The 144179-nt window shown below is 42.8% G+C and overlaps 1 protein-coding gene and 1 pseudogene across 1 annotated transcript; both read left to right on the forward strand.

The window, feature by feature from the left end:
* Positions 1-232: 232 nt before the first annotated feature.
* On the forward strand, positions 233-105028 carry PRDM6 (PR/SET domain 6). The gene is made up of 7 exons (XM_066618149.1): positions 233-794; positions 20637-20944; positions 71192-71319; positions 77983-78107; positions 83177-83519; positions 97942-98118; positions 104914-105028. Exons 1-7 carry the CDS (start codon positions 233-235, stop codon positions 105026-105028), a joined length of 1758 nt encoding a protein of 585 aa, XP_066474246.1.
* Positions 52358-52474, forward strand: LOC136642739 (5S ribosomal RNA; annotated as a pseudogene).
* Positions 105029-144179: the final 39151 nt, after the last annotated feature.

The following is a 144179-nucleotide window of genomic DNA, read 5'->3' on the forward strand; positions in this document are numbered from 1 at the left end:
TGGGGTTTGGGTCCGGCGCGCCTGGCGGCTGATTTCCTGCCTTCCTTCCCTCGGTTTCCTCTCCCCGGAAACTGGGGGCTGTGCGGCAGACCCGGTTCTTCCTCCTCCCCGCTCCCGCAGAGGGAGAGGGTCTCCGGCGGGGCGCTGCACAACTCCTGCCCGCCCAGGGGTCTTCAGCCTCCCGCGCCTCTCACCGCCCCCCCCTCTTGCTCTCCCCTGCAGGCTCGCAGAGATGCTGAAGCCAGGCGATCCCGGCGGATCTGCTTTCCTCAAGGTGGACCCGGCTTACCTCCAGCACTGGCAGCAGCTCTTCCCGCACAGCAGCCAGCTCAAGGGCGGCGCGGGGCTGCTGGGCCACCTCCAGGCGTCCGAAAGAGCCGTCGACCCCCCGGCTGACAGCCTCCGCCAACTCCCGGCCTCCCTCTCCGCGGCTCCTTCCTCCTCCTCCTCTTCTTCCTCTTCTTCCTCCTCCTCTTCTTCTTCCACCCCGTCGTCCGCCCCTTCTTCGTGCGCCGTCGCCTCCCTGGCCAGCCTGACTTCGCTGCCGGTGGCCCAGATGCCCGTCTTCGGACCCATCCAGAGCTCCGACTCCCCCGCCGCCTCCCTGCTGCAGACTAAGGACCTGGGCGGCGGAGGAAGCGCAGCCGGCGGCGGCGGGGTGGCCAAGTGCAGCGACAGGGTCGCGGCCGCAGCCAGGTTCCGTTGCACCGCGGAGGAGCTGGACTATTACCTTTACGGCCAGCAGCGCATGGAGATCATCCCGCTCAACCAGCACACCGGGGACCCCAACAACCGTATGTACCTCTTCCCCCATCCCATCCACACGCTCGCACAAGCTGTCCGAAGCGGGAGGGCGCCTTGGGCTTTAAGTTGGGGGGGGGGGAAGTTTACAAATTCTCTCTGAAGGTCTGGTGCGGATCTGAGACCTCACTGGCTATACTCTCTGTAGGATGAGTGAAGCTCACTAAAGGCAACAGGCTTTCATCATTTCTAAGTAGGGGCATTTCTTAGATCCTCCTCCTTGGAAACCATGCAAGATCAGGTATCTGGAGGAGTCTGAGGCCCAAATCCTAATCAACTTTCCAGCTCCGACATAGCCCTACCAGTGGGGCGTGTGTTGCATCCTGCAGTTGGGGGGCAGTCACAGAGGCCACCTCAAGGCAAGGCCATGATTGTTCCCTTACTTCCAAGCGACATTGTCCTTACCTTGGTACTGGAAAGTTGGTTAGGATTGCGCCCTGAAACTAGTAGATTTGACTCCTACAAGGCGAGGGGGGACACCTCAAGATGCTTCAGCTGCAATCCTGTCCACACTTACCTGGGAGTAAGCCCCATTGACTATAATGAGATTGGCTTCTATGTAGACATGCATAGGGTTGGGCTCTCAGGCTCCATCTATAAACACATTCACTCTTTGAAATACTTTCCTGATTGCAATGGTATTTATTTATAGTTAAAAGACGGAACTTATTTCTGATAAGTTTCCAAAGGCTAGAAATGAATCCACTTGGAATCACGGGATTTTGGGCCCTTACGCCTGTCAGTGCAATCCTATGCATGGCTACTGCTCAGAGGTGGGAGCCCTATTGAGTTTAATGGGACTTGCTCCCAGGTAAGTGTGTGTTAACTTGCAGCTTAGACCTGCTAAGATGATTTGCAGAAAAATCGACTCACCCTTGGGGGGGACGGGACTGAGGGGAGGGAGGTTCACACCAAAGCGTTACCACCAAGGAGAAACTTTACAGGAAAGAGTGTTTGAAAACAATCTCCCATTTTACAAAGCTGCTGTCTGGAAAAGTTTGAAGGTTTTTTAATTTTTTTCCTCCTTTCCTTCACTGAGGATACAGTTAGGTAGCAAACAAAAAGTGTCATGATTTCTAAGGCAACTATTTTCTGGGACTCTTTGAAGATCCCATTTACCTTTCCGTCCTTGTTAACATCAGTCACACCAGCGCGCCAGTGAGTTGGCCTTTCACGCGCAGGGGCCAGGCATGGAAGGAAGTTTGTTTTCAAAAGTATAAACGTCTGATGCCTAATTGGGTGTCAAAACCAATATGCTAGGGAGCAGATTTCAAACCTGGCGAAAAAAGAAAACCTAAAAAACCTCCACAATGATTGTTTAAAAGCGTTTTCTTAAGGTCCTCATTCGTGAGATGCACTTATTTCATTTTTTATTTCGAAATAGATTTGAATTTCAAAAGAGATTTCTATTCCAAAATCTATTTCAAAAGAGATGTGGACCAAATCTCCTTTTTTCTCTTGATCAGGATTTCCACTTCGTTTGAATGTATGGCTTGTAGCATTTGAAAGGTCTTTTCGGATATCCTAAACATGACAGCATTGGAAAAATGAGTATTACTGTTGTTATCATAGAATGTAAACATTATTAACAAGTTTCTCATTATTATTCTCAATTATCCTAAATTATTATTAATAATTCTCATTGTTAACGAGAACAACTTTTTCGATGCATTTCTGCTGTTGCTTCTTCATCTTCAGTTCAAATACATTTTGATATTTCTGACATTTTTAAGGGGGTCACAGGAATCCTTTGATTCAATCATATCTGTACTCAAATTAATGTGCAGCCTAGCCCCACTATAGTTTCTTGGAAACAATTTGATTAAAATCAGTGGGATTTGCTTAGATCATGTAAATATATTAGGGATCGAGCTGACAGTCGCATAGACATGTGGGATTGACAGAAGCTGGAATATATACATTCTGAGCCTTCCTTTTTTATTTTTCCCAAGTAAATGGGACGTGGCTACTCCGGCTTAAGTGTATAGCGGATCAGACAGAATTTTTTTTTTTTAAATTGCAAGTAGGTTTTTGTTTTGTTCCCAATTCCAAGGATATTCCGAAGAGTCGTTTAATTGAGGTGAAGTGGTCTGGAGTAGACTCACTTCGAAATAAGCTCCTCTGAATTTTATTCAATTGCCTTTAGAATAGGATGACGCAGCCCGAGCGTGTGTAGTGCGTTTACACGGAAGTAAGCCCCTGTGTGTTCAATGGCTCTTACTTCCGCTGTGCTCCGCGATCCTAAGCCCGTTTACTCAGGACGGCTGAGTTGCATGAGACTTAGAGCCCAGCCCTATGCATGTCTACTCAGAAGTGTCCCATTATAGTCAATGGGGCTCACTCCCAGGGAAGTGTGGATTGGATTGTAGCCTTAGGGCGCAATCCAATCCACCCTTTCCTGGGGGAGTAAACCCAATTGAACACCACGAGGCTTCCTTCTGAGTAGATATGCATGGGATTGTGCTGCTACTCTTATGAAAATAATGTGCATAGGATCGCAGGCTTTGCCGTTTTAATGTTCATCTTTCTTCAGCAAGTGTAGAGCAGGTTTGGGTTTGCCCGGCGTTTCCACATTGCATAGGTTTGTGTCTGGGATCCTGGTTTCCCTGGTATAACCTGACAGCGCACCTCTTTCCTCTAGGGGTTTCTCCAGTGCCTCGAATCTGATCTCATAGAAGTTACTGACTGAGAGCCCAATCCTATGCTTGTGTACTCAGAAGTAAGTCCCATTATAGTCCAGGGAGTTTACTCCCGTGTAAGTGTGGATAGGATTGCAGCCTCAGGATACAATCCTATCCACACTTTCCTGGGAATAAGCCCCAATGATTATAATGGGACTTACTTCTGAGTAGACATGGATAGGACTGGGCTCACAGGCTACAATCCTATCCACACTTTCCTGGGAGTAAGCCCCAATAAGTATAACGGGACCTACTTCTGAGTAGACATGCATAGGCTTAGGCTCTCAGACATGAACTCAGACATGAAACAGGCTTTTAATGACCAACGATGAGTGGCTGATGTGTGGGAGAGGATCTCTGTGTCATTCTCAGGATTTACAAAGCCCCCGCCTGAACAGTAAAGGAAGGAGTGACCTCAGGAAAAGCAGCGGTGTTCGGGATGGAAAGGGAATGGTTGAGCTGTTCAGATTGCCACGCATCTCATCCTGCAGCATTCAACACGGGGTAGCTCATCAACAAACGCACCTCATGGTCTACCCGGATCAAAAACCAGCGCCAAATATTCATCTCATTCATCTTTCTATGCTTATGTTTGGATGAAAAGCTCAGAGCACGGCTGATCCCAGTCTTGGGCTGCAGTCCTACCCACCCGGGCCGGCCCTGCCAGGACTCCGACTTTCATTGACTGGAAGGGAACCTTTCCTTGCTCCCCAGAAAGGCTGCCTTGCTCTGATGCAGCACGGCTCCTTTCTCCGCATGGGATCTAAGCCATAGGATGAAAGCGCGTCCAGAGAGGGCGACCGAAGCCCAGCCTCTTAGTTCTTCCCCGCATCCCTTCCACCGTTCCATTCCCCCAGAAGAATGAATGGCCGTTCCTTCCAGCCACCCAGCCTTAGGTAGCCCAACTCATCCTCGCACTTGTGCTGTGCTGGCGGGAGAATCCGGTCGACTGAGTGTTGTGTGTGTGTGTGTGTGTGGGGGGGTGATTTCTCCTCTCGTCCCCTCCCCATCAGAAAGGAAGTCCAAACTTCTCTCGTTGGGGTCTCCCCCCCCCCGCCCCATATCAGAAGCGGTGCGATCGCACCACAGACGCATCCTATAGGAAGAAGGGGCAGGCGAAAGATAAGAGACCGGCACAAGCTAGAGGAGATCGTGGGCCAGGGAGGGGAAAGAGCCACAAGTAGCTGTTCTGGCTTTGATCTGTAGCTCAGATTCCTCCTGACTGCCAGGCAGTTCAGGGCAGGAGATTAAAAGATGAATCTTGCACAGGTGGTGCTTAAAAAGCCATTGTTGCTGTGAGGTTGTAGGATGATGATGATGATGATGATTCCTCTCCAGTGTCTCTAGTTGGGATGTGCTTTTCGACCAGAATATGCATTCAATTTAGATTTACCTGCTTTATAAATCTAAAGATGCCTAAATCACTTCAGTCCTTCCCAATCCTGTGCATGTCTACTCAGAGGTAAGTTCCACTGAGTTCAGTGGGGCTTACTTCCAGGAACATGTGGATAGGATTGCAGCCTTATTTCTGTTTCAGACTGAAATGAACTTGTAGCGTGACCCGAGAATGCACCTTAACACCATTTCTGGAAGGCATTTCCAACATTCGAAACAGAAGCCAGCAAATATTCTGACCTTCTCTGTCAGCAAGATAGCAACTCTGGCTGTACAAAAGTACATCCTTCAGGAGATTTGGGAAAGCCCAAGGAGGAAATGAGGAGATTTGGGCACTAATTCTAGTTCAGTTTTCTCCCCTCCTCCCTCAGTCCCATCAGATTTTTTTTTTCTTCTAAAATGAAAACTGGACTGGAACCATCCCATTTGATTACAGAGTGGCTGGCAAAACTCACAGTTCAACCCTACAGTCTAGGACAGGCAAGTTATTGAATTTGTTCCCCAACAAATGCCAGAATGTTGTCCACTCACATCCAAAATGCATTTACTTGGAAATTTCAATGGGTCTTATTTCTCCCTGTTTGTGGGAAGGACCCCAAGTATATTGACCTGATTGAGATACTTTTTCGAATTCAGATGCTTTAGTTTTGTGGTGCATAAAAACATACAGCACCCTGTTCTCAACCCTAGATAAACAAATTCCATCACCCCATACAAACAATTTTGTGAAATAAATATTGACTTTGTCATATGTTCATATGACATAACCTAGTTTAATGGCATTGAGTATTGCACATTTAAGGCTATGAACATCCTGATGTAATCTGAATGATTAATTTACATCTTCTAACATTTTTAAAAGTACTACCTCATTATATGCTCTATTTGGTATTCTAAGATAATAGGTCTTCGTTTGCCACTCCCTAATCATTGCTATGGATTCTTTTGGAGATTAATATTCAATACAATAGTTACTTTCCGGGGGTCGATTTTCAAAGGGCGATTGAAAATGTTTTTGTTTTTAAATCTTCGAAGTGATTTATGCTATTGTTGAATAAGGAGACATTTCTTGCTAGGCAATCTCAGTAGCAGCCAAGCTAATTAGGATTGAAAGTCAAATAGGCTTTTTTTTCCTTAAAGAAATTGTACTTTTCCATTTGCAAAGGATTGATCCACATGTATAATTCTGATCTTAGGGTGCTTTCACACGTGAGACTTAAACTAGCGTGTAATGTAACATCTATTTTGACCAGAATGTCCATTCAAATTGGGGGGGGGGGATACTCCTGTCGCTTCTACCCTGCTATAACTGCATTCAGAAAGAAAACACACTTGGTTCAAGTAATTTTTAGGGCCAAATGTGTAATCATTCTTAAAATCTGCATAGAAGACACTGGAGGGTAACGCTGAAGACTAAAAGCTCCTGTTGAAAGTAAATCTGTGTTCCATTGAATTTGCCTGCCATGTTTTAGGCTCAAAATCACCAAACTCAGATTAGTTATTACTTAAAGCGCTTTACACAAGGTGGTAAGACGGTGAGGTTTACAACTCATAGCTAAAGGAGCAATTTTAATTCTTGTTGACGATTGTTATTTATAACCCAGGTTAATTAATCCAGATCAGAAGAGTGTGATCTTGAGTATGAGGTGTCAGTGTCCTTACAATTGCAGCTTGGACAGCTTTTTATGTTCTTGTCCAGTTTCTGATCTGCAGGGACAACAACACTTCCTCCCCATCCCCAGGAGACTTAAAATAAGGCATTTGTCTGTGTTATTGCCCCAAAGGGTCAGATTTCCTTTCTAAATCGTGTTAGAACTCGCATGGCCTGTACAGGGGAGCAGGTTGCACAGCCCATCCAATTCAATGGAATAGGCGAAGGTGCTGTGCCTGCAGCAACCTGCGCACATGTGGAAGTAACTTTTGCCTTTGCTTTTTAAATTTGTATTTCCCCAAATTGCTACTAACATCTGTGATTTAGCTATTTTCCATCATTAGTTTCCCCAGAAGCAGCAGCAACATCCTTAAAGAGAACAGCAGCTCGTGGCCCATATATTAGACTGAGGTTAGAAAAGGTGGTGACTGTTTATTTAAGGTGATAAAATGGTCCATCAGCAGTAATCTCCATCGATATGTGCCACAAGGAGATGAAGGATGAGGGGACAAGGCACAATTAATTGCCCTATAGTTTTGTAGGAGAGAGTGGAGGCAATGCGGCCCTCGCTTCGATCTCCTCTCCCAAAGCCCATTCATCATCTCCACATTGTATATGGGGCTCTCCCAGGGGCAGGGGGTGGCAAGGTTTATCTACACACAATATTCTCCTAACCTTCTGATACCTGACACCAAAATTTAATTCATTCATATACGCGATCGAAGAAGGCGGAAGAAAAAAGAAATCCACCCACACGCTCACACACACATACACTGCCAGCACATCACAGGCTTCTCGCCACACAAAGCGGAGACCCAGAGAGCAACTGAAAGCTGGAGCATCTTGTCTTGTTCCCCTTCACACGTACACAAAAGTCCAGAGAGAGAGAGAGAAGAAATGACTGCCTTTGTTTTGTAAAGAGCCTGGGTTGAAGCTCATGCAATGGTTGAATGTGATTATATGCATACTGGCAGAAGGGGTCAATGGAGTACCAAGCTGTGATGATTGACAAAAGAAAAGTCTCCCAGCTTGTGGCTTAGGCTGCAATCCTATCCACACTTTCTTGGGAGTAAGTCCCATGGAATACAGTAGACTTACATCTGAGTAGACATGCATAGGAGTGTGCCTTTAGTTTAAAACTAACCAATCTAAGTCTTAAATCTTGCTCAGATCCAGATACTCCAGTTTTATTGGTGTGTGTGTGGATCATGCTATCAGCTGCGTAGCCCCATCCTATGCATGCTTATTCAGGACTCCCACTTTTCAGTAGGCGCAGGGTGCAGACAGGGGCTCATAAAAGACCACCAAAGGTCCCATCCTGATTTCCTTGGTCCACTGCGTTTTGCACTCTCTAACCTTTCCCGTTAGATTTAGAAATCTTGTCAATTCACCATTAGATCTGTGCGCCTGCATGTGTGTTTCCTCCCCATCTGCCTGCTTACTTCTGCAGCCAACCATGCAGAGAGGTGACTGGGGGGCTCAGAGGTGAGGACAATTTCCATAGTCGATAGCAGATCTATGTACAGTGGCACATCTGTGCATCCCATTCACCTGCTGCCATGAGCTTTTGCAACCATAGCGCAAGCGCCACAACACAAGGAGGCACTGGAGCAGCCGAACCCCCCCCCCCCACTTCCAAAGGCCTCAAGTCAGCAAGAGCTTGGCTTGCTATATGTTTGGGCAGGAAGTAAGAGTGAACAGGGAAGAGCCAAAAGCAGTCAGGGGAATGCCAGTGGGGTCTGTTGGCTGGAAAGCCACTTTCTGAGCCTCCTTTGGCTCCGTAATGACAAAGCAGGCGCAGCATGGCAGGAGGTCACAGGCTGGTGCCCAGAGGCCTCCCATACAAAGAGATTCTTCTGTCCTTCCCAGGTGCCTCAGGGACCTCTGATCCATGTGCTGGCCTGAAGGCCTAATTTTTAAAAGAACAATAAGAAGCATCTTTCACCTGTTAGTTGTTAATAGTAGTATGATTTGTTTTGCTTTTTTTTTTTCAAAACACCCCAAATAGACAGGACAAAATAAGAGCAGATTGTAAGTAAGGAATATTTTACTTGTAATTTACTTGAGTTGTGTAATTATCAGTTATATAATTATAACTATAATTATTTTAATAATTATTTGAATAATTGTTATCAGTTTATAATTATTATAAATATTATTATAATCATTTTAATAATTATTATCAGTTATTCAGTTTATGCAAGCATTTAGATGCTACCCTGATCACATTCAAGGAGTCAGCGTGATTTAGAAATGGTGACAAAAAGTATTTGTCATATTTCAGTTTCTTATTTTTCCCATTAATAATAAATAAATAATGGACCCCCAAAATAGATAACACTAGAGCAGGGGTGTCCAATCTTTTTGGCACGTGGGTTGCATTGTGCATCTGACACAGGGCACAGTTCGAACCCCTTATGTAAGTGCTTTCCAGCACTGACATAAGGGCAGTGCAGCTCTGAGGTAAGGGAACAAACATTCCCTTACTTTGAGGAGGCCTCCGTGAGTGACACCCAACTGCAGGATGCAGCACACGTCCCATTGGCACCGCTATGCCAGTGCTGGAAAGCACTTACATAAGGGGTTAGGATTGTGCCCACAGTGTCGCACAGAAAATAAATTATAAATATATGGAGGGTGCATAGAGGACTGATGTGCTGAGAGTTTGATTGCATACAGTAAGTGGGTGGGGGTGGAAGGAGGAGGGGAGCAGAGGACAAAATTGATTTGCACAGGAAAAGGGGGGAATGGATCTTGAAAAAGAATCAAGCAACCAACGACGCAAATCAAACATTTTTTGTCTCAGTTTCTGCTCGGTTTTGAGTTTACTGAACATTATATTCCAGGTCTCTCAGCATCACTATATATCTCATTCAGTCAGTAGAGGTGTTGAATGTAATGGAATAATTTCTTTCCATTACATTGCATTACATTCGGCACCTGGAAGTGCATCATTCGAGTTATTTTTAGTCCTAGCTGGGAAGCCTTGGGGCAGGATAAAATCCTCTCAAGGGCTGGATTAGGCCCCTGGGCCAGGGTTTGGACAACCCTCCACTAGAGCGAGGGGCAAGGGAGGGAACACTTTTTACATGCTCAGAATACTTTATTGCCATTGACAAATTACAGAGAGAGAGAGAGAGAGAGAGAGAGAGAGAGAGAGAGAGAGAGAGATTCCCAAAGGTCCACTTCCATTTATGTTTAGTATGGGAGCACTAATGTGAAATACACCATTATAGATAGGAAGGAATTTTATATATATTTCTGGTGCTGCCGTTGAGCCAAAGAGCAATTTAAGGCAAGCACAAGGAATCCGTAGGTGCTATTTTTTAAAACCATTTTTGCTTCTTTGCTTCTTTAAAAAACACTTTTGCTTCTTCATAAGAACAGCCCCACTGGATCAGGCCATAGGCCCATCTAGTCCAGCTTCCTGTATCTCACAGCAGCCCCACCAAATGCCCCAGGGAGCACACCTGATAACAAGAGACCTGCATCCTGGTGCCCTCCCTTGCATCTGACATAGCCCATTTCTAAAATCAGGAGGTTGCACATACACATCATGGCTTGTAACCCGTAATGGATTCGCTGTACTTTGTACAGTGAACTGCATCCTATACAACAACCTTCTGCATCTATCTCAGTTTCAAAACTGCCTTGACAAAACGGAACAATAGACTGCTGTTTGATAACCAACATCCAAACCTTACTTGAGCGCATGGAATGAGCAGGACATTTCTTGGCCTTGATTTCCTGATCAGATGTTCAAAGAAACCAAGTTTACTTCTTTAGAAGCAAATTGCTTTCAGTTGGGTTTAAGTTTACGCTCTGTTCTACACGGAAATATATAATACATTGCTGGGCAAGAGCATATACATTTTAAAATCTAACACTTCTTTGCGTTCTCCACTTTACAATGTACCACATTAAGGTGCCCTGCGTGGATAAGTGGATGGAATTCAGAAGGCTCTTGATCTGGAATGTAGGGAATAACACCCCATTGATGAGTCGCCTATACCTAAAGTGCAGACAGGAGCTCTCCAAGACATTTATATAGTTGAGGCAGGCGCTCCTGGAATTTTCCAGGTTTTAGTTTTTGGTTGGATCAGCCCTGTTTAGATCCTTAGGTAGAGGGGTGGGAGGGTGGATTGGAAATGACTTTACAGGTTGATAAATTAGTATTTCTTTCTCCACTTGAAGAAAAAGTGTAGATAGACAGTGCTTCAAAAAATTATTAGGGGAAACCAAGAAATAAATGGGATCCAAGAGTCAAGAACAGAAAAATGTTTCTGGAGCTGTTGTCTTGGGTTTTGTGTTTCTGTGGACGTATTTGTGCAGGTGTACATGCAAATACGGATTCATACTTTTATAATTTAAAAATAGCTGAATATGAAAATGAAATCCTAAAATACGTAAGGGAAAGTAATGGAAAATGGCATGGATGTTTTCAAAGACATTCTTGATGACTGTTTCTCATTTCAGGAGTTCCCTTTGTTCAGAGGTCTGCTAAATATCTAACTTCGAATATTTCCTGGAAGTTGTGTAAAAGTTTTATTTAATGTAGGAATTTTAGTGTTCCGGGATGCTTGATATTATTTTGTTTATATCTTTTTATGCATTTTGGTTATATATGTTAATGCCTTTTTGCACAATTTAGCATTTTCTTAAAAATTAAAGCTGTTTGAAATTGTTGCTCTTTACCATCTTCTGCACATATCTATCTATCTATCTATCTATCTATCTATCTATCTATCTATCTATCTATCTATCTATCTATCTATATCCATCCTTGACTGTTGGGCAGGTATTTTTGCTAGTGGCCATGAAATGCCACCACAGTTTAGGCAACTAAGGGCCTATCCTATTCCAATTTTCTAGCACTGGTGCAGCCACAATGCAGCCCCATGGTAAGGGAACAAATGTTCTCATACTTTGAGAGCTCTGTGACTGCTACTCTACCACAAGATGCAGTGGATGCTCCATTGGCATAGCAGTACTGGCACTGGAAAATTGGATAGGATTGGGTCCTTATATGGGATGCAAGCTTCGATACCAAACTCTTTCAGATTTAGGGAGCGGAAGACACTTGACTCAGCAGCATTATAGAGATTTTTCTTAGATTTTTGTTGGTAGTTATGATGGTACATACTGTTGAAACTTGACTGGTAGCGTTATATTGCATTATTTTCCACCTCAGTATGGCATACATGGAATACATATTCTCCATCATTTAATTTATATAAAGAATATGCTTTCAATTCTTATATTGACAACATTAAGCTTTAATGAGGAGCTGACAATTATACTAGTAGATATAATATGTGACCCTCTATATACGCAGGCTTATAAACAGTTGTTGAGAAGGGACCTAATCCATCTTGAATTCTTTATTTGATGTTGAGTAATTTGAGTGATCCAAGGAATAAAAGCTTTCAAGATGCATGAATAGCATATATTTTGTAATGTACACATTTAAGCAATTTCCAGTGTGGCCTTGCTTTCCATTAGACCTTGCTTCCAGGTAAGCATGGACAAGATAGTAGCTTCGGTTCCTTGCACACTTTCTTGGAAGTCCTACTGGATTCTGTGGAATTTACTTCTAAGTAAACAAGTTTAGGTTTGCACTACATGTCAAGAAAAGCTGTTATTAACTGTTATCTCCACTGAGATAGCATAATGTTTACAGTAACCAGTTAATTAATTGATTAATTGGTAAAAACAAGACAGTTAATCGACTAAAAACCTCTAATTCATTGACAACCCTAATAAATTTGGGATTTTTATTTACATCTGATTCTTCCTATGACAATCACATAAGGAACCTTTGTTAACAATACCTTGAAGAAATGACAGATTTCCTTTTTTCCCTCTTCCCTGGTTGTTCCCTGGTTGATAGAGAAGTTAAGCAAGAAAAATGGAAAGTCTTTTAAAATGTTTTGGGATGCTTCTTTTTCTTCAGTTAGTTCAAAATCTAGAGCGTTTAGTCCAGTTCACACTGTTGAGGTTACTTGTGAATGAAGTACCCCTTACTTACAACTTTAGGCGTTAAAAGGTTTCTTTTTCTTTTTTTAAAAGTTGTACATTCATGATAGTCATAATGCCCCTTACAGTCTTATTATTTACATCAGAATCACTACAATCCTCTCATATGTTCCATAAAGAACTCCAAATACTGCACAAATACGGTTTTTTTCTTTTTTCTTTTCTTTCTTTTTTCGTGTAAACAGGAACCATCTCAATATTTTCTTTTATAAGTGATCAAGCAAATCATAGTAGTTTTCCCTTATTGAATTATTTATCACGAGTTTGGCCCCATGTGTTTATTTTTTCATTTAAATAGCATGAAGATTGAAACTATGGAATGTGGGGAGAGACCATGGCATGTGGAAAGTCTCCCTGCCATGGTACTGATCCAAATCAGCACCCCCTTCCCATGGTGATGTCTCTGGGAGGGAAGATCGCAATGGCACCAATCACTCTCTCTACTCTAAAATGCAATTTTCTCTTTTCTGTTGCCTTTGGGCACATATGCTTTCTCCCTTTTAAAAGAGAAAGGCACATTTTTACCATAGACAGATTATGCTTCATCTTGAAAGAGAATGTATTTTGTAATGTGTGCACAAGTATGTTTGTAAGCTCTGGTAAATGGATGAGGAAATGGATAGATACCATAGCTTTCTACCTGTGTATGTTTAGCCAAAAAGACTCGCTATGCTATTTACACCTACTATTTTCAGTCTGAAAAATAGACTGGAAAAAGCAAGGTATTCAGTCACTTACCACTAAGGTAACCAAAGTTATTTCAATGGAACACATTTTCACATCAAGTATTTTAGACTGGGATTTAAAATGCACTGTATTTTTCTTAAGTTTACTTTGTAGAAGTAAACTTGATTGCAACTGATGAATATTCCACTTGTTTATTCCATTTTTCCTCTCAATGAAGTGTCAAAAACCGATTACAATGTTTACACTTTCACCTGAGTGGTTAGTGTAACTCTAAGAGCTCAATCCTATTCCCCACCTGCCCAGATTGTGCAGCATTGCTGATGCAATGTGTGCTACGTGCTACAGGCTGGGGGAGACAACAACAACCAGACAGCCCAGCAGAGGTAAATGAAGAACTTTCTCACTTACCTCTAACTTGCCTTCTAATTTAGTGTAAGCCGTCTCCAGTGGGACTCCTCATACCTACGCCAGCAAAATGGTTGGTGTAAGTCCAAGGGAAGACTTGGGGGTAGTTCCGGGCTGGGAAGTGGGAGAGGATCTCAGTGTGCGCAGCTGCTGACAGTGTCCTGCATCTCCTGCCCTTGGCTGAGCTAGCTTCCTGCTCCATTCCTCTTCTGCCACTGACCTACCTGTTCTGGTGAAGGATGGAGATTCAGCAGCCTGCTGTTGCTTGCAAGTGGCCTCCTGGTGTTTGTGTATTGGTCCAGGACTTAACGTAAGGCATGGATAGGATTGGTTCGTAAATAAACAAAATAATAGAGTATTCACACTCAAATTCAATTTAAATTTAAAGTAAGATGATTGGCAATGCAATCCTATACATGCTTACTTGAGAGCAGATTCCATTGAACTCAATGGGGCTTTTTGCTGAGTGAACATGCACAGAACTGCCTTGTTACTCCCTCTAAACTTAATTCATTTATTTCAAGTTACAACTATTTATAATAATAATAATAATAATACAGGTATTTCTATACCGCCTTTCTTGGTCCTCAGATTTCTCCTTAGACTTTATTCAAGGCGGTTTACATAGGCAGGCAAATTTAAATCCCTGTAGGGATTTTTACAATTTGAAAGAAGGTTTCTATCTTTCAAGAAACCACAACATTCAGGTGTTTCTTTCTTGATCTGGTCGCACATTCTGGCCTCCATCCTCCCACGCTTTATTCTTACACCTGAACATTTAGTGTAAGTAGCTTCTGGCACCTCTTTGAGAGGAAAACTGGGGTGTACATTTTTGAAATGAAATAAGTAGAATTCAGTTATTTTAGTGGAATTTACTTGTATGAATTTAAATCTCAGTGTAGGCTAAAAAACTACTGTTTTCAGTGGTCTGTATATTCATATTGCTTATTATTTATAATGATATTGCATATCATTCTAAATACAGGGCAGAATAAGAATTACTACAAAACATGTATAGTTTTACAGCCTTGCTTCCAAATCAGGACAAGAGTGTATTCATATGAACTACTGAGACAATGTTAAGAAAACCTTTTGGAAGTAACATAATTCACCAAATTACAGAGTTATGACTTGATAAGTAATGCCTGAAGTTTAGACAGTGTTCAAAGTAAATTGCTAAAAACCTTTATGATAATTTAATGACTAGATATGCTTATAATACTGACTATAGCCTCATGCTTTCTGAATATATTGCCAGATATAAGTATAAACAAATGAGAAATGCATGAAAGAAGCTTGTTCTTGAGTTGGTCAAGCAGACTACTGTTTTTTTTTATTTGTGTGTTGGAAAAAAAGACATCAGTACAGTTTGCTAGTTGTTCAAGTGGAGTTATTCTTGGAGCTGAGAAATACTCATTGGCATGTACTCCACAATTCTTTTTTCCTTCTTCTTTCTAATTCATAATGTTGATCTGTATTTATTGAGAAGGGGAGAAGAAAAGAATTGTAAAAAGTGGTTTTAGCCCCAGCAGCTATCTCAGATGTTCATGTTTGTCAGATGTTCTAAAAGCTGTATGTGTGAGTGTGTTTCTGTGAGTGTGTAAAAGTGTACGATGTTGCACATCTAATGGCAGAGTGTAGAAGTTTGATCCTGAAGCAGCCTGGCTGGACTAAAAAAGATCCTTTGGCTTCATTTAATTGAAGCTGTTCAGTAGACATGGTGTCTCCAAGAGAGCCATTAATAATCAGGAAGCTGGGAGGAGGTTACACATCTAAAAGATTGTCAGCAGGGAACAAATTATTCCAGAATCAAGGGTCTGCTCTGAGAAGTAACTAAAATCTTGATCAGTCATTTCCTAAATCCTGAGGCTTTCCAACAAAGGTATTTTTAAAGTTTTATATGTTCGAATATTTTTACATCAGTTTTTAAAAGGAAAAGTTATATGAAACTTGAAGATTATTGCTACTGAAGTTATTTGCAACTTGGGGACTACAATTTTAGTCTTTCCCAGTCTGGTGTATAAGTAACAAAGGATTGGGACTTTTTATAGTTTGTTGAAGAAGATTAGCATAAATCAAATGTGAGTGCTAAGACATATGGAGATATTTTATTGTATTGTGCTAAAAGTTTCTTTTTTAAACACACCCCTCTCCCCATATATCCTACTTTCCTTTCCAGCCTTATATTAGTCCTGGAAGAAAAAAAGCAGCAAATGTTTTGTTCAGATATTTTCTTATCCAAAATGCCGTCTAGTTCTTGCCCAGGTTGCATTTTTCATACCTTTCCCTTTAATTATGCACAGTGCAGCCCATAAATCCATTTTTTATGCATAACTTGATCTTATTCAAAAGTAAACCTTACTTGATTTAAAAGGCAGGCAAATCCAGTCCTACGTAAATCCTCTCCACTGATGCAGCTACACCAAGGGAGTGTGAGCTGCATCTGCGGAGAGGACAGTTGGAGAGGTCTCCACAGGGCAAGTGAACTATTATTCACTTATCCCGAGAAAGGCTCCACTGCTGCCATGGGACTCCTCGGATCTATAACTGTTATTTCACAGGCATAAGTCTGAGGTGTGCAATGGTGGCAGAAAGGGAGAGGGAAGGGATTAGGATACAGGCGCACGTAAGTGTTGCCAGTCTCCTCCCCCATCTGTCTCCCTCCCTGCTCTCACACCACCTGGGAACTCCCCAGTCCACTCCCTCCCCACTTTGTTCTGCCTCTGCCACTGTCAGACTGACCTTTCCTGGTCTGGCGGCGGACCTCCTGCACTGCTGATAGTTGCTGCTGGTGCAAATGGCCATTGGCAGCATGCTGTACACACAGCTGGAGCCATTTTACAGTGTTGGAACTCTGTTCTACCATTGATAACCCCTTCCATGCTGGTCCAATCCAACAGTATTGGCCGTTAGTTGCATGTAAGTATACATATGACTGCAGCCTTGAATGGTATAGTCCTGCAGAAGAAAATGAAAATTACATAAAGGCCCCAGTCCTATTGCCTGCTACATTATAGCATGCATCCCCGCCAATGGGGGCTGCACTGCATGCTGTGGTGGTGGGGATGATCAGACAGCCTGCAAGAGGCAAGAGGTATTTTTCACTTACCTCCTGGTAGGCTGCCCAATCTCCTATGGGTCTCTGTGAACGTACGCAAGCCATTTGGTAGTGTAGTCTGAGAAAAGGGGGAGGTTAAAAAGAGGGCATAAGATCTGGCATGTGCAACTGCTGCTGGATCAACCTCCTACCCACTGATAGGCACCCACTGATAACCCCCACGGCAGCTTACTTGTACTGGAGCAGGCTCTGTGTGTTGTTGACATCCAATTTATGACAGAGGGACACTGTCCCTCTGTCATAAATCTGATGATAGGATTAGTAGCAAGTTGAGTTTAAGGATGCTGGTCAAATCATCGTTATTTAAGAATACTTATACAGCCTCAGCAGCTGCGGAGTTCCATTCCTGAACTCCGCAGATGCCAGAAACCATGGATAATTGAATCTGTGGGTCGGGTCTGGCATCCTCACCCAGGAGGTGCTCTGAGGCCCTGGGCCTCAGAAGGCTTCAAAAGCCCCCCAGAAGGCCTTAGACACACACTTCCAGATCTTGCAAACAATCAGAGGCCTTCTAAAGCTCAGAGAAGCTAGTAATTTTGCTAGCACAAGTCCAAGGAGTGAAAGGGGATGGGGCATTACCTCAGAATGCCAGATGCAAGGAACTGCACCAGGATGCAAGTCATTTGTTGCCTTGTGTGTTCCCTGAGGCATTTGACGGGCCACTGTGAGATACAGGAAGTTGGACTAGATCAGCCATTTTCAACCACTGTGTCGTGGCACATAGGTGTGCCGTGAGTGGTCCACAGCTGTACCGCAGGAATTTGGGGGAAGATCATTTATTAATAGGGCCAATGGGAGATGTGAGCCCCCACTGGCAGCATGGTGTGCCTTGTCAATTGTCAAAAACCTGGTGGTGTGTCTTGACCATTTTAGTGCCTTGGCAGTGTGCCATGAGAAGAAAAAGGTTGAAAATCACTGGACTAGATGGTCCTTTGACCTGATCCAGCAGGGTACTTCATAAGTTCTTAGGAAGCTGCTGCAGGGGTAAAATCCAGTGCTTACCATTGATGCCAGATCCACTCCATCCAGCAGCCTTCCTGCCCCGCCCTCCCTTTGCCCCTCCATTTGACCTCCCCTGTCATTTTGCCTTCCTCATTCAACGGCTTGCACATCAGCAGCACATGCAGGAAGGCTCTAACCTTCCTACCATTTCCCTGGTAGGTCAGTACTCAGCATACTGCCAGAAGGTGCGTTACAGCTGCTTTTCAGCAGCAACTGCCCATGGATCACATGTTCTGCTGACAGCTTCAGCCCATGCAGTTGGGACGACAATATTTGTGTCGAGTAGGAACACATCTGAAAACATCTTTGCACAGTAAACAACACTGAAGTGTTTCTAACACAGAAGGCAAGAAGGCTGTGTCAGTTGGGCTGGGATTTGAACCTGTGGTTCCAAGCTGCTTATGGATTCCAGATTTGTGGTTTAGACCACCAAATCCCCAACCAACTGATGAATATTTTTGTTTTATTTTTAGCAGCTGGATGTGAATGGTGCAAAATTATCAGGGCAAAGGAATGGCTGTGTAAATATGAAGAACAAGCCCTGCATTTTGAATAGAGTTATTTGAAACCTTTGTGTTATAATATGCATAGAGTGCCAGAGACTGTAATTAATTCAAACAGGCTTGTTTTTAGTTTACTTTCAAAATATATTTCCGGATATGAACTATTTTCTTGGAAGACTAGAATTTATAGCTAGTATTTGTATTACAGTGAGAAAGTAGGGGAGCCCTTAATAAAATCCACAATGAATAAATACCCTTGATTTTCCAAAATTTTAGTTATATTGTGGTCCCCTTCAACAGTCTTCTAAAAACAGTAGCTAAGGAGGCCAACACCAATTTAATGTGTCTAGGTCCTTTCTACTCCCTCTTGTAATTTGAACATAGCTGACAGCATGCAAATAAAGCGGAAACCATTAATATGAACGGGAGTGGAATAAAAACCACTAAAAGCCTGTATGCATACAAGAAAAATGCTAATAAAATCTTAGTACACTATAAAGAAATTAAACATTTGTTATAGTATGTGAATGATATTCTTTAGAGTAGCTGTTCCCAAATTGGTGGGTTGCGACCTATCAGGGGAACTGGAAATGGGCCATTCTCCCTGAAAAGTGACCCAGGAATGGGTGCCCCGAAGATGCTGCAGCGATTGTGGCACCATGGAGACCCAGGGACATTTTAACGTACCCAGAGGGCTTGTGAAGCTTCCATGAGGGTCCTGGGGACTCACAGCCCCCTCTGTGAGCCTCCACATGGCTGTCCTGAGCTCCGATTGCTGATCGGAACTCACTTCTAGTTTGCCTGATTGCAAAGCGGAAGTGAGCTCCAACCGGAGCTCAGGCAATCAAAGTTCAGGGCAGCCACACAGAGACTTGCAGAGGGGACTGCGAACCTCCAGGACCCTCCTGGAGGCTTCAGGAATCCCTCCAAATGTTGAAATGTCCCTGGGTCCCTGTGATACTGCAATCACTGTGACGCCGTCAGGGCCGTGCCCTCCACTCCCATTCCACCCACTCCCCCACTCCCCCATCCCCACTCCCATTCCCCCATTCCCCCGCTCCCCCACTCCCCACTCCCACCCCCACTCCCCCACCCCCATCCCCACTCCCACTCCCACTACTTATGAGGTTCCCAACTCCCTTGGAGGGGTTTGGGAACCTCTGCTTTAGAGTGTTCTGTTGAATGTACAGTTTAGATACTTATTTATCTATTAGCTATTCATGATACTGAGTTATCTTGTATTGCAGTAACTGAAATGATGGGGAAAATGTAATTTCAAGTATAGCTTGCCATTCATGTAGTTAGCATGTAGTATTTACTTACCTTCCTATTTTGCAGCACTGTGGTCCCCGATGGTCCTACTCAGGTCTGCACCAGTCCTTTTGCTTGCACACGTCTGAATGGTCCCAAAGGGCATGTCACGGCCAGAAAGGGAAGTGCTGCACCACCCAGTGCTTCACTTACCTGCTCTGGTGGCCGTAGGATGGGATGTGGTGCCTGTGGGATAGTGCATGCCTTCTCTCCAGTGCCGCTTACTTGTGTAGTATCAGAAAGCGTTTTATGGCACTTTTACGAGACCCAGTGCTGGTGCTGCCTGACGATAGGATTGGGCTCTTAAAGTGACCAAATTTGATTAGAAAATCCTTAAGGCACCCTAAAAACCATAGCTTAGCACATGTATGAGTGTTTTTGAATGTTCGTATAAACATTAGATTTTACTCTTATATTCAATTCTAATGTGATCCACTCATTAATCTCAAATTCATTTACTTGGAAATATGTTCCACTAGTGACATCACTAGGGTTTGCAATCACCTGGTATGGGAGGCCAGCACGTCACCCCTGTGATGGACCTCCTCCCACGCAATGGGCGGGGCAATGCTCTGGGCGGTGGGCGTAGTGATGTACCACCGCCCTGCCCCTGCTGGTTTTTTGGCTATAACATTTGATAGAGTAGAGCTATTTCAATACAGTTTGTTTCATTGCATTCTGCATGAAATTATGCATCAATTGATGTATGACTGTATTATTCAAAGATACCAAGGTTTTAAAAATTTGGCCAGTAGTGGTGTCACCCCCCCCCCGTGCACATCACCTGGTGTGGCCTGCACCCCCTAGCGATGCCACTGTGTCCTGCAAATCTGAGGGTGTCTTATGGCTTACTAAGCAGCGTTCTTGGGTTTGTAGCTTTGGTTGAGATAAGAGAAAATAACAGCTAGGAAGTATGTGTTTATGTTTAGATCCCAATATTTAAATTGATGGACGAGTTCATAGATTTCTAATTGTATATGTTATCTAATTATATATGTTTCTAACTGCGACTGGCTACTTCAATTTTTTTTTTCTTTTCGATCCAGGGTGTGACATGTGTGCAGATAACCGCAATGGAGAGTGCCCCATGCACGGCCCCTTGCATTCTTTGCGCCGTCTAGTGGGCACTAGCAGTTCCGCAGCAGCAGCACCTCCACCTGAGATTCCTGAGTGGCTCCGGGATCTGCCGCGGGAAGTATGCCTGTGCACAAGCACTGTGCCTGGTTTGGCCTATGGCATCTGTGCTGCCCAGAGGATTCAGCAGGGCACCTGGATCGGGCCGTTCCAGGGAGTTCTTCTTCTACCAGAAAAGGTGCAAATGGGAGCAACCAGGAACACCCAGCACCTCTGGGAAGTAAGTTCTGATAAAAGCATTCAAGTTTTGTTTCAAGTTTTGTTTTCACTTTCAAAGGTTCCCGTAATGGGTTTGATGTGTGTATGTATCAGGGATGGGGAAATCCAGCATGGTGCAACTGGAGTCAAGAGTCTCTGCCCTCTGTGGCTTGACTCGTAAATGATTCATAACAGGGGCACTTTCCAAGTTGCCCCTTCGCGACTCGATAGGACTTGAGTCGCCCCTCTCCCTTTAAAAAGCCTGTCGTGGATAAAAAACAGGGCTGCTGCCGGGTGCGTGTGTGCTTCGAAGTTTTCTTGAAACTCTTCCCTGCTGTCCCTGCCCATCTGTAAATGAGGTGGGAGGGGGTGGGATGAGCTGCAAGAGAGCAGGGACAGAAGTGGCAAGAGGGAGGAGGGTCACATGCAGCAGCTGTGAGGCTTACCTCACAATCCTTGGCATGATCCAATCCTTGGCAGTTTACAAAGTTCCACCACAGCCAGTCATTCAATGTGTGTTCCCCTTCGAAGTAACAATTGAGCCCATAGGAGCAACTACGTTGGAAAGCGTGATTGCTATGAACCACCTCCCCCTGCTTTTCCACCTCCTTTATCCCTCTCCTGCCAATCCTAAGGCAAGAACCCCCTTGGGCTCTTCCTCCTGCCCTCCCACCCTGCATTCAGTGATCATGGGTTCCTCCCCCCCCCCATCATGGGCAAAACAGCTCACTCCTGCGTCCCTCTTCCTGCTTAGATGCATTAACCCTTCCCTGTCTCATAGCTGAAACATCCCTGCTGCTCGTGCGGTCAGAATAATGCCACACGAGGTCTTTCACACTGCAAAAATTTAAGAAAGCACACCCAGACACGGGCAGACTTGAGTCAGCATACATGGGGATGAGTGCCGAGTCAGAGGGCCCCTGACTTGAATGTGTTTCAGAGTCTTCCATGTGCACGACTCACGAGTTACCGAAAAATGCGCATTTTCATGACTCGAGTCCAAGTCACTGACTTGAGTTCCCATCCCTGGTATGTATACTTGGAAAGTCACCCACTCTTTTGTCTGAGGATGTCATTCAACAGCAGGCAGATTATAACTTCTGCTAAATTTACAGTAAATAAAGCAGATTGTTACCAGTTCTTATAAATAGTGATAAAGGTGTGCAAAGATAATATGTGGGCACAGGCTGCAGTCATACAGAACTAGGAGTACTGTTGAAATCAATGAGACTACCAAACAGCATGCTTATAAACTGGGATGGAACCTTTCTCTACCTTAAAATGAAACATGGTTAGCTATTATTTTGTAGAGCTCTGGGCATTATTTCACTAGTGAGATGTGTTTAAAACCTCTTTATTAGTGGACTGTTTTTGAATAACCTTTCTCATATAATGCAGAGCATCTGCAGCTCATATAAACCAAATTAAAGTTTTTATTTTGAGCAATTTCTCTAGTAACGTAGTAGCTGCTAAATGGATTCTAAATCAATATTATTTGATGAAAAACTAGTCACTTTAGTTTAGAAGCTTATTTTGAGTTATTTGTGATTTACAATTTCACTTTACATCTTAACTTTCATGCAGTGCTATGATGATGCCCATATTATGTTTCTATTGCAGTAGAATGGAAAATTGTGTGCTCTTAGTTGAAAATGTTACTTTTTCTGAATGTTTATGATCTATACATAAGGGGCAAAGAATCAAAACTCTGGGGCAAAGAACCAAAACTTTATATATAGGCTAATGGGTTCTGAGCTGTCTGAGACAGATCAGGAGAGAGATCTTGGGGTGCTGGTGAACAGCTTGATGAAAGTATCAACCCAATATGCAGCGGCAGTGAAGAGGGCTAATTACATGCTTGGGATCATTAGGAAAGGCACTGAGAATAAGACAGCTAATATTGTAATGCCATTGTACAAATCTATGGTAAGCCCACATCTGGAGTATTGTGTCCAGTTCTGGTCACCGCATCTCAAAAAGGATATAGTGGAGATGGAAAAGGTGCAAAAGAGAGCAACCAAAATGATTACTGGGCTGGGGCACCTTCCCTATGAGGAAAGGCTACAGCGTTTGGGCCTCTTCAGTATAGAAAAGAGGTGCCTGAGCGGGGACATGATTGAGACATACGAAATCATGCAGGGGATGGACAGAGTGGATAGAGAGATGCTCTTCTCCCTCTCACATAACACCAGAACCAGGGGACATCCACCACAGTTGAGTATTGGGAGAGTTAGGACAGACAGAAGAAAATATTTGTTTACCCAGCAATTAGTAATTAGTAATGTGGAACTCCTTGCCACAGGATGTAGTGATGGCATCTTGCCTGGATGCCTTTAAGAGGGGATTGGACAAATTTCTGGAGGAAAAGTTCATTACAGGTTACAAGTCATAGTAGGTATGTGCAAGCTCTTGGTTTTAGAGGCAAGTTGCCTCTGATTGCCAGATGCAGGGGAGGACACTGGGACGCAGGTTGTGCCTATTGTCTTGTTTGCTCCCTGTGCTATGGCATATTGGTGAGCCATGAATGATCTGCAGGTGTGCCGTGGGAGTTTGGGGGGAGGGTCATTTATTTGTAAGGTCATTGGGCATTAGTAGGGCCTATCCCCCACCAGCATCATGATGTACCTTGACAATTTTAGTGCCTTGTCAATGTACTGTGAGATGAAAAAAGGCTGAAAATTGCTGATCTAAGGCTAGGCCAAACCCAAACTAAATCCAGGAAAAGTTTTTTTTTAACAACTGACAGCCCAATCCTATCCACACTTTCCTGGGAGTAAGCTCCATTCATACTGATGGGACTTACTTCTGAGTAGACATGCATAGGCTTGAGTTGTAAATGCCACCAAAAGCAAACAGGAATAGCAGATACCAACACCAATCAGGAGTCTCAGGTAAAGGTACTGGTACCATAACTTATCAGTGTCCACCAGGTGACACTAAGAATGCAGAAACCCATTTCGGGGGCACTCTCCATTATAGCCATCTGCACACATCACATCCTGTGGAGTAAAGAGAAACTTTTAAAAGCTGGCTTGTCAAAATTAGGCTGTCACCATCAGATCACAAGGCGGAAAAATTCACATTCAAGCAATTTCTGCCGATTCACTTTCCCTTTGCAATCCTCTTCGCCACACTCCCCTTAATTCTGGAGGGTTTCCTAACACTCAGGAGTGCCTTTATGTGATATTTGGGAGAGCAAGAGGCAGGAAAATCCCAGTGCATGAACAGAATTCTACTTAGAATGTTCTGGATTCAAGCCACTGAAATATTTAGGTTGCTGGGCAGGAACGTATATATTTACACAAATGATCAGCAGTGATTCTAAATAGATATGCATTTATTAATTTTGAATTATGCCCAGTCAATGAGTAAAGCCAGAATAGTTGTACAGGCAGTGGTTTGAGCCAAATTGCAGAGCTGGTTTCACTGATCACTCATAAGTAATGAGATTTCTGGTCTTGGCTATAGATTATCTATCTGTCTAATTTCCAATATATATTATGCAACATTCTCAAATCAAAGTGGAATCATTATATGGTGGTTTGCCATTTACAGAATCAACATAAAGAAAAAAAGTAAGTAGAATAATTCTGTCTCTCAGGATAGGACAAAAATTAAAATTTGGATACAAATCACCACCAGAACAATCAATTAAACATCAGAATGTATTATGCCAGTGCAAATATACACAGCAAAATAAACATTCTTTATGATCTGAGATCAATAATGTAGTACCATAAGGTAGTGTTCCTGTTCAATGGAATTATGGTGACATAGGGCCCAGTCCTATCCAACTTTTCCGCACAGATGCAGCTGCAATGCAACCCCGAGGACAGGGAATAAATGTACCCTTACCTTGAGGGAAGTCTCCATGATTGTCCCTTTACTGCAAGATGCAGTGTGTGCCCCCTTGGCATGGCAGCATTGGCGCTGGAAGGTTGGATAGGATTGTGCCTATAGTCAATTAATGTGGAGGATAACAGAAGAGAGGAGGACTTGGAAAGAAAGATGAGAAGTTCAGCGTTGGAGGTACTAACAGCCCTATCCTGAGTTGCCTGGGGCGCCCAGCCTTGATGGCTCCGAGAATGGCTGCCACTGGATCCTGCACGCCCCGGGCTACCGCGGGAGGTGCCTCAGGAGCAGGGGATTTTCATCCCCTTCTCCCTAGTAAGGTAAGCAGCTCCACAATGAAGCTACTCACTTTACTGCCGACCAATAGGTTGGCGGTAAAGGCCTTCGTGCAGGGTGCAGAGCCCTCCACGAGCGCCTTCGAAACCATGGAGCAGAGCTCCACGGACCCGCTTCCCCTGGCACGCCTCCCGCCCACCCTCCTCCCCGCGTCATGCCTCCTCCCTGTCCCTTCCCTGCCCCACTTACCATGCCACGGCTTGGCGGTCCATGAGACCGCTAAGCCGTGAAGGCTGCGTGCCTGCCTCACACTAGCCCAGCGCTAACCCAGCACCGGCTGGTGTTGGGCTAGCACGGGCGGGAGTCTGGCGGTGAGCACGGAGCCGCGGCACTGAGCCCAGGATTGGGCTCTAAGATGGCACTGTAATATCCAAGAGGAAATACTAGACTGGCTGCCAGGTGAAGATGTGAGAATGAATGGGGGGTGGGGGTGGGTGGAATTCAGATTAGAGAAGATGATCAGGTGCCATTAGCACAGAAATGGTACTCAAAGCAACTGATACATTTAGCTAGTAGTATTGTATATAGGTCATAGCAAGGGACCATGAATGAACCAAAAGAGAGGAAAAGAAAAAAAAAAGATAGCAGGAGGATGTAACACACTCCAGAAATTTGGAGACAGAAGGTAGAAAACTGTGATTAACCCTGCTCTCATCCACATTCACATGTACTTATCAGTACAGGTGTGTACGCTGTCTGCAGGTATGTACTCTGCTCTGCTCTGTGTAGACACAGAGTCTTGGGGTGGGTTTACCTGGCCCAGAATTTAACGACCCAATCCAACCTCAATCCCTGTGCAGCGATGAAGCAGGGCTGCCTTGGGCTATGTTGCATCCCCCACAGAATGAATGGTTGCTGGAGATGTCCCTGGGGTAAGACCCAGCAGCCACAATGAATCAGCTCTGGCCTGTGCCAGTGATATCACTAGCACAAGTCCATGTTGATCTGTGCACATGGTCAGGACCAGGAAGGGCCTTGGGATTCAGCGCACACCGGTGCCACCAATCCTGCCCCCTTCGTGGGTCAGATCTGCCCACCCTTCACCCACAAAACTTGAGTGTTCGAAGAGTTAGGACAGAGTTAGGACAGACCGAAGGAAATATTTCTTTACCCAGCGTGTAGTTAGTTTGTGGAACTCTTTGCCACAAGAGGTAGTTATGCATCTTGATTAGATGCCTTTAAGAGAGGATTGGACAAATTTCTGGAGGAGAAGTTCATTACGGGTTACAAGTCATAGTAGGTATATGCAAGCTCTTGGTTTTAGAGGCAAGCTGCCTCTGATTGCCAGATGCAGGGGAGGGCACCAGGACACAGGTTGTGCCTGTTGTCTTGTGTGCTCCCTGGGGCATTTGGTGGGCCACTGTGAGATACAGGAAGCTGGACTAGATGGGCCCTTGGCCTGATCCAGCGGGGCTCTTCTTATGTTCTTATCTTCTCCCACCTTCCCCCCACCCCGCTCTCAGGAATGTTGGCTAAGAATGTCAGCTGAGGACCCAATCCTGTCCAACTTTCCAGCACCGGTGCAACCACAATGCAGCCCCGAGATAAGAGAACAAATATTCCCATACCTTGAGGAGACCTCTGTGACTGCCTCCCCAACACAGGAAGCAATGCATACTGGCATAGTAGCAATGGAAAATTGGATAGAATTGGTCCCTAAGCTGCTAGTGACTGTATGTTTTTAAAGTGAGGGAACTGGCACCAGAACTGGATAGAGGCATTAAGGTCAACGGGCATTTGGAGGGACTGGAGGACACAGATGTGTGTTTAAATGCAGTAGGAAGATGCCAAAGAAGAGAGCCTGTGAGAGCATGAGCCTGTGAGAGCATGAGCCTATGAGAGCATGTGATGGAATTCAGGGATACCACTTGTTTTCCAGCATCCTCCAGAAAAAAAGAGTGAGAATAATGGTTTTCCAACACAAATTTGCTCAGAAAGAGTATCCAAGTTCCCAACCCAAATCCTGCTCTCATGCCCTGAACATTCTAATTCTTAACAGCCTCATAGTAGTTTCCAGTATGAGTCAAATAAATTGAAGGACTGTTGCAAAGACAATCAAACACCAGTCCAGATGTGGTGTACTTTGAGTTGCTTTGCTTTGGCAAACATCATTATTGCATTTGATGTACAGTTGGATACAGTGGACACATTTTTTTGGCATATTTGAGCAAGAGTTCCTGCCACACATTTAGTGTTTGCTTTGTACGTCATCCATACAGTTCAATGTACAGCAATTTGAAGTAAATTAAGCACCATTCCATTACATCATGACACTCTGACACCTATGGGTGTTCATTGGGAAATTATGCAGTTCTTTATCAATTTGCCAGGTAATTTTTTTATAGTCTGCATAAAAGATCATCTCTTTAGGGAGTAAAAATAAAAAATAAAAATGAATTCACTTTAGTTATGATTCTTTTAATTTTTCCTATGACCCTTTTCAGCCTGTACAGAACTAGGATGATATAATGGTTCTGTTATTGGACTTAGAGCTGGAAGATTCATGTTCAAATCTCCACTCAGCCACAGAGCATCCTGTACAACCTTGGGCTGTCCCTATCTCTTAGTCCAGGGGTCTCCAAACTTTTCAAGGACCACATCGCATATTTTACACATTTTTGCAGACCGAAAAAAATCAATTTTATAAATGGATATTGAAAGCTAAAGGAATGAATAAGTTTTATCTGGATCTTTTTTGCAATCAGTAAGATATGATTCAGAACAAAAGAGAAATGTGACAGTGGCACACGGCAAAGAAACAATGCCATGCTTAAACTGAGAAATATATAATGAGTAAAAATGTCAAACACTAGCAAAAAATATTAGCAATAAAAATATTTTAAGTTGCTGAAGGCCAGATGATACCTTGTGGAGGTTCAGATGTGGCTTGTGGGCCGTAGTTTGGAGACCCCGTCATAGCCTAATCTGTTTTACAGGCTTGTTTTGGGGACACAAGGCTGGAATGAACCATGTATACCATCCTAAGCTGCTTGGAAGGGCAGTATTGTTGTTGTTGACATCCTTCAGTCTCGGAAGACTATGGTATCGCGCTCTGAATGGTGGTTCTGGAACAGAGTGTCCTCTCCAGTGCGCAAAGCCTGGGTAAAGTAGATATGGAGGATAGACTGTTACCTATGCAGCAAATCCCCACTCTCCACGTCGCTGGAATGGTCCAATGGAAAGGCAGAGGCCAATACGGTTGGTTCCAGCAGCGTTGCAGGAGTTGCCAGAACGTGACTGTGTTCAGCCATGAACTGCCTCAGGGACTCCGGCTCCGGATTTTGCCTCGAGGTTGACTCCTGAAGCCTTTTCCATAACTGGATGTAGCCACAAGGCAGTGGAGGTTTGGGATCAGAGTTTTCCTTCTCTCAGATGAGCTGCCTTCCCAGGCTAACAAGTCCCATCTACCCTGGGCAGTATAAAAATGTGATAAATAAATAAAATATATACATTTGCTTATGGTTCATGAAAATACAATAAACTGATTTATTTAAACCAAAAATATGCCTGGGTTTATCGAGTAAATACAGTCCTTTCTAAAAAGCATTTATTCCATTGTAATTCAATTATATTTTTAGAGCTTCTTCATTTAGAACAGGGGAGGGCAAACTGCGGCCCCAGGGCTGGATCCAGCATCCACACAGATCTGTCTACCCAGTGGGCAGACCTTTTGGTTGGCCATAACCATGTCCCATTTGGAGGACAGGGATGCTCTGGGAGTTGCGTCTGCCTGGACGTCCTGTTGTGCAGCATTCTGGGATGCCAGACAGGCAACGCAACTGCCCAGAGCATCCCTGTCCTCCGAAAGGGAGGATATTGCATGCCAGCCACCCAGAATGCTTGGATGCGATCCAGATGGGGACTGCATTCCGGGCACTTGAAAGTTTGAGCGGCGCTGATTTAGAATGAATGAAAAAAGATGCTAATGTTTTTGCAAAGGACACAAAAAGTTTCTCAGAACTTGGGGCTTATCAATGAAGAGAGATAATATTCTCTTAATGTGTTTTCTAATAAAGAAGTGAAACCACATTGCTTCCAACATATATAAAAACATTGTCTCAGTTATTAATGTGTCTTTATCTCCAAGAGATAGATTCATCTATTTGCGTAAGGTTTCTCCTTTCTGCTTTACCTCAAATTGTAATAAGACTAGACTTATGGAATGCATAGAGGGTGCATTTAAAATTCTATTAGAATATAATACAGACATTTAAAAGGTATGCAAGTTCTCATTACTGAAGTTTTTCAGACTTTTAAGTTTTTAATCATAAAGGTCTAGGAAACTGTGAATGTTTATTACGTCCCTTCTTTCCTCTCTTTCTCTCCCCCCCCCCCCCCGTAGGGCAAAGACCCCATTAAAAACCCCAAATGTAAGTATTTTGGGCACAGATGAAACAGTTGGAGCAGTTCCACATAGTGATCTATGCAAGCAGTGAATCTTAATTTGATTGCATTGATGTTCACGTTAAACCTTTACACACTAAAAGTTAAAGATTAATCATTTTTTCTCCTTAAGCTTTTTGAGGGTGTAGAGTAGTGTGTAGTATTGCAACTTTAACATCAGACTGGCAAAAGTTGTTTGTTTTTTAAAGAAATGAAGGACACAATGCTAACCAGGTCTACTCAGAAGTAAGTCCTATTTTGTTCAATGGGACTTACTCTCAAGAAAGTGTGGTTAGGATTGCAGTTGAAGTTTTATTTAAGTGGAGGACAGCCCAATCCCAAACTTTATTTAAGTAAGTCCCATTAGAGTCAATGGGGTTTACTCCCAGGAAAGTGTGGATAGGATTGGGCTGTGAGTCTGCAATCCTGTGCACACTATGAATACAATAGACCTTACTTTTGAGTAGGCATGCATACGATTGTGCTGTGAATCGCAGGAACATAGCATTCTTAAAAACAGATTAAAATAAAGCAAAATTATTTATTGTTATTAGAATAAATAAAAGCTCTTTCACTCCAACCTGGTACATACTCATAGCCCAATCCTAAACTGTGTTGGAGTAGTGGGGCAGCATGGCTTCTGCTTTGGAACAGGCTGAATGAATGAATGAATAGAATCCTTTATTAGCATATAAGGAACAGGCTGGAAGTCTCTTTCGGTTAAGGGGATATTTTCTCCCTTACCCTGAGTAACATCCCAGCCTGCCCTATGGGGCTACATGAATATCCACTAACTATATAGCTGACAAGTCCAAGCAGCCTGGTGTAATGCTGTCTGGCCCAGGAAGGAGATGGTGGAAGAGGCGTTCGTCAACCCACCCCCTCCTGGGCCTGATACATCCCATTCCACTCTTCCCACCCCAAAATGCCCCCTCCCCACCACCTTTCTTTTGCCCCCTTTGCCGCTTGGTGCAAACCTTATTTTCCTGGTAGCTAGAGGCTGAATTCAGCATTGGAGGAGTGGTGCAAGTCTCCCCACCAGCCTGCCTACTCTCTGTGTGTTACAACATGCTTTAGGGCACATTTGCAACACCGTCTGCCAGTGCAGTGACCGCTGTGCTGGTGGATCTTTGAGTTAGGATTGGGCTTTTACTTGGATAGCCCAAAGACTTAATGGAAATTAAACATTTGGAAGGTTATTTTATTGCAAAACCTGTGCCCTGAACCTAAACTAGTTTTCATTAAGAATTGCTATTATTTAATAGGAAATTTATTTAAATAAGAAATTTGCCATTATTTAAGAGGAACTTATTTTCAAGGAAGTATGCTGCATAGCCCGATCCTAACTATATTTACTAAGAAGCTTTATTGAATTCAGGAGGATGTAAATTGATGCATTCAGGGAAAGTTAATTATGTTTGTATCAATTTCATTTATTGAATTCAATAGGACCAGTAACTTAAGTTTCACTGATAACAAAAGAACTTAAACACAACAAAGAGTGAAAACTGGCATCATTTAAGTATGGTGGAAGTGAATGTGTGTTAAACCAAACACAAATGTGTTTTCAGAACAGTAAATTTGTTTTCATCCCACTTCTACCACAATTCAAAGATTGCCTCTATTGCCAGTCTTACTTTCTTTGATGGGCCTACAGTGTGATTAGGACTTTATTCTTTACCTCATGCTCTTCACACAAATGTAGATATATGTTGTATCCCCAAAAAGTTAGTAATGGCTAAGCACCACTGAAATCAATGAGGCAAGTTAATTACGACTTATTTAAGTACTATTTATTTCAATTAAGCTTAGATACAACATGAATAGAAACACAAGAACTTGTCTTATTTATTATTTATTTGAAGGGAATCATTTTTATTTTGGTCTGATGAGGTTGTATGTATCAATGTAGGAATGAAATCAAGTGATCGTAATATGAACTGTATGGGTCAGGTGCCATAAAATAACTTTTAAATCTTAGTAAGCCTACGTATCTGACAGCCCAATCCTAATCAGCACTAGTTCAGCAGCCAACACTGTATCAAGTGCTGGCAAGCAGCAGGCTGGAGTTCTCCTTGAGGTAAGGGGGACAGTCATCTCCTTCCCTGGGGAAAACCCAGCAGTGGCAACAGGTCTACTTGGACCTGTGCCAATGATATCACTCCAAGTGGAGCCATTTCAGGAAGCTCAGGAAGGAGGATAGGAAACAGTGCCTGCCAAGGCTGCCATTTCACCCCCTCCTAGACCTGATCCACCCCCAACTCCACCCTCCCTGTGCACTTTCCTGCTGGAGCGTACCTGCCTGGGGATATAGCATCAGCGAAAGGTAAATCCTTCCTGCCAGCACTCCGAAACACTATGCCATCAATGAATGCTTTATTGTGTTTTTCCGACAACTGCACCAGCACTGTGAAGAATAAGGTTGCGCCTTGACTCCATTATCATTTCATAAAATTTGCATGACATTTTGAAACTTCTCATGTTTGAAGTTATGTTCCCCATACAAGTGTGTTATAGCAATGTGCAAATATGGGAACTATTTCTCTCAAAAACCAGGGGGAAGAGGAAAAAGAGAGACATTTGCCTTTTTTTTCCAATAAGGAGCAACATCCAGTTATAGTGACAGATATACCCCAAGCTGCATTTTAGCCTTGGTTTTTTGATTCAGGAAAGCACAAGGGGATAAAATTATGTGAAAGCTATAGCTATATTGAGGTGAAAATTATGTTTCTCAGCAATCCATCATCTAACGTTCTAGACTGCTTGTCATCTCTGCTTCAAATATGTCATGTTCATGAAATTCAAATAATTTTGCCCTGAAAATAAACCTTAGTAATGTTATCATTATAGCTTGCAACAGGGAAAATAAAAGAGCTATACTTGATGCCTAAATTGAAAAAAACAAACACTTATGCTATACTTCTTTTATTGCATACTTTAAAGAATTTCTGAGTATTTTGTAGCTTTCTGTAGACTGAAATTCATTCAATTAGAAACAGTTCAGGTCTGTGACTCACTTGTTGGAAATTAGGCTGAACATTGGAGGACAAATTTAGCATATTGTATGGTCTAAGCAACATTTCATTTTCTGCACCTTTTTAGGAAAAAATCTTGAAGATTATTTGTATAAAGCAGTCTTCCAACGATTCTGAATGCTTTTTTTTATTATACTAACTTGATATATTGTAATATTTAGTTCTTGCTTATCTGAAGCATTTAAGGCTGCGATCCTAACCACACTTTCCTGAGAGTAAGCCCCACTGAACAAAATAGGACTTACTTCTGAGTAGACCTGGTTAGGATTGTGCCCTAAACCAAATAACATGTTGAACATGTGCTTAAATTATAATTGTGAATTTTTAAAAACCAATTTCTTATTGCATGTAATCAGCAGCATGATTTGAAGCATGCCTTTACTGCGAAATAAGTTGCATTGTACTCTTGAGTTTTGCTTCCAGATGTACAGGATTGCCTTTAAATGAATTTGTACTGCAGTTCTGTAGCAGTTACTTGGAAGTCCTACTGTAAACAATAAATTTACTTCTGAAAAGAATGCTATAGTTATTCATGAATAGAATCATGGTGTTAATTATATGCAATATTTTTATGACTGATATCTAGAGACTGACTGTTCATTTGAGCCCCTTTTTTTTCCTTCTCAGTTGGAATGGATTATTTTGTCAGTGTTGATGTGGCTGCATTCATGTATGAGGCTCAGTCCATTGATCCATCTCTGAAAGGTCCTGTATGTCCTGTATGTATCCATACATAAGTATGGTTTAAATATAATTTGAAGACTCCAGTTCAGAAATGTGCATGCACAGTCCTGTATATTCATCTGTTGGTGCCGGATTCCCTAAAACATTTTGGTGCTATTATATGTGGTGCTAACATTCTGCAGTAATAATGTACAGTACTTAACCATCTGAAGTTATATCATTTGTTTTACTTACGTTTCACTTGCATTAAAATATATATGTGCTCTTTTAACAGTTTAAAATATGTAATAAAATATTGTACACTTCAGTTTTCATTCAAATGAATGGTGCTGTGATAATCCATCATAGGTAATCTTATGCATGATTACTCAGAAGTAAATTCCACTGTGCCCAGTGATGTTTACTTCCAGGTAAGTGTACAAAGGATTAAAGCTTTATGCATATTCAGTATACTGTTCAGGATTGGGCATCATAAGAATTACTCTCATAATAAAAGTAATCAACTCCTACATTTCAACCCCATTTTGGAACAAGCATTTTCTTCCTATATGGATACTGCAATTCTAATATCTGTTTGTGTGTACTAATGTATTTTTTATTCTGATCTAACACCCCCCCCCCGCAATGATTAAAAAAAACTTTTAAAATGTAAAGAATACTCTGCAACCCATGGGTCTTCTCATTATTCACTTGGCAGACCCACAAAAGAGTGGATCACATTAATCTATAATTCTTGAAACAATTTTGGTCTTTAAATCTAACAATGCTCATAAATGTGAGCCTTCAAACTGGAGAAAGCCTGGCTTCAAAGACTTAGAATTATTTTTCACACAGAATATTGCTTGGAATGGTTTCTATATTCTTTTGGTTCCAAGTGAAAGAATAAAGGCAACATTTTAAAGAAATGCATTCGTACTCAAAACAGTTGTTACAGTATACCTGATGCCAATATGGTTCTGATGACATACTGCACACTGTGCAAAAATGCCTTGTAAAAACCTGCCATGCTGGAAAGCGTTTTGTAGAATTGTCTTCCTCATTGTCCTTTTTTTACACAGTGAGATTTTGTAGCCTGCAGACATTTCTTGCATATAGAATTTAAATACACAGACGCTTGAATATCTACTTACCAAAAAAGCAACGAAATCTAGTTCAGCCTTTGCTCTGCTTTTAAACCATTGCCACCTTCCCCCCCAGATAAGTTACAGAATTCCATTATCCAAATTGTTACACATGTGTGACAGAGGTTGACCTTTAGTCATGTCAATCCTTTTTGTGTAGGCCTCAGGCTCCAGCTTAATAGCTCAAAGCCTGATTTACTCACTGTAATAAGGGCAGAAGGTCGAGCAATTGTCAGCCTGCTTGCTCATACCCTTCTCAGAGCCTGGTTGAAGGCTGTTAACACAAAGCTTTTCAAAGTGAATTTACAACCACCACCACTGACAGAGGCCAATCAGTACACCATAAATGTCAGGTTAGTGAGATTGAGCAGTAAGTAAAGTACTGACAGCCCACCATTGGCTGAAATCAATGGTTTAAGATTTAACCGAGAATAGCAATCTATGTATAACCACCTCTAAATATGTAGAGCAAATTCCACAGTGAAACATTCAGGCGTACATACCTGAAATGGAAAAAGGTGTCAGCTGTAGCTTAAGTTTGCGGGAATTCACTTATTTCAAGGAAAACTCTCTCATTTTGTGCTACAGCAGATTTGTTGAATATTCAATGTGTCTTCTAATTTCAAAATACTAGGGTTTGTAGAATAGATGCCATAGAGTAGCTTTAAAGGATCTCTTAGTTTTTGTATTTTGATTTGAAAATTGTACTTACTGCATAAAGCACTGAAATGTATATTTGTGTTGTTATGATAGCAACATTACTGGTTAGGTTAGTGATGGGAAAAACAGTTTGCACCTTCATTCCTTCTTGCCATGCTGGATAATATGTGGCTCAAAAAGGAAAACAGAGAAGATATTTGGAAAATCTTGCTTCAGTGGAGCTTAATAATTTTCATCTGTTAGTGATGCACTCAGACTCTTGATTCACTGATCTGGTCAAAGCGTCATTTGGAAGGAAAGTGTGAGTCTTCACTCATCCTTCTGTTCTGTAATGGAAGGCTAGCCTGGAAGTCACTAATGAGTGATTATGTTCTGAGGGTTTGAATATCCATGAGATGTAGTTACCTACAAGACTGAATGTTTTTATCATTTTGCGCAATGACAGCTTGGACAACAATTCATTTAGCTTTGAAGGCATCAGCATTAAAATGTAGGAATCCATTAAAATGCTGTATGCAAGGATTTATAAATTAGGCAATTTCCTTGATTATTGCAACCATTTACAAAATTGATTGTCCCAGTGTGGCATAGGCAGAATCCAAGAATGAATTGACAAGAGGCATGTACTTAAATTTCTATATTCATTGTTCACTAAAATAGGATGCCTCTCTACTGTAAGGCTTTTCTCCATCTCAAGGTCAATCATGCACTGAAATAAGTCTCTAATGTAAGAGATCACATATCTTTAAAGAAGACTCGTGTGCTATTTATAGACAGTCATGATAGCTAGAAAGCTTTTTTTTCTTTGCCTGTAATTTGTTTGCTGATGTTCCTAGACATTCATTAGTGTCTGCACTGCATATTCTCTTTGTGATCTGTTATTGAAAGGTAAATAATTTTTGTAAATTGCAGTAGTAAATATTTATTTGATTGAAGATATAAAAGTCAATAAAATGTTTTATTTGTTGCTTCTTAAAGTTCTAATTAACCAATAGATATACTGTATAGTAACTTGCTTTCAGTCAATTTTTTCCTAGAAGACAACATAAAAATGCTGTATCACCACGAATACACACTTAAATTAAGTTCCCTATTTCAGAATAAGTAAATTTTCTAAAATACATAGACTAAAACCACATTTTTTATATATATAAAAAAAATCAGAAGCATGAGTAGCATTTTCTGGACATTCTCAGTTTTAAAATAGAAGACATGAGGACAGATTTTTCTTGAAAAAGTATTATTTTCAAACAAGTTTGGTTGGCAGCAAATGAATATGAGTCAGGCTCTGTGTAGCTGGGGATCTTTATATGGACCAATTCTGCAGTTGTGAGTTAGGCAAAATTCTTGTACAGCCCACTCTTGTGAGATTTCTCTATTTCTATAATGGTTAGGGTTGGATTATGTATCCCCAATGCCAGAATAAAAATTACAGTCAGCTGTGTTGCATTTAGCAGCTCAGGGACCAATCTTACCTAGTTTTCCAGCTCTGATGCAGCCATATCAATAGAGTGTGCACTGCATCCTGTAGTGGTGGTGGGGAGTTATGGAGGCCTCCTTAAGATAAGGGAATGTTTGTTACCTCACCTTGGGTGTGCGTAGTGGTTGCATTGGCAGTGGAAAATTGGATAGGATTGGGCCCTCAGTCTGTTTAATAACCGGTGATAGTGTGGCATTTTAAGTTTGCAGGGTTACAATGTATAACCCCCTTGCTTTTATAACATTAGGATTTGTACAGCACTTATAAGGGAAAGACTGTGATTAAGGGCCTAATCCTAAACTTCCTCAGCGCCATGCAGAGCTCCAGCACTACTGCTGGGTGTCACCAGTGGCGTCACTAGGGGTGTGTGGGGTGCATGGGGTGCACTGGGTGATGCGCCGGGGGGGTGACGTGCCCTGGGGGGAGGACGCGCTAACTTTGTGGCTTTCAGAACTACCCTGTCATGCCACACACTGTTAGATGTGGAATGTCCAGTGGAACACAATGCAAAAAACAGAATTGAAATCGCTCATTTCCTTCAAAAGTCATCCTACCCAAGCTTTCCTGAGAGTAAGCCCCATTGACCACTATGGGACTTATTTCAGAGGAGACATGCATAGGAGTGGGCTCACAGGCTGCAATCCTACCCACACTTTCCTGAGAGTAAGCCCCATTGACCACTATGGGACTTACTTCAGAGTAGATTCATTTGGTGGAACAGGACTGGCTCCCCCTTATTTAATTATTTCTTTTATTTGAATTTAATTATTTATTTTAATTTGCTTGATGTCACTCCAGGCCATGACATCACTTCCAATGGGTCCTGGACAGATTGTCATTCTAAAAAGTGGGTCCTGGTGCTAAAAGTTTGAGAACTGCTGCAATAAGGTGTTAGTAAGGTGACACGGGGTGTGTGTGTGGGACTCTACAAGTTTTCAAAATCACTAAAATCAGAATTTGGAGGAGGTGTGCCGGGGAGAGGGAGGAGGAGGGACCAGTGGAGCTCTGTTCCACCGAATCCTGAGTGTTTGTGTGGGGCTCGCCGCCCAACACAAATGCTTTTACCTCACTGCTGACCTTTTGGTTGGTGGTGAATCGAGTAGCCCCATTGTGGGGCTACTTCCCTTACCTGGGGGAAGGAGACAAAAGTCTCTTTCTCCTGAGGTGCCACTGGATGCAGCAGCAGTCGTTTTTGGTGCCGCTGCAGCCATGCACCATGGGAGCTCAGGAATGGGCTCTTAGGGCCAAATCCTATCCAATTTTCCAGTGCCGGTGCAGTAGTACCTATGGGATGTGCATTGCATCCTATTGTGGTGGGGCAGTCACAGAAGCATTCTCAAGGTATGGAAACATTTGTTCCCTTACCTCAAGACTGCATTGTAGCTGCACAATGGAAAGTTGTAGCTGTACTGGAAAGTTGGATAGGATTGGGCCTTCATTCAGACATGATGAATGGGAGAAAAGTGGAGGGAGAAAGAGCGTGGGGGAAGAGTGGGGGAAGAACAAGAAGGAAAGAAAAGAAAGAGAGAAGGGCAAGACACAGAAGGGGACAGAGTGAGAAGGAACCACTGCAATCAGTTTTCATGAAGCATATCATGTGCTGGATTCACAATTTCTGTGGTTTGCTGGTGTTGACAATTGGTAGAGCTTTGAGCAATTGCTAGAGCTTTGAGCATTAGTACTACAGGTATAACCTAATTATCCACAGATTTTTTACCTGTGGTTTTATCTCAAAGCAAGGACCCTTTAAATCAAAGGAAAAAATATGTTTAACAATAGCCTCGTTAATGGAGCAGAGGGCAGCCAGTAGACAATCCATCAATCATTCTCTCTCCAGGCACTTAGAACAGCTTCACTCCCAGGCAAGCGAACCCTTCCTTCCCCCTGAGCATATGAAAGAATGCAAGTCCTTATCACCTCCTCCATTCTCCTGTGCTTTGCTCCTGGGGAAGGGAGGGGTCGATGTCTCAGAGTGAAGCTTTTCTAAGTGCCTGGAGAGAGACTGATTGCCTCTGTGTGCATTGCAAAAGGTCAGCAAGGCTGCTTTTAAATCACAGAGCCAAAGGACATTGTTTTTTAAATGGATTTGCTTTCATGTGATTTTTACCATCCACGTGAATTCTGGGAACGAGATGTGAACTATAGTACTAATTTTTACGCTTGAAACAACTGCTTTGTTATATTGCATATAAACATTTCACTAAAATTTGTGCATGTAAACAGTATGTATGCCTCAGAGAAAACATGTTATTTTGTACACATTTTACTCTCAAATGATCCTTTTCTGAATGGTGATGAAATTTCTAACAAATGTAGTGACAGCACGAAACATAAGGCCTTAATTTATTTTATTTTAGTTTTGTTTTAGTAGTTAATTCAATTTGAATTATGTCACATCCATAGAAATGACTCATGTAGGTATTATTATCAGATTTGTATTTTAAAGCATGATGGATGAGAGCTAATTTTTTCAATGTGGTTTTGATAGTGCTGAAGAGTTTTCATAACAGGAAAGTTGTTTTATATCTTGGCCACATCTGCCACAAGTAAGAATAGCATCAGAATAGCAGATGACAGTAAATGAGCTGCTCAGAATGTTTGGTAAGATATTGAACCTTCTAAACTATAACTGACTGAAGTGGAAATGAATATAAAGTATAATACTGTTACCCTGCACATGCCTGATCTTATCTGATCTTGGAAGCTAAGCAGGATCAGGCCTGGTTAGTACTTGAATGGGAGACTGCCCGGGAATACTGGGTGCTGTAGGCTTATACCATAGTCTTTTGAGACTGAAGGTTGCCAACCAGCTATATGGAATCTTAAGTAGAAAATAATGACATAGGAAAGAACAGCTATTTTAGTTTTAACTCTGTTTTGAAAATGGAAATGGAATACAAGACCAGCAGATCTGATCTAAGAAAATTGCTTGGATTCAGAGTGTTGTTTACCCATTCTTCCCCCACCCACCTGCAGCCTAAATATTTTATGTAGATGAACTTCCTCAGCACACATGAAACAATTCATTAATTTCAATGAAGACAACAGTTGGAGGTGTATATTCTTTTGGAATATGCAAACATTATTTTATATATATGGTCTAATGTATTTATAGTCCAATCCTATGAGGCAAAAGCTAGAGTTTTGACAGTGCAAGGTCCTTCATGGCTGTTGCAAAGAAGGCACACCATTCACCATGGCTACTCCTCCACCAGTAGTAGCTGTGGTTGAGGCTGCACACCAGTGGCCTATCAACAACTGGTGCTGGTAGGTCAGCACAGGGGGTGAGAGGGAGGTGGGTAGTGGGCAGGGAGCGGAGGAATGGAGAGGAGACTGGAGTGGGGAGGATATCTTGTCCCCTTTCCAGACTTCAGTTCGTCTTCCTGCTTCCACTTGGAGTTGCTCCAGCTATAAATAATTGGTGCTATGTAGCTGCTGCAGGTCTGAGTAGACAAAGCAGGGCAGCAAGGGCTTACCCCTGGACAAGAGAACAAATTTTCCTTAACCAAGAAGAGACTTTTAGATGCAGTGCATGCTCTGGTGGCACGACTGAAGTGGTGGTGGTGAGAGCTTCAGGTGGATTGGGTGTTATGCCAAGCTGCATGTATCAGAAAATACATACGCACTCACACACATATACACAACTTTATGTATAGAATAACTTAGAGCACAATCCTGAGAGCGCCCTCAGCCGGTGCAAGTCCCTTGTGCTGACTGAAAAGTGTTGCAAAAGGGTCATAAAGCATTTTTTCGCCACCATCTGAAGAGGGAGGCTGGTGCATGGTTGCCAGCCCAAGCCCCTTGGACTGGCAGTTCAGGTAAAGCCCATGTCAGTCAAGTTAGGCTGGCAAAGGGGTCTGGGGGTGTGTGAGGAAGGTGGAAGGAGGCATTTTGGGTTGGGGGGAGGGCAGGCGGGGGGGTGAGCGGGGGGGGGCAGTTGTAATGGCAATGCACAAGGTCCCTTGAGGAGATAGGGTGCGGTGGCCTCTTGCTCTGTTAGGCAAGCACGGGATTAATACCAGGGCCTTAGATTGCAGTGAGTGTGCTGCATGGCTGCAGCCACTTGGAAATAACAAGACCCACAGGGATAAAAGTTGCACCTGGAGGAAGGAAAGGGGTGTGGGTGTAGAAAGGGTGGAGAGACTAGAAGGAAGTTGGAGAGACAGAGAGCAGAACGAAGGAGCTTGGAGAAAGAGGATGGACTGACTAAATGGATGACTGATGGACTGAATGAACAGAGACTATTGGATACTGGTTCGTGGTTGCCATGTCCAGGAGCTGCTGGGAACCAAGGTGTTGGAGAAGCTGCTGGTGGAAGAGTGGAGGGAGGAGGAACTCTGCAGGTTGAACAGGTGAACTACCCTGATGGTGGGGTCCAGTAGTGTCTTCTGTAGGATTAGGGCTATTTCAAGTGAAGAGAGGTACTAATTAGCTTAAAGTGGACTTAAGTTCTCTAGACCAAGTTTAGAAAGGGAATTTGACAAAACAGTGGGGCCAGGATCCTGGGCAGCTCTTTAGGTGGTGCAGATCAGAGTAGCCCCATTGGGGCAGCTGCAGCACGACATGGGGTAAGGGGGAGCAATTCCCCTTGCCCTGGGCTGAACCACTTTTGGCCCCAACCACTTGCAGCCCAACCAGCCTCTCTGCTCCAGGACAGGTTAGGATTGGGCTGCCAGGCACTTTTCTTAGTATGAGTCCTGTAGATAACTGCATTCATACAGTCCAGTCCTACATATATGGCCTGATCCATGTATACTTTGATGTGCATGCATGCATGTCAACCTAGCCAAGAGGCTATTTGAACCCCATGCCCCTTTGTACCTGCTTGCTGTCTCCCCAAGTCTGCTGCCTGTTTATTTGCTCCCTGGCTGCCCCATCCACTTCTTGCATGCTCTGAGAGGACTTGAGAGGAAAATGGGGTCAGAAGGACCATCTCCTCTTCCATCTCTGCTGTTGCTTTTTGTAAAATGTTCAGCTGAGGGAATGCTTGGAGCAGACATTCCATTCTCAGGATTCCTCTGGCCAAGCCAATTTGCATAAAGCAGCAGTGAAGGGGGAACAGATGCGGAATATGGTGAGGTTTGTGCTGGGAGGGGGTCATGCTGGGTGATGGTGCATGCTGAGGGATGGTGTATGCACATAATACTGGTGCGCTTGAGCTCAATGGCAGAATTCGGGGGTAGGTTTGGGCAGCAGATTATCTTAGGTCAACCTTGTATGCAGGATTATATGATCTTTTCCCTCATTCATTCCAGGAAGTGCTTCCATGTGCTTGTTCCTTCTTCTGTGAGAATGAATGGGAAGCAGAAGTGTTGAAATTCCCTCTAATTTAGTAGGAATTATTTTCATATTATGTGTTTCAGATAGAGATGTTACGTTAGAGTTTGTGGTGGTGGTTTGATAGCCTGGGGATGAGGAAATGTAAAGTCTATGATTAGTCTTTCAACACTATGTTTAATGATGTGACACTTTAAATTGGACCTTCTTGGCATGAGGAATGAACCTAGCATTGATCAACAAGCGAATAGTTTTTTTTCTTTGCTGGCCACTTTTTTTTCTTCTTTCCCATGCCCTTTCCTCACTTCTGTCACAATCATAAGCATGCTTGCTCGAAAACAGTTTTTCCAATGGGAACTAATGGAGATTTGCCTCTGAGAATGCACTATAGAGCAGGTTGTTTATCTCTCCTAAGATTTCATTGATTTACCCCTAATTTTTATTTTATATTTAGTACCTCTTTATCTTGGTACTCTTATCTTTTTGCAAGGAATAGTGGTCTCTTATCCATTTCACTGCTGCAGTTTTAAGAGTGCTTTGACTGGTGCTTTGATTGAGTGCTTTGAGTATAAATAATGATGAAGATGATGGTAACAACGAAGTCTTTCAGTAACATTAGCCTGTAAAAAATGTATTGCCTGTTGGGCCAAGGCAATATTACTATAAGACTATATATGGTGCTGGGCAACAAGAATGGAATTGGTTGTTACATCAAAGTCCATGGGAGTTTTTGTGTACAGCAAACGGTGGACTTAAATAATGTTCGGTTAGCTAATACATGAGAAAATCTTGTGTTCTGTCCGATAGAGGGTAGTGATCCATATGGGTAGGCACACATGCTCAAATGCACTCATGTATAGTTATGTTGTCATTTAAATTTTATAAATCCATATGATTAATTAATGTTGGAAATTGGATACTGTTTCGGGTAACTGATTTCAAAATCTTAGTAACTACAGTATTTTGAGACAATCTATGGCACTACCAAGTTATGATCAATAGAATTCTCTTTGTCCACTGCACAAGAAAGATATAAATAGTACAGTGATATGGACTGATCTTACTGAGAACCAGTGCTGGTTTCATTGTGCTGAGCCCTTTGCTATTTCCACTGACATGCATTAAGCAATGAGTAGCAACTCACATGAATTGTTCAGCAGCTTTAAAAAGCAGCAACTTTTCATAAAACTTTCTGTTATCACTGGGAGAAAAGTGTACTGTGGTTGAGCATCACTTACAATGAAAACCAGATATTATGAAAGGAACTGTCCGTTTTCTTTATTTGCAAATCAGGGTCTGATCCTGCTTTGTGCACAGTGTCACAAACGTGCCTTAAGGCACACCTGCAACACATACTGCTCAGCTGACATGTGCGCTGGCTCAGAATGAGCCTGCGCTGAGCCAGCGCTGGGCAGAGAAGCAACAACCACCACCCAGAGCTCTGGACGAGTGCCAAGCAGCAGAGTGGTAAGTTGGGGCATGGGGGAGGCGTTCCATGGGCGGGGGGAGGGTGGAAGAAGGTGTGGCAGAAGGGGGGTGGAGATGGTGGCAAGCCCTGCTGCCAAATTCTAACCCCTCTCCCACCCCAGAAGTCCGGACATAGGTCTCCTCAAATCTGTGCCCGTTTAATAGTGGGTGCAGATCCAAGGAGACCTATTGGGGCCAACTGGGGATTACACGGGGTCAGGGAGCATAAGCTCCCTTACCCTGATTATATCCCACACTGCATTCCAGCCACATGGGATGCAGCAGTGGACATTTCAGTGCTGCAACAGCCCTGGGCACCGGGAAGCACAGGATTGGACTGTCAATTACCTGCAAATTATCTGTGAGGGGCAAAGTTAATAATAATAATAATAATTTTATTTTTACCCCAACTTTCTCCCCGAAGGGCTCAAGGAGGCTTACAACAGGTTAAAACAGATTAAAAACATAATTTAAAACAAATAAAAACATATTAACACATATCATAAAAACAGCAGTCAGATAAAAAATAGTTAGGTAAAAAAGAGCATAGAGCAGCAGCAAATCATAAGAATCAGGCCTGTAAAAATGTTAAAAAGATGTTTAAAAAGGCTGAGAACTCAGAAGGCTTGTCTAAACAGAAGGGCCTTCAGGCCTCGCTGAAAAGTCTCAAGAGAGGGAGCCATTCTTAAGTCAAGGGGAAGGGAGTTCCATAGCGTTGGTGCCACTACTGAGAAGGCCCTATTTCTTGCCGCCGCCCCACGTACCTCCCTAGGCGGCAGCACTTGCAAAAAGGCCTTCTCTGATGACCTAAGAGGACGAGCTGGATTATACGGGAGTAGGCGATCTCTAAGATACCGTGGCCCAGAGCAGTATAGGGCTTCAAAGGTCAAAACCAGCAGCTTGAATTGGGCCCAGAAACGAATGGGCAGCCAGTGCAGCCACTGGAGAAGCGGACTGACAGAGTCAAACCGCCTACCTCCAGTAACAACATGGGCCGCCGCATTCTGCACTAGTAGCAGTTTCCGAACCGTCTTCAAGGGCAGCCCCACATAGAGCACGTTACAGTAATCTACCCTCGATGTCACCGAGGCATGGATCACCATGGCCAGGTCTGCACAATCCAAGTATGGCCGCAGCTGGTGCACCAGCAGAAGCTGATTGAAGGCCCCCCTAGCCACAGCCGCCACCTGGGAATCCAGCACAGCTGCTATCTTTTCTCCTTATCCGTGTCAATGTTCTCATTATTTGCTGTGCAGGAGCCTTCAGAATGATACCCGCAACCAGCATGGATCCCTTTAAAATGGCCAGCAGAAGCTTCTGTTGGAAATTTTAAAGGAGTCTGTGCTGGTTGCAGGTGCCATTCTGAAGGTTCCTGCAGCCTCTGGAGGGTCTCGGCAGCATTTAGAGGTATTTTGGCACTTTCTGGTGATGTCCTCAGGGTCTCTGTTGGATTCTTGTGATGGTACCCTTCCCCTCCCTTGTACCTAACCCTATCAATCCCATAGAACCAATGGTTCATTATCTGCAAATTTATTATCCACTAGGTTTTCCAGGAACCTAACCCCAGCAGATAATGGGAACTGACTTTATCTCACTATTTATGAGAGAGTGGATATGACTATGAGGTGGCTATGATCTTTTGTTATATTCTCAGAATATTACTTGGCATCACACTCGTTCCCAGCACAATTTTGGAACATTTTAGGAAGGCAATTTACTCTGATCCAGAAAAATGAACCATTTCTTCTTGGTCCTTCAAAACAGAGGCAACATATTTTGAGATGTGAAGGGCTCACTATAATATGTTTAACTCTGAATAATGTCTCATTTGTGGTTCACTTGGCAGAGCACTCAGAAAGGAAGACGAAACTTGGAATACTTCTTTGGCTTTACTTTTGTTTTGACTTCCACTGTGTCAAATTCCCAATATCCCAACTGCAGCTTTCAAAGAACAATTTCCAGCTTTGTAAAAAAGCTATATTTAATTGTAAGATTCTTACTTAAAAAAAAGAAAACTTTGTTGCCTTTTTATTGACTCTTTTCCCTTGATTATTCTTTTAAAAATCAGTTATCACATTGTAGTTGTCACTATCAGTCTATTTAACTGAAAATTCCTTTTTCACATTTAAATGAAAACTGTGGGATGTTTTATGATCATAGAATCATTAAAAACAAGATCCACCCTGTCCAAACTTCTACATCTGCATCAGTTATCCACATTTATGTAATTGAATTCATACTGAAATGAATGAATTTATTCACGTACATCATTGACCCTTCAGCTCACAATGGTTCAGTTTTGGCTCAGTTGTTCTCACAATCTGTTCCAAGCTTCTTGCTGCTAAATAGTAGTAGATTCTGGCAGGTTATAATCTCTGTCTGTAACAAAAAGTTTCTTCAAACTTGAAATAAAGTTACTATGACTTTAAATATTTAACGATATTTAAAGTACTACTTTAACAAGACTGGTTCTACTCACCGCATTACACTGCCTGAAAAAGGCTCATAAGAACATAAGAACAGCTCCACTGGATCAGGCCATAGGCCCATCTAGTCCAGCTTCCTGTATCTCACAGTGGCCCACCAAATGCCCCAGGGAGCACACCGGATAACAAGAGACCTGCATCCTGGTGCCCTCCCTTGCATCTGACATAGCCCATTTCTAAAATCAGGAGGTTGTACATGCACATCATGGCTTGTAACCCGTAATGGATTTTTCCTCCAGAAACTTGTCCAATCCCCTTTTAAAGGCATCCAGGCCAGACGCCATCACCACATCCTGCGGCAAGGAGTTCCACATGGCTCACATGGCTTCTCTAGACATTTGCCATTTTTATGCATTATATGAACATGTGGAAGTTGAGAGCAGGAATATGTGAGTTCATATTCCAGAAATGTGAATCCTGAAAAAGGAGGGGTTTTATGAGGATGACTTTCAGACCTTATAGTGAATGTGACATATGCAAGTCAAGCATGGGCAATCCCACTATATCTTGCATGCATTCACATAATGTCTGAAATGGGTTATTGACTTGAATAAGACCTTTGTACCTCTGTTTTTACCATCTCCTTTTGGTGTCTCGGAGAAACACACCCCAATCTCCTCAGACCTGTGTGTGCTCTACAGCTGTGCCTATTCTGTAGCTGGTGCATGTCCAAGGAGAGAAAGAGGTCAGGGAGGCTGCAAAATGAGGGGATAAGATTTAGCATGCTCCATCACTGCTGAACCCTCCCCTCCTGCAGCCTCCACGCCCCATTTTGTCCCCTCTCTGCCACTGTCTTACAGGCTCCTGTGGGTGTGACAAGGTCTTGTGCACATTGGGGACCATTCCACCATTGCATAGTGCTACAGCTGGGAGTACAGTCTGACATAGGATTGAGCTGTTAATACTATTGCAGTTATTTTTAAAGACAGCCTTTGAAGGATTCTGCCAATGAAATCTAAACTATTGGGAAAAGGTTTGTTTGAATCAGTAAAGGAGTGTGAGAGTTGGTATTACAGTTGTCGGCAACAACACTGTATTTCTGCACTTGCCAACGCTTTAATCTAGCTCCACGATTAGGTAAGGATGGGAGAAGAAAATAGTGGGATCATCTTGAATCCAGAGGTTTACACCTTCAATTTATAATTTATGCTCTGCACTTATATACTTTGGTGTGCAATTTTTGACCTTTGTCACCCAAATCAAAACTTTTTAAAGGTGATGGTTTTAAAAAACACACCAGGGCAACAGTAAATTGTTCTTTTTGCCATCATTCCATTGAAATAGCAGTATGAATTAACCTTACAGCCATTATTCAGAAGCTGCCACAACTGTCACTTTACTGAACCGCTTGATAAATTAGATCTCAATATTTACAAAATCTATTAAAATATGACCCATCATGTGTTTGTTTATATGTTGACAAGATGATGTACACACTGCAGGTCAAGGGTGAGGTGAATTGTTATGGTGTACTTGTCAAGGCAGCTTTTAAAAGAAGGAGCATTTAAATAATTTTGGAAAATAGTTGCTCAGAAAAATAGTTGGGCGGGCAGTCTACTGAATCCTTATTTAGAAAACAAAACACCCCTGTGAATCTGACACAAAAACCTGTGATTGTTATCAATCAAAAGACTTCTGTAATATGTTTGACAATTGGCAGTTCAGATAGAGAAAGTAAACAGCAAAATTAAACAGAAGGCAATTGATTTAACTACTTGGGTGGTTTACTCAGCACCACAAAGAACTTTCCATTCTGTCTTGTCACTTACATACCTTTCCTTTATCAACTGAGCTTAAATAGCACTATACAGAGTTTAAGATTAGGGTGTCCAAATTGAAGTCAGTCAATTTGTATACCAAACATATTTATGTGCATATCATCCACATGTGCTTGTCTCTTACTAGTTTAAAGAAGACACCTTAAAATAAATTTAAAGGCATTGGATACATATACTAATATTACCAACCAGTTTAGGACTGGTAAAGAGTTTTAGAGCGCAATCCTAACCAAATTTCTAGCACTGGCATAGCTGTGCCAGTGGTGCATGTGCTGCATGCTGTAGTTGGGGGGTACTCATGGAGGCCTCCTCAAGGTTAGGCAATGTTTGTTCCTTTACCTTAGAATTGCATTCCCCTTATGTCGGTGCTCGAAAGTGGGTTAGGATTTGCATAAGTCTCTGTAGGGTTTGGACAAGTTCACATACCATAAAAAGAATTAAATGTTTTCAGTATGTTACTGTTCTTGTAACTAACTTATTGAAGCAGTACTTAGCTGAGATGATACAGGTGTGCAGGGGGGCTTGGTACAGTGGGTCTGAATCTTGTCCCACTAACAGTGCAATACTAGTCCTGCTCTGGTAGATTGAGACTGCATGGCCTGTACTTAATCTAATGTAGTGTAGGAGGCTGCTGGAGGTCACCTCAGTCTACCTTAGGGAAATGTTTTCCCTTTACACCTCAGTCTGCACTATGGGGCTACTTGGAACTGCACCAGCTATTTAGCTGGTGCAAATCTGAGCAGCCCGTGTCGAATGGATTGGCTCCTCCTGGATCTCCAGGCCCTGATAAAAAATGTTTGGACCCTGCAGACCAAATCCAAGTTGTTGCACAGAATGCGCAGGGAGAGGGGCATGCACATGATCACAAACTGGAACATGAGCTATGGGTTGCTGTGTTATTTTTTGGTGATAACAAAATAAAAAGAGAACACTGCTTTCTGCACTTCTCATTTTTGTAAAAAAAAACAAAAACAAAAAACCCCCTGAAAAAGCTTCCCTTCTGCAACCCCTAAACCAATATGGGAATGTATGCACCATATTAGTACAAGACAAGATTCTTCATATAATACCCCAGTTCCAAACTGAGTATCAGGCAACATGTTGCTTGATTCAGGGGTCATATGAAAAGTATTTCTGAAAAAATGTGGAGTCTGCATTCATTTTGGAACCCAAGAAAAATGGAATCAAACCTATAATATATAAAACAGTAAAAATACTTGAAGAGCCACATTTCTACCCTAAATGTCTGTAGTAGAACTGGAGTCTCCAAACTATGGCCCGGGGGCCACATCAGGCCCACAACAAGATTTTGTCCAGTTTGCAGCAACTTTTTGTTTTGGTCAGAGTATTTGCTAATGTTTGACATTTTAACTCAGTATCTATCATTTCTCAGTTTAAGCACAGCATTGTTCCTTTGCAATTGTAACATTTCTCCTTAGTTCTGAAACATATCGTGCTGATTACAAAAAAGATCCAAGTAAAACGTATTCAGAGCGCGATCCTAAGCGCTCGTTGGGATGGCGCAAGTCCCAGGAAGGTTGCAAATGTGCCGTAAACCATGTTTGCACCTCTGTGGGAGCAAGCCGTGCGCGATGCACGAAGGTGCACCAGTGCACAGAAGCCAAATCCAGCCTCTGTGGCGGCAAGGAGTGGTAACTTTGCAGCACAGGGGGCAGGCGGAGCACAGGGAGAGAAGTGATTTGGGCGAGAGGAGGAAGGGCGAGCCCATGGGTGGGCAGGGAGCAGGAGGCAGGGCCAGGACCTGGCAGTTATGCCGGATCCTAGCTCCCATCAGGTGGCACTGATCTGAGTAGACCCATTGGGGCTACTGCGGCTATCACCAGGGTAAGGGGAAAAGTTTCTCCTTGCCACTGGCTGAGCCACAGTTGGCCCCAAACTTGCATTGGATACAGTGCAGGCCCACTGGCCTGCCTGTTCCAGTGCAAGTTAGAATTGTGCTGCCCTTCATTTAAATTTCATTCATTCATTTATAAAACTGATTTTTTTTCAGCCTGTAAAATATATGATGTGACCCTCATTCTGAAAAGTTTGTAGATCCCTGTTAGATTAACAGGTAAGTATTATTTCCTTTCTCTAATTGCCACAATCTGCGGCAGGTAAACCACTACCATCTCTGTTAAGTCCTTAGAAAAGTCATTCAAAATATACTGTATTTTAACTGTATCAGGATATTCCCTCTTGTCTGCTAGGTCAAGTCCAAGAATTTGGCTCTGATTCCCTCATATATGGGACAGTAAAGAAGCAAATGCAGGAGGGTTTCAATACATCCCTGATTACAGGGGCATCATCTAGAAGAGTAAGTTGGTGGAATAACAGAACTTGTTTTGTTCACTGCTTCTTGGTATGTTCTTTATAAGAACATTTCTGCTGAACAAATTTTCACTTATCCATACTATGCATCAGGGGTCTCCAAACCACAGCCCGTGGGCCAGCTGTGGCCCACAGAGACCCCTCAATCTGGCCTTCAGGAACCCCTTGGTCTCCAATGGGCCTCTGGCCTGGCGGAGACCCCCACAGGCATTTGCTGGCCTGACGCGGCTGCAGGAGGGCTGAGTGCTGGAACACTTGTAAGAGCCATGGGATGAGCGTCAGGCCTCTCACAAGACCTGTGGCGGGTCCTGCGGGAGTGCAAGGCCTATAACAGGCCTCGCCCAAAGGCAAGGAGGCCTTTCTCCTGCAGCTGCCTGCCTCCCTTGCTTCTGCAACTTTGAGCTGCAGTGCACCCTGAAGAGGGAAAGCAGTGTGGAGAGCCCACTGCCACCACTTCAGGGCCCAGCCTGCCCCTCTCCCATGTGGAGAGCCTGAAGTCTCTGCTTCGGCCTCCCCGCCGCCACCAGCGTGCCCCTCTCCTGTGTGGAGAGCCCACAGCTGCCACTTCTGGCTCCCCTCCACCATTCCCAGTGTGCCCCTCTCTGTGCAAAGAGTCCCTAGCCGTTGCTTCAGCCTCCCTGCCACACCAGCACAGTCCTCTCCCAGGAAGCCCTCCAACATGGCTGCAGCTTTCCACTCTCTGGGGCTGCCACCCTTGTGGCAAACACGGCTGCAGCAAGCGTGCCCATTGACTGAGCAGAAAATTGAGGTGCTAAACCTCATTATGTGATGCTGGAACTTCAGAAACATTTTTATCATTGACGTTAACACTTTATCAATGCTGGCTAGTGTTATTAAATATCATTTATTCTGTTTTACTGCGTTACTCAACTCTTATGGTACTAGGCCATTTTGGGTGATTTTGGGGTCAACTTGGAATGGCTTTGGAGCTTTTCCCATTGAAATTAACCCATTTATTGTGGCATAGGATTTTGTGGATTCATGACCTATTTATGGGCAATTCTGGCACAGTGGCAGTATGATCCTAGGCATGAATTTTCTCCCAGGTATGTGTGTACCTACACATGCTAGTTTTAAGGATTTCTAGGGCTTGCTTTGGCATTACAATATGGGGAGAGCTCTCAAGCTTTTATGTATACAGTGGGCCCTCAGTATCTGTGGACTCGGCATCCATGGATTTCAACATCCATGTATTCCAAGATCGTACTTCAGAGGACTTCCAGAATGCAACCAGAAACCACTTCTGGTCACATCTGGGAGGTATACTGAGGCACAGAGACCCCAGCCCACTCTACGAGCCTCCTCCAGTCTCAGAACACCTCTCTGATGTGACCAGAAGCTACTTCTGGTTTGCAGACACAACATACTTCCAGTTTGAAAACGTGTGAGAGATTCCTGAGGACAGAGAAGCCTGTGGAGTAGGCTGTGGGCTTCCCTGCACTACAGAACACATCTTGGACATGACCGGAAGTTTCAAATTGGAGGTGATTTCTGATCACATCTGAGAGGTGTTCTGAGGAGGTGGGGAGGCTCATTGAGTGGGCCATGGGCCCAGCGTGGCCCAAACATGAGTAATTATGGCACAGCGCCAGGCCCCAACATATTCCAGCATCCATGGTTTTCAGTATCAGTGGAGGGTCTTGGAACAGATCCCCTGCAGATACTGAGGGCTACTATTTCCATATATAGCAATGTTTCCCAAACTCTTACCAGGGAGTTGGGAACCACATAAGTAGTTGTGGGGACGGGGGGGGGGGGGGAATGGATTCCCATGATTGTGCCACTGCAGGGGGAGGGACATACTTTACCTAGCCAGCGCTGGCCTCTTAGCGTATGGGGACCCCTATGGGCACTTCTGCAGGGCTCACCAAGCCCTTGGTAGGCTGAAAATTGTGATTAAAAACCACTTCAGATTTTGCAATCGAAAACCGGAAGTGGTTTCTGGTAGCGAATTGCTTACCAGAGGCTTGGGGAGCCCTGTGGAGCCTCCCAGAGGCTGCTGCTGGCTAAGATAAATGGGAACCCCCCCCCCCCAATCTCTGGCATTGACTCAATCCTGGGGATCGTGTTGCTGCCATTCCCTGCCCCACCCCTTAAGGGGGCAGACACAGCTGCTTCACATGCTGATGGGTCACGACCCAAAAGTTTGGGAACCACTGATATATCGTATCCTAACCTTTTTTTTTGCATAGAGTAGTGAATTGTTGGGGCTAACATGATGGGAGGGTGCTGTATGGTGTCCCTGCCAAATGATAAGGGTTTCAGGAGAATGTAAGGGACGAGCATCATTTGGAGGAGGGGTCCATCTAAAGAGGGAATGTGAAGAAATGCAAGGGAAGAAAAGGGGAATCATGGTATAAGTGAGCTTTCCTTCATGTTATTCTGAATTTAATAAAGTCCTTGTCGTTTTTACTGAGGGAATTGGTTAGAGATCCATAAAGAGATGAGTTTCACAAAATATTTTACATATGCATAGGGGATACAGCCAGTGTTTTCTCATAATTTTTTTTCTCCAGTATAGAAAGGCAGCAACTGTTACCTTGCACATGCCCGATCTCGTCTGATCTCGGAAGCTAAGCAGGGTCAGGCCTGGTTAGTACTTGGATGGGAGACCGCCTGGGAATACCAGGTGCTGTAGGCTTATACCATAGTCTTTCGAGACTGAAGGTTGCCAACCAGTATAGAAAATAAAATCCTACAGATTTTAAAAAGGAATATTGATGTAAGCAATTGGGATAGGGATGACAGCAGGTGCTGCCTCCAGATCCTGTCCCCTCTCCCACCCTTGAAAGCCCAACATGGGCTACTCAAATCAATTTCAATGGTGCAGATCTAAGTAGACCCATAAGGGCTGCAGGGGTACTACATGGGGTAAGCAAACCAATGTTCGCTTACCCTGAGGAGACCTCCAGCTGCTTCTCCTGCCCTGCAGGATACAGCAGCAGCCATTTTGGCAGTGCTATACCATGGGGCTGGTGTGCATCATAGGATTGGGCCCTGAGTGTTGCAATTGTCAAAATTTAAGATGGAGCACTGTGGTAAGTACAAAGTTTGTCCAGACTGAAAACTCGTACATTGTAAATTTCATTTTATGGTTTCTGACATCACAGAGTTGCTCTTTAAGGGCCCAATCTTATGCCTCCCTCAGTGCCAGCTCTGAGCTCCAGTGCCAGTGCTGGGTGACACCATCATGCCATAAGGTACATCTGTGACACCTGGGGAGACCTGGGCACTGAGTGGCGACACCGTGGGAGTGTCCAAGGGTGTGTCACACCACTGGGTGGCAGTAATGTGGGTTTTCAAGGTGGGGGAGGCGTTCCAGGGTAGGGAAGGGTGGGATGGGGGAGTAACTGGCCTGGGAGGGAGGTGGAACCAGCAGAGTCATGCTGCAAAGCCTGACGTGGAGGTTCTTCATGGAGGTTCTTCAGTCTGCGTGGTAAAACAGCCAGCGCAGACTCAGGTAGCTCCATTGTGGGGCCTGTGCTGTTACTCGGGGAAAGGGAACAAAAATCCTCTTCCCCCAGGGAGACCTCTGGCGGCCTCTATGGTACCACAGGATACAGTGGTTGCCATTTTGGCACCACTGCATCCGGTGGCCCTGCCAGGGGATAGGATTGGGCTGCTCATGAACCACCTTCTGCTGTCAATGTATACAGGTGTAAATCTAGGGTAATACTATAAAGGAACAGGTAATGTTGATTTTCCAACAGCATATGCAAGAGAAGTAGGTTTGATATCTCCCTTTGATGATGCATACAAAATGTCCACTGTATAAATGTGTATAATTTAAACATTCTTTGTTTTGCAAATGGGAAATCACAAATATTTTTCTTTCAAAACATTTGTTCTCAATTGTAGCCTTTTTCTATTCAATAAGGTCAGAAAAAGTTCAAAATGACATGATGGAGTACTTTTCTCTTTTTGGAAAAATGATGGCAAAGACCCACAAACCTCTTTTTGCCCATAGCACTTTTATATCATGTGCTGTAAAATGATAGCACAAAAAAAACAACACTTTCAGTATGATTTCCATTTTAAAGTTCCTGTATTCATAACATTTCATTTGATATACCAGCAAATTTGCAATGGAGTGACAGAGTGCAGTTAAAAAAATAACACCACAAAAATATAAAGATGAATGAACACACTCTAATAACACTCATTTACCAGATTCATTCCTTTCAAAAGATATTATTAAACCAGTAGAAATCACAGGCACAAGTTCAGAAAGTTAAAACACATGCTTATTTTTCAAAAAGAAATATGAAAAATAGCACAAAACAGAACTGGTAATCTACAAAATGGATGCATTTTTAATATCTGTAATGTTTTATGTTTTAATAGGCTATATTAAAAATTACGATTTTCTTGCTCTCTCTATGCAGAGGGCAGAATGTTAAGTTCTGTGTTAGGACTTGAGGCAATCGCAATAATAATTGATGTTTAACCATTTTATCTCTGATTCTCAAAGCATTCAACGTTTCCATATCCCATTCACAGTGCATCTTTTATACACAATTCTATGAGTCCCACTTTGCTGAGGATAAACAGTGGCTTAAAATACAGCAACTTACCAAAGGTCACCAAATGAACCTGTGACACACTCAGGAGATTTTAGGATTAGGCTGTCATTCTTATATCCTTTTAATTATCATGTCAGAAACTAGAATTGTTTTATTGTGTGTAAATATGAATCTCTGAGTCTGTACTCCAAATGGCATCTACCAAAATCTCCCTTTCTGGCCTACATTATATAGAATCCAAAGAAAAAATGTTTTTAATCTAAGAGGAGAGAATGTGTTTTGTGGATATGAAAAAGCATGCAACCAGCAACACCTAAATTATAAACTGTCTCTAATCTCTGCTCTTCATTAAGGTATTGACACATTACCACAGGAATTTTCTTGGGTTGTGTTCCTCTAGGCAAAACAAGAATGTGTTCAGTTTTGTTGTATAATATAATACTTTATATTAAAGGTTGTGTGAAGATGAGACATAGAATTGCAATTTGATTTTCAGCATAGCCCGGATAAATATGTCATCCCAGAAAGACTACCAATCCCTTAATGCAATTGAGAGTCAGGATGGTGTAATGGTTCAGGAATTGGACCAAGACCTGGAAGGTCTAGGTTCAAATTCCCACTCAGCTGTGAAGCTTCTTGGGTGACCTTGGGCTAGTCACCATCTCTCAGCCTAACCTACCTTACAGGGTTATTGTGAGAACAAAAGGAGGGAAGGAACCATGAGCGCCACCCTTTGCTCCTTGGAGAAATAGCGGTTTAAAAATATGGAAAAATAAAATAAATAATGGTTTGATGCTTTAGTGAAGCAGTTATAAATCTTTCAAGAAAAGGAACAAGATGTGTTCCATCCGACTTGTCTTGCAAAAGAAGTAATCTCTAGACTATATAGGACAAAGTCAAAGCATGTCGATCTCTCTCTGTTTTTCCATTAGCACCCAAATCTCTTACACTACACAAAGGCTACACAAATCTTAACTCTTCAAAATGATAGTCTTGGAACAGCAGCAGCTGTTGCTGTGGGCTGTGTCCCAACAGTATCTTATCTAAGCTGGCTGTGGCTCTTGTAATAATCAGCGACTCCCTGATGCTGAAGTGCTCCTTCATAGTCTTCTCTTGCCTTGTCTTGTGATTGTGACAGCTGTCTCAAGGCTGAGTTTACTCTTCCTGGATGGAATAAGCCAGAGAGCAAGACACTACCAGAAATAAGGTTTACAAGTGTTTCCAGAATAACTTTCAAATGTAAAATTTATGTTATTCATAACATATCAGAGGTCAGTTTGCCCTTGAAACAACCAGACGTCCTTTGTAGGGGGTCAGAAAGAGAATGTAATAGAAAAACATCATAATTTTAAAAGTGACACATTTCAACAAGGAAATAAAACTGTAGGCAGTACAGAAGAAAAGTCAGATTCTTGGAAACCATTACTTCATTAGGGCAAATATTTAATGTGTTTTAAAAAAAACTCCTTATTGAAAAAGGTTAGTTCTAGGACATTTCTCTGGGTTATTCTTTCCTTTCTGAAGCTATAAAACTGTTACTTAAAAACCAGAATTAGCACCTTATTTATGACCATAATGATTTCTGCTTTGTTGATGTTTGTAAAAAAAAGAAGGGGAAAGGATGACAAAAAGTGGGCCTGAGTACTTGGCGAAAAGAATCTGTAAGTTTTGCCATTTCCAAATGTGGTTGTAAATTTGATTTGGAAGGCCCTGTCACATATCTAGAAAATATCCCATGGCAAGACCATGGGATATTTTCTATATATGTATTTTGTTGGGAGAACAAAATACTTTTGGAATATAGGCTTGTGCAAACTATTAAGGCCATTCCTCCAACTATTTCAAGGTTACTTAAGAGAAGAAAACAAGTCAGCCCTGATTTGTGTATCAGAACTTATTTATATTATTGAATTGCACTTCTTAGGTAAAGAAAATTAAAACATAGAAAGGTGAGGTACACAAACATCTCAGAAGAACTGCATTCAGCATTAGAAACATATAATATTCTACTTCTTAAGCAGAAGTCCAAGGAAAATGGAAATACACCTTACATTTCTACAGTTGAAGTAAGAAACCCAGGTGAATCCTTTTGCTACGACCCAATTTATAATAACTCATTCTGGAATATCTATTACCTATTCAAGAAAAAGAAGAGTCAATATGTATGGGTACAAAATGTCTACTGCTGGACCTGTAGAAGTAAGTGAATGCTATTTCAGTTACGAAAGAAACATTTCACCAAGGGATGGCTAATATTTCCCAGGCATGTATGTGCTATGAGCTCACTCTCACTATGCCTTCCTGTGGATTCATTTTCTGTTAGCCATAAAAATGAATTAGATTCATGTTTAGAGGAGCAAACATCAGGGAAGCATTGTCACCCTTATGCCTTGTTTGTAAGCAGTAAATAGCACTAGCCACTGTTGGAAGCAGGCTGCTGGACTAGATTGAAGCTATAATCCTATACACACAGTCCTGGAAGTAACCGCCACATTCTACACTTCCCCTCTTCCCATAGCATGCAGCCACACCAAAACAGGTTGTACTGCTTTTCATGGTGGGAGGGGGCAATTGGGAGGCTTGAGATCCTCCATAATTGATTGGGAGGCCCTTCATAATTCTGCATAAGAAATGCAGTAGATATGAATCACAAAGATAAGTGGTTGGCTTCTAAGAACTTTGAGCAGAAGTAAACATATGCAATTTGAAGTAATTGCATATGAAAGTAGTAAACATATTTTTACATATTATGCATAGTAAACATAATTGCATATGAAAGAAGTAAACATATGAAATTTCTTTCGCCCTACAGCTCCCTCCTGAAGACCTACACTCCCCAGAACGTTTCTCTGGAGAAAGTGTAGAATCTTTTGGAAAGGAATGAGATGGGGAAGGGGAAACACAAGTGTAGGGGAGACTGACATAGAATCATTCTCTTCTTGTGTGGTGTGCCTTCCATTCATAGTACAAATTTGAGATTCAAGCCTGGGAATGTAGTAAGTTAGGAAGAGAAATTCAAGTTGATGTTGTAATTAAGAATTCTTTTATTGATTCAAGACAAAATAATAGGGGAACAATGCAATAAAGACATAAAAGAGAATCACTATGGAATGCCTACACCCAACATTCCAAGCTAGTGTTTCTCTAATCTTTAAAGAGGGTGTACTATCTACACGTGATGCCATAATTTCCTGTAGATAGCATCTATAGATCTGCTTCTCTACATCTGCTTCTTCATCCAAAACTCTTACATTTGATCATCCTGAATTTGTAAGAGATTAACTTGGAGCAGAAAGCATCATGGCTTCTGGCCAGCGTGGATGTCCTGATCATACATTGTATCTTTAGAAACAACAGCCATTTACATTAATAACTTTATCATGCCAGAACTTTAAACAACACGGGGTGCAATCCAGCACTTTCCAGCACTGACATAAGGGCAATGCAGCTCTGAGGTAAGGGAACAAACATTTCCTTACTTTGAGGAGGCCTCCGTGAGTGACACCCAACTGCAGGATGCAGCACATGTCCCATTGGCACCACTATACCAGTGCTGGAAAGCACTGACGTAAGGGGTTAGAATTGCACCCACTGATGAATATTGTAAATGAATAGGCCATTCGATATTATTTTTTCCTTTTTTTTACATCAGCTCTCTGAGAGTATCTCTGATCTGTCTCCCTCACACACAATATGCTTGGCCCAAACCTATGGACCTTTTAAAACAGCAGGACTAGCATCCCAATGGTGTAAAAGGCCCTGTGACAATGCAAAGATTGTGCTGCTGCTGGGCCACGTGAGGTTGCTGCCACGAGGCAGATTTCTGCTGCTGCAGACCCCCATCAGTGCCAGGACAGGTAGGTTGGCACAGAAGGTGGTTCATGGGTGGGGAGAGGGAGAACAACGGAAGTAACTGGGCAGGGAGGGGGAGTAACCAGGCAGGTGTCCAGGACAGGAAGTATTGGATCAGCTGGTAGTGACTTTTGCCTGGCATGGCTCTTGTGGCAGCAAAATGGCTGGCACAGATGAGATGAGACCCATAAATGATTGGCCAGCCTACCAGGAGGCAAGTAAAAAAAATACCTTCTGTAGGCTATCCAATCGCTGCTGTCCCCAAGATAGCATGTCCCCAAGACAGGTGTTTGTGCGGCTGTCTGCTATAACGTGGTGAGGATATCGCCTTCATTGTTACTCTATTTTTGGGAAGAAAACTTTGCTTTGGTCTCCAACAGTGCAATCCTATGCACATATGCCTAGGAGTAAGCCCCAATGAATGCTGTGGGACTTACTTCAAAATAAAATACATATGATTATGCTGTAAAGCAAATAATGGGATTTAGAGCCCAATCCTGTGCTCGGTGGCACGGCTCCGTGCTGGGCTAGAGCTGGGCGGTCACCCAGCTCCTGCGGCTTGGCGGTCTCTTGGACCGCTGTGTTGCGGAACAGTAGGTGGGGCGGAGATGGGGGTGGGGAGGAGTGTTCTGGGGAGGGCGGAGAGAGGGTAGAGGGAGACGTGCCAGGGGAGGGAGAGAGGAGGATCCGTGGAGCTCTGCTCCGCAGGATCCAGGGTGCTCGTGTAGGGCTGTGCACCCTACACGAGTGCCTTTTCCAAAAGGTTGGCAGTAAGCCACGTTGCGGAGTTGCTTACCTTACTCAGGGAAGGGGATGAACGTAGCGGTAGCACAGGAAGTGCTGGATTCGGCGACAACCCTCCTCGGGGCTGCTGAGCCTGGGCGCCCCGAGCAGCTCAGGATTGGGCTGTTAATTGTTTGTCAAAGCAGATATTTCTTTCTTTGCCTAGATCAGGGTGGAAAGATGAGAGAAGCCACTCTTTTCCAGAATCTTCAGAGCTAACAGTGCAAAATCCATGTTGGGGAGAGGAAGCATGTAGCAAAATGGTGATTGGGAGGTAAAGCCAGTTACAAAAAGATGACCTGTAGCATAATTTACATTTCTTAGCTGGTTTTACACACACACCCCTCAGTAGTGCATGCTACTTAGTATTCTTCCTATACTCCATGCAATGCTTTGCTGAGATTTGAACCTGGGAACTGGGGAGAACCCAAGAGGCAGGGCTTAGTGTGCCCAAGATTCAGGATTGACTTAGGGCCCAATCTTAAGCCGGCTCACCGCTGGTGTGCACTGTCACAAATGTGCTGTAAGGCACATTTTTGGGCCCTGGCACTGGTGCTCCTCTCCTGCTAGCTCAGCACTGGCCAGTGCTGGGTTAGCAGCGGGCAAGTGCCAGAGCTCCGCTGCTTGGTGGTCGTGTGGACCGCTGAGCAGCAGACAGGTAGGTGGAGGTGTGAAGGGAGGTGGGGAGGAGGCATTCTGGGGAGGGAGGGGAGTGGGCAAGGAGGAGGTGTGCTGGGGGAGGGAGTGGGGCAGGAGGGAGGTGGGAATGGTGAAGCTTTGCTCCACAGGATCCAGAGCCTCCATGTCAGGCTGGCCACCCTACACAGAGGCTTTTGATTCTACACCAACCTTTGGGTTGCCGTAGAATTGAGTAGCTTCATTGTGGGGCTACTCACTTTACCCAGGGGAAGGGGTTGAATGGCTTCTTCTCCTGAGGAGCTGTCAGCAGCTACCTGGAGTGTGCAGGATGCAACAGCAGCCATTTTTGGCCCCACTGCAGCCCCGCGCATCCGGCAGCTCAGGATTGGGCTACCCAATCTTTGTTGCACTACTGATATCTCTGGAGTGACCTTTTGCCTGCAGCTTACCTGGAACACCTCTGATTTGGTTTTTAATGTTGGCCTTATATCAGTGTGTGTGCCTTTCTTTCCTGCCTCTTCCCCAGAGGCAGCTGGTCGGTCACTGTGAGAAACAAGATACTAGACTAGGTGGGCCTTGATCCGATCCAGCAGGACTCTTCTCTTGTTCTTATGTAATGTGACAAGCCCAAGGGCAGCTGTTTCAATCTGCTTTTCATATTCTCAGACAAATTACAGGATAGAAGTTTTAGCAGAGTCTATTTAACAGTGACCTTCATTCATATGAGTAAATATTGAAGTAAAAAGGAATGAGAGAAAACTTGCATACAAGGAGAACTGGAACCTGTTGTGTCTCGTCCATCTCAATAGATGGGAAAACACTGCAATGATGTGGCCTATCCTTAATTTACAGTATACACAACCTCTGACAGGAGTTTTTATAACTCTAAAAATTGCACTTAATAAATATGAGAAGATACAGGTTTTCTTGATTACTTAAACCTAAATGTTTACTCAAGCTTTCATGAGAAGTTTGTCTTAATTTAAACAGAACTGGGTTCTGTTGAACTGAAGCCATTTTTTTGATGTGGACTCAAGCACACATGAAACAGTCTTAATAACATCCAAACGCATTTCATTTGTAAACGAAGTCTGCGCAGGCTTCACTTCATGGTTTGGTTCCTGTAATCAGGACTCAAGTGAAATTGGTTTCTCTTAGGTAGAATATATCTAAAGGGCTTGATATTTCATTTCATGTAACGTGAAATTCTTCCAAACAGTTTCTGGTTTAGATATATTCTTTTAGAAACCCAACACGAACATCCACACAAGAGAAACATATGTAAATATTTGTAGTACAATTCATGACTATAAAGGATTACTTGTATTTTCCTTTTTGGTGTTGATGTTATACACTGGTGTTGGACACACTGTGGATATCGTTGCTGAGAAGAAGGGGAAAAAAAGATAGGTTTGAAACACAGCCTGAAAGGTGGCACTTGGCCAGGACACTGAAAAATGGCAAACATGTCACATTTTAACAGCTGGATGCAGAAATATTTCTCTTTAATTTGGAAGGATAAAATTTTTTTCACAGCAGGGCATTCTCAAAAGACTACAAGATCAAAGAGGGTGGGTCTTTCCAGTCAAACATCATCTGGCTCCAGGATAGAGTGAAATGAATGAACTGTCAGGCTTTCTTTTTTCCTAGTGTATATGCTTTGCCAAGTAAAAAGTAAAAGGTTCAGTGGCTTGTTCTGATCACAGACCAAATCCTGATAATAGAAAGCTAATTCCCCAAAGTCTTCCTCTGATCAGTTGACAAGGGATGTCTGAAGAAGACCCGGGATTGATTGATGGTCCACTTTGTATTGATGGCCTTTGCTACTCTTAGAGATAAGTGAGATACACCAAAAGTTGAATAACTCAGGAGGGCTCCTGTGACTGGAGCTTGCTGTAATCTAAAATTTTAATCTGCACAGAAACAAAAGCATGGATCTGAAGAAACTTTACATAATGTTTACCACTTCATGGACTAAATTCACACTGATAGGGGAAAAAATCAATTCACAATTAAACACTGGGAATGTTTAGGGAATGTGGACTCTTCAGTGACCTTTAAAATGGCAACTGCAGTTTGTAAAAAAAGGGAAGCATATTTAAAAGTTAGCTGTAAATGGAAACATTATTTGTGCTGATTTTCTAGTCCCAAAATATAATGAATGTGAAAAATTGCAGCGCTACAGGCGTTTATCAGTATGAAAATATAGTTCCAGCTTTTACAACCATTACTCATTTGTTTTATGGGGAATCTCAGGCATAGTTTATCATAGACTTTATTACTTGAACTTTTAATCATCATCTTGGGAACTTTACATTCCAGCCATTGCTAAACACTCAAAATGTTTTTAAAGTGCTTTGTTTTAGAACACTCACACAAGGAACTTAAGTGAATTTAGAAGAAATATAATTTAGTTCTTTGATGACTTTGTCTTGGATGACTAGAAACATGAATGCCTTTTTAAAAATTGGCTTAAAAAGATTTGAAATTCTATTATAGCAAAGCAAAAGACACCTAGGTATCTCTGGATGGATGATCTATTTTATTACTTAAATTACTTTTATTACTTAAATTGTAGCAGACTTTAGGTATCCTTATATTTCAGAGTAGAAGTAATCATTTAAAATTTCTAAGCTACTAAAAAATATTTACAGTATTTAAAAAGTTTTGATTATTCTTAGTTGATGGCAGCTTGATATGAGAGCTGGGCGGCCCAACCCTAACCCTGGCAGTGCCACCTGGTACAGTGGTGCCAAAATGGCTACCACTGCACCCAGCAACACTACTGAAGCTGCCGGAAATCTCCTCGGCGGAAGGGAATTTTCGCCTCCTTCCCCCAGGGAAAGCCCCAAGCTCTGCAGTGGGGCTTCTCAAGTCTGCACTGCTATTTTGCCGGCGCAGACTTGAGAGCCTCAAAAAAAGTCAGGTTTTGCAGACTGACACGGAGGATAGGTTACTGCAGAGCAGAGTTCATCCAGTCCCATCCCTTCCCACCCTGGTTTCTCCCTCCCCCCACTCCACCCTCCCCTGTTCCATTCTGACTACTCCCCACCTCCCCCCGCCCTGAAACTATTCACCTCTGGCCAGCGCTGCTGGAGTGCCAGCCAGCCCTCCATATGGCACTGGTGCTGAACTGGAGACAGGTACTAGAAGAAGTAGGGTTGTGGAGAGAAACTCATAAGAGACTGCCCAGGCCCCGGCGAAGCTAGTTGGCGGTGGCCAGCTAACTACTCCAGGGTCTCCAATGTCTATGTACTCATTCAAAGAGGATGGGAAACAAACAGGATGAATTTGAAATTCTAATGTGGGAAGGCAAATATGAACTGATAGGTATCAGAGAAACATAATAGGGTGAGTCTCATGAGTGAATATAGTACTTGGTGTGTATAATGTGTTCAGAACCGGAATAGATTCAACAGAGAAGCAGGGCAAATTGCATTATATGTAAAGGATGTATTCACCTGTACAGTAATCAAGGAATCTGAGCATAGAAATCCAGCTGAATGTGTCTGGGTAAGAATAAAGAGAGAGAGAATTAAGAGCAATACCATCGTGGGAGCCTTTTATAGACCACCTGGCCAAGCAGAAGTCATGGACAATGCTATCAACAGTGATTACTTAAGGACATCCATCTTAATACTTAGGTGTTCCTAATACTATAATACTTTAAACAAAGTGACTTGTAACAGTCTACAGGGACTTTATTAACAGCCTGTGCTGTTAAAACTTCCTGAAACATTTGAATCTGGCTATTAGAGGAGATAAAATACTGGGCTACATAGTCATTCATTTGGCCCAACGTGGCTATATTTTTATTCTTATTTAATACTTGCAATGCAATGACAGTATAGAGGGGTGTGTAGAAAAGTTTAATTAAAATATACTTACTTTGGATTAGCTAGTTGTTGATGTAGTCAATCTACATGCACAGCAGGTGTGATGAAGAAGATCTGTGATCAAATCTCCTGATATCTCTTTTTCTTTATTTCAATGAAGCCATGTGAGGCTGCCCAAGTGATCAAGAAGTTACCCTGTAGAAGAAGCATAAACCTGAGAGGAAATATTTTAACACTACCCCCAATGCTATCTGCCTGATCAAAGTAGCACCTTGATTGCAGTTGCTCTGAAGTAAATAAAAAGAGTCATGAATCTCCCAACATCATGTCCATTTTAGTCACAATGAAAAGAATGGTTATGTGAACTTACTGTAAGTAAAAAACACAGCTTTCCGAAAAAATAAACGATTGCCTTGATCCAGCAGTTTGTTCTAGATAGGGATGCTCAGATCCACATTCAAAATTCTCCACTGTGTCAGAGTTGAGCAGTCCATTTGAAATGGATGTGACAAGTTTGCAATTCTGTATATGCAACTGTTTGAGCTGTAATGAATGGGGCAGCCCAGGCACATGGGTGTATCATAGCAATCAAGAGGCTTTGAATAGGGAATAACTTCTGATTTCTAGAGAATTACACCTTTTTTGGAAGAATGTTTTTTTTCTAGGAGTAAAGATTAGATGATGATGATGATAATAATAATAATAATAATACAGGTATTTCTATACCGCCTTTCTTGGTCCTCAGATTTCTCCTTAGACTTTATTCAAGGCGGTTTACATAGACAGGCAAATTTAAATCCCCGTAGGGATTTTTACAATTTGAAAGAAGTTTTCTATCTTTCAAGAAACCACAACATTCAGATGTTTCTTTCTTGATCTGGTTGCACATTCTGGCCTCCGTCCTCCCACGCTCAGAGGAGATGGAATAACTCGTCTCAGCTTGTCAGCTGCTTCAAGGTCGCATGGTGCTGGTGGCCTCGAACTGGCGACCTTTGGATGTTATCTTCAGGCAAATGGAGGCTCAACCCTCTAGACCAGACCTCCTGCCCAGTTAAAGTTAAACTTTTTAACTTTAAAAAGTTAAACAGACTGCAAGGCCACAATCCAATACATACATTCCTGGGAGTAAACCCCACTGAACAGAATGAAACTTATTTTTCAGGAGACATGCATAGGATTGTGCTGTAATTTTATTTTTTAACTCCTGGGTTCTTTTCTAGCGGGAACAAGATCTTATTGTTTAGTTGTTGTTTTTTAAGTGCCATGTTAATTTGATGATTATTTTGTGCTTGAGGGTGCATTTCCAGTGAGAGAGTAATGCGCCCAAATCCAATCCCCCTCCCCCACTGGCGAATCTAGCATTGTGCTGACCAAGGTTGCTTTCCAGCTGTTGTAAAGTAGCCTCTGCCAATGAATGCAGTGGGTCTGCTGGCAGGGAGGCCACCGCAGCTTCCTACACCCGTGGACCCATAGACACCTACTGGAACAGGCGAGGAGGGAGTCGAACAAGGCAGGAAGGTCAGAATGAGGGAGGGATGGGCAGAATGGGGCAGAGATAAGTCTGGGAGGAGGGGGGATCAGACCTAGGAGGGAGGCGGGATCGGCGGCAGTGGTGCACCCCTTTCAAGGGTCTGATCCTTTTCACATTCTCTCTCTCTCTCTCTCTCTCTCTCTCTCTGTCCATGCACACAAACACACACACAAAATATTTATTTTGATCATATGTATGTTTATATGTGGAGCAAGACATGTGGGGGGATGCATGGTGCAAGAGGTGCATTGTTCTTTGCAAGGTAACAGCCAAGTCAAGATGAAAACAATGATACTGTCCAGCTAGGAAAGCAAGGAAGATCTTTGTCTTTGGGGCCAGTACGATAATGAAGTTTAAGTGAACTCTTTGAATCCGGGAAGTCTTAGTAAGAATCTGTTTTCCTTTATTTTGAATGTTGCCTCTTCTGCCTTTAGTACAGAATTTGTTTCTTGGTTTTTCTCTTGTTCCTTTTAATCCCCAATAAACCTTTGACTTTGCTGTGATTAAAACTGACCTGCCTTGTGTTTCAACCCAAAAAAGTGCCTGGTCTCCCACCTCTGATGCCTTGCTCAGCCTTGTGCACTACCTAAAGAAGACTTGACTGTGTGTATGATTGTATGGGGAGGTATGGATGAGAGGGGGAGAGAAGCAAAGCAAGGAGGGGGGATCAGGATGCTCCCTCTCCTCCCTCTTCAAGAAAGTCAGCATAGGGGCTTGTGGTGGACAGATGGATGCCCAGATGAGTGAAGGGGTGGTAATGTGACTCTGGCCCCATAGTGCAGGTGACAGTGGTACCTGTTTCACATGTATGGTAGTGGCATGTTGTATATGTGATTCTGATGTTCTCTCATGGCGGGTAGAAGTATCAGGTTTCCTAGAGAGGGACGCGATCCATCTCGGTGCTACATTAGAGATCATCACAACCTAGGAACAACATGGATTACATTGCATGGATTACATTGCATGAAATGTTAAAAGGTTTAATCATTATAAGAGGCCTCTTTGTTGCTTGAGGCGTCTCGATGTTTTATTGCACTCTTGTCATTTCAGTCTCCTCATATTTATGTAACGTAGTAATTTAGGATATTTTCAACATACTGTAAATAGTTTGCAAACTTCGTATTAGAAGCATGCTATTAACAATGGGTTATAATGACAATATAGTGAGAACTATAACAATCACATCTCACAATATTTACTCTAAAAGCATGAGTGCTGTGAAGTGATGAAATTAACTGGCACAGTGTTCATGAAGGCACCAGGCCTATATTCATCTATTCACATTTAATTTAGAAAGAGTTTTAAGAATATGTAATTGGATACAAAATTCTAGCCTAAACATTTAATATACAACTGTCAGCCAATTACATAATGGCTTTTGTTGTTGTTATTAGTTATGTTGTGTTTATGCATGAACTGATTAAATTAGCTGTACAAGATTCTCTGTAGAGAATAGCATTTTCTGTAGTTTGGCTCAGTGTCAAAGTACATGTGATGTCTGAAATCCATGATTGGATCTTCTGGTCTTTTAAGAAAATGTCAGAACTGGCACTTTGAGCACAGTTCTGACCAAAAATTAATTAGGTGGTTAAGGTTGGTTAGGTCAGGCACTAGCTCTTGACCCACATTCATCAGAGAGCCCCCCTAGCCAGGACAACCCCTGAAACCTCAGTAATGGTGTTTGTGGTAGCTCTAGAACTGTCAACCTGAACTGGCTTAAAGTCTCCAGGAATCAATCTCAATGTCCTGATGACTGCTGAAAGCAATCCTGGAGATTGAACTCCAGGAATTTCAAACATTATGACATGTTGGGGGGGGGGGGAATCCAGGAATGGCTTCATTCAGAGTTGGCAAGCCTAGGGAGCATCCAGTAGACCATCAAGGCAAGGATGAGCAACCTGGCACCAGCAATGGTAAAGGACTGGGGGGAAAGCTCATGGGGAAAAGGTTAAATACTCCCTTTCCTAATACCTCTGGTTCAGTCAAAATTGGAGTGCCTAATTCAATGTCTTAAAGCAGGGGTGTCCAAAGTTTTTGGCAGGAGGGCCACATTGTCTCTCTGACACTGTGTCCGGGGGCCGGGGGTAAAAAAGAATGAATTTACATTTAAAATTTGAATAAATTTACATAAGCTTACATAAATGAATACATTAAAGATGAACTTATATGAATGAATGAATGAAGGTCTTGCAATAGCTCAAGGCCTATAAAAGGACTTGTACAAAGCAAGGCTGGCCTTTCCTTTCCTGCTGCTACTGCATCACAGACGTGAAACAACAAGCGATGGAGGGAGCCCTCAACCCACAGCTCACACGAGAGGTCAAACAGTTGCCCTCATGCTGACAGCAGTTGTGTCGGGCCAGTGTGGGCTCCAACAAATCTCCAGAGGGCCAGAGGCTCATTGGAGACTGGGGACTCCCTGAGGGCCACATTGAGAGGCCTCGAGGGCCGCAAGTGGCCCCAGGGCCGGGGTTTGGGCACCCCTGTCTTAAAGGAAAGAAGTGTTGGGAAATCTGACTACGTATCTAACAGCGCAGCCTTCTCCCAGATGATGCAGCTACGCCAAAAGTGGGTGCATTTTATCCAGTGGGGAATGGGTGGATCAGAAGGCTTCGGCAGAGAAAGGGGATTTAAATTCCATCACCCCTGCATAAGCTTCCCATTCAACCATGGGTCTCTTTGAACATGCACTAGCAATTTAGCTAACACAAGTCCAAGAAGAAAAAAGGAGTTGGGGAGGCTGCAGAAGAAGCGGTTAGATCCAGTGCACGCCATCAATGCTGGATCCACTCGCTCCCACAGCCTCCCCACTCTCCTTTATGCCTCCTTCCCAGCCCAGCTTTTTGTTAGTTCTCTGCTCAGGCATAGCCAGAGGCAGAGCAAACAAACTGGTTCAAGGAAAGTTGAAAGCAGTTGAGTCAGCTGAATGACACAGCACCTGTGCCTGCCACACCCTAATTAGATGTGGAGGCCCAGATTGGCTGCTCTGCCCACTTAAGCCACAGTCTGCAACTCCACCAGTGCAGTGGGTATAAACTGTGAAACTGCTGCTGGAGACTTTGACTGGGAATGATTGTAGAATACTGTTTATGACCTTGGACTGACTGTGACTGTGACTGTGACTGTGACTTTGCTTGTGGATACTGGACTTGAACAAGGTAACATTGGACTGCTATATTATATGTGAATGACCTGGACTGCTTTGACTCTTCTCTGTATGACTCCATAACTCAAATACATCAGCTAATTCAAGACTCTGCTGTGTCTGCAAATTTATATGTGCCCTGCCCTCCAAACAGGACATACCCAGGTTGCTACTCAACACTTTTTCCCCCTCCCTGCCCACGTTCTGCATAATAAGCACACCAAACAGGCTGCAAATTATTTTACCAGCCCATCTATCTGTATCAATATATTACAAGAAGCTTTAAAAGTAAATCTCTGCCTAATTACATGAACGGAATTAACCACCCTGGCAGTGGGGTGGAGTGGGCAAATTACCAGCTGCACGACTGACTAAAATCATTGATTGGTCTTAACTGTACAGAACAATAGCTAATAGTCTGTTTGTCCCATGAGGTCATAAAAGGTTGCCCTGCTGCAAGCTCTGTCCATTTAACTTTCAGCTGGAAGTGAACCACAACAGGGGCTCTTCTGCTGTGGTGCCCTAAACGTTTTAATGGTAAGGGCAGTTCAGCAGTGGAACAGATTGCTGATGGAGGTGGTGGATTCTTCCTAACTGGAGATCTTTAAGCAGAGGTTTAATGTGCACCTGCTGGTGATGCAATAGGAGGATTTTCTTCTATAGGCAGAGGATTGGATGACTTTGTAGGTCCCTTCCAACTCTATGATTCTAGGGTTTTATTTGGGTCATGAAACTTCACCTTATTCATTCCGTATGCTGATTTTGGGGTTAGCTGGTCATCTAGCCAAGAGTAAGTTGTTTTTTGTGTGCATACTTTGATCAGTTCAACTGAAGGGAATGATTTACATTGCTTTCTTTCAGGAAGAAGAGCAATTTTAGTTCCTTCCAGGCATAATCAATGAATGCTAAAGACTTATGTCCTTTCTTCCCTCATTTTTTTCTTTGTTTAACTAATTCCCTAGAGAACCAAAAGCATGTGAAATAATCATGTGAGTCACAAAAAGAAAGTATTAAACATTTGCAACCCTCTTAAAGGTTTGATTCTTTAACCTTGGTAAAAGAACAAAGCTCAAAAGAAAAGGTGTTAGATAAAAATATAGTACCCTTTAAACTGTGGTTCTCTTACCTCAATAAAACATGTCATATTTAGAGAAAAAAACAACTTTACATTGAATGAGTTCATTGCTCATTCCTGAAAAAACCAAGAATCTTGTACATTAGAAGGATTTAAAAACAATGGTTCCCCATTCACATCATTAATTTAGAAACATTATTAGAAACATAATATATTCATAATATTAGAAACATTAAAAAATCTTGATTGCTTATTGTATATGAAGCCTTTTCTAGAGACTAATGTCTTGTAAATGTTCTTTGTATCACCAAATTCTTAAGTTAAAAAATGTTATGTTAAAAAGCATATGGTACTACGCATATAGTAACTGAATAGCCCAATCCTAACCTACACTGGCACAGCAGCTCCAAGTGGTCTACGCAGTATCCAGTGCAGGTTAGGAGCAGGCTGGGGGGGGGGGTCTTCTCAAGATAAGGGAGCATTTTTAAGGGTAAAGGCACAAATCGTAGAAGGCCAGTTTAAAGTCACCAGATCCAGGACACAATTACCAGGATTTAAAGTCACCCATTTAAAGTCACCAGGATTAGGACACAATGGAGGCCTCCTCCACCAATCCAGCCCCCTCCCGGGCCTGATCTGCCCTCCCCACCCAGAAACAGCTCCTCCCTACCCAGAAAGAGCCCCTCCCCGCCTTTATTCCACTCTCCTGCAGCCCCTACACCATTCAATGTGTCACTCATCTCCACCTGGTACTGTCAGTGGAGATACAGTGCTGGCGGATGGTGCAAGCCTTCCCACCGGCATTGTCTGCTCACAAGTTGTTGCAGACATGCTTTATGGCACTTTTGGAATGGCTAGCACCAGCCTAGGGACAGCTGCGATGACACTAGCAATGGATTGTGCTCTAAACATCAATGAAAATGGCTAGTACTACAAACTAAGGAGGGGGGGAGTCCAGGGGTATCCTCTGGGTAGGGGAAAAAGTATTCCCTTACCTGGAATAAGGGCTCTTGGTCTGGGTGGAGGGATGTCTTCTTGGACCTGCACCAGCTACGTAGCTGACTTCCTCACTGAAAGCGATTGCATGGGCAGTAAGGAAGTGCTGCATGGTGTGCCGTTGGAGCACCTTTTACAGCTGATTCTAGTGTGTGATGCACACCACCAGTGGGGTGACATGCACAGGACTGGAGGCCAGGATAGGTAGATTCTTTTTGTATCTGCTACATCAATGAAAATGGCTACTACTGTTGACCAAGCCTGTTCTCCACATTTTGTATTTGTGCCTCTGGGGTGTTGTTTTTTTTTTCTAATTTACATGTAGGGCTTCATATTTGCCTCACTGAACATCATCTTGTCGGTATGGGCCCAATGATTGAGCCTGTTGAGATCCTTTTGAATCCTGATTCTGCTTTCCAACATGATATCTCTCTTCCCCCAGCTATGTGTTATCTGCAGATTTGATACATACCCCTTTCCCCTCCCTAATCGAGGTCATTTATCCCTAACACTCACTATTCTGTGCAACTCAATTTGGAAAATATTTGGTGACAGTGAAAGTTGTTTGTGCAACTGAAATTTGAGATTCAGATACTTGCTCAGAGACTTGTAACTCTTGTCCAGTCCTTCTACTGAAATTCTTGCATCAAGAGTTTTTATTTGTTTATCTGACAGTTCATTATTTAAGGTCAGCCTGTCAAAATAGGTTAAATATTCTTTGGGAAACATGGTTGTATCTTTGATGTACCAAAAGGATGTTAAATATAGGAAAGATTGGCTTGATAAGAGAAGCAGGATAAACTCCCATCACTAAAAATATTTCTTGTTTATTCCATTTGAGTTTCTAAGAGCATCAATAAGCTGTGAAATCTCATTGCAATAAATTTCTGGAACAGGCACACACAACCACCAGCAGAACAGTGAAAATGATTGCTGATGATTCATTCTAACTACTTGACCTTCTGACCTCTTTTACAGATATACGACCAAGATGGGACACTACAGCACTTTATTGATGGTGGGGAACCCAGTAAGTCAAGTTGGATGAGGTATATTCGATGTGCAAGGCACTGCGGGGAGCAGAACTTAACAGTAGTTCAGTACAGGTAAAGTATGTTCAATCTCTGAATATCTCAGGTTGCAATCCTATCCACACTTGCCTGGAATAAGCCCCATTTACTATAATGGGACTTACTTCCTAGTAGATATGGATAGATTGGGCTCACAGTTTGTTTGCTTTGATAAAAGTTTTGTCAGAGATATGCGTATCAAAAATATTCTATCATCAGATCATATATGAGTAAAAAGACATCAGCAGAGATTTTGTAATGACTTATTTATTGTAGCAAGCAATTGGAGTTATACACACGAAGAAGATGGGCAATCTCTTAGTTTTAGTTTTTAGTTATTAAGGAGCTGAACTTTCTGTACATAGGATAAGTGGCTGGACAGAACCACCTAAGAAGTGCCCACAAAGCACATGTTCTGCAGGCTCCGGCTGCTGTAAAATCTGTGTAAAGCACTTTGTGGCAGTGCAGGTTGCTGGCGTGCCAGCTGGAAGCTCAGGACCTTTTTGAATGTGTCAGCAGAGTAACAGAAACAAATGTCCCCTTACCCCGAGGAGACCTCCAGCAGCCAAAGATCTTCCACAGGATGAAGTGGAAGCCGCACCACATGCAGATTTAGGTAGGATTGGGCTGCTAGAGAAGTTAAAATTAAATGTCTGAGCCTTGCTGGATCAGACCAAAAACTTAATCTAGTCCAGCATCCTGTTGGCCAGGGCTTTTCAAACTGGGGCATCGCGACGCCCCAGCCTGTGGGCCCTGGCCTCTGCCCCCTTAAGGGGCAGGGGGCAACCAGGAGGCAGGGAGGAGGCAGCGGCCCGATCCCCAGGATTGTGCCGCTCAGGGAGCTGCAAGGGCTTGGGTGCACTTACCAGAGCCTCCTGCAGCCTCCCAGGGGTGTGTGGAGCCCTGCACAACTGTCTGCAGGGCTCCCCAATGCTTTAGAAGTGAAAGTGGAGCGATTGCATTCCACTTCCGCTAAACCGGAAGTGAAGTGTGATTGCTCCACTTTCACTTTTGCCCCCACTGCCTCCCCCCGCACCCACAAGGACTTAACAGCAGTTTTCAAACTCCCTGAGAGTTTGAAAACTGCAGCTGTTGGCCAATCGGCTGCCTCTAGTAATCAAACAAGTAGGGCTGGAGAACATATATACTCTCCTTATACTGCTGCCACCAAGTTTTTGGTGGTGTACCGAACCTGGAAATTCCATTGTTCAGTCATGGCTAATAGCCACTGATAGACCTATTCTTCATAAATTTGTCTTAGTTCCCATTGGGAGTTATCTGTGATCAACTCTTTGCCAGCTGCTAACTCAAAGGTCCACTGCATGTGTTGCTTTATTTTTGGTATTTTTGTTTAGAACTGGCTAAAACATTACAGGAAAAGTGTGACTTTGTGCTGTGTAGAGAAAGACAGAAAAGGCTGAACTTCCCTAAAATTGCCTCAAACTAGCACCACACCAATCTGAAGTTACAAAGAAGTATGCCTTTTGCAATATTCCAGCCTCTTCACAGCACACATTTTAAGAATACAAGGGACTGGGATGTGAAAAGAAATCCCTGTGACCTTAATAAAATAAAACATTGGCAGACATAACTTTTGCCATCACAGTTCTGCAGAACTGGGCGAAGTCATGCCTGCCAGGAATTTCTTCCCTGTGCGACTATTAAAAGCACAGGACCAGTCTTCAAGGCAAATTTTGGCAACCAGATGTGGGGAACAAGCACATTGTTTTCTGTAACACAGTACATGCTAATAAAATATTAGTTGCACTTCCATTTAAGAAAATTGAAGGCACTGACTCCACCTACATTAATAGATATAAAAGCATTTGTGGGGAAAATCAGATAGCCCCAAAGATGCCTCTTTTGATAGCATCTGTCTGTGAAGATGACCAAACTATATAGCTAGTTAAGGACAGAAAATGAGAACTTGAATATGGGTGTATAAGAAGATGATGAGCTCATATTTGCACTCAAAACAGCCTAGTAAATGTGCTGCACAAATATATGGGTTTGTCATGATAAACAAATATTTCTCTTTTTCTTTTATAATCACTAACAATTGTTTGGCCACTACTGGATGTCATAGCAGCAATATGAAAGGGTGACCAGAGTTGGCAAAAGCTGTGTTATCTGGAGCAGAGTTTAAAAAAAATAATAATTTTTTTTTCACCTCAAGCTTTAATCTTGCTTATATTATTTTTCACAGATGAAAAAGAGAAGGAAAAAAGCTTAATGTAGATTTTGTATCAGACACTGACAGCGCAATCCTAAGAAGCACATTTGTGCCTCCTCTAGAGCAAGCCACACAAATGCATGGAGGTGCACTGACACACAGAGGCAGTATCCAGCTTCCATGGCGGCTTGCGGGGAGAGCCTTGTGTTGTCCGTGCTCGGCTGACATAAGGCTCTGTGATGGGCACGGAGGAGGCAGGAGAGAGGCATTCCGGGGCAGGGGGAGGGCGGGAGGTGGGCAGCCCCAGGGCAGATGGGTGGGGAGTGGGATCCAGGGCTGGGATCCTGCTGTTATGCCGGATCCCAACGCCTGTGTCCGAGCAAAATAGAGCAGCTTCAAGTTGCTCCGTTCTCTTCAGACTTGAGCCACCTCAGGAGGTGGCGCAAGTCCAAGGAGACCCATAGGGGCTGCAGTGGCTTACCTGGGGGGAAGACCTTCAGCTGAGCCACTTTGGAGCCCTATCGTGCGCTGGATACAGCGCAAGCCTCCAGTGCAAGATAGGATTGCACCCTTAGTTTCTTAAGAGTACAATGAATCAACCATGTTTTTGCAAGCTAAGTCCTAAAATAAACAGCAATTGAAAGAAGCAAACTTGTCAACTTGTGTCATTAAAAGCATCAAAGCAACACCCCTTATTTTTAAAAGAAATCAAATGCAGTTGTGTTGAATATGTGTAAAACATTCCAAATGATCAAAACTTGGAAAACAATTATTTCTGGCATTATGAAGAGCACTTTGCTTGCATTCTCGGTATTTTTTTTTATGTGCTGAAACAGTTGTGATTAACTCTGCAAAGCAAATATGCTTAGTTTTTCACCCTATTGTAGAACCCCATATATACCCAGTGATGTCCACTTGGAGCTCCTTCATATGTGAGCTGATCCATTGAATAAATAAATGGGACACATCTGCTTACTAAAAGCAACTTATGTGCAGAGATGCGCCATCTACTGATGGCCATAGGGCAGCCTTTGTATGTGGGGAAATCCTTGTGCACATACAGAAAACCAGGGTCCACATGTTTGCATACATACACACAAATTTCATATATACATAGATGAAAATCTCAAGCAAAGTGTAGCCATGAGAAAGTAATTACACATCTGTCAATATTAAGTGGATTTTACAACTCTCCTTTCATGATGGAGCTGTTACTTAGAGTTCCCTCTGTTGATCTGTTTTCGATTACTTCAGATCTTTTTAAAATGAACTACAAAAACACAATTTTAAAAAACTGGCATCTATCACCAGGGCCTATGTCCAAGTGTAAGAATATAGAAAAGTTGGACACTGAAAAACCATCCAATTTTTATTGTCCATGGACGTCCTCCTCACTGAAAGTCAGCTGGTTTAAATTCATTCTGTTATGATTTGTAATATCTAAATGGAATTTTCTTCAAAGCACCCTTGATTGATTGACCCTTAGTTGAACGTTTTGTTTTTATTTTGAAGCTGACAATAATGTTTGTTGGCATGTGTTCTGCTTCAACTGTGTTGGGACGCCACGAAGCTATCTTTATGAGTCATCCAACCACAATACTAAATACATGTCAGCAAAGGAAATATTATCCGAAAGAGGAAAAATCCCTTTGATGTACTTCAGCATGCAGAGATTTCTGCAAGTTTTGGAAGCTCTGTACGCTTGTAGGAATGGTGTATGCTTACGTTTTTTTTTCTTTTTTTGGTCTACTCCAAGCCTCAGAGACCACCCATTGCTCGAAAACAGTTCAACTCTTTCAGCGGCAAAGTGTGTCATTGGGTTTTAGCACATTCATTTGTTGGGCTGCTGTGTTTATGTTAGGGGAAGCCAAACAGAGAGATGAAAAGTTACAAGGGTGAAGTACAAAGTAGACTGGATTCTTTCTTTTTTTCCCCTCAAAGTCAGGAGATGCGGGTGATTTATGGCACTGCCCTGATTTTGATTTTTATGTAATGGTGGAAAGAATTAATAAAATGTACAGCTTGGGTGGAAATAGATGGAGGGGTGGAGAGAGAGGGCAGGAAAGAGACAAAGGCAGGAGTTTTTGTCAGATATTCATAGAATGTTGGGAAAAAGCATTCTGCTTAGCTAGCAGTGCCCTCCTGAGACAGGGTGGCAGTAAGTGAGGAAAATAACAAGATAAATGAAATTTTTGCAGCTGCTTGTAAAATATTGAGAATCTGCACTTTTTTATTGATCTTTATGATCCTGTTGCCAAGAGCCACTTTGCGGTGACAAAATATGTTGACAAGTGCATATCTCACTGCCATGAAAAATGTGGTTAAGGATTCTCCTTATGTCGGCAGTGTTATACAAGAAACAAATTGCTCGGCTACAGCCCATTCTTTACAGAGAGGCGAAATTTAAGGCCTACCAGCCCTGCACACTTTTTATCTCAAACTTCAGGCTAATATTTGTAGCAATTCTTCACTGCAGAAACCAGTCGAGATTCAACTTTTTAAAAAGTCCATTTATACTTTGCAGTAGCTGGTGGTAAAAAAATGGCCATTTCTTACTACCAATGACTGTATCATTCTAGTGGGTAATATTTCAGCCAGAATGCAATGCTGGTCTTGTATTTATTGAATTGCTATCCATCTCATATAAGGATGTTTTACTTTACCATATCAGGTTTAAGCAACAAGCCAGTGTGGAATGATGACACATTTTAATGTCATGTCCTAAATGCCTGATCTCACATTGGATCTACCTGTTTGTGGAGTTCCATGTTGCTGATTTATATGCTTAAATAAACAACTTCAACAAATTTAGAAATCTCATCTCTATGATGAGAAGTTAGAAAGATAAAAGGACAGGTGGAAGGATAGATAATGATTGCTACAACCCTTGGTTTAGTAGCAGTCTCTGAGTCCTGTCTACCCAAGAACAGCACTTGGTTGTGCCTGGCCTGTTATTTTTAATGAAAGGGCAGCAGAAGCACCACAGTATTCAAATATATCTTTCTTTCCTTGGCTATTTTATTGTGAATTTTCTTTCCCCACATCCATTAATTTCATGAACCTACAGGTATTTAAAGTAATTGTTTGGCTCCATATTCTGTGTTAAGGGGGAGGGGATATTTATTGCTGATTTTCCAACTTTCAGTTAAGGTTCACAAGGTGATACACAATAAGTGCACCTGTCCAGTTTTCTTATTTGCAGTCAAGGACTTGGAATCTTGCAGTCTTATATATATTTACATAACAGTAAGCCTCATTGAACTCAGTGGGACTTGTTTCAAAGTAGACATGCATCCAAAGGATCAGTTTGTCATTATCTAGATCAGGGGTCTCCAAACTTTTTGGACAGAGGGCCACATGAAATATCTGGCGCAGTGCTGAGGGCTGGGAAAAATTTTAAATATAAAATTTAAATAAATAAATTAGAGATGGAACTTAGAAGAATGAATAAATGAATGAGTGGGCTCATTCACTCAGCCTCTCCAGCCCTCAGAACACCCTCCAGATGCAATCAGAACATAGCTCTGGTCATGTTCAGTCGAGTGGGCCAGAGGCTTTCAGGGGACAAGAGGCTGGCTGCAGGCCAGATAGATGCTCACTGAGGGCTACAACTGGCCCCCGGGCCGGGGTTTGGAGACCCCTGATCTAGATTCTATAGAAATATAAAGTTATTCAGCAGACTGAACTATGCAGTTAGCTTGCACTCTGGGAAACGTATTGCAGTTTTAAGATAAAAATATTAGGGGAAGCTGTCACTTTATTAATAACAAGGAAACCGTAAAGATGCTAAAACTGTTTTGCAAATTAAAACTCAAGAGAAATTTTAAAAGTTTGAGGGCACAATCCTAACCAGGTCTACTCAGAAGTAAGTCCTATTTTGTTTAATGGAGATTACTCTCAGGAAAGTGTGGTTAGGATTGCAGCCTAAGAGCCCAATCCTGTGCTCAGTGGCATGGCTCCGTGCTGCTGAGCACTGTCGCAAATGTGCCATAAGGCAGGTTTGCTAGCCTCATCGCCGGGCTCCCGCCTGTACTAGCCCAGCGCCGGCTGGTGCTGGGCTAGCGTGGGGTGGTCGCCCAGTTTCCGTGGCTCAACGGTCTCCTGGACTGCCGAGCCATAGCACAATAGGTGGGGGCGGGGACAGGGGTGGGGAGGAGGCATTCCGGGAAGGGGGAAGGCCGGTCGGGGGTGGAGCGGGGGCGGGTTGGAGGTGGGCCACGTTTGCAACACCTTTGTCAGGGGCAAGGACCACTGTAACAGCAGAGGCTCCAGATAGGATTGTCCAGTCAGTCATTTTTTTTTTTTCCAGGCCAGGATATTTTGTCTTCTCTCTCTTTCCCTCTGAGCAAACTTATCTTTGCAGTCCTGAGATGGCAAGGACAGAATGGATGAGGAAAAGCTAAAACATTCAGGAGCTGTTTGGTCTGTTTTCAGCAGGCAGCCTCTCTTTCTGTTGCCCTGATAAGATGGATATTCCTTAAGAAATATCCCTAAGAATGCATTGTTTCTCTGTTTGTTCTGACCAGGTCAAATATATTCTACAGAGCCTGCATGGATATTCCCAGGGGCACAGAACTGTTGGTGTGGTACAATGACAGCTACACATCTTTCTTTGGAATCCCTCTACAGTGCATTGCACAGGATGAGAACTGTAAGTATCTTATATCACTGCTCAAAGTATATTGCGTAATTCTTGTTTCACACTGACATTTGGGCTTATAGTGGGAATCGTGTGGAAGCAAGGGCAGGAAGAATGCAGTAACAGACCTACCCCTGGATGCTCCCTGGAGCAAAGGTCCACAATGCCGCCCCCCTGTGCCACATTGCCTCCCCCATATTTACCCAGTGCAAAGGAGCCTCACGTGGCATTCAGGACAACTGGGAAAGTATTCTGAGGCTTCCCTGCAGTCTTAATCAGTACTTCTGGGAAACCGGAAAGACTGCTTAAGATTGCGTTGGAAGCCTCAGAAGGCTTCCCGTACGGTTTGGAACGCCGTGCAGATGCAGTGCTCAGGGCATTTGCCCCCCTGCCCCCTCTCTAGGCCTGCCACTGGAAGAATGACAACTGGCACAAAACTGGTGTTTACAACAGACCACACTTTAGACAACTTCTGTGAATTAGGGAGGGATATAGTCCATATCTGTCAGCATGCCTGTCTTCTGGGGATTTTAGAGGAGAAGGATGGCTCAGTATAATATATGGTGTAGACCAGGGGTGTCAAACATAAGGCCTGGGGGCTGGATGCAGCCCGCGGAAGCTCTTTATCCTCAGGTTTTCCTAACACCACCACCAGCTGCTCTCAGCTACTGAGCTGTGCTGAAGTGTCACTGCTGAAAGGACCGCCTGTGTGATAATTGGGCTTTCCCATATCTTGAAATATCTTTGCATAATTTTCTTTTGTCATTTTCAGCTAATGAGTTCCAAAGTGAGAAAAAAGTACTTCTGGGTTTCATCTGCTTAATAACATCACTTCCTGTTTAATGACATCACTTCTGGCCCTCAGTAGATATCATGAATGCTATTCAGCCCACAGTACAAAACAGCACTCCTGGTATAGACCATCTGTTGCCACTTGCACACTGAGGAGTGTAGGTGTTACACCATATTCCGGCATGGGCTGGCTGACTTCCATGGGACCCTTAAGTGGAACCCCAGGGTAGGACCAAGCCCCTGTTTTATGATCCCAGAGTGGACTGAGGAAGAAGTCATTCTCTAGTCTGTTTGGTCGGGCCCTCAGGTTAACCAAAGGTAGGGTCCATCATGTCATGGCAGAGGCCAGACAATCTTGTAATCCTCTTGTTTGCACTTATCCACTCCATGCTGTATACCAGGGGAGGGCAAACTTTCAGCTTTAGGGATCCTGGACCTTTAATAATTGTATAGAAGAGGGAATTTCAGCAGATGCAACTTGTCATCTCACAGATGACAAGCTGCACCTGCTGAAATTCTCTCTCCTACACAATTTGTAAAGGTCCAGGATCCCTAAAGTTGAAAGTTTGCCCACCCCTGCTATATACAAAGGTATACTTGCTGTATACATGCTTCCCAAGTGAGCTGGAAGCATGGCTTACAATTTGTTCTTTGTTATTCTTAAAGTATATAGAAAATATATGAGCATTTAATGTATATAAAATACATAATACATAAAAATGTAATGTACATAAAAATGTAGAAAGATACAGAAATCAATCTGAAGATGCCAAAGAAAATCCATTGTTTGGTAGCTGCAGAACTGAACGTGGAAGCTGGCACAAGATGTTATGAGAGACAAAACGTGGTCAGTTACCTAGCAAGAAATAGCTCTGCCTTGGAAATGACAAAGGACAAGGGTGCAGTTCTAACCCCTTATGTTTCTTATGCTTTCCAGCACTGACATAAGGGCAGCTCCAAGATAAGGGAACAAACATTCCCTTGCTTTGAGGAGGCCTCTGTGAGTGACACCCAACTGCAGGATGCAGCACACGTTCCATTGGCACCGCTCTGCCAGTGCTGGAAAGCACTGATGTAAGGGGTTAGGATTGCGCCCATAGTTGATCAACTGCTTTATAGACTGGAATAATTAAGCCAAAAAATTAAGCTAAATACCCACAATAGTGTATTTTATGAAGAGAGAATTAGGATAGATTCATATGATTTTTTCATTAAGATGTGATTTTGGACCTAGGGGTATCTCCAGGGGTGGAGGAGGGGCCTGTTGGGGTATGGGCCAGCAGTCCATGCTTACACAAGGGTATACACCTCTTCCTGGCAGCTCCCGAGGAACTGCCTCTGCTCCTCGGCAAGCCAGTCAGGGAGCGTGGAAGTAGCAGCAGATTGTCTTGTTTTCCCAGCACCATTTTACAGTTCCTTGACATAAACATAAAGGATTCACCTAAAGCTGGGTCTTGACAAACTCCAGTACATATTGGAGATTGTACACCATCATAAGTTTTTCACACTTGTTTTCAAAACTGAGATCAGCAGAGACAGAGAATGAAATGTATGTGGTAGCTGAAGCCAAAATAAAGGCCTCTATACTACTTACAGCATGAGATATAACCCTTCAAAATAATGCATCAAAGAATATCAATTTTCTGCTATATTTAATCTAGAGCAGTGGTTCTCAAACTTCCTGGAAGTTTTACTCCTGGGATAAGTCTTTGTGGGGGAGGCAGTGAAAGCGCCAACGTGATCCCCAGGATCACATCACTAAGGGGAGTGAAAGGAGGGTGCTTTTACTTACAGGTGGCTGCAGGATGTTGCAGGTGGTGTGGAGAGCCCTGCGCAGTTCTCAGCAGGGCTCCCTGATGCTTAGAACATGGCAGAAAAGCAGGTGCAAAGTACTTCCTCGCATCCACCTGTGTGTGCAGCCACTGGAACTGTGCAGTCATAACCCCATGTCATACATAGCTCCACCAGTTGGATCATACCACTGCATTTGTGTTACTCATAGACGTATTGGGACAACAAAGTGACCAAATACTGTATCGATATTATTCTGCATATATTGTAGACCATAATATTTTCAAACTCCCCTGTCATGTGCATTTATGATGTGAAATCACACTTCAGAGAGATCTATATGCAGATAGAATGGATTGCTATATGTGTTCCAGCTGGGGAAGCACATAAAATGATGTCTGAAAAGAACATTGATGTTGTTTCAGGATATCTGACTGATTTTATGGTTTATGGTCAATTTAAAGACCAAGTGCGAACAGCAGTGTACTACGATAGCATTGTAACTGTTTAAGAAATCAGTGACTATTCACTGTCTTCTATTCCTTATTTATTATATTGCTATCAATGTGAAACTAACAGCACAGTCCTATGCATGCCTGATCAAAAGTACGGCCCATTGAGTTCAAGGGAACTTACTCCCAGGTAGGTGTGTATAGGATTGCAGCCTTGGTCAGAGAACATTTTTTTCTGTGTAGAAAGTTTATTGTATGCCTGTTTTACAAAAGAGGAAATGATTGCAAATTATTCCAATTGTTCTAACCCAGGGGTGCCCAAACCCTAGCCTGGGGGCCACTTGCAGCCCTTGGGGACTCCCAATCCTGCCTGCAGGAAGCTCCCAATCTTCAATGAGTCTCTGGCCCTCTGGAGACTTGCTGGAGCCCAAGCTGGCCCAATAGAACTGCTCTCAGTGTGAGGGCGACTGTTTGCCCTCTCGCATGAGCTGTGGGATGAGGGCTCCCTCCACTGCTTACTGTTTCACGTCTGTAATGCAGCAGCGGCAGCAAAGGAAAGGCCAGCCTTGCTTTGCGCAAGGCCTTTTATAGGCCTTGAGCTATTGCAAGATCTTCACTCATTTATATAAGTTCCATCTCTAATATATTCATTTATGTAAATTTACTCAAATTTGAAATGTAAATTAATTTTTTCCCCCTGCCCCTGACACAGTGTCAGAGAGATGATGTGGCCCTTCTGCCAAAACGTTTGGGCACCCCTGCTCTAGCAGAAACAAGGGAAAGGACACTGGCAAGAATAAAGCACACGCTGGATATTTTTTTGAATGGTTTTTGAGTCAAACTGGACATGTCCACAAATGGATGCTTTTGACCCCAGAATGTCTACTGTACATCTTTTATAACAAACAGCACAAGGAGATGATGACTGTGAGAAATGGCCTGAAACTGCAGCAGGAGCATGATGGGGTTTTAGTACTTGGCCCCTGCCACAGATCCTAGCCAGGCAGTGCTTCCACTAGTGTGCACACACTATTTACAGTTTTAAAAAAGCTTCCACTGAAAGTATTTGAGGCTAAGTGCTAAAGCCCATAATCACAGTTGCAGTTTCAGCACGTTCTGAATGTCCCCCATTTAAAGGCCAAAAGCATGCACTTGCATGTTCATATAGTATGTTCCTTAATGTGTTGCCAAGGGCAGCCCAAGATCTTCTGGTAGCATGAAAAAAAATGCTACCACCCTAACACCCAGCACTGCACAGTGCAGTGCACCACCAGTAGGGTGTAAAGAACTCCAACTCCCAGGCTCCTTTGATTTGAAAAGGAAGAGGGGAATAGAGCAGAAGAGAAAGTGTGAAGAAGCGGAGAGTGGCGGAACTCTCCTCTGCACTTCCTCTTCAATTCTGTACTGTGCGTTGTTGTTTTTTGATCCAGTGCACATGGCAGGAAGAATGGGAGCACTTGTAGCAGAGGAGATAGATGTAGATGGGAGTGGTATGGAGCTGATTTGCCACTTGGGAGCAACCATTTTAGTCCACCTCCTGGATAGGTTGGCCCTGCGTGTTGTAAGTCATCTTTGCAATAATTTGACTGAAAAACAGGATATAAATTTTTACAATAAATAATATGGAGCTTGAAAAGTAGGAGGGAATGGATCTCAGCAACACTAGTGCACACTCCTTCCTGGCCTGGACTTCCCCCCAGAGTCACCTCAGACCCATGCCAGCTAAAGAGCTGGCACAAGTTTGAGGAGACCAAGCAGCCTACAAAGAGGTAAGTAGAACCGTTCTTTACTTACCTCTCCTGGGCTGTCTGCTTTCCTGCCAGCACACAGCATGCAGTGCAGGGGCACTGCCTGCTTTGGGCTGTTGGGGTAGGGTTGGGCTTTTAATTCATTAGTTCATTCATATTAAACTCTTGTCCTAGTCAGTCAACAGAAAACAGACATTAACTCTTTTTTTCAACCTTAAAATATTTTTCAAATCTACAATTATTTTGTTTCATTGTTAAGATAAAAAACAACGTGTTTTTTTTTTCCTTTTTCTCCTAGTGAATGTCCCTTCAACTGTAATGGAAGCCATGTCAAGACAAGACACCATCCAGCCATTTAACAAAAATAGTAAACTACCTTCTGCCACGCCACAGCGATCCATAGTATTTCCACAGACTCCGTGTAGCAGGAATTTCTCTCTTCTGGATAAATCAGGGTCTATCGAATCAGGATTTAACCAGATAAGTGTTAAAAACCAGCGAGTGCTTGCAAGCCCTACATCAACAAGCCAATTAAATTCTGAGTTCAGTGACTGGCATCTCTGGAAATGTGGGCAATGCTTTAAGACGTTTACCCAGCGGATTCTCTTACAGATGCATGTGTGCACACAGAACCCTGACAGGTAAAACATGGACACGCTTTATTTCTCTATCTGCTGATAGTTAGATCCATTGCTTTCTGCTTTTATCAGGCTGTTACCCCTTTCACCACCAGAGCATTACTAGGAAGAGGCTGTACAATGCAATTCATCTGCTGCTGGGTGAAACATACAGATAATGGCCATAAGGTTGGCGTTATTATTTATAAAAACATTGGGTTCCTAAATGCACTGATAAGAGAAAATGGCTAAGAATATAATCTTACTTTCGTATATCTGTTAGAGAGGGAACAAAATAGAAGGTAAAAATGTATGGATATCAAAGATGGGGGAAAAAAGGTCAAGATAATTAAAAGTCGTTCTATCTTTGGAAGATAATATAACTTGCTGCTCAGCAGCTGTCATAGTCATTTCAGGGTTCACCTATAGTGTGCAATGTATATGAACTTAATTAAGTACTAAGAGGTAATGAATTGGAATTTTTTGCTTAGTGCTATTTTTCTTCAGAGCATGCAAAGCCATAAATCGTGCACAGCTGTCAAAAGGAAATACCTTCTCCACCAGTGATGTGGAGGAAAACAGATGCCACTTATTCAATAAACTAATATCCACACAGAAGAAAAATGTTGACTAGATACCTCAGAGTCAAAGTTGGTTTGAAAGTTTGTCAATACAGAATTTTATGGCCATGAACTGAGGATGAAATTTAGCTGAACAAGTGAATTAAAATTTCAGGTACTCTGACCAGTGCCCCAGTAAAGATAATGGAACTATTATTTATGAATCAAATCTGGTTCATTTGACAATCTTGATAGCTGGCAGCACAAAAGACAAAAATCAGATTAATTCAGTAAAAAGACTGCTTCTGTTTTTGTCTTTCCTGTGGCAGCAAAAACGGGCTTTAATGAAAATTATCTTCTGGAATAAGCATTCCAGGTGCCATCCACGGAGCACTGCTGCTGTGTAGTCTACTTTCACAGTCTATGAGTGGACTTAACTGGAATTCCAGAATCATTCAGTAAACCCTCCATGTGTCCCCCCCACAAGATCATTTTAAATGAATGGGTTGCACAGCAAGAGTGGTTGGTTAATCTTAGGCAGCCCAATCCTGAGCTGCCCAGCGCCCAGAGGAACAGTGGTGTCGAAATAGCTATTTTGCCGGCGCAGAGTAAAGCAGCCCCGTGTCAGGCTGGGAGGCCTGACGCAAGGCTCTGAATCTGGCGGAGCAGTACTCCCCCAGTCTACCCCCTCTCACCTTACTAGTACCAATCAGGTGCTTCAAATAATGTCTACCTTGACCCTAAGTTTTTGTAGCAGGTAAGATTCCATTGCTATTTTTTCCTTCCATGCCATAATTTACAGTTTTGTAGTACTTAGTTCATTTTCGTGACAAATGCCAGCAATAGCATTGTCACCAAGATCTGAGCCAATAAAATGCTGTTTTCCAAAGTTTCTTTGGACACTGCATGAGATCTTCACTACAAGAGCCCTACCAGCATGGCGACTCATGGAGCTAGCTACTTATTTTTTGTCCTGCCAACCAAGGCCCAATCTTATCCAACTTTCCAATGCTGGTGCAGCCACAATGCAGAACCAAGGCAAGGAAACAAATATTCCCTTACCTTGAAAAGGCCCTTTTTGACTGTCCCCTCCACTGTAGGATGCAGCACACACTCTGTTGGCATGACTGCATCTGCACTGGAAAGTTGGATAGAATTGGGCCCAGATCATCCAACCTTGACATTGACTGATAGATTATGACACATTGTTCAAAGTGCCAAACCTACAGAAGCTTCCTATCATCAGTTATGAAGAAATGTTGTGGTCACATGGGGAGTCCCCACTAGATGCACTGAGCATGGTTCATTCACAGCAGAGAATAAGGAAACTTCTGAATTAACACAGCGGTCTGCCATTTGCTACAATCTGTGTAAGCTTTACCCTTAGGCAGCGTGATTATAGTTCTGTTAAGGCTGATGACAGAGGAAGCTATGCTGAAATTCAGACCATTTATTTCTTTTCCACCAACAGATCAACAATCTGTTAGTGCAGTACAAAGCTATCACCATCAAAGTGTTGAGCTGGGGAGGGAGAGGGATTCTTAAACGTCTTCCTCCAGTTGAGCAGATCAACACCAGCTAGGGAAGCAAAAAATAGTTCAGTTAGGGGGCAAGATCCCTCCTGTTCAGCTAGGATCTCCTTATTTCTTCCCAAGTTTTGTGCAAACACTGCTGACATGCAGCATTATGACAGTGCTGCTGTACGGGTAAGAAGAAGAGACTAGCCTAGCTCTGAGCCGATTGCAAATGCAGTAAGGATGATGTCAAGTCTAAAAACCCATCCTGCTTCTGTAGGGAAGGAAGATGCATATAAAATGCTTATCTCTCATCCTGCTTGATATGCAGCTAGGCATCAGCTAATTCCCCTCTCATTTTGTGATATTTCATGGATATCCAGTTGTGCTTAAGTTCCATTTCATAACTGTACATTCCATTGTAGCCATTTTTAAAATTGAAAAACACATATCTTTAACCGTAATTCCTAGTGCCTTGTTGTTCGTATGAAATATTTACAACAAAGGACATGTATCAGAATTTCTAAGATTTTGCTGTTCTTAGACTGCAGTTTCTGAACCCATGGAATTAAAGCACGTGGGTCTTTAATTCTGCCAGTTCTCCTTCTATGCCAGGTCTCACAAGGGGTCTGTCAGTTCTCCCCCTATGCTGGGTCTCACAAGGCTTGGGTCAATGCTTAGAGACTGGTGTAGGCTGATAACTCTCTATGGTACTAAGAGGCATTAACAAGTCAAGGAAAAGAAACAATGTTGTCACTACATTTGAGAAACAGTGCGTGGTGGAATTTGGGTGACTTCAATAGAGCATCAAAATGCTGTACAAGTTCTACTACTTTTACGCATTGGCTTCAAACACCAGGGCAGGTAAGAAATGTATTAGAAATACATAATTAGTCTATTAATTGCTGACAACAGCCTTGAAATACATCATTAGTCATAATTGCTGATAACAGCCTTGATCCAGACCCCTTGAGGCTTGTCCTCCATCACCACCGAAGTACTCAGAAGGAATCTTTTGTTCCTGCTCCTGAATGATAGTAGTGGCAGGTGAATTGCATATAAGCAAAGGTATCCAAGGCCTAGTAATACTAACATAGACCTTTGATGTTGTTGTACTGCAAGATTAACTGAATTCCACTGGTTTGTTGGTAAGGTAGGAGCAAACTGTATCTATGGGCTGAGAGCAGAATAACTGTAAACCTGCATGGAGGGAACCAGGGCATGCAGAAACTTTATACAAGTTGTAGATGCCTTTGCACATCCACTGAAAGAGCATGGATAGAATTCTTCAGTGGGAGGTTTCTTTACTTTTTATAAGTAAACACACATACGGCTTATAAAAAAAAATTGCTCACCTTCTTAAACGTAATACAGCATGTAACTATATAGTTTTGATTTTCTATTTCCATTACCACACATCCTTGAAAAATATATATTTCTCATTAACTTATGACCCATATGTTCCCTCTCCTTTGAAATGTTTTTTGAGAACTGATCTGGAGATTTTTACCATGATGATTTACTTTACTAGGACCAATTTCAAGGGGAGAGTTTTATGTAGTCGTAGGATGCAGTTTATTATGCAGATGTGCCCCCAAATCTCTGTTATTTTTAATGTATATTCTATGGGTTCCTGCGCAAACTATTAAATTCAACTGAGGTTGTACAGTACATATGTATGGTGGACAGTGCTTAGAATTTCTGTCTCATAGTTTGAAATCTAGGTAACAGCATACGTGGAATTTGACAGGTGTATAGCACCAGTGCTTTCGGATGGGGAACATTTAATATTTTTTATTAATCTTTATGGGGATAATAGGATAATACACACTAAACTATACAAGAGGCAACCTCCTAAACTAATGCTCTACAGTATATTCATCCATGTAGGGAGGAATTGAGTATGTTCAGGTTTGTATTTACATTTTCTTTGCATTTTACATTAATTAGGGTTTTTGAAACAGTTTTGACCATTTGGGGTACATTTCCTCTTACCCTAAAATGCACTTTTTTGTTTCTTAAATAATTCAGTGTTTCTCCTGGGAGCAATCAAACGGATGTAAATTAAAATCTCATCCAAAAATGGCCAAAGGGTATTCCAAGATTTTTTTTTTGCTTGTTTGTTTTTTGCCCAGCTATTGGCAAATGACCCACTATTCCTTGCACCAGGAGTCAGAAATTCCTTTTCTCTTCTGTTTTTCTGCTGCAGAAATTCCCAACAATCCCATTTGGGGGGCTCCAGAAAGGGGTAAGCAGAAGCCTTCAATCACAATGAATCATTTAAAAAAATTATTTCATAATTTATTTTTGAATTCAGAACCAATTCTTATAATGAGCAATTTATTTGCATCTATTTCTTTTTTTTTATTTAATTATGTGCAGTATACAGTGATGTTTAATGAATCATGTGTATTTTTAGGCTACCTGGATATTACCCTAAATAGTTTTGTGTGCAGTTTTACATTTGTAGCATATTTAAATTTTGTAGTTGGTCATATACGTACCTAAGATATTTAAGTAATAATGGACCTTACATATATAAGCATATTCCAATAAGTGTGAAATACTAATCAGTTATCAGTATTTCTGTGGCTGATAAATACCGGTATGTATTATATAGGGATTTACTGCTCCACTTCAGTTCAGTCATTTTTAAAATTGTTAGGAGTCTTTCAGTAGGCATTACGGCAACCTTGAATTTATAGTTAGTCTTTTGGAAATATGTTTTCAATTGATATCCAGATCAGATCTTAGAGTAAAATGTATAAAACACATAAAAAGCTACAAAGAAAATAACATTTTGTTATGATAATTTCTTTGTCAATAAATAACATGACTATGAAATATTAAGCAGAGAAACAGTCTGCTGAAGTATACTCGCTGCCAAAAATTAGAGGCCATGCTGTTCTGGTTTTCTCACACTATAAATAATTATATCCATATATTGTATGGGATGGGGATGTGTATGCATTTGTGGGGGGGGGGGCAGATCTAGCTTGTAGTTTAGAACTAGACTCCATTTAGAACAGATTTATTTTCTGTAGAGTTGTGTCCCAAGATAGGCCTGAGTGTATCACGGCAGCACAATCCTAATTTGCTCCGGAACAGGCAGGCTGATAGGCATGCGCTGTATCCAGCACAAGTTTCGGGCTGGCTGAGGCTCAACCTGAAGAGGTGGTGCAAATCCAAGCAGAACGGAGCAGCCTAGAGGTGCTCCATGCTGCTTGGGATTGGGGCTAGGGTCCGGCATAAGTGCCGGATCCTAGCCTTGCCTCCCACTCCCCACCTGCCTGGCCACAGGCCCACCCACCACCCACCCTCTCCTGCCCCCAAATCACTTCCTCCCCATTCTCTCCATGCCCCCTCAGACCCCTGCGCCAGCTGAGCTTGGCCAGCACAAACTTATTGATCTTGCTCAGTGCGGAGTCTGAATCTGGCCACTACAGGCCGGTGTGTATCCCTACACTGGCCCAGCCAACTCACACGGAGGCAGGAACATGCTATATGGCATATTTGCGACCCTCCCAGGATGGCGTAAGGGACTTGCGGTGGCCAGGTGTGGGGGTTGGATTACCCCCTAGGATTGCCAGATACCCCATATTTTGGGCTCTCGGACTCCATAGAATTCCCCAGATTGCCTTCAGCAATCACAAAAAGAGCTAAAATGCAAGTATGTCTTGTTTGCTTGTGCATCTGCTTGGTGTCTTTTTGTGTACCAGCCGAAAGCTGCTCACAGTTCCACAGGTTTGCTCTTTATTTGCCAAGTGTTCTCAGTCACCCATAACTGTCTGGTCAGTAGGTTTCAAACCAATCGTTGGGTTCTACAATCAATAAACCGTTTAAAATAGAGACTTGCACAAGTTCTGCAACGTCCTATTTTTCTGATGCCACAAAAACAATACGCATCCTCATGACGCCATCCACAGCAGAAGCAGCTGGGGAGGCCCTGTTTTCTAATCGCAATTTCTATGGGGTCTAATCTCCATTAGAGTCTCCAGATCTACGGTAATCTCCTTTTCACTGGGTTACTTTAAAAAAAAAATGAACTGCAATCCAGAAGAAGTGGGATTCATTTTGACTCAGTACTTCAGATATTAAAAACATAAAAATCTGTAATCTTTGCATGTTTTCTTGAGTATAGCATAGTTCTGAGTAACTATGCATAGGACTGGACTAGAAAATTGGTATTAACACTGAACCATTCCATAGACTTTTCTGCAGCTGCAGTTCAATGCAGCTTTAGAGGCTATGATAACAAATTCCAGGACATGTTCCATATTAATATTCTTTTTTAACATTGCATCATAATTTTTCAAAAAAATATATTTCTGGGACTCATAATAAAGACAAGCCAATACGAAAACATTGTAATGACACACCAGTAGCAATTAAAATAAAACCAAGGGCTTAAGCAGCAAAACAGAGTAAAGCATATAATACTTAATAATAATGAGTTTTTACTCATTCCAAAATCACTTGTTAGATGAGGCAGGTCTTCATCATCTGGCAACACAATGACAAGAGGGGAAATAACCACACTTACTAGAACAGGGGTGTCCAAACCTTTTGGCACGAGGGCCGCATCGCGTATCTGACACAAATAAATAAATAAATAAATACATGGAGGACTGATGGGCTAAGAGTTTGATTGAATACAATAAGTGGGTGGAGGTGGAAGGAGGAGGGGAGGAGAGACAAAATGGATTTACACAGGAAAAGGGAGGAATGGATTTTGAAAAAGCATCAAGCAGCCTTTGATGCAAATCTCAAATTTTGTCTGTTTCTGCTCCATTTTAAATTTAATTAACGTTATATTTATATTTATGTTTCAGGTCTCTCAGCATCAGTATATATCTCATTCAGTTACTAGAGGTACCGGCTGTAATGGAATAATTTCTTTCCATTGCATTGCATTGCATTCTGCATCTCTTGAGGCTGAATGTGGTGTATACCCAGAAGTGTGTCTTCTGAGTTACTTTTAGCCCTGAGAGGCTGGGGAACCTCAGGAGTCGGATAAAATCCTCCCGGTGGCTAGATTTGGCCCCTGGGCCAGGGTCTGGACACCGCTTCACTAGAAAGGAGGGAATTCCACAAAATGGGGCTCCACTTCTGATAAGGCCCCCCTGTGATTCATTGCCAAACTCACTTCAAAAGGCAACAGAAAAGACGAGTATCTCCCTTCCAAATCTTGATGAGTGAGATTCATATAACTTTGAGCAGTATTTCTCATCCTTGAATATCCACCACATAATTTTTATTTTGACATTAAATCTTGGAATCAAACTACTTACCAAAAGGAGGAGAGCTGTGGACAACTCAATGATTTTTATAATAATTTTATTTGTCAGGCAGTGCAATCCTATCCCCCCCCCCAAGCCAGAACAAGTCCTGAGTGTTGTGAACATGCCATAAAGCATGTTTGTGGCTACTTGGGAGCAGGCTGGACCAGTGCATGAATGTGCGCTGGTCCAGCGGAGCCAGAGTGGCACCAGGACAGTGTGAGTCTGTGCTGGTGCAGGTGGCCTGGCACAGGGGGTGGGAGAGGGCGTAGGGAGGGAGGAACAGAGGCAGGGAGTGGGCGTCTCTTGGTGGGGGAGGGTGGCCTGGAGGGCAGGTTGGGCCCAGAGGGGTGGGGCCAGCCACAGTGGTGCAGGCTGGACCCCAGCCCCTGTCTCCAACCCAAGTGGCATTGTTTGGGCCACTCAGATTTGTGCCCATGGAATCGTCAGCGCAGATACGAGTAGCCCCTTAGGGCTACCCGGGGCATTGCTTGGGTAAGAGAACTGAAATCCTCTTAGTCTGAGTTGCACACAGGGCTGCATCAAACCAGCGTGGTTAGGATTGTACCCTAATTGGGATAGAAAGGGCAGAGAGTGTGCACACATCACCCAAGCGCTAGCAAATAATTAATGCTGCCCATGCAACTGCATTATGCGCACAATTCCAAAACATAATCAAGACACATAGATGAACTGCTAGGAAAATGATTTTCTACTACATAGTACTACCGGCAATGAAAGGGCATTTCAGCAGAATATATATAATGGGAGTATACACTGAACCTTCAGTTTAGTGGACCTTGATTTAACAGACTTCAGAAACAGCAGAGTTTTTGGCTTCATTAAAAACTAGTCATATACGTTTTGCACCTGTGTGTCTCCATTGACTTCAGTGCACTTGGATTTAATGGACTTTCAGCATTAATGGGTACAGCTCCCCCCTATTAGTCTGTTAAATCAAGGGATCGCTGTACCACTTTCATGGCACACTGTTTGTACTTGTTCATAGCTGATTGCACTTGTTCCAGTGTGGTAACTATTTACAAACAAAGAATGATGCGCTTTCACAGAATACAAAATAAATCATGTTGACTTGTCTTTAAAAAAATAAAAGATTAATTGGTTTTATTTAGTGACTTACTTGTTTATGGTGGTAGCAGTTAAAAATAGATAACCAGAGGCTAATAAATGTTAATGATTCCACTCACTCTTAGGAAATCAATTGGTCATGATTACAGCACATCTCCCGTGTACTTTTTTTTTTACTTAGAGAAATTAATGCTAAGAATATTTTTAAAATAAACCCTCCTTAGTTATCTTTGTTTTATCATTGCTAAAATTTGCACATCAGTTTGATATATGATCTCCATGTAAGTGTACCATCCCTTTGGATAAAGACTAAAGCTGAAAAATATATTCTTCTTATCTTCTATTAGTGTTAGTAGTTACAGCGTAATTATTCGTCTGCCTTTGCAATGTAGGATTTTACATGTGCTTGCATTATACGGGAAATCCATAATCCAGAACTCTGTATGCTTGGAGCTCCATGTGAGCTGGGGTTCTCCCAGTGCTGAGGAATATTTGTGAAATAAAGAATTCATTTATATAATGTGTTTATGGAACATTTCCAGTTCATGAAAGAGAGCAGTGTAGGTTTCTTATACAGTAATACAGCCCAGGATCCCCACCAGAAGAGAGAGTGGCTAGAGAAAACAGTGAATTATTTATATTAACAATTTGTTTATGGTACTTCTATTATACAAACAATCTGATTCTTTAAAAGGGCAACAGCAATGCACTGAGAAGTGTACAAATATTGTATGTGTTCTCCCTTAATGTGCCTATAAGGGTTATATCCCCTTGCACTTTGCAAAGGAAAAAAAATTGTTCTGCTGAAGAAAGGGCAATTTCAGGGGTCACATTTCTCCTCCCATGTACAGAAGGAGCTTCTCTCATGTAGCTGGAGGTTAGGATACAACCCAAAGCCCTCAGGATCTTCAGATCTATATAGGTGTTCACTATAGATCCAAGGTCTTGGCTCCTGCACCAGTGTAATTTTTACAGCACAGCAATGCACTGAGATGTCAGGGCAAAGATACACAAGGGAAGAAGAAAAGAAGCCAACTTTATAGGGAGACAAGAACATTTATTTATTAATAATGTGGCTGACTCACCAAATACTTCAGATGACTGACAGTCAATAATAAAATAATTACAATACATTCATATACTGACTTATTATTCAGCAGAATCTTAAGCAAATTTACTCAGAAATAAGTCTCTAACTGGGTTTGGTCTCACTTAAGTGCCCCTAGAACTGCAAACTTAATACAAGAATTATTGATAGGACTCAACTGAAAGATCTTAACAGGATTCTGTTGCGCACAGTGATTATAGAGGTTCCTCTCTTCTCTAGTAACCAGCATATTCTCCCTCTGACTCCGGTTAGCAGGAGGGGGAAATGCTTGAAACTGTTGTCCCATTCGTCTTCACCACAATCTTTGAGGTAGGTCACTATAATTCCAGTTTTACATTAGAAAAATGGAGGCTGAAGAAATTGTTCACACAATCACTTGAGTTCTGAGTTTAACCCAATGCCTCCATGTTAGATTACTTGCTCAAAACAGACTTAATGCTAACAGCATGATTTCTGCTTCTTAACAAAAATAGCAGCCACAGGAGGGCAATCAGAATTGGGATTATAAAATATGGAGGGTGCATTTAACTCCTTCCCCAACCTGACTGCAGTCTTGATAACACCAGCTTCCTTGAAGCTGCTATGAATTACATTTACCTTAATGTCCTACAATTTCTTCGTTCAGTGTGCATATTATACATTTAGAACTTTTTCTTTGACACTTGTTAGAGAATACTAAAAAAAAAAGAGTTTTGTAAAGTAACTGATTATAATATAATATTGAGCAATTGACCAATGCTAAGCAATGAATCAAGCTAAAAAAATTCTATGATCAGTGCTCTGAAGCACTATAAAATAATAGTATTGGTGATCAGTGATGCAAGTAGTCACAATTAAGCAGTTCAGTTGATGAATGAGGGAGTATACCTTATTCTACAGTTAATTGAATTGCTGTACATGCTTGGTCACCATTGTCTACTTCCCTTTAGCTCTGGTTCCTCGCCATTTATAGACACACGTTTGTTGAGAAAGAGCAATTAAGATTTGCATTGGCTCTGAAAAGGCAGGTAGTAAGAGAGCTGAGCCTTGAGCTGCAGCTCTATACAAAAGTCATAATAAGTTTAAAGATATGTTCATAATTTTCTTGAGAGTGATATAATACAGAAGATTGGGTTGCTATACACAGAGTGATATAAACTGCTATATTATAAATGGGCAATAGGTAAAAGCTCAGACAGAGTATTTTACCAATTGCTTTGATAAAACTAGAGAATGACAATTAGTATTGAAGAAATGGGGAACCTGTTCCATGTGCCAGGTCAGTTGGAGTACCATGTGGTCTAATCATGTAATTGTCAGCACTCTTTGAGCTACTCAGCTGCAAGCACTTTTCAGCCACAGCAAGCAAAATGGTTTGCTAGTTCTAGAAAGGGGGAGAAAGACAAGCAACTGGAATGCATAGCCTGGGTTTGGTAGGCAGCATAGCCGACTGAGTAAGGGCCTGATCCGATGCAGAGGTAGGGGCACTCTTGCATGCGCAGCCATGGTGACAGCCATTGCAAAAGTACCATAAAGCACTTCAGCAGCAGTTGCGGATAGCACTGAGGACTGTGCAGTTGGGCACTGGCCTCTTGCGCTGGTGGGAGAGGGAGCAGCCACTTGATGAGTAAATGCAGCACTCAGCAGCAGGGAGGTAGGGGCAGAACAGGTGGGGTGGAGGTGTAAGTGGGCAGGGCAGAAAGGGGGCAGTTCAAGCCGAGACAGAGTTGGGAAGGTGGCAGAGGCTTCTGCTCCATCCTATCCCCCCTCCTGCACTTGAAAGCCCTGCACAGGCTATTCGAATCTGCGCCAGCTACTGAATTGATGCAGAACCAAGTAGACCCATAGGGGCTGTGGGGCCCTACCAGTTCCCTTACCCCAGGGAGACCTCTGGCTGCCTCCTTGGCCCTGCAGGGTACAGCGGCAGCCATTTTGACTCCCTGTTCCGCAAGGTGGGCGGCCAGCATAGGATTGGGCTGCCCAGCTCTATTCAGTCATTTGAACGCATGGACCGTGTTCAAACAATGAGGTGAGTGAGAGCTTCCTGGCAAGTCCTGTCCCTGTAGTATGAGCTCCCAAAGCCTCACCCCCTGTTTTTCTCTTACGTAACATATTTTTACACCAGACAAATAATCTTGAAATATAGTTATTATCCTCCTTATGACTAAGAATGCCAGAGAACAAACATTCTTAATAATACAGAGGGTATCTCCCAGTGAAAAGTGTGTATCCCTGAAGATAAATGTTTTCCACACGGAAAGGGAGCACATTAGGTAGGGCTTATTGGTGTGCTCTTGCTCCTACATGATAACATTTTCTGTGTGATATACTTGAACAGGGTTATTGTCTGCTTTAAGTTTAAGATCATCATGCCTAGCTAAACATTCATTTTTATGTGGCTATATTTAGCATATAATATTCACCTGCATGAAAATGCATCATGGATTAATACATTTTCTGTATGCCTTCTAGTCTTGTTTGCATCAGTGTTTAGGAGATAGCAACAGAATGCAGAAACTAAGGAGACAGTATCATTTATTCTAGGTACATAGTATCATCAGTGTGCATGGTCCTTCCCAAAATAAAAGAGGGCAGTTTTCTGCCTCCAGGAGCTGTTCGGTTGAGTCTATCAATGGCTATGAATCCTGATAACTATACGCTACCTCCCTTTTCAGAGGCGATATTGCTCTTAGTATCGGTTGCAGGGATATCACAGTGGAAAAGGGATATTCTTTCTGTGGGAAACAAGATGCTGGACTAGATGGGCTTTTGGTTTGAGCCATCAGGGCTCTTCATGTTGTTATTAGTCTTAAAATCAAAAACTTGCCATAAAGGAAACAATAGAAGAATGGGAAGAAGATGGAAATGCAGAAGATGCATTTATTTTAAGTTAAACATAATTAGTTACAGTACAGAATGAGAACTGTAAGGTATTGGAAAAGCAGAAGACAAACAGTCCAATCTTATCACCCACAAGTCGATAGCATGCAGCACTACCAACATTGCATGTGCCGCATATTATGGGGGCAGCGGCGGTGGCAACCAGACAGCCTGGGAGTGGTAAGTGGAAAATATTTTATACTTATCTCTCCATTGGCTGCCTGGCCATCAGTGGGTCTCCTCAGACCCAAGCCAGCCCTTTTGCTGGTGTAAGTCCAAGGAGAGTCAGGAGGAAGGTCTGGGCTAGTAAAGGGAAATTGGATCTAGCAGGCAGTGCTGCCGCTGAGATCCCACCTTGAAACACCCCCAATTAGTTTCCCGAATGTTGGTTTCATTTTGGCTAAAGATTTGTTCTACAAGGATTTGTTGAGATTACTTTTCCATGAGAATTCAAAGCCTGAATACTGTGTGACATCAAATTTTAACAGAAGGCATATCGTGATTAACAATTATCAATTTTGCTGGCACAAGTCTGAGTGGACCTGGGAAGGCGGATCAAGGCCAGGAAGGGGGATAGAATATAGGTGGCACCACTGCTGCTGGTATTGCTCCCAGCTGCTGGTTTTGTTCTCCCTCCTTGCCCCAGGCTCCACTCCATTCCGCCTCCCTATATTTGATATGGAAAAAAGTAGAAGTCTCATTACATTGTGTATTTTGAATTGGATCTAGCGGCAGCTTTGAATATATACTTACTGCATGCAGATCATGAAAATCATAATATTTCACACACACACACACATCATGTCAAGTACATATGTTAAGTTTTCTTAAGAATGCCCTGAAATTTGTGAGCAGTAGAATTTCACAGCCTTATTAATCTGAATCTAGATACCAAATGCAGTGCCAATTTTCAGTGCACAGAAGGGGTATCATATTTGGGCATACACCAAACCCATCAGGAAAAGATTTCATTGAAAGGTTGGACCCAGATTGAGGCCAACCCCAAATCCCTGATTTATCTGAACTAAGATGCCTTGAGGACTCCAGCGAAACAGGCAAAAATGGAGGGTAACATTTTGGATTTTTCTGAGCCTATGAAGCAGTTGCCTGCTTCATATTGAAGCACACGTATTGAAGCTTCACATTGAAGAATCAATGATGCTGGTGCTTATGTTGTTTGTTTTGTGAAGACTCTGACCGTCTTTTGCCCTAAAATCAATAAATCGGGAATTATAGGAAAGTATGGTTACCATTTGAATCTTCTTTCATCTTTATAAATTCTTAGTGAGCAGGAGGAGCAGGACGTGTTTCTCAATATTACCCTTTTTATGAACTTTCTTTTTTCAAAGTTAGAACATTACAGTATATATTATCACAAATTAACAGCCTGATCTTATGGGCCACTTATGGCAGCAGATCTAGCAATCTGCTGTTGTAAGTCACCCTGCCATAGCACAAATATCACACTGCCGCACGTATTATGGAGATCCTGGCAGAAGTAGCTTGAGTCTAAATGTGCATGGCAGAACCTCCTCGATACTCTGCTATTGTAGGTAAGGTGGTAGACAGGGTGGTTCATGGATGATTCAGGGGAGGATTTGGGGCAGGAAGTGGGCTGAACCAGTGGGTGAGGGCAAGAGGGGGTGGATTTTGGCATCAATTGTGCATGCTGGTTGCTATCTCCCCTGGATCCACCCCCTTCCTCTCAGATATACCAGCAAAAGGCTGGCTTATGTCCAAGGTGATCCATTGGCAACCAGGTAGCCTACCAGGAGGTAAGTAAAAAAGGTTTACTTACCCTTTGCTGGCTGTCTGATCACCCTTGTTAGCATGGTGGAAGATGGTGGAGGATAGGATTCAGCCATAATTTTCACAACTCTTTTTAAGACTGGAGGAACATAAGAGCATAAGGAAGCCAGCTATTAAATTCCTGTTTGGAAATTAGCTTGCAAAAGCTTGGCTGCACCACCCAAATTATTTTCCATATGCTTCAGTAAAGAAAGTAGTGATCACATTGGGTGTTTCTATTTTCTGCAGGCCCTATCAGTGTGGACACTGCTCCCAATCCTTCTCCCAGCCTTCAGAGCTACGGAACCACGTAGTCACCCATTCCAGTGACAGACCTTTCAAGTGTGGCTATTGCGGTCGTGCCTTTGCTGGTGCTACTACACTCAACAATCACATCCGGACACACACAGGGGAGAAACCCTTTAAGTAAGTAACCAAAAAGATCAGAGGAGTAGGGAGGGAATCAGACGACCAGGCCATATCAGTAAATACCAGGCCTTAGGTAGGCCTATTGAAACTGATACTCTGAATATTAGATAGACCCAACAATCCACCAAGCACCGCTCTTAAATAAAATATTTTCATTTCAGCAGCATTTGTGCTGGAGCTGGGTTTTCTTGATTGCAACCAAGTAATTTAACACATACTTAAAATCATATATAGACTAGGATGCTGATATATAGTAAACATATGTCACGTAACTATAATCTAATCAGAAAAAGCTTGCTTGTTTTTAATGGGAAAGCAACTTTCAGAAAGCAGCCTCTCTAGTAATGTTATCTAAAAATATTGAACAAATGAGCCATCCTGTCAGTCTGTGTAATGGTGGGTACAGGACTCCTAGCCTGTTATATGTTAAAATGGAGAAAAGCCAGAGCGGCCGTTGTTTTGCATGTGCTGATTACACAGAGTCAAAAAAATATTTCAGATAAAGACCATCCTGAAAGTTAAGACGTATCATTTGACATTGTTCTAATAAGCAAGAATTTTAAGTATAGTAGTAATTAAATTGTATTAAAGTCAAGGACTTGCCTGTTCCTTGCTGTTGTGGCTCTTAGTAAGTCTGGCCCAGGTGTCACAAGTGGAAGGAAGAGGTGGCAGTAGAACCATGGCAAAGGATTCAGTGAGTCCATCCAGCACATCAAGACACCTGTGCTTGACCCAACTCCCATTCTCCCTTATAGAATCCTAGTTGGCAATGCTAAATTCCATACCAAAATATAAATTGACAGGACAAGAGTGAGGGGCACTTTGAGCTGTTCAAAAGATACTGAATATCTGTATATTCAATATCAAACAATCTTGATATTTATATTTTTAATGAGTTCAAGTAAATCAGAGTACTTTAAACAATACCACTTTCATATGCCTAGTTGATTGTATAAATGTTCCTAATTTTGTTCCTATTTTGAATGATTCCTATGGCTGCAATCCTATCCATACTTTCTAGCAAAGCCACTAAAACATATTTGCATTTTAGTTAGTAATGAGGGATCTCTTTTGAACCCCTATTGTGCAGTAAAACTCAGATTGGCGATATGGTTTCAAACCCTGCTTCTGGAAGGAACTGAGAGTGTGGCTGTGGATAACACACTGTTTTTTCATGCTCAGATCCCAATGTGTTAACATACCTACAGCACTGCTATGAGAACAAATGGATAAAGACTAACAACCTTTGCAGATCATACATCACAAATGCTGGGCTATTGTAAGTCTTTGGCTGCAATCCTAGCCATACTTTCCTTGGAGTAAGTCTCACTGAACACAATAGGACTTACTTCTGAGTAGACATGCCTGGGATTGGACTGTTTGTTCCATCTTAAACTCTAGCATAATGTGTTATACACAGCTCAGTCCTACATGTGTCCACTCACAGTCATGTCCCACTGATATAATTGGATTTCAAGTAAGTATGTATAGAATTGCTACCAGAAGTAGAAATTGAAGTCCACAGGACTTATTTCTGAGGAAACATGTGTAGGTATGGTCTGTTAAAGCCACAGGTAAAAATAGAAGTTTCTATACCTATATGCCTTTAAAAGGGGATTGGACAAGTTTCTGGAGGAAAAATTGATTACAGGTTACAAGCCATGTGTATGTGCAGCCTCCTGATTTTAGAAATAGGCTATGTCAGAATGCCAGATGCAAGGGAGGGCACCATGATGCAGGTCTCTTGTTATCTGGTGTGCTCCCTGGAGCATTTGGTGGGCCGCTGTGAGATACAGGAAGCTGAACTCGATGGCCTATGGACCGATTCAGTGGGACTGTTCTTATGTTCTCATGTTCATGATTAATTAATATTCTACCAGCAGTGATTTCTAAGTAAGAGAAACTAGTTCTGGCAATGGTTTTTATACTTCTGCTGTGGTGAAAACACAAGAAGAGGCAATGAAAAGTTTCCATGACAACCTTGCACTTCATGTTCTCATTCAACATCATTTTATTTATCAGGCACATTGTGTCTGGCTGATGTAAGCAGGACCCGTCACTGAAATATACTTTTTGAAGTATAAGAGACCTTGTATATCTTATGAGCTAGCTGTACGTGAGAGGTAACCACAAGGATTTGTTAGCATTCGTGCAAGACAAACCTGTGCACCTTGCATTAAGCATAATGGAGGGTCATGAGAAGAATCCTAATTCCTGAGGTATGGCACAGAATTCAGATAGGGGCCACCTGGAATGATGCAGTGCTGCAGCGTCAACAAATGGTGCCCACTGAGCCATTGTGTTGGATTAATAGAGCTCATGGAAAGCAAAGCCAAAACCAGTGCCAGCAGTCAGATTGATTTTATGTAGTTGCTGTGTAAATAGATTTTAGTAATTAATTGTAGAGGCTTCCGGGTCAAAATGGAAAATAGATTTCTTTTAATGTTAAGGTGTTACTTATGTGTAACCTTGTTGACTCCACTTACTTTTTCCCCCCCTTAACATCCTGTTTTTGTCGTGTTTCCAATAAAGCTGCAATTCGTTCCATTTAGAGTCATTGCCACTTTTTGTTTCTTTTAGGTTGGTCTTTCTTTTCTTTTTTTCTTTTTTGTCTCTTCCAAAATATCTTGTGTAACCACAGTACAATTTAATTCATAAAATAATCTGTTTACCCACATAGAATGGCAGTTACCCTGTGTCATTATGTGCATATGAATCATATTGATTCCAGTGTGAGCTAAACACGTTAACCAAACACAGAAATATTACCTAGACAAGTCCAACACCTGCCATACATATTGTATTAGCCCAGTCCTATCCAGTGCTGATATTGAGCAGGCTGGAGGTCTCACTGGGGTAAGGGAACAAATCCCAATGTCAAATCCCAGCCTGCAAAATTGCTGGCACAAGTTTGAGAAGCCCCAAGTCAGAAGGGAAAGGCTTGGGAATAGGATATGGTGGTCTCCTCCACTGATCCTGCCCCCCTCTCTGACCTGATCCACTCTCTACCCTCCCCTTGCCTGGTTATACTCCTCTCCACCCTCCCCCCCCACCCTACACCACTCAGAACAACTCTGCTGCATTGGGTGCAGTTCTGGATCCGGTGCCAGTGAAACAATGTAGGCCTTCCTGCCGGTACTCCTTACTTCCAGGGTGCCACAAACGTGCTTTACAGCATGTTTGTGACACCCTCAAACGGCACAGCAGTAAATATAGGATTGAGCCTTGAATGATTAAATATGAACTATTCTGATGTGGTAGAATGCAGGTATGCTTTTGTCAAAAATCTTTGGTCAACAAGTGAACAGTTAATTCATTTTATGACAAATTTGGGATCTATTTTAATAAAGGTAGGCATGAAATATATATAAAATATTATATACAGCACTGTATAATTTGTCAGATTTCATAAATGAAGGCTACAGTTCTATACACACTTACCTGGGACCGTCACTGAACTCAGTGGACTTACTTCTGACTAGAAATGCATTGGATTGCAACCTGAGTTAGTGCCCAGTCCTATCCAATTTTTCAGTGCCGGTGCTGCTGTGCCAATGGGGTGTGCGCTGCATCCTTTGGTGAGGAGGCATTCACAGAGGGAACTTCAAGGTATGGGAACATTTGCATTGCAGTTGCACTGGTGTTAGAAACTTGTATAGGATTGGGCCTTTAATTACAAATATCCCATTATTGCTATATCTTCTCAGAAAAGACAACAGCCCCATATATACACAGTGGTATTTGCATTTCCCTACAGATTAAAAAGAAGCTGATGTTATCTATCATCTGTAAGACAACAGCACAGGCAGAAAGCTTTCATGGTCAGCAAGTATGGTGATCTATACCAGGGGTGCCCAAACCCTGGCCCGGGGGCCATTTTCAGCCCTCAGGGATGCCCAGTTTAGCCCACGGGGAGCCCCCAGTCTCCATTGAGCCTCTGGCCCTCTGGAGTCTTGCTGGAGCCCACGCTGGCCCAATACAACTAATCTCAGTGCAAAGGCCGACCGTTTGACCTCTCATGCAAGCTGCAGGCCAAAGGCTCCCTCCGCTGCTTGTTGTTTCATGTCTGTGAAACAGCAGCAGCAGCAAAGGAAAGGCCGACCTTGCTTTGTGCAAGGTCTTTTATAGGCCTTGAGCCATTGTAGGACCATCAATCATTCATATAAGTTCCATCTCTAATATATTGATTTATGTAAATGTATTCAAATTTAAAATGTAAATTAATTATTGTTTTCCTGACCCCCAACACAGTGTCAGAGAGATGATGTGGCCCTCCTGCCAAAAAGTTTGGACACCCCTGATCTATATGGAGGAATGTTGTACAAAGCTCTATATATCATTGTATCTCATTTCAGTGGGTATTGCTTTGCACTTTTGGTTAAGCCAAACATCTATGAGATGAGCCAAACATCTATGAATGCTGAAAGGAAACAGCTTGAAAAACAGTATTGTGTTCCACCCAGCAACGATTACATGTAGACTAGCCTTTCCTCATTACATTCTAGTTTAAATGGTCACCCATTTTATTTGGCCCAGCTATCCCTAGGGTGTAAAAGTCATAATTCTATGGTGATTGTTAAGACACTGAGAAGTTGGTGGTTTAGAAGTATATGTCAGTAAGCACAAGTGTGAGTTGTATACAGGTATGGATAAGGTAAAGGGTAATTTCAAATACAAGTAGAGCTCATATAAGCCAATCCTAAATTTAAATTGATTTCAAGGCCATTATTTTTTTAAAAATCATAATTTGCAAGTTTGTCAAGCAACGAAAGGTAATATATTTTGACACACTAATCCAGTAACTAATCAGTTTTCTAATAAACAATCAGCAATACACTAATGTGTCATCAGCATTTCAGGAGCTCTGGAGAGAGGAAGATCTGCACATAGACGTTAATGAATACACCAAAAATCATTAGGTAATCAATACTTCTGAGTTATTTTCATTGAGCTGATAGGTCTGATACATTAGAGCTGACATTTTACATTTGTCAAGATCACAGTGCAGTTTTTAACAGTAGAGCAGGCTGCTAAAATATTCCAAGAGAGACCATCAAAGAAACACAAACACGCAGACATCTTTGCTGGAACTGGAGGTGAGATGACTGAGCTTGTAACATTCAGGTCATAGGTTCCTAAACCATAAGTTTGCTAAAACCATAACAATAATTATATTATAAAGTATAAAGGTAGTTTATAACTTTCTGTTAATCATGGATGTTTATAAATGCTCCTTTGGTGTGTTTGTAAGGGGCTAGTTCTTGTATAAGTCCTCTTCTGTATAATGTTTACAACTCAAGAAAGATGATTACAGAGGAGCAGAATTTGGTTTTCATAGCACTACTTTTAGAACAATCTTATTTGATGTTAATAGGCATCATATAACACCAATGGATTCAAAATTATTTCTACTACATTGTAACTAGCCTTCTTACAATGCAGTCCAGTGTATGTCCACTCAGACATAAGTTTGTCCATGTCCAATGGGACTTAGGGCCCAATCCTGACCTGTCAGCACTGGTCCTCTGCCAGCACTGAGTGTCACAAACATGGCATAAGGCACACCTGCAACACTCAGCACCGAATCAGGGCTGGCACCAGCTCAGCACCAATCTGCACTGAGTCAGTGTCAGGCGGAGGCCCATTGCACTCCACCCAGAGCAAAGAACAAGCTCCAGGTGGTGGAGAGGTATGTCAGGGTGAGGGGAGAAATGTTCCATGGTGGGGGCAGGGCAAGGAAGGGAGAGGAAGCAGAGCGGAACGAGTGCGGGATTGGGGGGCTCTGCTCTGAAATCCAAAACCCATCAGTCAAGCCTTCCGGCCCAACACAGGGCCTCTCAACTCTGCACTGGCAAAATAGCAGCACAGACTTAAGTAGCTCCATTGCAGGGCTTGGGCCTTTCCCCAGGGGAAGGGGACAAATATCGCCTTCCTTCAAGGAGTTGCCAGTGGCTACTCAAAGCCCAAAAGATGCCATTTGGTGCCACTACCTCTCTGGGCACCAGACAGGTCAGGATTGGGCTGCCTCTTCCCAGGTAAGTAGGTTTGGGACTGCAGCCATAATGTAACAATGCAGCCCTGTAAAGCCTTAATTACCTTGCAATGTAGTTTAAATCAGCAGAAAGAAGTTGCCATATATAGAAGGCTTAAAATGACTACGAGACATTGCTTTTAGATTTTGCCATTGTCCAGCCTGGTGTCAAATTCTGGTAAAAAGCAAAAAAGAACACTTTGACCATGACAAATATACCAAAGAAATAAATGCAACTGCATAGTAATCTCTGAAAAATACAGGAGTTTTCTATTGCTGCAACACAAAGTGATTATTGCTTCATGGCTTCACAAGGGTTCCAATAGGTAGGACTGCTGATTTTAAATTAGCAGAAGGTGAAATTCTATTTGTCATCAATTTCTCCTACGGATTACAGAGCAGAAAACTGCAGACAAGCTCTTCTTTGATGGCTCACTCCTAAAAATCTCTTTTTGTTCTTTATCTATTTGAACTGACAGTGATCAGAGCTGCAGCAGGACAGGCCTCTCTGGAGAAATCACCTTCCCCCTGTCTATTGACAGATTCCTCTGTTCTGAATGAGACAGGCCTTGTCCCATCATAGGCATCAAGGCCTTGGAAGTAGCCACCAATTAAACCTCTTGAGCCGGTAAAATCTGAAGCCACTTTTGAGTGTCTGTTCTGATTAGGCAGGATAAGAAGAAGCGCATCACCCCCCCCACCCCCCCACCCCCGCCCAGGAGTAGCTCCCCAGTCTCAATTTTCTCTCTTGCCTTCTCCAGGTGCGAGAGGTGTGAGAGGAGCTTCACACAAGCCACCCAGCTGAGTCGACACCAGAGGATGCCCAATGAGTGCAAGCCAATAACGGAGAGCACAGAATCAATTGAAGTGGATTAACTGATTGACTGGTTGGAATTAAACTGCAAGGAAAGTCATGATTAAATGTCACGGACACTTAAGCAAAACCAAAGATTTCCTCTGAGCAACTTTCAATCAGTCCCAGAAAACCAAGAGCAGTAATAAAATAAGTAAGATGTTAAGAGATATTGATCCTGGCGTGGAAGTGAAACCAGAGAAGAGATTATTTATTTATGACTAGGAATGAGACTGATTTCAGTGGACAAGAAAATGGGCATCCTAGCATCCTAGCCTTTTCACCAAGTATTATATGCTTTGTTTATAGAAAGCTTTTATAATTGTTATTTAATACCAAAGCAACAGACGTCAAGGGTTCTTCTGTCCATAGCTATGACTACCAATGCACATGACCTTGTTTATTGTTGCACCTTTTTCATCAGCATGACTCAGTGAACCCAGGTATACTCTTTCCTGGCTGGGTTCTGTTGGGTTGTGTTGTTCTTGACATGGCTGTAATTTAAAAAAAAAAATGTATCTAGGCAGGCTAGAGAAGGCAATCCTGGGCCATCTTTGTGTTGATGTCAGATCTCCTCTAACCGATGGACATTTCATTTCCATGGATTCAGAACTCACATTTTGTGCACTTTTTTGTATAAATGTTTTCAATAGCCAGTGTTGCATTGGCCCGGAAGATACCAGAAATGTTAAATAAATTTTGTCCTATATATCTGTAGATGTATATGCTGTAAAAATACCAGTAAGGAAAGCATTTGAACTATGTAAATTTTTTTCAAATACTATACCTCTTTAACGAATGACATATTATTCACTTGTGATGAATAATAGTTTCAGTGAAACGGTGACACTCTTATCTAAATTGAGTTATGTTTGAAAACATAAATGTTAAAGCGATGCAGCAAGAAGACGTCTCTACTTTATGACAAACTTGGTGTCCTTTTAAAAAAAATATATTTGACAGTACGGTCCAGGTTTAACAATTTCAAAAATTATCTGAGCACTCACACAACACAAAAGCAAACTCATGCAATAATGGTGTCATGCGGGTGCTACTCTACTTCTGGTTCATAATGTGAAACATCAATAAATATTGGAAATCAAGTTATTAGTTACTGGAAATATAGATGATCTTTCTATTTCAGTAACTGAATTCTACTTCAGTATCTCTTAATTCACAAATGGGCCCACAAACCTCAGGTACTGGACTGATCTAAGACTGCGCTCTCAAGTGATTCCCTGTTTGCTGCAATGTGGAAGACAACTCTAGACTCTAGAATAGTGATTTTCAACCTTTTTCATCTCGCGGCATACTGGCAAGGCACTAAAATGATGAAGGCACACTATCAGCTTTTTGACAATTGACAAGGCACACTGTGCTGTCAATGGGGGCTCACATCCCCTAATGGTCCTATTGAGAAATGACCCTCTCCCAAATTCATGCAGTACACTTGGGGACCATTCGCGGCGCATCAGTGTGTCACAGCACAGTGGTTGAAAATTGCTGCGCTAGAGTCTGTATCACTCTACAGTCTAGAGCAGTGATTTTCAACCTTTTCCATCTCATGGCGCACTGACAAGGTATTAAAATTGTCAAGGCACACCATCGGTTTTTTGACAATTGACAAGGCACACCATGCTGTTGGAGGGGGGCTCACATCCCCAATGGCCCTAGTACTAAATGACCCTCCTCCAAACTCCCGTGTCACACCTGCAGACCATTTGTGGCACACCAGTGTGCCATGGCACAGTGGTTGAAAATGGCTGATCTAGAGCATCTATAGGAGTTAGATCCACAGAAATGCATGTCAATTTGTAATAACAGATGCAGAAATAGAAAGGAACTGCACAATCAAGTTCAATGGAATGTACTACTGGGTAAGTGTGCATACGATTGACCATCAAAGTATGCCAAAGTAAGGCAATACAGTACTTTCGTTTGTGCTAGTAATAGTTTAAAATGCTGCTGGCATGCTTTCAAATCAAAGCTTTTGCTATCATTTTAATGCCCAGTTAAACCAAATAAAAGATGATTGGTTTCCCTTGACCTGGAATGTTGTTCAAAGGGCTCAGGATAGATAGTAAGATGCTAGGTTCCAATAATATCATAATAAGAGCTGGTTTGTAAAGATCTTATTAGAAGCAACTTTTTAAAAAAGCACAAAATGGTTTAAACCACAAACTAGTTAAACTTAATAGTCACAAATAGTTAAACTTAATAGTAGAAGTTAAGATGATTTCATCTCATTGAAATAGAAATTCAGTCTGAACCCAGGTACTAGGGCTTAAACTGGTCTGTCGATGGTAACCTTTACCCCAGTGCACCAACAACTACCATTCACTTTAGCTTTCCTGTGCAGTTCAGGCAACGTGATACTTCATTCAATCGGCCTGTCAGTGGCTATTTTTGTAGAATCTGGTTGTCCGAAATGACTGGCATTGTACTGGCTTATATCCAGTTCAGTTTAACTGTTTTGTACAACGAGCAGTGTGTTCCATTTTTGCTTTTGACAAATCCACTTCTCTATTGAAAAAAAATTGTATTCGTAACACACTTCGGGCGCAATCCTAACCAACTTTCCAGTACTAGCATAGCTGTGCCAGTGGGGTATGTGCTGCATTCTGCAGTTGGGGGGCAGTCACAAAGTCCTCCTCAAGGTAAGGCAATGTTTGTTCCCTTACCTTGGAGTTGCAGTGCACTTATGTCAGTGCTGGAAAGTTGGTTAGGATTGCGGTCTTTAGCAAATGTATTTTCACTTAAGTCAACCTCATATAATTACATTTTGTGGTGTACATTTTTTCAACCAGAGCCCTATTTATCAGATGCACGAAATAGTCAGCTAAAACGTAAGCCGCAGTACATTTGCCCATTTTTAAGGTGCTATGCACCTCATGGTTGTTTTTATTAATGCTAAGTGAAATAATCTTCATTTGATCAAGGTGAAGGGGATATTCTCAAGAAAGGTATATGTACAGTGTAATTTTGTTAAATGTGTGAAAAAGAAGCTGTCAGTATGTATATTTTCTGTGACCAAGGGATTCCAGTGAAACTTACTTCCAAATGTATTTAAGTCAAGTTTTGCAAATAACGCATACCTATTTTTTCAGGCAAGGGCAGCCCAATCCTAAACTTCCTGGCACTGCAGGCTACAGTGGTGCAAAAATGGCCACCACTCTATCTTGTGCAGCTAAGGAAGCTGCTGGAGGTCAGCTTACATTTGTCCTCTTACCCCGAGTAAAGCCCCAGCCCCTGCAGTGGGGCTGCTCAAGTCTGTGCCAGCTAAGGGCCTAATCCTGGATCGGCGCCATGGCTTTGTGCTGCCACACGCTGTTGCAAATATGCCATAAGGCACACTTGAAAGCCTCACCGCCGGGCTACCGCCCGTGCTAGTCCAACTCCAGCCAGTGCTGGGTTAGCGCCGGGCTATTGCGGGGCGGTCACCCAGCCTCTGCCGCTCGGCAGTCTCACGGTCTATTGATTTCAGAGGGAGGAAGGCGGGAGCTCCACTCCACTGGATCCAAGGCATTCGTGCGGGGCTTAGTGCCCTACACAAATGCCTTTACCGCTGACATTATTCTGGTCAGCGGTAAAGTGAGTAGCCCCATTGCAGGGCTGCTTCCCTTACCCAGGGGAAGGGGACAAAAGTCCCCTTCTCCCGAGGCACCGCCTGCAGTAGCCCAAGGCGTGCAGGATCCGTCAGCAGCTGTTCTCGGTGCTGCCGAGGCTGGGCGCCCCGGGCGGCTCAGGATTGTGCTGTAAATCACAGGCACAGACTTGAGAAGCCCATGTCTGGCTTCTGAGCCTGACATGGAGCACAGGATCCAGCAGAAGAGGCCTCAGCAGGTCCCACCCTTTCCCAGGCCAGTGTACACTCTCATGGATTTTAGGAGAGCCTTGTGGTAGAACAAAAGAAAACATTGCTCTGCCCTACAGCCAAGCCAACGCACTTGGATTTAACAAATTGAGTGTCTATTGATTTCAGAGACAAAATTTAACTTCCTTAAATTCTAGCTCTTCTACCTTACTTGTATGCCTCAATAAACCAAATAGCCTTGCACTAAACGTACTTTTTAACACATCAAAACCAGCTCATGACTGTCTCCTATGAAAAGTAGGAGATGAATTCAATGGCATTTTAGAACAGCATTAATCAGAAGCTCATCCTGTGCCATTATTTTAAAATACCCTACATTATACCTACACCTCTAGAACAAATAACTTCCCTCATTGCTGGGAACCTGGTCTATTTGAATTTCCAAATTGTGTGGGATCCAAGGGGGAAAAGGAAGAGTTAAGAAATTTAGGGCACAATCTTAACCAGGTCTACTCAGAAGTAAGTCCTATTTTGTTCAACGGGGCTTATTCTCAGGAAAGTGTGGTTAGGATTGCAGCCTTAAAAGTTGTACTGATGAAAGAAGTTTACTTAGATGATATATATACAACGCATTTCTCAATCTAGGTTTTGTTTTTTTAAATTACTATTTGTTTTTGTTATGGGAAAGGAGACTGAAAATATCTCCAGGTTGATAACCTCCTTCCCTGTTTGCTGCAAATGCATTTAAAAGGAGACTGCAGGGCATTTATAGCCATGTGTCTTTCATATCTTATCATAGTACTTGACAAAACATAGTACAGTTACTGAGGAAGTCAGTTTCTGGCGGTGGTTGTTTTTTTTTTTCTTTCTCTGTAGCAACAGATCGTGTAGAAAAAGCTCATTAATGAACCTTCAAGGACATATAAAAGCCTTTACATTGCAGAAAATCCATTTTCTGTATGTAGTGATAAGTAGTTGAAAAGCACCGGTCCCAGGACAGATCCTTGGGGCACACCGCTTTTCACCTCTCTCCATTGTGAAAATTGCCCATTGACACCCACTCTCTGCTTCCTGGCCTCCAACCTGTTCTCAATCCAGGAGAGGACCTGTCCTCTAATTCCCTGACTGTGGAGTTTTTTCAGTAGCCTTTGGTGAGGGACCGTGTCAAACGCCTTCTGAAAGTCCAGATATATAATGTCCACGGGTTCTCCCACATCCACATGCCTGTTGACCTTTTCAAAGAATTCTATAAGGTTCGTGAGGCAAGACTTACCCTTACAGAAGCCATGCTGATTTTCCCTCAGTAAGGCCTGTTTATCTATGTGTTTTAGATTCTATCTTTGATGAGGCATTCCACCATCTTACCCAGTATAGATGTTAGGCTGACCGGCCTATAGTTTGCCGGGTCCCCCCTCTTTCCCTATTTAAAGATAGGCGTGACATTTGCTATCCTCCAATCTTCTGGCACCGTGGCCATTTTGAGGGACAAGTTGCATATCTTAGTCAAGAGATCTGCAACTTCCCATTCAGATTCTTGTGCAGAATTAAAAACTAGGCTTGGACTTACAACTACTTGTGCCAGTATTCAAGCCTCCATCCATCCTCTACCTTAAAACAGCAGCAGCACAGAACTACATAGAAAATTTTTGTTTTTGAGAGGGAAAGAAGAGGCATTGACACTATCATCCTTTTGCTCTCCAACTTCAGGGAGGATAGGCCAAGAGCTGCGGCCATCACTGCTGTACCATGTAGGGTACACTTCACTTTTTATTTCATTGCCAGGTGGCACACTTCCATGTGCCGTGGCTGGTGCAGAGATGCTAGCATGGCTCATCCTACATATTAGGCCTGCGGTAAGAGTGCAATGTAATCAGTTAACAATTTCTTGATCTCTGAAGACACACGGAGTAAGTAGACCAGTGCTCAATATGTGTACTCCTTAAAAACAATTGTGCACTAGATGATACAGAAACCATGTTGATGGAGTTGACCTGTGATGACTTCATGTATGCAAACCACTGCCACATGTTGCATTCACTGAATTCCCAAAGTCACTGTTAAAATGTCATGTTGTACTGCAATGTGGACAGGTCAGCATGTTGCCATATCAGTTTCAGATGGTGAATATTTCATTTGAATTTGCTGTCATGTAATGAAAGCTCATATTTTTCCCTAGGTTTTGGGAATGCAGGAATTTTGAGAAGAGGAAATGCGCACAATGTGATCAATATTACGTATAGTACGTGAAATTTTTGCCAAGTAATCAAGCTCCAATTCTCACTTCGCCTGATCTCCGGGTCAGTCAGAGGGCAGAGCCTTTAAACTCTGAACAGTTTCCTTTCTCAGCTGAGCTGTTGCTCAGCTCAGGCAGGCACCTCCTAGTTACTTTCCAGGGACATTCCAGCCAAAGTTTACCTTTTATTCTCCTTCCTTCTGTTGCAGCCTGGTTCTGCTTGGCAAATGCTTGCAAAGCAGGTCTGTTTTCTGAAACACTAGGATGAGACCCTCCTTCCCAGGCTACAATTCAGTGCACCATTACTTCAGAATAACACCCATGGAAAGCAGTGGGTCTACTTCTGAGTAAAAAGGGTGGCAAATATCTCATCTCTCTGCTGTGAATTGAATTGCACACTCTCAGTTATGTGTTATGGGTTGTATGTTGTATGTAGAGCTTCTGGCTTAACACACCATATGCCTTAAAGGTGTCTTTGATTCATGGTTCTCCTCATGTCCACCTTAAAGGTGGATTTGATTCATGGATCTCCTGCAGTTGTTCCCAACCTTTTTCACTTGTGTATCCCTTGGGGATAATAAATTGTACCTTTCATATTAGCAAAATGTTTATAATAATACAAGCCCTCATCTCCTCTCTATGAAAACCCAGTCTTCATGTATTCATCACAGTGTTTTCTCTTTTTATCTGTTTGAAGAACAGAAGACTCTGCCTTTGCACTGTTTTGTACCAGAAGTGTGCTGAAAAATTCTGGGTGGTTGATCACTTTCCATATTATGTTTCAGCTTTTTTACTGTGCTGGTTTTCAATCACTGGTTCATAGATGAATTGATGACCAAAAACTAGCTATTGGTGGGGCTTTCACAGCGAACTAGCTACCTCCCTTCCTGCCTTGCTGGTCCTTGCAAGGCATTCTGGAGCATGGCCTGCCTTTTTCTGCCATTCTTTTGCAAGTACCCCTAAAGGTCCTGTTGAGTGTAGTTTACAGTGCACTTACTCTGACGGTGTTTACAAAAAGGTGGTGAAGACCAGAATTTAAAAAAGAATAAAAATGTATTTTATGATCTTTTACTATGTTTTTAATAAATTAGAGACTACAGTTCTTAGGTAACAATTAGTGGTAGGTTATTTTTCAGGATCTGGCCTCGGGTAAAACCAGACAAAACTATAGACAGACACCCCCCTAAGTTTAACCCCTGACTTATCCAAGGGTCATAGAAAATTCCATGATTGTTGAATCAAAACCTGCCCTTGACTTATCTGTGGGGTTGACTTATAGGCGAGTGTCTAGCGTAGTTTCTCACCAGGGTTTAACAGGTCCAGGTGTGTGTGGGAATTCCATTCACCACTCAAAACCAACAGGGTTAACTCACCGGACAGTCAAGTACTTCTGAGGTTCTATGACAGCTTTGAAATATTTCATCCTGTCTCTGAACAGCTTCTTTGGTAAAACAATCTCTTTTTGAAGTATGAATGAAATGCCAGCCTTCGATTAATGGTGTTTCTTGTACTGCAAAAAGAATGCCAACAAATATGAAAGTCGAACAAAGTGATACTCTGTGATTTCAAAAATCTATACTAACTACATCCTCAGGAAATGGTTGTGTAATAGCTTGTAATAGCTAGTCAACTGTTGGAACAGGAGAAGCTAAATGAGGTATCTAAATCCCTTCAGCCATGAAGCTTCCTGGGTGACCTTGGGCCAGTAACTTTCTCTCAGCCTCATCCACCTCACAGGGTTGTTGTGAGGACAAAAGGAGGGGAGCAGCTGTGTACACCACCCTGAGCTCTTTGGAGGAAGGGCAGTATAAAAATATGAAAATAAATAAATAATAAATATTTGACAGAGCAACAACCAGACTTCCCAACCCCAAAGGCAAAATTAAGGTGTATAACAGTAATTCATTAATACTTGGTGGTGGTGTTCACAGATATTCCCAACGTAGTTTGCAACATGGGCAGCCCAATCCTTTTGTGGGCTTACAGTGGTGAAACAAGTCCCTGTACAGCATTATAAACGGCACTCTGCTGCTGGGTACCATGGGAAACATATGTACAACAATGGCAACAGTGACAAGCAATCTCTGCTGGAGATCCACTGATGGCCAGATAATCAACTGAGAGATGATGATTAAAAATGCTTTTTCTTACCTTTCCCAGACCATCTGATCACCACCACCACAACCACTCCCCCGCCCTGCCCCCCACACACACCATAGGATGAAGGGCATGCTCTGGTAGCACGGCTGCTTGGTGAAAACTGGTGGGCCATAGGACTGGAGCATTAAATTTGTAAAATAGAAATTTAAACTAACTGAAATCACGGAAGTAAAATACCATGATGGTTTCTTTCATTCTAAACTTTTTAGTCAATACTGAAACTCTGGTAAAAAAAGAAAAATCATATTCATTCAAACTTTAATTTTGTTGATGTGCACAACATCAACTTTAACTACTATCTCTTGGACCCTGGAATGAAGGGAAGCTGTATGAAGTTAGTGCCTGTGGGTATAAAGGTCAGGGTGTGGCCGTTGTTCTGTGAAAATATATGAAAAGTCGCTAACACAAAGTCAGTCTCATTATTTTAATTATCAGCACATTCACACAGTCACTTCTGCTTGTATCAGGCCAGGGGTGGGTCAGGGCAGTTCTCAACAGCAGCAGCATCTGCGAGAGCTGGAGTCCCCAACCAAGGCTCAACAAGACCCCCTTGGACCTGCCATATTTACACCAGCAAAAGAGCTCTCTGGTCCCAATTAGGGGCCAGGAAGCAATGGTCAGTTAAACATATCTTTACCTCTCTCAGTAAAATAGCTGAGGGTCACCCCAGGTGGCACTCTTCTGGGGAACAGCAATGCCACCCCTGCACAGTCCAGCTCTAGTTTGCACCCATGCTCCCTCCAAACTCAACTGGAGCTGTGCTCCAGTTGCATCCGGAGGATGTTCTTGGGCCTTCGGGAGGCCTTAGATTGTCACTTCTGTTTTTTCGGCAAAACGGAAAGTGACATTTTAAGGTCTTATAAGGCCTTCTGAGGCTTTCTCACTACTGGGCCTCACTACCCCAGACCTCATAAGACTTCCCTGGGTCTCAGAACACCCTCTGGTGCACTGCTCCGGTCACATTTGGAGGGGTTGCGGGAGTGGTCCATGTCAGGGAGTGGCCCCAGACAGTGGCATCACTAGGGTTCACGTCACCCAGTGTGGGATGCCAGCGCGACACCCCCCCATGCAGTGGGCGGGGCAACACCCCAGGTGGTAGGCATGGGGATGTACCATCACTCCGCCCCCACTGGTTTTTTGGCTGTACCTCTTGATAGAACAAAGATAGAACACATTCTGCATGAAATTAAGCATTGATTGATATATAATATGCTGGTATTATTCCTCCAAACTGTGATTTTAGTGATTTTGGTCACTAGTGGTGTCATCCCCCCCCCCCCAGGCTGTCAATTTACTAACATCTTATTGCAGCAGTTCTCAAACTTTTAGCACTGGGACCCACTTTTTAGAATGACAATCTGTCCAAGTCCCACCAGAAGTGATGTCATGGTGGAAGTGACATCATCAGGCAAATTAAAATAAATATATAAATAATTAAAGTAAAACAAATATTTAAATAAGCAGAAGCCAGCCCTGTTCCACCAAGTGAATTTCCTCTGTAGCCTGCCTGTAATAACACCCCCCCAAAAAAACCAGTAAGGTTTTCAGCCCTACCCAGTGCCCAGTTCAATTTAAGAACTGCTGTTTAAACCAGATCACTGTCAGGCTCCACCTGGCTTCAGAAGTTTCAAAAAGGTTCACCTTATCTGCTGAAGCCTCTTTTGATCCTTTTTAGTGGGGGGGGGGGGCTGCCTTCTGGAGCACTTGTTTAGCTCCAGGTGCATAGGATCAGGATCATTCTGGTAGCCTTGCACTCTCCTTCACCTGATCTTCCACACCAGCCAAGGCACGTTTGCTTACTCATGAGTAAACATGACCATGAGGCTTAGTTTCGCTTTCCCTAGGGCTCAATACATTTATCTGCATGGAGGGAGGGACTTCCTTCTCAGGTGTTTTTTGGGACTGCATTCATTGGATCAGGACCATTCTGGTGTCTTTGGATTCCTCTCAGCCTGCCCTTTCCGAAAGACTAAGGCAAGTTTGCCTACCCACGGGTAAATGCGCCATATGTTTCACTTTCACTTTCCATAGAGATCCATGCATTTTTTGTTCTCCAGTCTTTTGGCTATAACTTTTGATAGAAAGGAGATATTTCATTCTAGTTTTTTGCATTCCCTTCCACTCAAAATTCCACATCCAACGGTATATAATATGATGGGATTACTACTAACCACCGCAATTTTAGCGCATCACCCCCAGTGCGCATCACCCCCCGTGCGCATCACCCGGTGCGGACCGCGCCCCGCACCCCCTAGCAATGCCACTGGCCTCAGAAGGTGTGCCCTCTGGGGAACATGACTTTAAGCTACACCACTGGCCTCTCTTCCACCGCCAGGGCCCCTGTTAGTCTTCAGGATGAAGCAGTGGCTGTGTTGGCAAAGCTACATTCCACAGGTCAGCCAAGGACAGACTGGGCCATTACTCTTTAAGGTGTCACAAGATTCTTTGATGAGTTTGTTATAAAAGATAACACAGCTACCCTTCTGGATGGTGTCATGATGTTACAATTGTGCTAGGAATTGAAGTCCTATGCATAAGAAAGGAAAATTTCATGTGCATGAATCCTGGACAGAGGATTTTATGCTTTTATAAAGAGCTGTAAGGTTTCTGAGAGGACACAAGCACATAGGTTTAGACAAAGTAATCATTTTGAGCAAAATATATGTTCACACAACCACAAAGTGCTCTGACATGGCCTCTTATGTAAAGAATGTTGCGCCATACCAAACTATACCTCCTGTTTGCTAGTGTCTGTTTTTCTGCCATTTAGTCCATTTTTTTCACCTTTTTCTCACCTTTCAGTCCACTAGGAGACTGGCATTGTTAGAACAATTGCTGATAACGGAAGTAGAGCTTCTTGTGTTATTGAGATCAAAATGGATATCAAAATGGCTATTTCACCTAGTAGGAAAACTTTCATTTGGTCGTTTAAGCCCATGACTGGGGAAATTAAGGAGGTTCCATGGGCAATCCAATTCAGATCAGGACCATAGCAGGGACAAAGGGATACAGTTCTCATACAGAGTGCTTGTCCCAACCCCTGCAACTGGCTGTTATTTAAGTTGCAAACATCAACTGAACCCAGTCCAGTCACATCACTTTATGTCATGCCCCAGTTGGCCCTCACTGCTCGACAAACTGCATGCATGCTTGCCAAACCTAAGCAGGCCCATTCTGCAGTTTAACTGTCCACATTTAACACCAGTCAGATTATTGGTGATTTTCACACCAGCTGTTTGGAAGGACAGAGGGAATCTGGATCCCCACTCCTGCTTGGTGCTATGCATTCTGGGGCGAGGCTGGGCAAAGACAAAGGCCTCCATGCAACCTAGAAGAGGTTGGAAGAAACCAAAGAGACTACCTGGAGCCCTGCAAATGCAGCAAAAGCCCTGTGAAATGATCAGGCAAGTTATCGGGGGCTTTAAAAAAAACTTTCTTAATAATAATAATAATAATAATAACTTTATTTCTACCCCGCCTTTCTCCCCGAAGGGACTCAAGGCGGCTTACAACATATTAAAAACAATTTAAAAGCAAATAAAAACATATTAACACATACTAAAAACAGCAGTCAGAGTAAAAATAGGTAAAAAGAGCATAGAGCAGCAGCAAGTCATAAAAGAATCAGGCCTGTAAAAAAATATTAAAAGATGTTAAAAAATGTTAAAAGGCCAAGAACTCAGAAGGCCTGTTTAAACAGAAGGGTCTTCAGGCCTTGCCGAAAGGTCTCAAGAGAGGGAGCCATTCTTAAGTCAAGGGGAAGGGAGTTCCATAGCGTTGGTGCCACTACTGAGAAGGCCCTATTTCTTGCAGCCGCCCCACGTACCTCCCTAGGCGGCGGCACTTGTAAAAAGGCCTTCTCTGATGACCTGAGAGGGCGAGCCGGATTGTACGGGAGCAGGTGATCTCTAAGATACCCTGGTCCAGAGCAGTATAGGGCTTTAAAGGTCAATACCAGCATCTTGAATTGGGCCCGGAAACGAATGGGCAGCCAGTGCAGCCGCTGGAGAAGCGGACTGACAGGGTCGAACCGCCTACCTCCAGTAACCACACGGGCCGCCGCATTCTGCACTAGTTGCAGTTTCCGAACCGTCTTCAAGGGCAGCCCCACATAGAGTGCGTTACAGTAATCTAATCTCGATGTCACTGAGGCATGGATCACCGTGGCCAGGTCTGCACGATCCAAGTACGGCCGCAGCTGGCGCACCAGCCGAAGCTGAGCGAAGGCCCCCCTAGCCACAGCCGCCACGTGGGAATCCAGGAGCAGCTGCGAGTCCAGGTGGACCCCCAAGCTGCGGACCTGCTCCTTCAGAGGGAGTGCAACCCCATTCAGGGCAAGCCGATAGTCCAGCACCTGCATCGAGGATTTCCTAACCAGGAGAGCCTCTGTCTTATCCGGATTTAATTTCAGCTTGTTAGCCCCCATCCAGATCCTCACTGCCTCCAGACAGCGCTCCAGGTCCTCAACCGCCACCCTGGAGTCTGGAGGAAAGGAGAGATAGAGTTGGGTGTCATCAGCATATTGATGGCACCCCACTCCAAACCCCCGGATGACCTCTCCCAGCGGTTTCATGTAGATGTTAAATAGCATGGGGGACAGAATTGAGCCCTGTGGCACCCCGCATCTCAAGGGCCAGGGTGTCGAACAGGCATCCCCCAGCACCACCATCTGGGACCGACCCTCCAAGTAGGAGCGGAACCACCGCAAAACAGTGCCTCCAGCTCCCAACTCGGCCAATCGGCCCAGAAGGATACCATGGTCGATGGTATCGAAAGCCGCTGAGAGGTCCAGCAGGACCAACAGGGACGCACTCCCCCTGTCCAGTCCCCGGCGTAGGTCATCCACCAAGGCGACCAAGGCGGTTTCCGTCCCAAAGCCCGGCCTGAAGCCAGATTGAAAAGGATCCAGATAATCCGCTTCATCCAAGACCCTCTGGAGTTGGGACGCCACCACCCGCTCAATTACCTTGCCCAGAAACGGGATGTTGGAGACTGGCCGGTAGTTATCCAACACAGTGGAATCCAGGGAGGGCTTCTTCAGGAGGGGGCGAACCACCGCCCGTTTCAAAGCGAGTGGTAACGTCCCCTCCATCAAGGAAGAGTTGACCACCCTCCCTGTCCACTCAGCCAGCCCACCCCGGGCAGCTCTTATCAACCAAGCTGGGCAAGGGTCGAGCAGGCAGGCAGATGGCCTCACACTCCAAAGGAGTCTGTCCACATCCTCAGGCTGTACAAGCTGAAAAGAATCCCACAACACAGGACAAGCAGTTGCCAAGGGGACATCTGGTAGAAGTGGGTCCCTTGGTAGCCTCTGCATCTATGGATAACTGAAAATGCAGTACCGGGCTTGGCTGTAGAGGTGTTTGAAAATGGTGTAATTTGTTTTACTCAGAAGCAAGTCGATTGTGTTCAGTATGACTTTGGCTTCTATCTTCGCAGAAATAAACACCTCTAACTATAAAGAATGGCCTTAGGATGCAGTCATGTTGGTGTCACTGGGTTTGCAGTTCCATCCTGTGAGTCAGCGTAAGATAAAGTGGGGATCTTGTGCTGCTTAGCTGGAAGCATGACGTAAAGCCTGGGAAGTAACGCAGAGCCACCAGCCCTCCTAAAGAAAGCCCTAATTTCCTCAATGATTTCAGTCAGTTTGGACCAGTGAACTTTACCTAACCTTAGCAGCTCCCATACAATACATTTGCCCATAGGACACCACACAAGGAGATGGGTTTACTCTGCTAATCTGATTCAGAGGAACACACTAGGCCTTGTGTGGCACTGCAAAGAGCACAGGAGGTGTAACCTCTGCCTTAGTAGCAGTTTGGGCTGTTGCTGTGCTGGCAGTTTTAATACCAGCACATGGTTCTGTTTCATTCTGTTTCATCTGGCATTTGGGTGATGGGTTGATGTCTGCCTTCTGTGCCTCTATAATAACACTTTGGTCCAAATAGTTGTGTGTCCCCCAATTGTTTTATCATTAATGATCGTATTAATTGTTTTTACATATTGTAAGCCACCTTGGGCATTTGCTTTGGCATGGGAAAGGCAGATAGAAATCTTTTAGATAAATAAATGTGCACATGCACCTGTGCTCTGGGTGGGTGCACTGCTTCAGAGGATAATTGATATAGATCACTGCACTTATACTCCCAGTTCACAAGCTGTAAAAAAAAAATGAAATGTTTGCATGTCTACTTGGATTATTTTTTATTAAGCACCTGATAATAAAGGGTTTTTTAAAAAAGGCCTAATGTTTTTTAACCTCCCTGATGGACCCTAATTTACAAGGACCACCATCTAGTGGCCAAGACAGCATTTCACGCAAGCTCTGTTTGATATCTGATCTCACACTTCAAAAAACAAAACCAAATCTGAAACCAAATCTGAAAGCTTTAACCAGGCTCCCCTGTCAGGGATCTTCACTGCTTTATGGAACCTGATTTCTCTGCAGCCATATATGTCAAGAAACAATGATTAGTGCATTAACTCACCCAGTATTCCCCTTGAAAAAATACCACTTGACTCTGAGAAAAATATGTCATTTTTTTTCCGTTGCTTTTCATGTTATATGACCTTTTGTATAAGCATCAGAACCTCTGCGGCAGAATAATTGTGCAAAACTACTGTACTTGAGAAAATACTCAGGTAATTGGCCAGCAGGCTGCCCGCTGGTTCACAAGTAGCCTGAGTAGTCAATCATCCAAGCAAGGCAGCTCTTATTATGCCAGGAAAGTTCTTTAAAGCAAGAAATTGTATAGAGTCAGGCTGCGTGAGATTATGCCCTGCACAATCTGTCACGAACTAATGAGACACAAATGTTTCAAACAGGAGGTAAGAAAAGGAGACCTCCAGGCCCCATGAACCTCAGGAGAACTGTGCCAAACATTGAGATGCCTGAGTTCACATTCTCACTTTTTGAAGATGGCAAAGGGAGCCAATTCTATTTTCTCTGGAGTTTTTTTTATAAACACTGACTATATGTTGGCTCCTAACCTGCCTAGTCTATATACATGGGCAGCTCCTTGGGTTGACATATCTGATCACTTGCAAGCTCTACTGCAATCTAATTTTAAACAAAACCCCTGGGAGGGGTATTTTTTCCCCAGGAAGCCCCCTCCCTGCCTGTTCACCTTACTTTAGGATGGTGGTAACAGATAGACTCCTCCTGCCCCCCCCCCAATTCAGCTGCTGACCCAGGAAAGTCTGGAAACAGAAGGAAAGTGTGCATGAGTGCTAATTACTAGCTCTATCCTTGGTTGACCTGCAGCCTTCATCTCCTTCCCTGATAGTTGGCAACCTTCAGTCTCGAAAGACTATGGTATCGCGCTCTGAAAGGTGGTTCTGGAACAACGTCTAGTGTGGCTGAAAAGGCCGATTCGGGAGTGACAATCCCTTCCACACTGGGAGCAAGTGCAGTCTGTCCCTGGCCTGTCTCCCTGGCTATGGGCCTTCCTTCTTTGCCTCTTAGCCTCAGACTGCTGGCAAAGTGTCTCTTCAAACTGGGAAAGGCCATGTTGCACAGCCTGCCTCCAAGCGGGCCGCTCAGAGGCCAGGGTTTCCCACTTGTTGAGGTCCACTCCTAAGGCCTTCAGATCCCTCTTGCAGATGTCCTTGTATCGCAGCTGTGGTCTACCTGTAGGGCGCTTTCCTTGCACGAGTTCTCCATAGAGGAGATCCTTTGGGATCTGGCCATCATCCATTCTCACGACATGACCGAGCCAACGCAGGCGTCTCTGTTTCAGTAGTGCATACATGCTAGGGATTCCAGCACGTTCCAGGACTGTGTTGTTTGAAACTTTGTCCTGCCAGGTGATGCCGAGAATACATCGGAGGCAGCGCATGTGGAAAGCATTCAGTTTCTTCTCCTGTTGTGAGTGAAGAGTCCATGACTCGCTGCAGTACAGAAGTGTACTCAGGACGCAAGCTCTGTAGACCTGGATCTTGGTATGTTCCATCAGCTTCTTGTTGGACCAGACTCTCTTTGTGAGTCTGGAAAATGTGGTAGCTGCTCTTTCTCTCAATACCGAGCTAAACAAACGCATCGGTAAAGCAGCTACCACGTTTTCCCTGATAGCAACTTGTGTTTTCATTCTTCAGAGCTCTTCTCTGTCTTTAGCAAAATGGTACAGTGGGTGCATTTGTTTTCTTTCAATTGTGTTTTTAAACATGAGAAATTTCCATACACTCTCCTTTTCAATGTTAAACCAGCTATACTATGCTAGTATGCCTTTGCCTTTCTCTCCCATTTGTGGGTTTCCCAGAGTCAACTGCTGGAACACTATGAGAAACAGGATACTGCACAAGATGGCTCTTTGACTTGTGTTCTAATACAGGTAACCTATGTAGATACAACCACAAAATGCATACTGTTCAACCACGAAGCTTACTGGGCAACCTTCAACCAGTCACTATCTCACAAGGTGGTTGTGAAGACAGCAGGAGAAGGAGGAGCCATGTACACTGTCCTTATTACGAAGGTGAAATATAACTCTGATACTTAGATAAAATAATCTACATTAGTGCGACTGTCAGCACCCAAAGCTGCTACACTGTGTGAGCCTGCATGTCCATCACATGTAACATTATTACAATAGATTTTCTGGCACACATTAGATTGCACCGAGTGTTTTGATGACCAAAAACTTTGCAATACCAAGCAGTGGTGTAGCAAGCAGGGGGCAGTATGCCCTGGATACCAGGACAGAAGGGGGCACCACATGGCCACAACGCAGCTACTCGCATGCCCTGAAGTGGTAAAGAATCTTCTTTAAAGAAGTGACTTGGCAGGTTTGGAGCAGGCGAAGACAGCCGGAGCCAAGAAGAGTGACATCCTTCCCTGATCTGGATAAATCACAAGGCTGCTGCCACCGTCTCCTCTTTATGTTTCAGTGGCTTTGCGATCTGGCTGTCTCACCCCTTTTTCTCCTCCTTTGGACGCTCTCAAGAGCCTCCAATGAGGAGGAACAGGAGGCAGCAGACAGATTGTGAAGCTGCTGCCGCCACCTCCTCCTCCAGAAGAATCCAGAAGTGACACGATGACATCACGTGACAATGTCACATGACAATATAATGCTGTCTCCGCCCTGAGTGCCGCTGCTCCTAGCGACACTGCTGGGCCTAAGTGACTTCTTTTGTATCACTTTTATGACACATATCAGGCCTCGTATCTGTAAAGTCATTATTTCCCTTAAGTCCGCTAGTCCCCCCGCTCTATTCTTACCACTGTCATCTAAGAATTTTCCCATAAACCATCACACTCCTCTCCTGGACCTTCAGTATCCCACACAATCACCCTCTCCCTTTAGTTACATCACACGAACTTACTAAAAAAAGAACTCTCTTCTGTTTGCATTGGCAGAAAACATCACTGGAATAATTTTTCCTTTCCATAATCTAGGTCTTGATGACCATGACTCATAGTCTTAGAGTCAACTAAAACCTGAACCTTGAGCTCAGGGAGCACAGTATGATCTGGCCACCTCGGGTTAACAAAGTGATGAAGCTGTCATGTTGAATCTATTTAACAGCGGTCTTCTCCTGAATAAGTGGAAATTATTTGCAGGGAAATTTTTTTGTGGTTTGAGGGGGAAAGAAAAGTCCTGAACCACTAGAAAGACAGGAAATTCAAAGTTAATGTTCCACTTAGAAAGTATAATGAAAGGAAAGAGAGCACACAGCTATAGTCACCGAACAACCTTTGCTGTGGCTTCTGTCCACCTTCTATTTCCATCACTCATCTTATGCAAAGATGAAAGCACTAAGCCAGATGTAGTCAGTGTGAAACTATATAGCTACACAAAGATCAATGGTGACCTTCAACTTAAACCCATAGTTACCTTGGCCCATACTATGGGCTCAAAATTTTGTTCCAGATCCTGACAATATTTCTTCAACTCCTTACCCTGGAACACTCTTATTAACTTGGACAGGATGATGATTTAGGAGGAGCAGTATGAGAATTCAGAACATTGCGACGGGCAGCTTCAGAGCACTAGAAAGACAGAGCATAGTATGTGATTCCAGGTGTAAGTATATTTGATGGAGCAGTGTGTCCATTTCCGATCAAGAGGTCTCAAAGTGAGATAAAGTGGTCTTATACAATCCCCTTTTCCCCGGGGGCAGGGGGGACAGTTGATAACACATGCTGTTCTCCACTAAATGCCTTAACTTGAATTCAAAGGATTGCTCACACACCTTCCTGGTACCACACCCACCTGTCCACTTACTTATGTCCTCATTCTCCCCAGCCATCATGTGGCATCACTGCTTGGGTCATTGTTTGTGTCACCCAGTGTAGGAGGCCAGCTCATCATCCCCATGAAGGATCACCTCCCATGCAGTGGGCAGGGCAACACTTTGGGTGGTGGGCATTGTGATGCACCATTGCCCTGCCCCACTGGTTTTTTTGGCTATAACTTTTGATAGAATAGAGATATTTCACTGTGGCTTGTTTCGTTGCATTCTACAAGAAATTCAACATCGAATGATACATACCATGATGGTATTATTCAAAAATACCAAGATTTAAAATTTTTTGGCCAGTAGTGGTGTCACTCACACACACACACAAACACACACACACCATGCATGTCACCCGGTGTGGCCCACACCCCTTAGTGATGCCACTGCTTTACAGAGTTATTGTAAAAACAATATGGAGATAACTCACAGCAAGCACTCGGCCCGCTCAGAAAGCATACAAAGGTTTTATTGTTCTATATTCACGAACAACAATGAATACCTAGAGGTGGCAGAAAACAGTGATAACGAAATAAAAACACATTAACACCACTTTCTCCACTTCTCATTTTTATAACAGAACAAACAAAAACCCAAAATCTGCCAAAAAAAACAACAACCCCAAACCCCTGCTTTATTTGGTTTTTATTTATTATTTAAAGGTTGGTGCATAGGAAATGACTGTGGCCTCATCTGCTGACACTATATCAATTATATCACCCCTGCAGTAGAATCTCTAATGGCTGAGAAGTAGGGTTTGTACAGTATTGTGATTGGCTTTGGCTAGAACAATTCTTGGCGAAAGGAAAATAAAGAAACGCTTGTATGTCAAAGGACAAAAATTACATTTCTTGTTTTGAAGATCATTTTTTTAATAATAGAGGGCTGAAGTACTTCTAAGAAAGTATGACAACTACAACATCCATGGCTGAAGTCTATGCCACATTAAAATCAAGTTTAAAATTCATATAGATTTGAATGGGTCAAGAACATCTTATTAGACTAAGGATCCTATCCAACTTTCCAGCACCCATGCAAATGCAATGCAGCCCTGAGGGAGGGGAACAAATGTTCTCATGCTTTGAGGAGGCCTCTTGGAATGTCCCCCACCACCACAGGATGTAGTGCATGCCCTGTTGGCAGGGCTGCATCGGTGCTGGAAAGTTGGATAGGATTGGGCCCCAAAATACTACACCTGGTTCTTAATCTGACCAGCAGATTACACTACAAGACTGCAGGACTATAGCATGATCCACAGTCTATGGTAATAATATATTATTATGGCTACATTCCCAACATCCCTCTCCATTTTAAGGCCTGTATCATTTTAAACAATTCTTTCCAGAAAACACCAAACTCCTTCGCAGCTGCAGCAGTGAATCTCTCTGCTCACAGGGTGCAGCACAGTCATTTGAAAGAACCAGTCCAATCATCCACATCTTGATTGTTTGATGTACTTTCTAGCTTTATAGTTTTGATTAAGGGGTTTGGCAAAGACGTGAAGTTGCAAAATAGCACTGGGTTCCTTGACCTCAGGAACTTGAAGTCAGCAGGTCAGTTATAGTGACTGTGATTTATTGATCAATAAACAGTCTCTCATTCTCTTGTCGCGCCAGCCTTATTTCTGCAGGCACAGTGCTGTCCTTCAAAGGATGTCTGCACTAAGCTTTGAGCGAATATTCAACAGCAGTGTTTCTCAAATTGCAGATTGGGACCCACTCAGTGGGTCATGAGCCAATTTCAGGTGGGTCCCCATTCATTGCAATATTTTATTTTTATTAGACTTGATGCTGCCTTGGAATGTTCTGATTGCACTTGGGGAAATGTTACAGCTCTGTACTTTTAACGTGCTGCTATGTGGATGCTTTTAACAGACAGGAAATGGAACTTACTTCTGGGTAAGTGTGGGTAGAATTGCAGCCTAGGATTGTTAAAAATTGTCCTGCTTGACGATGTCACTTCCAGTCATGACTTCTGGTGAGTCCTGAAAGATTCTCATTCTAAAAAGTGGGTCCTGGTGCTAAAACTTTGAGAATGACTGAGCTACACAATTAAAACAAGGATCCATGACTGATATTTTAATCCTCATTATGCATTAATAATTAGGAATGAATCCTAATTATGCTTTATGCTTTCTTAGTGTTCAATTCATACACTAAGACCGTACTGTGGCATTTACGCATTTGTCAGAGCAATCCAAACGGCTGCCTAAGCTGGCACAGTCATCCCTGCGCTGGCTCAGAGTGTCATAAACACATTTGTCGTAAAGCACGTTTGCAACTACACCTGAGCTGGCAGCGCGGGTACAAAGGCCTGTGCCAGCCCACCAGCATTGCATTCAGGAGCAGCACCAGATGGAGCAGGGAAGATCATGCTGGGAGGCACTGGGAGAGAGGAGGCACTGGGGTGTGGGGAGGTTGGCAGGGAGGGGGTGTTTTAAGGTGGGGGGAGGGCAGAATGGGAACAAATCAGACCCAGGGGCCAGATCAGTGGAGGCCCCCTTTGCCGTAACCTGACCCTCCTCTCATCCCTGCCAGTGTTACACCAGATGTCCATGAAGCCCCATAAGGGTATCTTCTTACTCCAAGGAAACCTCCAGCCACCTCCTAACCTGCAATGGATAGAAGGGTCTTCATTCCTCACTGTTTGCTTCATCCAAAAGCACACAGGAGATAGGCTCTTTTCAGTAGTAGGGTATTTATGTCTTGGACAATTGTGTCCCAGTCAAATGCATCCAAGTTATTGACATCCCTGGACATTCGCATTCATTTTGTTGGGAGGGGGCGGTTATTTGCATCCCACTATAACTGGGCAACAAACAAACTGTAACTAGGCAACAAACCCCCTGTTCTATATGCTAAGCTTCTTATCCCAGCCCTAACCCTGGGATAGATTCATCTAATATAAATATGCATATATGGGGACACAAATGTCCACAATGCAAAAAAAACCAGGGTTGAATACCAAGGACTAGGACACAATTGGCCAGGACACTGTTGTCCAAGATGCAATGGTCCTGTCACTGTGCTTTCAGTAGTGGCACCTAGCTTTGGAAAAGTCTTTTTAGGGCTGCTTGCCCATCACTGGATCTCTTGACCAAGTTTTTAATAAACCATATTAAGCGCTCTCTGGTTTATGTTCAGTTGGGTTTTATTGCGCTGTTTTTTATTTAATAAAAATCCTGCTCTTTTATTGTTTTATTGATTAACATGAATTTTATGAATTTGCATTGGGCTTATTAGAAGCTACCACAGAAATTTAAGCACGGGGCGCAAAAATTTTAAAATAAATATAATAAATTACACACATTATCAAACAATATATAAGTGTGCATCCAAACAAAATAATGTGCCTTAGCAATGCTTGCTTAGAGGCATTGTTTTATGAGCTTCACTCCGCATTTGAGAGAGAAATCAAAGAATCTTTGTAAATCTAAAAATATGCAGTTGAAACGAGATATACTTTGGCACTAATGGTTAGGAAGGCAGATTAGCTTGATTCATATTAGGGACTTTTTTTATGTTGTGATTTGTTCTTTGGTCTGACCTGAGCTGGATAATGGTAGAGAAAAAAAATATGGAACTCTGAGAGTGTTTGCATTTTGCAGTCCTATGCCAAAGCAAGCCATATAAAAACTGACCATTTATAGTTAAAACAAAAAATAACCCCCCCAAGTGCTGCTCTTGCAACAATGAAAAACTGTGTGTTCAATTTGGCAAATGTGGCTTTCAGATGTCAGACCTCTTTTGTTATTGTTTATAATGATATAAAAGCATGATAGCTGGGGGAAACTGGCAGAGGGCTACATTCCATTTGTCCTGTTGGAGTGATATTTGGATTCTCTACCACCCATGTCACTATAGAAAGGGGAGGGAAAGCAAACCTACTCGCTGCTGGTCTGCGTCCATATCAATGACATGAATTATGTCCCTAGTATCCTAACATGGTACACTTGACGAGTCTCTGAATGCTCAAAGCACCAGGAGTAAATTATTTCTTTCCACTTGAGCTCATAGTGCCAGAAAGCGGGAGAAGTTTAAACACAAACTAAGATCAACATTGTGAGTTTACTTGGCCTCCACATCTAACAGTGCTGCCATAAATTCTTAAGGCTTCTTATTTGGGAATTTAAAAGGCCCTATAGACTTGCCAATTTTCAGAGAAAAGGGTTTATTCTACAGAGACGATAAACGTTGGAAACCTTGGGTGACGAGCTTTGAAACTGGTATCACATTCAGTCCATGTTTTGCTTTGTCATCAAACAGCTTTTCATACAAGATGATTGCTGTGGTAAGAACCTCTAGTGCACAATGGTCCAGATGCAGTTTCATTTCCATTTTTCCACAATCCATCAGTCCTAAACACTTTTCTTTCAAGAAGGTCTCACCAAACTGTATTGAGTATACTTCCAGGGACTGTATTTAACACTGAGAATTGGATCTAAGTTCTCATGAAATAAGCCACAGCTACATTGGCACATCATCCTTCGAGCAGTTATAGCTATGCACAGTTATGACACAAAGAAAAAGCTTGTACCAATGTAACCCCACACTATGTAGAGCAAGTGAAGCACTCTCATATCACTGCTTATTACAACAGATGGGTTGGAGAGGGTTGTTTCTACTAGATGGCAAATGCCTCGTGTTCCATACTACAGTCATCCTTCTTGCTCACCCCATCCCATGTCCTCTTTGCCTACGTAGTTCTGCTTTGTTGATCGTCTACACCAGCATTTCTCACATGTGCTCGGAGCCCTGGGGATTTGAGACCCCATTCAGAGGCTTTGCAAGCACTCTGAAGACCCATACCATTCCCAGTCATTGCCCCCTGTCTGCCTTAAATCCCTGTCATTGACCCTTGTCTCTGTTTGCTCGTTCATTCATCCCATCCCCTCTCCTGTGGTGTTCATCCCTGGCAATTCCTTTGGCTTAATGGTAGCAGAGCTTGGAGTAGCACTGCACTGCATAGCAGTTCTCAGCAGCCCAGCAGTTGCCTCTGAAAGGCGATTCCATCCATCCTTGTGCTTGTCTCTAGCTCAGCCAAGTCCCCTGGAGCTAGCACAGGACCTGGATGAGGAAGCCTACCCTAGGTTGGCCACCAATAGGGCAAGTCCCTGCCCACTAATACAATACAATTTAAAATATTTTCATTATATTTAGCTTGAGTTCACATGCATTTTCCAAGAATTGTGGAACAAGGGCCACAGATGTGTCATTTTTATCAGGTAATGGTTTTATTTTTATTATTTGTTTATCAAGTTTTAAATTCCAATGCGGTAAACATTGATAGGTAGAATCCACATTTTTTTAAAAAGAAAGCTCCACAATAGGAGTGTAAAGGGCTCTGGTGACCAAAACTGATTCTCTACATCATATTCAGAACCAGCAGTGTCAGCATTATGTGGGAGCACATAAGGCTCACCTGAACCTCCAATAGTACAATCCTACAGTTGTGACACCAGGCGCAGCCGTCAGTTCAAATACAGGTGTGGAGTCATCCAAAAAAGGGCCTTAACTCCTGAACACAACTCAAGTGATTCGGTTTGAGGCGCTCCTGTGTTACAACGCTCATCAAATCTAGTTATTCGGTTTCCCCAAGTATGCACCATATTGCTTTAGAATCGCCTCTTGACAGCTCACTGAAACCTCACAGCAAATCAAGCAATATCTGTAGTGCTGTACACTAAAAGCACCAACAAAAACCATTGACTGGAGAAGAAAAGTGTGCAATGGAAGGAAAAATGGCTGTTTCTATCACTCCATCTTGTGAACTGTCGCCTGCAAGAACAGGGGAAAAAATCAAACATGAATTTATCCCATAGTTACATTGCACACTATTCAGGCTTCGGACATCCAAATCCATTCCTATTCAGATCTACACGTTATTTTTCTTTGTACCGTGCCCTTGCTCATTCAGTAGTTTTCAAACTTTGGACTTGCCTTTCATTATTGATCATGTATATCCATATTTACTTCTTTCTCCTGCTCAAACCTTCTCTCTCTCTCTCCCTCTTTAAAGACAAACACTCCAAGTAAACTAATAGTGGTGCCATTGGTACGACCATTTTAGGTCATGCTGGCATCACACTTATTATTCTCAAGTCATGCTTTGCTCTCATTCACTTCAAGTATTCCAGAATGCTTCCTCCTGTGCTAAGGCTTGTCAGATATGCCTACTGACATATCCACACAGTGATGTAGCTACAGGGGGACAGTGTGGTAAGTATTACAGGTGCCACAAAGCACTGTGTACCCGGCCCCTCCCCCTCACCGTTGGAGCCATTCTGGGCAGCCACAGCAATAGCATTAGCAATAGCACAGCAATAGCATAGGACCGGTTACATGGCATGTTGCAGAGCCTGCAATACTTACTGTGCTGCCTTCCTGGTAGCTACACTACTATAACTGCGGAGGAGTGGAAAGCAGGGATTTTTACAAAGAAAAATAACCTCATAAGAATTATATACTGAATGCACCCAAAACCGGACTAGTGGGGGCTACAACACATACATCAAGTATGAATCATTTCTGCAATCAAGCCAAGCTTTAAAAACTAAACAAACAAATCGGATTGAGAATCAGTTAATGGAATTATTTGCTTTTTTTCTCACTTCTCAAATTGTCCTTTTCAGCAAATTGACAACCAAAATAACCAAGTTTCGAACACTTTGCTACAAACAGTACATCACTCAGCCCAGATGCCGGGAACGGTTTGTGTGAATCCCAGCAGTGTAGTTCATCTTTGTCAGGAACATTGTTCTCAAATAACCCCACTCCCCAAGAAGGTTATTCTAATGTTATTGCTTAAATTCAGCAAAGGAAGGCGGAGCGTAAGAATTAATTGTGGAGAATCAACTGCTTTATACATATTGTTCATAAATTTTTGTGTCATGGTTGTTCAAGGGAACAGAATATTTTTGAATAGCAGATCACTCCTCTCTCTCTCTCTCTCTCTCTCTCTCTCTCTCTCTCTCTAAGACATGAATGTAGATTTGTTCTTTAGTTCTCAACCTCTGGTTCGCACTTCAAGAAATGCATGAAATTCAGAGGCTCTGGAAGCCACCAGGTCATGCTAATCATGGACGGAGAACATGTGGGAGGCAAAAAGAAATTCAGCTCAGCACAAAGTACAAAACGTGCAGAAAAACACAAATGTTTTTCCACATCTGAAAACCTGAGGCACGGCTCAAGGCACTGATCAAACTACAAAGCAGCAGATCAAACCACAAACCACAACACAAAGTAGTATGTTTTAATGAATAAACTTAATTTACAATACAAACACTGTGATTCAGCTATGGGGCAAATCATGTTACTAAACAAGTCATAGAGATGGGAAGATTTGGAGGGGGCAAATGCTCTGGGGCACCACCTGTCTGCCTGACAGTGTACATCAGAGTCAGATAAACTTTGTTGTTGTATGCCCATACATGTCAAGACTAGAAGACTTTGATTAGCTTGGCTGGACATAAGATGCACAGGGTTGCTTTAGGATATCCTCTAAACAAATCTATTATCTATAATTTAAAGCGACTTCTTTCGGGCTGTTTCATAATTATGAAAAACCCAGAATGTGGGCTGTAAATTTTGACGCCTCATTGGCCACAGAACTCAAAGTACACTCACTGGATTCTGCCACAGATCCATCTGGGTGTGAAAGGGTAGCCCCTTGTCACCGTGGATCAGTGCAGAGGCCTCTCACCAGACCATGCCTGAAATTGGCATGAGCATTGGTTTTGCAGGTGATAGGGAAATATTCTTCCCACTGCAATTTGTACAATTCTTTAAGGATCCAGAAAATCTAGAGAAGGATTGAATTAAGGGTTGAACAGCTTGGGTAGCAACAGGTCTTTACAGGGAAGCCTACCTGAATCTTTTATTGTAGCTCATCCAGGTCTAATGTGAAGTGAACCTGAGTCTTGCCTAAAAGCTGGGCTGGAACTGCTCCAAATTAGGCATTGTAAAGCTACTAGTGGAAAATGGAATAGACCTCTAAACATGACAAAATTCACTGCCTTTTTATTTTTGCATTGATTTTTAAAAAAAGTGTAATTTGAAACTGTTAAAGACATTTAAAACAGCAATAAATGTGTCCATTCCAATGAACAGATTTGCAGGAGCACTGAAGCATGAGTTGTACTATTTGCTTGGAGGAAAGTGTGTGTCCAGCATTTCCCTTCCCACTGAAAAGAATATGAAGACTTTACTTGTGAGAAAACACTTCCTACAAGTAATGGATGCATTCGGACAAACAGCTTTCTGAACACTGTATCTGTCTCCTTTCTCGTCAGACTTTTCTTACAAATCTGTTACTCTAACAACTCTAGAAACTAACAAGCAAGGTTTAAAACAATATTTGCCCCTAGGTTTTAAATAGCAAATGAAGAAGAAATTAGACAAAATTTGTCTTCAGCGGATTCTTTGCAAAAGGAAAATGGCTCTGCTAAGAGACTATGAATAAAATTTAAGTAGTACCAGATGTGCCTATAGAAATTAATACTAGCTGCTACTGACAATTTTTATTCTCCATTTCCTTTCAAGGCAGCTATAAACAGATAAGTGTTGAGAATGGATTTAGGCTGCCAAGGGAAGAAAGCTAATCAGGCTAAAGTTAAACCTCTTGTTAAGAAAGCACAGGGTCACCAGGGTCACTACACATTTTGCATCAAAAACATTTCTGTAGATGTAAGGAAAAGCCCTACTTCTGTGTCCATGAAAAGTCCAATTCCACAATTCTGGCCTGACAAAGAACTTTATTGCAATTATCTGGGTCCATTATGGCTATTATACATGAAATATTGTAACTGGAAGCAAACAAGTAATATTGATTTGCTCTACAAATTTAAGTTATATCCTTACTACAGTTTCCAAGATCATGGAGCTTTAAAAACAAAAACAAAAATGTCACTGCAGTAATTGCAGAAATTGGTCTATATTTCATACAGTTTCTTTCACTTATGGCACAATTTTATCCATTGTTTACTCCAGTGCAGTGACCACTGCCCCAGCATAGGGTGTTGCAAATGTGCCATAAAGCACATTGCGACACCAGAGAGTAAGCAGTGCTGGCAGGAAGGCCTGAGCTGTCCCACTGGCACTAGATCCAGGAGTGCCTGATGGAACAGGCAAGCTCCCACTGGGTGGTGCAGAGGTGGAGAGGGGGAGAAAGGGGGGGTGTAATGGGCCTGGAGGAGAGCAGAGACAAGGGTGGATCAGGCCTGGGATGGGGCAGGATTGGCAGTGCTGGCACATGTCAAATCCTATTCCACTTTCCCAGGCTTGGAAGCCCAACATGAAGCTGTTTGGACTTGTGTCAGCAATTTTGACTGTGCACATCTGAATAGCCCAGTTGTGCAGACTGGGGCTTTACCAGGGCTAGAATGTCCCCTTATGTAGAGGAGACCTCCAGCTTGCTGCTTCCCAGCACTGGATACAGTGTGGGCTAAGTGGCCCTACTGCACCAGCACTGGTTAGGATTGGGCTGGCCATGATTTCTATACTTGGGAATATTTATGTAAGATAGTATGGAGAAATAATCTGTATGCATCAGCCCCCGGTTGTTTGGCAATGACTGTTGTGAATATCTGACTATATCAGTGGTTCCCAGTCTGGTGGATTGCGACCCACCAGCCAGGGAAGCACTTGTCCATGCCCCTTTAAGAGGCGGGGAGGGGGCAAAGCCAGCAAGTATGCTGCTGCCAGGGATGGAAGGAGGTTTTTTACCTACTTGCAGACAGCACTACAGTCCTGAGGGGTCCAGGGTCGTCTGAAGAGCCCTCTGCAGGGCTCTCTGTGCTTGCAAAAGCCTTAAAAAAGAAAAAAGGGGGGGAGGGGGCAATTTCAGTTTTCATGACAAAACCAGAAACACCCATTTTTTTTTCTTTTTTAGACTTTTGCAGGCATGGGAAGCCCTGCAGATGGTGTCCTGGACCTCCCAGGACTGCGGTGCCGGCTGCAGATAAGTAGAAAACCCCTATCCCTGGCAGCATCGCAATCCTGGGGAGCACGTTGCTGCTTTTCCCCCTCCCCTGCACACTCTTACAGTGCTCCCAACTCCCTTGTAGGAGTTTGGGAAGCACTGACCTATAGATCTCTGGGGCATAGAAAGTATCCTTCCGTTGATAAACTTTTATTAGGAACAACTTCAGAACTCACCTTTCCCATTAGAAACGTACCCATCCCTTTTCTTGTCTCGTGAAAGTCACCTCCCTCAGCTGACTACTGTTCATAAATGGTGCTCTTCACAAGTTAATGAAAGAAATATAGGAAAGGGTAGTGCCTACTGAAAGGTCAGCCACGCGTGTGATAAGAACCTGGGAACATGTCAGTATACCTGTGGCTGACTCCTAAGCAGAAATCATGAAAGAGATTTCCATTAACATGCTTGTAAATAAGCAGGGGTTAGGATTGTGCTATTAGATTCTTCTGGATCTTTCAGTGATTTTTGATACCATCAGACATTGGACCATTCTGGACTATTAGTCTGAGTTGGTTTGAAAACACCATGTTTCTATTCCTACCAGGATGGCTGTTTCTCACAGGTCATGCTGAGAGACTATCGGTCTGTCCTATGGCATTTATGCTATAGTGCACCTCACAGCTTTGTTGTTTTTTAAGAAAAGCACAATGATTTGAGAAACATCTTTAAAGAAAGGTTCTTCATGAACCTTATGAAAGCTCCAAGGGTCAATTGTGCACTATCATACCAATGACTAAATGAAACAAGGCTGTGCCAGTAATACAAAATAGACCAAAAGTAGGTATATAGTACTGTTGGGTCATGGTATTTTACTTTATTTTTATTTTTCATTACCATTTCTTTTTATTTTACAGGTATTGAGAATGATGGCGGGGAGTGAAGAAGAAAGAAAATGAACTCTGAAGCAGTATTGAAAGACTGAAACTGTTGAGAGACTAAACATGACCCAATCAGTACCGTATGACCTGATCAGTACTTTTGGCCCAAACTGTATATATTTAAAACTGTTGTGTGGCCAGAAATAGCCACATTCTTCTTGTGGATAGATCAGCTCAGGAAAGAAAGCCAAGATACAGCTGCTTATGAAAGTGCCATGACACTGCCTTTCCTGTTTTTCTACACACACATTCTACCTCTTCGGATCCTATCCTGGTTGCCAACGTTACAGCTCAAATTAGTAACCAATTCCATGAAACCTAGCTTTGATATTTGGCAGCTTGAAATCTGTGGAAGGGACAATGGCATATAACTTGCTGCAACAAAGAACATACTCTGTAGCTGTTGGACTTGTGGGGGTCTTGAATTCCATGCGATCAAGACCCAAATGATGTGATCAGACTACATTATGTAAAGTAGGCAATTTTGCTAAATTAATCTAACAAGCATAATTTCATAAGCAAAGTTAAAAGAGTTTTGGCTGGGCCTGGACTGGCAAATAGAATTTAAAGATACATGCTGAAGCCCTAGAACAGCAAGAGTTATTAATGGGTAGGATGAAAGGGCTTGGAAGCCACAGGAAGAAAGAGGGCACAGTGTGGGATGAAAGCGTGAAACATTTTACTTTTGGGGTTACATGTATACCAAATAAATAAACAATTGGTGCTTCTTTCTGACTGCAGGTAGCCCCATCTAGCGTCACTCCAGAGAGTCAGCAGCAGCGTATTTTGAACTCAATAAAGGTAATCTAATCTGATCCAATCTGAACTTCATGGAAACACTAATGTGCACATGGAGTTCAGAGGGTGCCTTGTTCATTTTGATGCGAGTGAAGGTTTAATGCGAGTGAAGGTTTGATGCGGGCAGGAGGTCTGGTCTAGAGGGTAGAGCCTCCGTCTGCCTGAAGATAACATCCACAAGGTCGCCAGTTCGAGGCCACCGGCACCGTGCGACCTTGAAGCAGCTGACAAGCTGAAGCCGAGCTATTCCATATGCTCTGAGCGTGGGAGGATGGAGGCCAGAATGTGAAGCCAGGTCGGAATGAAACACCTGAATGTAGTGGTTCTTGAAAGAAAGAACCTTCTTTCAAATTGTAAAAATCCCTATTTAATAAGGGATTTAAATAAAGCCTGCCTATGTAAACCGCCTTGAATAAAGTCTTGAATAAAGACCAAGAAAGGCGGTATATAAATACCTGTTGTTATTATTATTATTTAATTCACTGAAGCTTCAACGGAGAGGGGAGAATTAGAAGAGCAGCTATCGCTGTGCGGTAAAGCACATGTTTTGACTGCTGAAGGTCTCTAGCACCTCCAAAGTGGGGGTGGGTGGGAATGATCCCTCTCTGTAATCTTGGAGACTTACTGATACAGGTTGACACTAATTATTCATGTGGGTTCCATTCCAAGCACTCATGTGGATGGCAAAAAACGCACTATAGCAAATCAATTGAAAAAACAAAGTTTCTTTGCTCTGGTGATTTAAAAACAGCCTTGCTGACCTTTGTGATGTAAGATAAGAGTCATTAACAAGACAATCCATCAATCAGTCCTCCTCCAAGAGCTTACAAAGGCGCTTCACTCAGCCCCTCCCTTCACCAATGCAGTGATCACCTTTCTTTCAGGTGCTCAGGGGGAAGGGAGGGGTCCACTGGGGAGAGAAGGACTGATGGATTATCAGCCAGCTACTCTCTGTCTCTGTCTCTGTCTCTGTCTCTGTCTCATTAACGAGGCTATTGTTAAAGGACTGTTCAGTTTTTTAAACTGATTTTTTTATTTAATTTTTTTTTTTTTTGCATTTCCATAAAGACATAAACAAACACAGACACAAAACACATACATACAAACATTGAGGTTGCAGGATAACATATGCCAATTAATTAATAATTCGTTCTACCAATAATTTCTTATCTCTTAATATAATAAAAAAAATTATAAGGAAGAAAAAATAAAAATACATATTCATCTCTAAAAACCCTGTTTCATATTCTCTATACATCATTTCCATCATCATCAGTTATCTCTCACCTTCTTTTCCCATCATTCTTTATGTTCCTTCTTTCAACAAAATCTTACTCTTTTTAATACAGCTTGTTCTAATACAAATTACTACTAAATACTTATCATTCTAATTCATCAAAACTAATTCATCAAAATTCATCGAAATCTAATTCATAAAAATTAACTTATAAAATACTAGCATATATTTCTCTTCTCCCAAATCAAATATTAGACAGCTACCAAATCATATCATTATCCTGAATATTAAACAAAAAAACAGTTATAAAAAGGATATATTTTTCCTTTTCTCGAATCAAATATTACACAACTACCAAATCATGTCATTATCTTGAGTAGCAATTCAAATCTTGCATATCATCTCTAAACGTTTCTCTCTTTTCTTTTTCTTTCTTTTCCTAGTAAACTTCATATCAACATCTCTCAACAATTGCTCCTTGAAAATCCATCCTCTTCTTCCTCCTCCCAACAACTCCAATTCCTGATACATTCTCTCCATCTTTTGACCAATCAGTCCCTTCAAGCTCTATTTTTCGTGGTATCTCTTCTCCAATCCAATCCGATAATTTTTGAATTCTTATCTTCCAATTTAAAGCCTCCAGGATAACAGTGCATCTACTAGCACTCATTACCAGGTCTCTAGATCTGCAGTTTCAGGTGAAACATAGGTAATCTTCATTGGATCAGCTCCCATCAGTTAGTAGCTCAAATTGATCCTGAAGACCATCCTGTTTCATTCACTACTTAGCCCCTCCCCTCCAATTTTTTAAACTGATTTTAAAGAGATGCACTTTTTCCCTTCTCCAGGGATCAGCACATTCCTTCTCATTTGCAGGGACCATTCGTGTTGATTCAAATCCATGTATAAAAAATCCGTGTATAAATAGACTGGACCTGTACTCAGTGTAGGCAATACTGACCTAGATGGACCAATTACCTCACTCAGGGCCCAATTCGATTTTGGGCCAGCCCCAGCACTGGGTGTTGCAAACATGCTGTAAGGCATATCTACAACATTCACAGAGCAGTCAGTACTGGTGCCAGCCAAGCACCAGGTGATGCTGAACCCAGCACCAGACAGATGCCACCTAGAGCATGGTAAGAGGTCCAGGTAGCGGTGAGAGCCTTAGGGGTGGGGGGAGGCATTCTGGGGCAGGGGGAGGAACCGGCCCAGGGTGGTGGTGGGACCAGCGGAGCTCAGCTTCACCAGGTCCTATCCTCCTTCTCATATCCTATCCTCCGTGTCCTCTTGTCAGGAGCCACTCAGGCTCCCAAGTCTTTGCTAGCAAAATAACTGGAGCAGACTTGAGAAGCCCCATTGTGGAGCTTGGGGCTTTCCCTAGAGCAAAGGGACCGACTGTGGGTTGGGACTGACTAGGTAGGTCGTGCAAGCCATTGTCAGGTGGGTCCCCATTCATTTCAATATTTTATTTTTAATATATTAGACGATGCTACCATGGCATGTTGTGATTGCATTTGGAGAAATGTTACAGACCTGTACTTTTAACAAGCTACTATGTATATTCTTCTAACAATGATAGAAAATGGGGCTTACCCCTGGGTAAGTGTGGGTAGGATTGCAGCCTAGGATTGTTAAAAATGTTCCTGCTTGATGATGTGATTTCCAGTCATGACATAACTTCTAGTGGGTCCTGACAGATTCTCATTCTAAAAAGTGGGTCCCGGTGCTAAATGTGTGAGAACCGATGCCCTAGAGGAAAGAGACAAAAGTCATCTTCCCCTGAGATCTCCAGTCACCCTGGCAGTGCTGCTGGATACAGCCATGTGCTGCTGGATGTAGCCATTTTGGCACCTCTGCACCCAGCAGTGCCCTCAGGGATAGGATTGGGCTGCCCATGGATAGGATTGGGTTGTTCCTAATAGGGATGTGCAGTGGGGGGGGCAGGTGAGGCAGAGCCTCCATGCTGGAATCCTTAGAAAAGCATACGGCCATGTTATATGTGCAAGCATTCACAACCCATGCGCTGCACAGCATGTTTGTTTTGAGTGCTTGCACATCTCATGTGGTGGCACTTTTTGAAGGACTCCATCGGGGAGGCTCTGCCTCACCTGCCTCCACACCCATCACACAACCGTAGCATCTAAAGCAGCTACATGTGCACAACTGATTTTCCATGTGCACTGTGAATCAATGTAGGTGGAGCTATGGGACAAACTAGATGCCATTGAACCTTCATGGTGTTTTTTTTCTGCTTCCTTGATAAATGCGGGGGGGGAGGAGCAGTATCAGATGGTCTCAAACCATCAGATTTGTAGCAGATTGGGACCATTTGGAAGTGTATTTACATCTTTGTTCTCCTCATAGTCCCAGTCTTGATTGGAGCCAATGGGAACTTCCCTTTCTGGGTAAATAGGAGCCATGGTGGTGGAACAGAACCCAGATTGCAACACAGTGGAGCAAAGAAGCAAAATGATTTGTTTGAACATTGACACAGGGCAATATATCCACAAAGGACATCTAAATATTGAAGACAGGCGCTTGGATTTCATTTAGCATCTGCACAATGAAAAGCTGTCCTCTAGGAAAAACCCTCTGCGTGTCTCATTCCTGATATTTTATATTGCGTGGGTAATAACAGTAGTGCATTTTCTTACCATTGCTGTGGTTGAGAAAGTCAGCTAAACACTGATAATTTTACTAAAGGTAATGAGTTATGATTATATAGATCTGTTATAGGCTGCATTTTGGTGGTCCTGTTCTGAAATAAATCCCCATTTGTTCACACAGTCCCACCGCCAGCCAAAGCTTGTTTACCTATTGCCTTCTCTTAATATATTACTCACACTATATTTCTTTGCCATGTGTTCATTACTTAGAAATCCCCTTGATGTAAAACAAGTGCATAGGTGCAGGGTTATTTTGTTAATGACCGTCAAATTATGACCGGTTCAACAGTGATTGTTTCAGGGAAATGCAAGATGTAAAGAACATTCAGGATCGTGAATGTAACTTCTTGTTGATTGTATAATCTGGCAAAAATCCTTCTGACGCTGCAGTGGGCATTGAGCCTGAGTAAAGATCATGCCGTGGGACATGATCCATGGGGAATAACAACTAAAGATGAACAAAACCAACTTAGATGAAATCAAAAGAAAAACCAAAACATACAACTCAAAAACCTTACTATAAATAACCAGGGCCAGTCTTAGAAGTTGCGAGGTACACTTGGAAACATTTTTTGCCGGGTCCCAGGTACTCAGCCAAGGCTCATAAAATTTTTGAGTTTTAATTAACATAGCATTTAATTCAAGTACAGTAAGTAAATTTCAAAATATAAACTGTATAAACAAACACTACTGCTTTTTTAAGAATTCAGAAGAAAATTAAAACTGTTGCTGTTTGCTATAAAACCTATTCTTTTTGCTATTGTTTGCTGCAATGTGGTGTTAAGTGTCCATTAACAATGGCTTGTTGTGTATATTTGACAAGGCTGGAGTAGATTATCCTAGTCCTGGGATTGGGAGCAATTGGTCCACTTGGCTTCAATCCAGTCCTGCAAATCCAGCCCTGCAAATAGCACCAAACACTGACGCAATCGGTGTACTGTTGATTAATTTTCTTGGCAATTCTCAGAGCCCTCCACAAGACTGGCAGTGATGGTGGTGGCATCAGCATTCAAAAAGCATATGAGTAGGCCAGAGGAGTCCTGCTGATTCTAGCGAATATTATACGTTCAGTGGAAGAACACTCCTTGTATCAAACTTAGTTCAACTCTAGGCATATAAATAACTCTGTACAGGCTTGAGAATGATAAACAAAGAAAATGTCACGGGAAAACTGGTCAATATACTTTATACTTTGGGCATAGGACATTGTCATATACCTGGTCAAACATTGGTCAATCTAGTCCAGCAAAGTCTAGGACTCTGTGAGTTTTTAGGTGGATTATTAAGATTCTTCCACTGGTTAATTGAAGATTCTCTCTCTAGTAATACCAAGGACTGAATGTCATTACTTCAGAATGCCAGTTGCAGGGGAGGGCACCAGGTAGCATCTCGCTGTCTTGTGTACTCCCTGAAGCATTTGGTGGGTCACTATGAGAAACAAGAAGCTGGACTAGATGGGCCTATGGCCTGATCCAGTGGTGTTCATCTTATGTTCTTATGGACAAACCATGTGCCTGAAGAATAGGTGCTCCTGTCCGGTACTGTGACCAATATTAGTACTTGACCAACTACAGATTCAAGCAACTTTGAATGAAATCTGAAAGGACTTCAGGCTGGGCCAGGCCTTTAAAAGAAAGTGCTTCTATTTCCCCCTCCCCCGTTATGCCATACAGGGAAGGACCACCTCTCAGTAACATGCCTATACTTTACGTGCAGATGGCCACGTTCAATCCCTGGTATCTCCAGGTTGGGTAACAGAAAAGGGGACCATTGAAGAGACAGTTGACTGCTCTGTCAACAGCCTTGCTGTAAATTTACTTGGAAATGAATCCAATAAGAAGTACTAAACGAAGTACTATTTATTGAATTGCAGCCTAAAACGCAATCATGACTGGAACTGGGATTGGGAAAGGCCATTTTTCTTGTGCAATATATAGCTTTAATTTCAGGCGTAGGGAGTTCTAAGTACAAGCTGTGGACAAAACTTCAGACTTGTGGATGTTTAGCTCAACTCTGTTTTCTGAGGTTTGAGTTGCATTAATAAAATTGTCAAGGGGGACATTTGTCTTCGAGAGCGGACATTTGCAGTGAGTTTTATATAAACATTTGACATCTTTTCCGCCTCTTACCAACCTTCACACGCTACCAGAAAATAGCATGGCTGACGTCCATCTTCTCCTTTTGGAACAAAGAAGCCATTTACAGAAGCTTCCCAACTATCTTATTTACTAGTGGACTTCTCGAAAAATGCTCTTTATTATTTTGGAAGGTAAAGAATTTAGCTTTTTGCTGTTTACATTTTTTTTTTTTAAGAATTAAAATAATATCCTCCCATTCAGGTGACACAAATTTCAAAGACAAGGCATACCTGCTATACATTAAAATTGTCAGCCGCCAGGTCAGTACAGTGGATTTTTAATGTGTTTCTTCGAAACACTTAAAGGCACTTTTTATAATATATGAACCACTAAATGTAAAAACAGGGAACATAATCTTCAAGGCACATTGATTAATGCAAAATTGAGTCAAATAAATGCAGTTTATGGCCCTAATCCAATGAGCTCTCTCAGTGCTAAAGACTTCCATACAATAGTTTTCCATTTTCAAAATCCCATCAATTTTTGCTTACAACATTTTTGAAAACAGGTACAGCAACTTCCAATCAGCCACCCAGCAATATTTTAAGGTTCCATTTCCAGCACAGTATAAACGTTTAAGTCATGGGAAGATGATAATACTTTGAAGGATTGATCATCAGTTGTCATCATTGCCTGCAATGTCAGCTGCTCGACCGTTCATGGGTGGACGTAGACAGGAACCATGCTGGCTGTATTATTCATTGCAAGTAACTTATCAAATTCCATTGGCTCACATATTTTTCTCTTACTTGTTTGCAAACCAATTTGAGTTCCTCTAAATATACTCTTATTTAAGGATATTCATTTAATAGATTATGCAGAAGCATCTGTTCAAATAAAGATATTTCTGAAAGGAAGATCCAGTTCCAAGCCTAGATTTTAAATGAATGATGCAATGAGCAGATTTGATTTATTCCTTTACAGTATGTGAGGCATATTACTTTAAATTCATCTGATGTGAGATTCTCCATGAATGCTAGTGCAGCAGTTCGCAAGCTGGGGTTCAAAGGACCCACTAGTGCAGTGGTTCCCAAACTGTGGTCGATGGCCCACCAGTGGGTCATGACCCAATTTTTGGTGGTTCATGAAACTGACAGGGTAGATTAGGCTATATGCATCAAGGGTTAAACAACCTGCTACTAGGGGGAGCACTGCTGCCCAATCACCGTTATAGCCGCAGAGGCTTGAGTGACTGGTAAAGTGAAACTTTTTTTTTCCCGTTGGGTCCAGATGCTAAAAGGTTTGAGAACCACTGCAATAGTGGATCATGATGCAATTTTTGGTGGTTCAAGAAACTGACAGGGCAGATTGTGCTACATACATCAAGTGTTAAACAAGCTGCTCTGGGGGGGGGCATTGCTACCCTATCACCATTATAGCTACCCCCTTTGGCATTTATAAATTTGGCAGCAGCCTCTAGGACCTCTAAAAAGTTTGAGAACCACTGCTCTAGTACAGGGCCTCTGAGAGAAATTTTATCAGGGGGTACAAAGTTTCTTTTGGACCCCTTCCTAAAGATGGAGGAGTGAAACAGTGGGGGGTGGCAATGGGAGTGGGTGGAATAGGCAACAGGCAAAACAGGCATGGGGAAAGTCGCAACAACTGGAATAGTCTTTGAAGTCCAGGTCTACCTGCCTGCCCGGCGTTGGCAGCTAGATATAGTAATACAGAAAACCAAACATACTAAAATCTTTGAAATATAGAAAATAAATGCAGGAGATTAGTATCATTGTATTTAGGCTCACACTAGACTAGAAAGTGTCCTATGTACACTGAAACGGACTTCTGCAGTCGCTGCAGTCCCGTGGCTGTGTTGCTGAGCTCCTATTTACGCCTTCATGGTAAGCAGATCCACTAGCGAAAGAGCTACTGTAGCAGGTCAGTTTCCTCCCAGTTTCCTAACAGATGTGACACTGTTAAGGAATGTATGCATTCCTGGGCCTGGTGTGTATGGCTTGTGGCAGTAGTCATTGCCATGTGTCCACAGTAATGCCCCCAGCATCCAACATGGGCAGTGAGTCTGGGTGAGATTGGAAAATGTAAGATTCCAGGAAATTTCTGGGCCCCTCCTTTGGCTCCTGGGCCCCCTTTCTGACCCTGGGCCTGGGTACAAATTACCCCTTTTACCCCCCTCTCCTAGGCCCTGCTCTGGTATACATGCAAGTAGTGCTGCTCTGTGCTGGATAGGATTGGGCCATTCAAAATATTAAACAAGTCCTTTTTATTCTTTGACGAAAGTTTTGTGCTTGTGGTGCGATCTGGTTTTTATTTTCAAATCCTTCTTACACTTGCCTCTCAGGAATCTTTTTCAGGATCTCTTGTGCAATTTAGGGCTTCTTAATAATGTTTCCATGAACTTGATACTAATAAAATGATGTCTTTTAGATAACAAACAGATAGCAATGAACTGGTTTGGACAATATTTTTCTTTCTAAATTGACCCCACATGTTCATGGTTCACACATGTCCTGGTCCTTCCTTCACACCAGGATCAACTTGCTTAATTGCGGGGGGGGGGGGGGTTGTATGTCTGAATCCACTCCCCACTCAATTAAACATAGTAGCTCAGATGAGTGAAGGGAACCAGAACATGAGTGCACATTCCTTAATTTTCATGGGGCTGTTTGGGACAGAAAAGTATCATGTGAACCAACCCAAAGGCATCAATGTAAAAACAACTATTATTTTATATCACTAATCTATTTAGATGATCTTACTGTGCAATCCTATACATATCTATTCAGAAGTAAGTCCCAACTATGTTCAAGAGGGCTTATTCCCAGGGAAGTGTGTATAGGATTGCAGCCCTAATTCATGCCAGGGTTTTGGAGCTGTTCAGAGTAACTTTTAAAACAAAAGCATAGAAAGCTGCCATGCTGTATCAGAGAGTTGATCCATTTAACTCAGTATTGTTGACATGGACTTTCAGTAACTCTCTGGTTTCACATGGGAATTTTTCTCAGTCCTTCCTGAAGATGCTATGAATTGAAACTGGTCCCATTTGCTTGCAAAATATGTGCTTCCATGAGCTGT

The sequence above is a fragment of the Tiliqua scincoides genome, chromosome 2 (genome assembly GCF_035046505.1).
Source record: "Tiliqua scincoides isolate rTilSci1 chromosome 2, rTilSci1.hap2, whole genome shotgun sequence".
NCBI classification, from domain to species: Eukaryota; Metazoa; Chordata; class Lepidosauria; order Squamata; family Scincidae; genus Tiliqua; species Tiliqua scincoides.

Bases quoted from the DNA above. Each gene is read 5' to 3' on its own strand.
- PRDM6 (XM_066618149.1), top strand. From the start codon at position 233: ATGCTGAAGCCAGGCGATCCCGGCGGATCTGCTTTCCTCAAGGTGGAC. The intron at 71,320-77,982 runs GTAAAGTATGTT...TGTTCTGACCAG, and splicing joins TTAACAGTAGTTCAGTACAG to GTCAAATATATTCTACAGAG. The intron at 98,119-104,913 runs GTAAGTAACCAA...TGCCTTCTCCAG, and splicing joins ACAGGGGAGAAACCCTTTAA to GTGCGAGAGGTGTGAGAGGA.